The sequence below is a fragment of the Delphinus delphis genome, chromosome 1, assembly GCF_949987515.2.
Source record: "Delphinus delphis chromosome 1, mDelDel1.2, whole genome shotgun sequence".
In the NCBI taxonomy this organism is placed as follows: Eukaryota; Metazoa; Chordata; class Mammalia; order Artiodactyla; family Delphinidae; genus Delphinus; species Delphinus delphis.
The window spans coordinates 22,193,304-22,304,266 of record NC_082683.1 but is presented as its reverse complement, the minus strand read 5'-3'; the positions used below and the strand labels follow the sequence as shown (position 1 = coordinate 22,304,266).

The 110,963-nt window shown below is 42.9% G+C and overlaps 2 protein-coding genes and 1 pseudogene across 10 annotated transcripts; 1 reads left to right on the top strand and 2 right to left on the bottom strand.

Annotated features, from left to right (window-relative positions):
• Nucleotides 1-32,768: 32,768 nt before the first annotated feature.
• Nucleotides 32,769-67,796, bottom strand: YTHDF2 (YTH N6-methyladenosine RNA binding protein F2). 2 transcript variants are annotated; one of them, XM_060017440.1, is made up of 6 exons: nucleotides 67,272-67,796; nucleotides 66,752-66,776; nucleotides 66,102-66,181; nucleotides 61,570-63,156; nucleotides 40,985-41,118; nucleotides 32,769-36,850 (listed from the first exon to the last, which is right to left on the bottom strand). In XM_060017440.1, exons 1-6 carry the CDS (start codon nucleotides 67,296-67,298, stop codon nucleotides 36,778-36,780), a joined length of 1,926 nt encoding a protein of 641 aa, XP_059873423.1. In that variant the 5' UTR covers nucleotides 67,299-67,796; the 3' UTR covers nucleotides 32,769-36,777. The 2 variants fall into 2 exon arrangements, with proteins under 2 accessions (XP_059873423.1, XP_059873416.1); XM_060017433.1 differs by lacking the exon at nucleotides 40,985-41,118 and having other exon boundaries at nucleotides 32,771-36,850.
• On the top strand, nucleotides 54,758-56,978 carry LOC132429231 (large ribosomal subunit protein eL6 pseudogene; annotated as a pseudogene).
• Nucleotides 67,797-77,934: 10,138 nt separating the features above from the next.
• On the bottom strand, nucleotides 77,935-109,361 carry GMEB1 (glucocorticoid modulatory element binding protein 1). Of its 8 annotated transcripts, none has more exons than XM_060017370.1 (11): nucleotides 109,257-109,351; nucleotides 102,730-102,872; nucleotides 102,383-102,540; nucleotides 95,488-95,600; nucleotides 94,593-94,717; nucleotides 93,446-93,549; nucleotides 91,134-91,291; nucleotides 89,121-89,252; nucleotides 87,627-87,764; nucleotides 83,733-83,855; nucleotides 77,935-81,188 (listed from the first exon to the last, which is right to left on the bottom strand). In XM_060017370.1, exons 3-11 carry the CDS (start codon nucleotides 102,508-102,510, stop codon nucleotides 80,488-80,490), a joined length of 1,722 nt encoding a protein of 573 aa, XP_059873353.1. In that variant the 5' UTR covers nucleotides 102,511-102,540; nucleotides 102,730-102,872; nucleotides 109,257-109,351; the 3' UTR covers nucleotides 77,935-80,487. The 8 variants fall into 8 exon arrangements, with proteins under 8 accessions (XP_059873353.1, XP_059873390.1, XP_059873364.1 ...); XM_060017407.2 differs by having other exon boundaries at nucleotides 95,488-95,570; XM_060017381.1 differs by lacking the exon at nucleotides 109,257-109,351 and adding an exon at nucleotides 104,761-105,519.
• Between the last annotated feature and the right edge of the window lie 1,602 nt (nucleotides 109,362-110,963).

Genomic DNA, 110,963 nt, shown 5'->3' with positions numbered 1-110,963 from the left:
CCACAGAGACTCTTCTGGTGCCAGGGGAGAGACATTGAGACAGGAAGAAGGAGGGCTATTTTACTAGAGTCCTGGCCCCCTCCCAACCCCTCCAACAAGCCAAAGTTTTTCCAACTTCAGGACATTTGCGTATTCTATTTCTTCCACTTGGAAGGCTCGGCCATTTCCTCAGGCTAAGTACTATTCATCCTTCAAGTTTCAGCTTAAATATCACTTCCTCCATGAAAGCTTCACTGACTACCCCCCCACCCCCCGACACACATGCAGTTAGACCAGGTGTCCTTGTTATTCTCATAGCGTCCCGTACCTCTTCCTTACAGAATTTCCCACATATTTATCTGGGCAGTCATTGGATTTCTGTGCAGCATGTCTACAATAGGTCTTGTGCACTTCCGTACCTCCACCTTAGTGCTTGATGCGTGGTTGACTAGAAAGCTCAGTTCCAACTTTGGTGAGCTGCCATTCTGATGAGGGAGACACAGCATTTATAGCTTCATATAGGACCTAGGAATTCTTTTAAGCAACTAAAACCCTTTGCATCAACTCTGCAATCACATCTTATTTGGAACTGAAGTGCAGATCTTCCTCAATTACAATGAGGTTACGTTCCAATAAACCTAACGTCAGTTGAAAATATCATGGTAAGTCAAAAATGCATTTAATACACCCAACCTAACGAACATCATAGCTTAGCCTACCTTAAACATGCTCAGGACACTTCCATTAGCCCACAGTCAGGCAAAACCATCTAACATCAAGCCTGTTTTATAAGCAAGTGTTGACTGTCTCATATAATTTATTGGATACTGTACTGAAAACCAGCATGGTTGTGTGGGTGCAGGATGTTGTAACTGGTTATTTGCTGTTGGGATTGCCTGTCTGACTGGGAGCTGCGGCTCGCTGCCGCTGCCCAGCGTCACAGGAGAGAACCATACCACATATCACAAGCCTGGAAAGGATCAAAATTCAAAGTATGGTTTCTACTGAATGTGTATCAGCTTTGCACTATTGTAAAGTCGAAAGATCATAAATCGAACCACCGTAAATCGGGGACCATCTATACTAGTTCCCTGCTCCACCACCCCCCACCCTTGGCTTCTGGCTGTCACCAAGCAAGTCTGCCCTCACCCCTTTGGCGTTGCATTTGGGGCCCTCCCCAGTCTGGTCCTAACCAAGGTTTATTGCCGCCCTCTTCTGACTCCACCCCTAACCCCATCCTAGTCGCATACCCCAGCCATACTGGGCTGAAGAGAATTTTTTTTCATTGTATTCCACGATGTTTTTGAGTCCCTCCTGGGTAAGGAAATGCTATGGTGGAAAGCCATAGCTATGGTGGAGGCAAATGACAGAAAAAGAGTTTCCCTTAACTTCTCTGAGCCTTAGTTTTATCATCCATAAAGTAGAGAAGGGCAGGATTTGGGTGAGGATCTGGTGAAACGACAGATGCTCTTCCCACTGAGAAAGGGCTGCATGAGCACGAGTTACGAAACCAGGAGCATGAGTAAGACCATTGCTCTCTTAAAGGAGCTCGCAGTCAAGAAGCTGTGACAGATATGTAAATGACCAAGTAAAGAGCGACGTAATTGCTAAGAAAGCACACGTGCTGTCATGGGCTGTGCCTTTTCAGAGTTTGCTTGCCGAAAGGCAGCAGTCTGCAGCCTGGAAGAGGTTTCTCACCAGAACCCAACCCTGCTGGCACCCTGAGACGTCCAGCCTCCAGAACTGTGAGAAATAAATGTCTGTTGTTGATGAGCCACTCAGTTAGGGTACTTTGTTACAGCAGCCCCAAAGGACTAAGGAGCTGAATTCCTCCCCCCACCCAGGACATTGGAAGGACACGTGGGAACTTGAAAGGCATCTAAAGGGGTTTCCCCAATGGCCTCCCAAAATGAATACTTTGAAGAGATCAACCCTTACCCAAATGTGAGTGTTCTAGTCTATTTATCTGTTGTTTTTGTTTTTTTTTTTTTTTGCAGTACGCGGGCCTCTCACTGTTGTGGCCTCTCCCGTTGCGGAGCACAGGCTCCGGACGCGCAGGCTCCGGACGCGCAGGCTCAGCGACCATGGCTCACGGGCCCAGCCGCTCCGTGGCATGTGGGATCCTTCTGAACCGGGGCACGAACCCACGTCCCCTGCATCGGCAGGCGGACTCTCAACCACTGCGCCACCAGGGAAGCCCCTAGTCTATTTATCTTTAAAAGACAGTCTCATTTCTGTGGTCACAACACATAAATAATCCTGTTGGCTACCATTTAGAGAGAACTTGCTGTGTGCCACGCACGGGGCCAAGTGTTCTGTGGCTTATCTCATTTAATTCTCGGCAGCTCTACAGGTGTGAGGTCTTTCTACTGTTATTCCGTTTTGCAGAGGTTAGGTTACGTGCCTACGCCACAGCAGGGATGCCAAGCCAGGTCTGTGTGACCCGCCCAAAAGCCACTCCAGACAACCACACTACTACCTCTCAGAGCAGAGCCTAGAAAGTCATCACCCCAAAACACACCAGAACCCATGGCTGCTGTCTCTGTTCAGCAGTTTCCCCATTGTGGAGGGCGATGAGTCACGTGAACTCAGGAGATTCTTGAGTCCGTCCCTGCTCTTGGTGGAGCAGAGAAGATGCAGCCCTCCATGCCTGGGCTGCCAAACGCTTCCATTTTCCTCGACCCCATCCTTGACTTCAGATTAGAACAAAAACAAAAATGGATGGGGAATCCTGGGCCAACCCAGGGCATCAGAAGGCGTCAGTGGTAGAGAAACAGAAATTTTCTGAAGGAGTCGGAGCAGAAAGGAACTCCCCGGGGAAGCTATTAACAATTTAGTACGTGGGACTGTGGCTCCCACCTGCCAAAGAGACACCGCCTGATGGAAATAGTGTGGGTGCGTCTAAGTGAGTGTGTGAGCGAGCAGCTCCCCTGGGTTGCCTTTAGTCTGGCTCCATCTGCAAGCCCCAGGAGGAGGAAGGACCTTAGCAAAAACCATAAAATAATAACCACTTGCATTTGCAAAGTACTTTTGACTTTCCGGAGCACTTCGAAATTGATGACTTCATATTATCTTGACACCATCCGGATAATGGGAAGGTCAGGTTTCATTATCTTCATTTTATAGCTAGGATGACAGATAGCTAGAGAGCCTGGATGAGATGATTTCATAGCAAGCCAGCGAAGGAAATAGCGTTGGGACCTTCCGTCTAGTTGCCCAAATCAGAAGCCTGAGGGTCACTCTTGACCCCTCTCTCTTCCCTCCTCCAAACCCCCACCTCTAGGTAATCACCAAGTCCTGTGCATTCTTCCTAATAACCCGTGAATCCTGCCATTGTTCTTTGTTTTTACTACTGTCTGCCTAGTCTATGCATCATCATTTCTTGCTGAAATTATTGAAATAGACTCTGAAATTGAGCCCCTGCTTCCAGGCTCGCTGCCTGCAAGCAGAAACGTGGCTGCAGGATTCTCCACACGTGCGCCTCTCTCTGCCTTGCTAGCCTCTTGTACCACCTTCCCCTTCACACGCTATGTTCCAGCCAAAATAAACTCCTTATGGTTCTCCAGATAACCTGCTTCTCTCACATCTGAGTTCATCTAAGTAGTTAAGAGTGGGGCTTTGGCATCAGACTGGTTGGATTGAAAATCCCAGCTCAGCAACTCACTAGTTGCACGTCCTTGGGCAAGTTCCTTAACTTCTTCTGAAAGTTTCATGCAGTGGGAACAGCAAAAGCACCTGCTTCGTGGAACCTGGCATGTAGGCAGTGCTCAATATGTTAGCTATCACTGTGATGATGGCGTCTCTGCCTGGAATACTCTACCTCAGGCTCCCAAGCCCCTTTGTCACCGAACCTACTCCTACACCCCCGCCCCGTCTCAACTGAGATGTTGCTTTCTTCCCTCCTCCCTCAGATTAATTTCTATCACATATCGTCCGCTCTCTTGGGGCTCATCTTCCTCCCAGAAGCATAGTCAGGTCCTGAGTTCCTAGAAAACTATTCCACCCGGATGTTGCCGGGAGGCCTGAGTCTGTCAGGAAGAGGAGGGAATGGAGCTGGAGAGAGAGGGTGACCAAGGCAGGAGACAGTTTGATTCTCTGAGAAGGGAAGGACAGAGGAGGTCGTAGGTTCCTTGAGCGAAGATTTTAATGGTTAGTGAGAGCCTGGGAGTTTTCTTTTTCTTTTTCTTTTTGGCCGCGCTGCGGCTTCCTGGGGATCTTAGTTCCCCAGCCAGGGATTGAACTCAGGCCCCTGGCAGTGAAGTGCAGAGTCCTAACCACTGGACCACCAGGGAATTCCCATGGGCCTGGAAATTTTGCAATAAGTTCAGGGTCAAGAGAGAAGAGATAGAGTCTCTTGCTTCCGAAGGGACCCCTGGGGCTTGGACAGCACCTCAGAAGGAACCTGAATGGACCAAATGCCAAAGGCTTTGCCCCGTGTTTCCTAGATCAGGCAAACCTCAGGCAGAAGGACTAGATGACCCCCTGGCCTGCCCTCCAGTGACTGACACTGGATTTTCCCACAACCCTAGTGGATGGGGGCAGAGGTAGAGTTCATTTTTTTTAGTTGTTTTTTTTGCATCTGAGTGTCATGGAAGAAATGCATATGCCTGTTAGAGGAACCATCATGAGGCCCAGACCAGGCATCAACAAAAGACAGATGAAAATTACTCTCTTCAGAAGAAGAAAGGTGACCTGGAGAAATTGAAGCTGCAAACTCTCCCTCCTCCTCCTTGTGCCTGGGATTAACCCCCTGTCCAGACACTGTCAAGTCTGCCCACGAGCCACGTCCTCCCTTTATTTCCTGCAACTGTAACCTCATCAGGAGGTAGGGGTACTCCCTTGATCTGGGGTAAGGGAGCCCTTTCCCTGCCTCAGGGGATGAACTGGCCGAAATGAATCATGGTAATCTGTGGTAGATTGCAAAGCGGTCACAATGCTTCATTACTCTCTGCATCTGTGCAGCTCTCCCCCTCAAGCAATGGAATCTATTTCACCACCCGTGTACCCGGCCCAGCTTGTGACTTGCTTTGCCCATAAGAATACGATGGAAATGACAGTGTACCGGTCCAGAGTCCGGGCCACAGGAGGCCTTGCCCTCTTCCACCCAATCTCGTGGAACCCTATCACTGCCATGGAAACAAGCTTGGGCTAACCTGCTGGATGAGACGCCTAGTCACGCCATCGCCCCAGTTGGCAACCAGCCAACAGCAGACATGTGAGGAAGTCAGGCCGTCCTAGACCAGGCAACTCCCAGCCGACCCAACAGCTGACCACAGGCACAGGAGGAAGCCCAGCCAAGATCAGCCAGGCCTGGCTCAGATCAGCAGAACGATTCAGTGATCCACAGACTCATGGCAATAATGAATGCTTATTTCCGGTCCCGAGGTTTTGGTGTGATCTGTTAAGCAGGAGTCATCACGATACATAACTTCCTACATCAGTGATTGGTCCGGGGACAGATAGGTAACCAGTGAGATGTATAGAGAAGTCTGCTTGACATCATTTTTTCCAGAATAAAAATTAAAGCGCATCAGAAGAAAACTGTTTGCCCAAACCCCCTGGGATGCTGGTATGATGCCTGGAGCTATAGCAGCCATCCTGCAATTACAAATCAATAAGCATAAGAATGAAAAACCAGTAGGTGAGGTTGTCAGTAGAAAGGCAGAATAAGCCTGGGTATTTGGTGATGTTGTTGAACTCTAAGTGTCCCGGCTCTGGACTTCAAGACCTTTTGTTTAAGCCACTCCTAGTCATGGTTTTTTGGTTACTTGTAGCTTAAAGCATTCCTAAAGGAGGTACCAGTGTGTGGGTAACATCCAAGAAGAATGACACAAGAATAAGTAGACATGGTTTATTGGCGTGACTACAACTTTGGAGACTGGGAGGTGGAACTCTCTAAGAGTATAGGTTTGAAAACTGGGTTGGCCACATGCTAGTTATGTGATTCTGGATAAGTTTCTCGACTTCACAAAGCCTCACTTTCCTCATCTATTAAGAGGAAATGATAATAATACATATTTTATAGGATTATGAAGGAGATAAATGAGGTAATACAAACACAGAGCTTTTGCAGTGCCTGACACATTCAACAAGCTCTTTTTTAAAATTTATTTTATTTTATTTTATTTATTTATTTTTGGCTGCATTGGGTCTTAGTTGCTGTGCATGGGCTTTCTCTAGTTTCAGTGAGCGGGGTCTACTCTTCATTGCAGTGCACGGGTTTCTCACTGCAGTGGCTTCTCTTGTTGTGGAGCACGGGCTCTAGTACTGAAGCCTGGAGTGCAGGCTTCAGTAGTTGTGGCACGCAGGTTTCAGTAGTTGTGGCTCATGGACCCTAGAGCACAGGCTCAGTAGTTGTGGCATGTGGGCTTAGTTGCTCTGCGGCATGTGGGATCTTCCCAGACCAGGGTTTGAACCCGTGTGCCCTGCGATGGCAGGCGGATTCTTAACCACTGTGCCACCAGGGATGTCCTCAATAAGCTCTTGTCTTAGCTAGTACTATTCTTACAATAATTATGCCTAATATTAATAACAAGAACCCATGTTTGTATCAAACTTCCTTTCTCAATCTTGTGAGGCAAAGTGGTCCCAGATTTAGATGGATTCATCCCTGGCATTTAGCCAGTGTTGGGTAAGTGTGCTGGGGCCTGCCTGGAGTTCATTCCCAAGTGTCAAATTGCAGGATGTGTTTGTTTAGAGTGGGGGGTGATGAGGGGAGGGATTAGAAGGGACTTGAGGGACTTCCCTGGTGGTCCAGTGGTTAAGACTCCACGCTCCCAGTGCAAGGGGTACCACCCCTGGTCGGGGAGCTGAGATCCTGCGTGCCTCTCGGCCAAAACACCAAAACATAAACCGAAGCAATATTGTAACAAATTCAATAAAGACTTTAAAAATGGTCCACGTCAAAAAACAATCTTTAAAAGAAAAGGGGGGTGGGGCTTGAAAGATGAGTGAGCGGCAGCAGGGAAAGAAGAGTGTCTGGGAGGAGAGTACGGGACAGGCTCAGAGCTCCCCAGCTCAGTGCCAACTACCTCTGCATGAATAGAGGCCTCGGTGCTACAGGCAGAAGGCGAGGGGCCTCGGAGGCCCGGGGCCCCAGCAGCCCAGCAAGCATTGCACAGTGGGGAGAAGGGCCTTCCGCGGACTTACCCTCAAGGACAGTGCACACTACCTCCCCGCCTGCCTCCACAGGATGGTGGAAGTGAACGTGCTCCAGCTGTCTCCTGTTTTTTTCTATCAGGCTGTCATTTTCCTTCTACAAAAAGTAGTTCTTCCCTTTCCTGTCTCTACTTTTTCTTCTCCGCTCATTCCCTTCAGTTCCCCTTCCCACCACTCACCTCCTCCTGCCCCGAATTTGGATTCCCATTCCCTCCACTGGATCCCTAATGCCACCCACTCCCATCTCTCCTCCTTGTCTAAGCTCAGTAATTACTCTCCAGTAGCACTGACGTTGCACTTCTCTCATCTCCACACTCCACACTTGACGGTATTAGAAATTGCTTTCGGTTGACCTCATCAGATGGGTATTCCCCACTGGCAAGTCCCTGGCCTCCTTCTTCCCCTTTCCACCCATCCCTGTCCTCCCCACAAAGCCTGGGCAGGACTCTGAACCAAAGGAGGACACTGGGGGACTAGACTGAGTGCCGACAGTCTCAGCCCTTGTGGAGAGATCCTGCCTTCAGGGGCATCTCTCCCCCTCCTGCAAAGGGCCCTGGGGCTCAGGGTGCTGGCCTCCCAGGGCCATTTTGGTGGTGAGGCAGGGTGGTGTGGTGAACAAACACAACGTTAGGAGCCCTGGGACTAGCATTCTGTCACCAGATGTACAGAACTGTAGGACTGGGGGAAAAAAACTTAGGCATCGTCTCATCCAACCCTCCCTTCGTTTACAGAAAAAGATGCTGAGGTCCAGGGGCTTCCCTGGTGGCACAGTGGTTGAGAGTCTGCCTGCCGATGCAGGGGACACGGGTTCAAGCCCTGGTCTGGGAAGATCCCACATGCTGTGGAGCGACTGCGCCCGTGAGCCACAACTACTGAGCCTGCACGTCTGGAGCCTGTGCTCCGCAACAAGGCTGCGATAGTGAGAGGCCCGCGTACCGCGATGAAGAGTGGCCCCCATTCGCCGCAACTAGAGAAAGTCCTCGCACAGAAACGAAGACCCAACACAGAAATTAATTAATTAATTAATTTAAAAAAAAAAAAGATGCTGAGGTCCAGAGTGGTGAAGGGACTTACACGCAGCAAATTAGTAGCAAATTCAAGACCAGAACCTATGTCTCCTGAATCATGTAACAATGTGCTTTCTCCCACACCCGGCAGGGTGACCTTGGGCAACTGCATCTCTTCACATACCAGGCACTTTGGAAGCACTGTTACGTATATGACGTGGTTTAACCCTTCACCTAACTCTTTCAGGGAAGAAGTGTCATGATCCTCAGTTTACAGACGAGGCATCCAAGGCTCAGAGCAGTTCAGGAACTCGCCCGATGTCATGCAGGGGCTGGATTGCAACCCAGGTCTCTCTGACTCCAGAGACCCTCCTGGCCACGGCACAAAACCTCTTTGTGAAACACTAAGCACTCCGGGCCTCAGTTTCCTCACCTGTTAAATGGACGAGTTGAACTTCATGGCCCTAAGACCCACCTGCGAGGCATCAAAAAGAACTCCAAGGAGAGGCAGGCTGTTTGCTAGTTGCCCACATTCGTGGGAGAATTTGCTTCAAAACAGCTAGCCCCCGGGTTTACACTGAGAGGAGCCCAGGGATGGTACCATGGCAACCACAGCGGCTCCAGGGAGCCAAATTCGCCTGACTTGGCCAGACTGGCAAACCGAGTGACCTGAGGCCTGCCCTACTGGAGAGGGTCAAGGCAGAGGCACAGCTAGCCCAAAGGACTTGAATCAGACCACAGGTTGTCCAGGGGAGGGGTCAGCAGCCTGCACTCTGCCCCAGAGATCCTGCCAGCGCAGAGCGCGCATGGATTTGTAGCCTGAAAATAAGGTTCTATGGCCAGATCCGTGACGTATAAATTTGGGGATCTTGGGCAAATCACTTATTCTCTCTAAGCCGCAAGTATTTTCTTCCCACCTAGCACATAGAGTATGCACAAAATAAATAGCAGCTACTATTATTAATACTAATATTCAAATTTTGAAGAGTTGGATGCCCATCAGCTAATGAACTTGAATATGCTTTATAGAGAATTTCCTAGTGGTCCAGTGATAAGACTCTGTGCCCTCACTGCAGAGGGCCCAGGTTCACATAACTAAGATCCCGCATGACACACGGGTCGGCCAAAAAAAAAAAAGCTTTATATAGGGCAGCACTGCACAAGTGCAAGATATTATTATTACCCAATAAGAATATTCACACACCCCTGGCTGTGTAGGACCCTTTACTGCGTATAATAACTGAACCAAGCACTTTCCATATAAAAGCCACATTAGACACTATGTTTGGGGAGAAGTACAAAGACTTCTCAAAGTACCTGAATCTTTACAGGCTAGAAGGTGACATTATAAGGGAGGAGTAAGTGTTATGAGCAAGGGTCAGATGGAGGTGTTGGGAGTTGAGAGACAGAGACCATAGCTTGAGTTGGGAAAGGCTTTCCTGGGGATGTAGCCGAGTAGGGAGGCCACATCCTCACTGTACCCCGGACTGCAGACGCCTCTGTTAAGCATACACCTCCTGAGTTACAGTTGTTCACAGCCATTGTCTCTCTGGTTGCAAGTAACAGAAACCCACTGCAGCTAACTTAAGCCGACAAAGGAGATTTATTGTACGGGAACGGGGTGTCAGAGAATACAGAGTCAGGGATGTAGACTGGCTCTGGAAAGACCTGGGACCAAGAACAGAATCCCAGGAACTCAATCTCTGTTTCTCACCTCGCCCCATTCTTCTCTATCTCCAGACCAGCTGCTTCTGCGGCTCCAGCCAAAGTGATGGGTCTGACCACCCGCAGCTCCTAAATTCTCAGGTTTAACACTCAGCCTGAAACCCAGCAAATAGGGCAACCAACCATCCCGGGACTCTCTTAGTTTTTCCACGGCAACCTCTCAGTCCTGGGAAAATCGGGAGGGTTAGTCACCCTGACGATAGCTGCTCAAGACATACTGAGTTCATAAAGGTTCTAGTGCCAGCTACAAGCAAGGGTAGGGTCTCAACCCCTATTCAGTGGTCCTGAGGGAAGGAAACCTGATTGGTCCTGCTTAAGTCAGGTGACCTCCCCCCCCAACCAATCAGCCATAACCGCAGAGTACAAATATGGCTGCCAGGGGTGAGGTCATTGGTTGCTGGTCCGGATAGATCTCTCGGAGGGTGTCAGCTGTCATTTCTGTCTTCCCTCCAAATAAGGAATTCTTTAGGGAAAGGACCATGCCCTATTTATCTTTGTATTCCCAGAGCCTAGCACATGTCTGACAGAAACTACATAATAGGTACAAGATTTTTCTTTACACTTAACTGTTCCTTCTATCTAGAATGTTGTTCCCCCACTCCCCACGTGGCTGGGGTCTCACCTCAAACAGCAGCCCTGAGCTCCAATCTAAATTACATTCCTCCCCCATATCACTATCTTTCACGTCAGCCTCTTGCAAACAGTTATTACTTCCTGGTTTTCTTCCCAGCGCTTATCACCACCTGAAATTATCTTCTTCAATTTGCTGGCTGGAGTTGTGTCTGTTTTCCCAATACTAGCATGTGCACTCCAGAAGGGCAGACACCTTATCTCTCCGTTCATCACTGTGTCCCCGGTGCTAAGTCCCACTACATGCACTGTTGTAGGTGCTTAAGAAATTTTTGTTGAATAAATAGATGGATAAAATGTAGAGGAGGGGGAGGTACATTCCAGGTGTGATAACAGCACCAGGTGAAACACAACAGAGAGAATTAACTGCAGGGTCTGTACCCTGAACAGGAAGTAGCTTAGTCTAGCTGGAGAGTAGGGAGCACAAAGGGAAGCATGCAAGGATTTGATGAGCAGGTTAGTGGGTTAGGGTCAGATCTTCACAGCAGAGTGTTCAGCTCTTAGCTTATTCGTGCCTGCAGGAGAAGATTTTAGGTGAGGCTCTCCTTTTTGTAAAAGAATAAGTTCTTGGTTGCTTCAGGTCACATAGGTAGTGGCAATTTCTATCAAAAGAGACATTTTGTAATAATGTCAGACAGGAGCATTTTGTAATGATGCCAGACATGAGCAAAGACCTTTGTGGAATGTAAAATGCTTGCAGGAGAATGTCTTCTGTGCTCTGACAACAGCCCTAGGAACCACACAAGGCTGGCTCTGGTCACCATTCCAAGATGCCTTGTGGTAGGGTGGAAAGAACAGCTGCCTGCATTGAGTTCTGAAGACCTGGGCCTTCTTTTTGCCAGCTGTGTGACCCTGGCAAGACTCTCACCCTCCTGAAGTTCATTCGTTCATTCATTCATTCACTCTGCCCCTCATTCAACAAATAGTTATCATGTGTATGTCGCGATGGTTAATTTTATGTGTCAACTAGGCGGGGCACAGTTAAAAGATATTTGGTCAAACTTTATTCCAGATGTTTCTCTGAGGGTGTTTTTGGATGAGATTAACATGTAAGTTGGCAGACTTTGGGTAAAGTAGATTGCCCTCCATAATGTGAGTGGGTCTCATCCAATCAGCTGAAGGACTGAACTGAACAGAAGACTAACCTCCCCTAAGCAAAAAAGGAATTCTCTAACTTGACAGACTTCAGACTCGAACTGCTCTTCCCTGGGTCTCCAGCCTGCCAGCCCAACCCAAGGGTTTCGACTTGCCAGCCCTCATAATCACCTGAGCTAATTCCTTAAAATAACTATTTCTCTCTACATATACACATCCTGTTGAGTCCATCTCTCTGAAGAAACAGCCTATTCTGTGCTTAGTTCTGAAGACAGAGCAGTGAGCAAAATGCACAGCCTGTGACCGCACTGAGTTTACACTCTGAAGGGAAGATGAAACTCATGAGAAACAAAAGCGACTTCCCTGGTGGCACAGTGGTTAAGACTCCACACTCCCAATGCAGGGGGCCTGGGTTCAATCCCTGGTCAGGAAACTAGATCCTACATGCCTGCCACAACTAAGAGTTCACATGCCACAATTAAGGAGCCCACAGGCCGCAACTAAGGAGCCCCGCCTGCCGCAACTAGGACCCGGTGCAACCAACTATAAATAAATAAATATTTTTAAAAAGAAACACAATATTAAGCACATTAATTAGAGATGTTTACAAGTGTGTACAACCCCAGGGCATAGCTCTCCCTGCCCTGAAGTCCAGCCCAGGTGAAGAGCTGGGTAGAGCAGCTTTTAGGCAACAGGCAAGACTCATTTCAGTTTCCTCTTTTGTAAAATGGAGGAAAAACTATCAGTTTCGTTGTCATAGAGGATGTATAGAATGAGCTCATTTTTGTTTAAAAAAAAAAAGAGATGTGTCTAGCAGGATGGAAAGAATTGTCATCTTAACAGATGGCAGCAGGTTCCTTGGGGAAAGAATTGTCTCTCTTTAAGATCACACTTTGATAAACCACTTGAGGAGGAAAGTGTGCACCCAAGGGCATTAACTCTCAGACCAGCCTGTGAGAGAGATGCATTAAGAACAACATGAGGGAGGGACTTCCCTGGTGGCGCAGTGGTTAAGAATCCACCTGCCAGTGCAGGGGACACGGGTTCAAGCCCTGGTCCAGGAATATCCCACATGTCGCGGAGCAACTAAGCCCATGCGCCACAACTCCTGAGCCTGTGCTCTAGGGCCCGCATGCTGCAACTACTGAGCCTGCGCACCTGGAGCCCGTGCTCCGCAACAAGAGAAGCCACCACAATGAGAAGCCCGTGCACCGCAACGAAGAGTAGCCCCCACTCGCCACAACTAGAGAAAGCCCACGTGCAGCAACGAAGACCCAACGCAGCCAGAAATTAAATTAATAAATAAACAAATTTATTTAAAAAGAACAACATGAACTGTGGAAGGAACAGGAAAGGAAGGAGGGTGGGATGGGCGCCCTGAGAGAGGATCCAAGGACTTTTCTTAACAGCTTGTCAACATTCAATTTTATTTGTATTTTTTTAAATATTTATTTATTTATTTATTTGGCTGCGCCGGGTCTTAGCTACAGCATGCAGAATCTTCATTACCACGTGTGGGATCTTCATTGCGGCATGTGGGATCTATGCGGAATCTTTGGTTGCAGCATGCAGGATCTTAAGTTGCAACATGTGAACTCTTAGTTGCGGTATGCATGTGGGATCTAGTTCCCTGACCAGGGATTGAACCCAGGACCCCTGCATTGGGAGCACAGGGTCCTAGCCACTGGACACCAGGGAAGTTCCCAACATTCAATTTTAAATGGTTGTATTCCCCATGATTGTCCTTCCTACCTTAGTAATGTTTGCAATATGTATATACCTGGCTTCTTATGAAGGGAGTGTTTCTGGAAATGGAGGAAAGGAGCTAAATTCCAGGTCTCAGTCACCATCTGGTCCTGTTGCCCCAGGAGTTACACACGAGAACAGCCAAAAGGATACAGAGCAAAGACTAAGAATTCCGGTGGAGGGTTTCCCTGGTGGCGCAGTGGTTAAGGATCCACCTGCCAATGCAGGCGACACGGGTTCAAGCCCTGGTCCAGGAAGATCCCACATGCAGGGGAGCAACTAAACCCGCAAGCCACAGCTACTGAGCCGGTGCGCCTAGAGCCCGTGCTCCGCAACAAGAGAAGCCACCGCAATGAGAAGCCCACGCACCGCAACGAAGAATAGCCCCCGCTCGCCGCAACTAGAGAAAGCCCGGGCGCAGCAACGAAGACCCAACGCAGCCAAAAATAAATAAATACATTAAAAATAATAATAATAAAAGAATTTCGGTGGAGTTGGCAAGGTAGGAGCCAGATGTGACTGGGCTCATGTAGGCTCCCTGGGGTAACTCAGTTCTGAGGAGGGAATTGGAATTTCCAATGGGCATGGGAGGAAGGGTTCAAGCCCACCTTATCTTCATCTTAAGACCCCAGCTGACTTCTGGGTCACCTGGATATGAAAGCATAAGAAAACAAAGTGTGAAAATCTTGCCACCAAAATGCTAACGGGGCCTATATCTGGATGATGGAATGATGCCATGATCTTGTTTACTTTATAGATAAATGATGATAGATAGATAGATGATAGATAGATAGATAGATAATCTTTATGCAGCTGTCTAAATCTTTTATAATAAGCAGAAAAAATCCAACAAAGCTATTTTCCTTTTCTTAGAAATCAATACAACTCCAGCTGCCAGTCCTGCTGAAGTGGCCGAGACACCAGTAGGGGACATGGAGAGGGGCTGGGAGGATGTAGGCTGGGTGCCCTTCCTCCACTGCACTTGGAAACAAGACTCATCTTGCTCTTCAGTTGTCTGCGAAAATGAACACAGAGCTCCCAAGGAGCCTCGCAAGTTGCCCATCTCTCCCTTCTCTCTTTCCACAGTGAGAGTGAGAGGGACCCGACCGTGCTGCTCTCTCCAGAGGGCTGGCTCCTGGTCCTTTGCCTGCATCCCGGAAAAGGCCTCCTCTCTCTGCAGCCTCCAGTGCCCTCCTGAAGCCCCCAGCCCTTTACGCCCACCAGCCCTGCTGTCAGGGAGAGCTGCGGCCAGAGGAAGCCAGGCCTCTCCCACCTGTCTCCTGGAGACCCCACCCGGACCCCGCCCTGGTTCCTCTCTGCAGCCCAGACGCTTCCTCACCTGCTTCCACTAGCCCCCTCGTCAGATTATCGTCCAGGTAGAATCTGCAGAGGGGCTGGGGATTTGAAAGGGAAACACAGGTTAGAAGAACCTAAAGGCCAAGGTACATTTAGTGAATGGTCCAAGCGAGAGAAATTGTTATCAAGATGGTAACAGTTGTCACCTGAGAGTCCCATTTTCTGATATGCCTGGCTCCCCTTCACTTTTTTTTTTTTAATATATTTTATTTATTTATTTCTGGCTGCGTTGGGTCTTGGTTGCTGCGCGCGGGCTTTCTCTAGTTGCAGTGAGCAGGAGCTACTCTTCATTGCGGTGCGCAGGTTTCTCATTGTGGTGGCTTCTCTTGCTGCGGAGCGGGGGCTGTAGGCGCGTGGGCTCAGTAGTTGTGGCTCACGGGCTCTAGAGTGCAGGCTCAGTAGTTGTGGTGCACGGGCTTAGCTGCTCCGTGGCATGTGGGATCTTCCAGGATCAGGGCTCGAACCCGTGTCCCCTGCATTGGCAGGTGGACTCTTAACCACTGTGCCAGCAGGGAAGCCCTCCCCTTCCCTTTAATATCACATCCAAATTGTTCCGTCTCTCCTGAACAACTGCAAGAACTCCAGTCTTCTTGCCAATATTTCTGTAGAGGAAGTACTTAATAATAATAACAATACCAACAACAATAAAAATAATGTCCTGTGTTTGTTGGGTCCTTATTATGTCAAACCATATGAATTTACCTCTCAACCATATTTGAACACAAAACAGCAATTTCATATGGTTGAATTGAAGTCTACATGACACGCGTTATACATACGGCACAGCAGTCCCCACTTGTCCTTGGGAGGTACGTTCCAATACCCCCAGTGGATGCTTGAAACTGAGGATAGTACCAAACCAGATATATACTATGTTTTTTCCTATATATACATACTTATGATAAAGTTTAATTTATGAATTAGGCATAGTGGGACTTCCCTGGTGGTCCAGTGGTTAAGAGTCTGCCTTCCAGTGCAGGGGACGCAGATTCAATCCCAGGTCAGGGAACTTAGATCCCACATGCCGCAGGGCAACTGAACCTGCCTGACGCAACTACAGAGAAACCCTCGGGCCATAACTAGAGAAGCCCGCCCACCGCAATTAGAGAGAAGCCCGCAAAAAAGAGCCCTTGCAGCCAAAACAAACAAACAAAAAAGTAAACAAATTAGGCATAGTAAGAAATTAACAACAACAGGGACTTCCCTGGTGGTCCAGTGGTAAAGAATCTACCTTCCAATGCAAGGGACGCAGGTTCAATCCCTGGTCAGGGAACTAAGATCCCACACTCTGCAGGGCAACTAAGCCCACACGCCACAACTACTGAGCTCGCACACCTCAACTAGAGCCCGCGTGCCGCAAACTACAGAGCCCACACGCCCTGGTGCCTGCGCGCCACAACTAGAGAGAGAAAACCCGCACACCACAACTAGAGAGAAGCCCAAGCACTGCAACTAGAGGGAAGCAGCACGCCGCAAAGAGACTGCGTGCCATAGGAAAAAAAGATCCCGCATGCCTCAACAAAGATCCTGTGTGCCGCAACTAAGACCCGACGCAGCCAAAAAATATAAGGAAAATAAATTAAATAAATAAATATATTTTTTAAAAAATTAACAACATTAACGCATGTATGTGGAACCTAGAAAAATGATACAGATGAACCGGTTTGCAGGGCAGAAATTGAGACACAGATGTAGAGAACAAACGTATGGACACCAAGCGGGGAAAGCCGCGGGGCAGGGGGGGCGGGGGGAGGGGATGGTGGTGTGATGAATTGGGAGACTGGGATTGACAGGTATACACTGATGTGTATAAAATTGATGACTAAGAAGAACCTGCTGTATAAAATAACAAAATAAAATTCAAAAACACAAACCAACAAAAAAAAATTAACAATAGAACAATTATAATGACATTTTGCAATAAAAGTTAGGTGAATGTGGTCTATCTCTCTCAAAATATCTTATTGTACAAATTTAATGCTTTTTTTCATCTTAACTAAACACTTATCATGCATTGTGACCACAACTTTTGCGGTTTGAGGTGCAACAGCAAAGGTAGCACAAATTTGGGGACTTTCCTGGTGGTCCAGTGGTTAAGACTCCACGCTCCCAATGCAGGAGGGCCAGATATGATCCCTGGTCAGGGAACTAGAGCCCGCAAGCGTGCCGCAACTAAAAGAGCCCGCATGCCACATGCAGCAACGAAGATCCCACGTGCTGCAGCTAACACCCGACTCAGCCAAATAAATAAATAAATATTTTTAAAAAGGTAGCAGCACATGGGCTTCCCTGGTGGCACAGTGGTTGAGAGTCCTCCTTCTGATGCAGGGGACATGGGTTCGTGCCCCGGTCCGGGAGGATCCCACATGCCGCGGAGCGGCTGGGCCCGTGAGCCATGGCCGCTGAGCCTGCGCATCTGGAGCCTGTGCTCCGCAACGGGAGAGGCCACAACAGTGAGAGGCCCGCGTACCGCAAAAAAATAAAATAAATAAATAAATAAATAAGGTAGCACAAATTCCTTTTTCCTTCTTCACAATTTCATGGACAGAAGATTCATTCTTACTGTAGGTCTTAGCAAACTCAATATACGATTTTTTTTTCTTTCCTTAAGTTTAGAACTTTCAACTTTCACTTAAAAGAAGCACTTTATGGCTTCTCTTCAGCATATCTGAAGTGCCAGCGCCACAACTCTTGAGCTTTGGGGCCATTATTAGGTAAAATAAGGGTTACTTAACACAAGCACCAGGACACCTCGACAGTCAATCTGATAACCGAGGCAGCTACCGAGTGAGTAACGGGCAGGATGCGCTGGACAAAGGGATGATTCACCGGCAGGACGGAGCTGGACCGCACGAGATTTCATCATGCAACTCAGAACAGTGCACAATTTACGACTTATGAATTGTTTATTTCTGGAATTTTCCATTTAATATTTTCAGACCATGATTGACCATGGGTAACTGAAACCTCAGAAAATGAAACCACGGTTGAGGGGGGACTGCTGTATCTCATTTAATCCCCATGACAGTCCTGTGAGGTAGGGACTGTTTTTCTCATTTAACAAAGAGTAAAATGGAGGCTCAAGGAGGTGAGTTAAATTGCTCAAGGTCACACAGCTTGTAAGGTACACCCAGGAATCAAAACCCGGCTCTCTGAAACCAAACCATAGTCACATGTCTTGTTTCCGTGTAATCAGCACAGCAGCTCTGGTTGCTTCCTGATCATTCCAGGCTGCCTTGTAATCACTTTTTCAGGCTGCTGCCATCCTCCCAATCGCCTCCACCCAGAGAGAGCCTCTGTCCGTCCCTTCATCCCGCAAGGCAACACCAGCCCCAGGCTAGTTGTGGTGCTAACGAGGCTTGCTGACAGCTTGTGTAAGTCATGAGGAAATAGCGATTCAGTCAATGCAAACTGGAGACTGATGTCCTTCCAGCAAACTCAAATGAGGGGCATCTTCAGGCTTCTCAGCCATGCCCCTCTGGTCCCTCAGCCTCCCCTCCAGCCCCTGCCACGTTAGTGGGGCCTTCCCTGCTCAGATGAAGCCCTTCCGTCCCTGCCCTTTCTTTTCTGTGTCCAAACTGTGCCCCACACCCATTTCTTGGGTCCTCCAGAGAAAGAACCAGAACAGCATCTATAACCAAACAAAAGCAAACAACAGCAACAACAAAACAACCAGCCAGAAGACTCGCCCTTTATCTCCTGGTGCAAAGTATTTAGCCCTTTTGGTCTCAGCTTCTCTCTCCCCATTCATCCTGAGACTCGCTTGGCACCATGGGAGGCCAAGTAGGAATATTGTCCCAGAAAAGGTAGTCTTCAGCAGACCATGCTTTCTTTTCCAGTGATCTTTGAGAACAAAGGAAAAGATCTTCAGATGCAATGGTTTTGTGTAGCATCTTGTCTGTCATGTTTTGTAAATACTGGAGCTTTGACCAATTTGACTTAGAGATGGAATGTAACTTTGCTTACGAAAATTGCTGTTAAACTGTTTAAGGTACCCTAATTTTCTGTGAGCACACTAAAAGCGAAAAGTAAATGTGACTGAAACGTTAAATAACTGAATAAATATATAAGGTAGTCTTCCACCAAGAAGAAATGAAATCTGGCAGCTTTTTTTTTTTTCTCGTTGAATATACATAACATAAAATTTACCATTTCAGGCAGCTTTTTAAAAATAGCAATTTTCCCCATCCCTGCTATGTTATGAATAAAGTGGGCAAAGTCTGAGGAGAATGTGAGTGACAGAGGGTGGGAAGGGGGCATCGTTTTGCCAGGCAAGTGGCCCCAAGTGCCCAGCCACAAGTGGCAGGCACTTTTCCCTGGTGCCCCCTGAGTTACTGCTCTGCCTGCCTGGTGGCCTCTCTGCTGGGAGTAACAGGAGATGAGACTGTGAAGGTGGGTTGAGGCCCTGCTATTGAGGCCTGAAATGCTACTTAGTTAATGACGTGTTACATTTCTAATCCATGGGGAGCCACTGAAGGTTCTTGGGCATGATCAGAACCACGCTTTACTAAGATTCATTCAGGGCGAAGTTGAAGAATAGCAGAGGAAGATTCCCAGGGTAGGGGGACTTCCCTGGTGATCCAGTGGTTAAGACTGCACGTTCCCAATGCAGGGGGCCCAGGTTTGATCCCTGGTCAGGGAACTAGATCCTGCATGCTGCAACTAAAGGAGCATGCATGCCGCAATGAAGATCCTGTGTGCCACAACTAAGACCTGGCGCAGCCAAATAAATATTAGGGAAAAAAAAAAGATTCCCAGGGTGGGGAGATGAGTTAAGAGATGGCAAGGGGTAGCTGGGTCCAGGTTCTAATGATACAGGATGAGGAGGACCCTCCAAGGACTACACCCTCGGTGGAAGAGATGAGGAAAAATCTCTCCTCTGGCACAGAAAAACAAGGAAATGTGTTATGTCTCGGCCTGCGTTAGAGTAGGAAGGTGGGTATTTCCCTGAGAATTTATAATCCAAGCGCAGGTTTGTTTGTTTGGTTTTCGGTTTTTTTGGACGCACCACGTGACTTGTGGGATCTTAGTTCTCCAACGAGGGATTGAACCTGGGCCCTCGGCAGTGAAGGCACGGAGTCCTAATCACTAGACCTCCAGGGAATTCCCCAAACCCACGTTTATAGTTTGACTTTACACTACTCACATGATCCTGGAATCACAAGCTGAAGAATTAACATAAAATGTGTCCTGGGCCCCTAAGGGTACTCGGGAGGGACACTCCTTCATCCCAGGCCTGTACAGCCTGGGGGCAGTGCTAGGCTTCCCCTGGAGGGTGAAGGGGTCCCTAGAGGGACTTCCAAGGAGCAGAAGGATGGCTCAAGCCTTCCGTCAGGGCCTCCTGCTAATTTCATGGTCTCACGCTGGGCACTGTCTTTGGGGATCAGGCTGGAGGCTGCAGGGTCTGTGCTCAGCAATCTCCCCAGCTTGAGAGGCAGAGAAGGCCTCAACCCCAGGGCCCAGGAGCCCCTCATGAAGAGTCCTGGACTTGTTCTAGAGGAGATGCCAAGGACGAGGAACTAGGCCTCCGTAGGGTCTCACTGGAAGACACACGAAAGGAGTTTTAAATCACCCATGGAATATGCAATGCAAACTGAATACATGCCACCTCGAGGCTATGAGATAACCGAATGACAGGGCTCAGTCAGGGACGGCATCTCAGTAGAGACGTGTCTAGTCAGGGCCCTGAACAGGGCAGAGGAGATGGAGTTTCACTACTGGCTCTGCCTATTCCTGGCCATGTCTTGTCTAGTCCCTTCCCTTCCCCAAGCCTCTGCTTGTCCATCTAAGGTCTCTTCAGATGCTAAGATTCTCTGTCAAGCTGGGGGAACAGAAGGGAAGAGCAAAATCCAGAAGGACTCAGCTCTGAGGCAGGGGAAGTTAGGAGGAGTGGGACGCCCAGCGGAGCCAAGGGCAGTGGTGGGCTGGGGCAAGTGGTAGAGAGCTTGGACTTGGGGCCTGTGTTCTCATCCGCCTGAAACCCCACATCCTCACGCTCACTCAGTCCCCAACACTGGCCTGACCACACTCCTGAAACTGCCTTCTCTGTGGTTCCCAATGACCCAGGTACCAAAGCCCTCTCTCGGTCCTCATCCTCTGTCTCTTGGGAGGAGGTGACAGTGTTACTTACTATGTCAGCTGGCCTAGGTCCAGACTTCCTGCTTCACACAGTCCTCTTGTGGGTACTGGGTTATTCTTCCTAAAGTGGAAAGAGAACCCCTTGTTCCCTTGCTCAGAAACCTCCAAGCATCCTTACTGTCTGCTGGTTCAAGTACCAGCTCATCTCCCAGACATGCAAGGCTCTCCACGGCACACCTTCCACCTCCCTTCCCAGCTTTAACTCACTGCTCCCTTGCAACAAACTGTGTCCCCCAAGCACACCTTCACCGTTCTTTCCTACTACCCTGCATTTGCTCATCCAGTGGTTCCCTCCTGGAAACTCCCTTCTCTCCTGGTCAAATTACTTACCATGTCCACACTACCGCTTCCTTGAAAATCTGTCTCAGTCATTCCCAAATGTAACTGTGATAGTTAAACTGCTGAAACAAAGACACCCTCAAATACACAGGCTTGAATGAGCCTCCCTTGATTCCCGCCTGTTTTCTGACCCTAGTTCTCCAGTTCTCCTTTGATTCTGTGAGCTATTTGATAACCTTCCAATACGCTGGTCCTCTGCTTAAGCTGCCCAGAATTGGTTTCTGTTGCTTGCCATCGATAATCGTGACTGATACCCTCCCTCCCTCCTAGATTGCTGTCATCAAGTGAGACGCTGTGCACACAGGTGCTTTGTGAACAGGGAAGCCCAGCAGAGATGTGATTTACCATTCCCCTCTGTGTTCCCCTATCTGTTCCCTCCCGTCATCCAGCCACCGCTGATAGAAGAGAACCAGCAAAACAGCTCTCAATCACATTAGCCAAAGGGAATGAAGGGCCAGAAGAGCTAGCAATGAGGCCAAAAATAGATCAAACACTCATGTTACACTTGATAATTACCTCCCTGACTATGACTTTTGCAATATATAATCCCAAACTTTTTTCTTCAGAGTAAACAGGGAGTATATAATCTCCACAACCACTTACTGACGATTCCTGACTCCATTTAAGTGTTTTGTTTAGATGCTCTGTCACTGAGCCACCGAGAGAGAAAGTGGCCGTTTTCCCCCTTGCAGTTCCTTCTCCAGGCCATGCAGCCTGCCTTGTCCACTTAGCTGGAAGAAATCGCTCCCTTCTCTAAACTCCTCTGGTGCAATTTTTTAAAATATAATTTACATACAGTTTACTGTATGTGAGATTTCCACAAATCTTGGGACTTCCCTGGTGGTCCAGTGGTTAAGACTCCACGCTCTCAGTGCAGCAGGCCCGGGTTCGATCTCTGGTCAGGGAACTAGATCCCGCATGCCGCAACTGAAGATCCCGCACACGGCAACGAGGAGCCCACGTGCCTCAGCTAAGACCTGGGGCAGCCAAATAAATAAATAAAATAAATAATTTTTTTAAAAAAAAGAGATTTCCACAAATCTTAAGTGTACTGTTGGATGAATTTTTACATATTTTGCATACGCCCAGGCATCCACTACCCAGATCAAGACAGAACATTTCCAGAAACTCCCTCATGCCTTTCCCAGCCAGTACCCCAGTGGGAATCATGCTTCTGCTCTCCATCACCAGTTGTAGAACTTCACAAAAATAGAATCATGTGGTATGGACTCTTTTGCTCCTAGCTTCTTTCATTCAACAACTTTTTGAGTCTCGATTTTTTTTAATAACTTTTATCACTTTGCACATGAAAGCTTTCCTTTTTTTTTAAGATTTTTTTGACGTGGACCATTTTTAAAGTCTCTATTGAATTTGTTATGATAATGCTTCTGTTTTATGTTTTGGTTTTTTGGCCATGAGGCACGTGAGATCTTAGCTCCCCAACCAGGGATCGAAACCACACCCTCTGCATTGGAAGGCGAAGTCTTTTTTTTTTTTTTAGTATGTATGTATGTATTTATTTTATTTTTGGCTGCGTTGGGTCTTCGTTGCTGCATGCGGGCTTTCTCTAGTTGTGGAGAGCAGAGGCTACACTTCGTTGCAGTGCACAGGCTTCTCATTGCAGTGGCTTCTCTTGTCGGGGAGCACGGACTCCAGAGTGCAGGCTCAGTAGTTGTGGCACACGGGCTCTGCATGTGGGATCTTCCCGGACCAGGGATCGAACCCGTGTCCCCTGCATTGGCAGGTGGATTTTTAACCGCTGCACCACCAGGGAAGTCCCTGGAAGGCAAAGTCTTAACCACTGGACCACCAGGGAAGTCCCATGAAAGCTTTCTTATTTATGTTTTCTGTCTTATTCTAGACTTGGGGTGGGAGGTCCATTTCAAATGGTTCCCCACATAGGACGCTCCACAAATTAGATGCTCGATAAATAGTTCCCAAATGACCTCACCAATGAGGATCAGACCCACTTTCTCTGTCCCCTTGACCGTCTCCGTCATGATGCTGTGCACATCTATTGAGCACCTACAACGTACCAGGCTGACCCCTTATACACATGAGCTTCACATAAGCGCTTACAACAACTCTGGATGCGGGTACGACTTGTCCCCATTTTCCGCGTAAGCACACTGAGACTCAGTGATGTCACGTGACTTCCCCAAGTTCAGCTTACTAAGAAGTGACAAAGCCAGGACTCAGACCCTGGTCTATCTGACCCAGAACCCGGACTGCTAACCAATAACTTGCACTGCCTCACGGTTAGGAAAGAAGCTGACATTAATGGCATGGAGGTCCTCTGTGACAGCTCATGAACTCCTCTCATCAGCCCAGAAGTGCACATATGATTATGCCCATCTTTCCCGCAGGTGGGAAAGCTGAGGGGCAGAAACGTTGAATGACGTGTTCACACAACTAGCAAGTGGCCAAGACTGGAAGCTAGAATCCCAATGGAAAGCCCTTGTTCTTTGTCTGACACCCCTGACCACCTTTCTGTAGGACAAGTTGACTGCATGAAACGCTATAGCAGCAAATCTCTGTGCAGCCTGGGTATTTGCTTTCTTGAACCAGGGTGATGTCGGGGTCAATGGCCTCTTTTATTTATTATTTATTTATTTATTTATTTATTTATTTATTTTTGCGGTACGCGGGCCTCTCACTGTTGTGGCCTCTCCCGTTGCGGAGCACAGGCTCCGGACACGCAAGCTCAGCGGCCATGGCTCACAGGCCCAGCCGCTCCGCGGCATGTGGTATCTTCCCGGACCGGGGCACGAACCCGCGTCCCCTGCATTGGCAGGCGGACTCTCAACCACTGCGCCACCAGGGAAGCCCTCGATGGCCTCTTTTAAAAAATAACATTGGAGCCTGGTAGACTGGAATGTGCAAGGCTGTAACTAGGGTGGCCCGGTCTGTGAGCATTTAAGATGTCATCCTCAAATACTCTAAAAGAGCAGATCCAGGGCATTCCCTGGTGGTCCAGTGGCAAGGCTTCACACTCTCACTGCCAAGGGCTCAGGTGTGATCCCTGGTCGGGGAACTAAGATTCCACAAGCTGTGCAGCCAATAAATAAGTAAGTAAATAAATAATAAAAGAGCAGATCCAAATGAAATGGCCGTGGCCTTTTCTTCATATGTGTTGAGATCATGACGTGAGCCAGGCATAGTGCCAGGCACTGGTGAACACAACAGACCTGGTTTTTATTCTCATGGAGCCTCTGGTCTAGCAGGGGAAACAGGCATGCATAAAGAAGGCAAGGTCAGAACCCTGGGGTCTGTTAACAGGGGTCCTAACTGAGCCTGGAAGCCCCAGGAGAGCTTCAGAGAGGAAATGAGGTTTAATTTTGACCTGAATGATGAACCAGGGTTAGTAGTTGAGGGGAGCAGAGCATGTGAGTGTGAGGGGAGAGTTGTGGCAGAGGGAGCAGCCTGAAGCAGGAAGAGGAAGCTCAGGAGGGGTCTTGAGGGCAGAGACATTCACCTTGTTCACACCCAGTCTCCTAGTACCATTCCTAGCACCAGTGAGGCACTCTAGAAATACCTGGTTGCCTGAATGAATGATTGAATGAATGCTTAAATGAAATTCCTACTGGCTGAAGTAGAGTGGAGGAAAGTCCAGCATGAGATGGAGCCTGAGAGGTGGGCATCAGCCAGAGCATGCAGGGTCTTGAAGGTCATGGTTAAAGGGCAAGGACTTTATATGAAGGAAATGGAGGGAAAACAACAACGATAAGGACAGCAAAGAAATGCGAGGGTTTGAAGAACGTTGAGTCGTGGCATGATCTATTTGCATTTTTAAAATGTCACTTTGGCTACTGAGGAGAGAATGGCCTGCAGACGGAGCAGCTGGAGGTGACGGTAGTGATGTGAATGGAAGGCAGTGGAAAGATTCAGGAGAGAGTGAGGGGGCGGAATGATCAGGACTTGAGTCAAGGATGACTCACACACACACAGGCTTCTGGCTGACTAGACAGGCTGGGTGATGCGGCCCTTCACCATGATAGAGGAATAGGTGGGGAAGATGCGGAGTTTTTATACGTGCTGAGATTAAGATGCCCAAGAAACATCCAAACGAAAAAGGCAAGTAGGCTGTTGGATGTGTGGGCTAGAGCTCAGAGGAGAGCTACAACAACTCCGAGGACGGTTGACATCCAGATGGTAGTTGAAACCACGGGGAAGAATGAGATCACCCAGGGAGAGGATAAAGCAAGAGGAGGCTAGGGCCTAACTCAACCTTAAATGGCTACAGAGAGGAATGGAAGCAGCCAGCAGAAGAAACCAAGAAGAGGAGAGAGGCACGTGGTAAACTGGAGAGGATGGGGTCACACAAGTAGGAAGGAGACTGTTTCGAGAGAGGAGTCCTCTGCACTAAGAACGAGGATAGAAATTCAGTGGGTTTATCAATATGGATGCGATGGATGACATCAGCTGCTATAAAAATATAAGTGATGATTACTATTTTCTCATCCCTAAGGAAGGAGACTATGTTCCAGGGACAAGACTTGGGAATCCTCTAATAAGGAAAGCTCTGGACACCAGGGACCTCACAGGTTAATTGCAATCCTTTCACCTTTCGGGTCAGGCTTTTCTTGTCTTTAAGGGAAAGAAAAGCTGTCTGTGAAGAGCTTCAGACACAGGAGGAAAGAATCTTAGCAAACACAGTCTTAAAGCATCAGCAAGGACATGTGATTTAGCAAAGAAATCACCACAGTCCCATGATTCGTTCATTCAACAACATATTTATTGAGCCTCTACTACTTACCTGACACATAAATCTCAATCCATTGACTATTTCTTGAGCTGCTATGCATTTCATTAATTCCATAAGTCTTTTGTCCTTTCACCAAAAATGTAAACTCTCAGAGCAGAATGTTTTCTTTATCTCCCACCGAACTGGGATAACCCAGCCATTCTTGGCAATTCACCAGTCTCCCAATTTCCCATGAATCCATTCGCTCTACCTAGAATGTCCTCCAACTGCATAAATCCTCCTCATTTTCAAGGCCCAGTTCAGATGTCACTTCCTCTGTGAACTTTTCCTAAATGACTCAAACTTAATCCTCCCTTATCGGAGCTCCTAAGGGCCAGAATAGCACTTGTCTTCCTGTACAGTGTTGATTTCTGTGTGAGGCTTCTGTCTCCCTGGCCCAGCTATCTCTTCTTACAACCTTCAGTGCCTAGTAGAGCTGCTTAGTAAATTTGTCAAAAATCAGCTACCCCCTCCCCTGGTCAAAATAGGACTCTGCTCCCCAGAATGTGGGCTTGGGCAGAACTGACACCTCAGAAAATGCTCCTTTGGTGCCACCTCCTGGCTAGATGGGGTATGACAGAGCCTGATTTCGGTCTTTCAACTCAAATTCTGTCTTTCAGTTCATTCTTTTGTCACTTCTATGCCAGGCTCTAAGTATACTGGTGAGCAAGACAGACGCAGTTCCTGGCCTCAAAAAATTCACAATCTGGAGAAGAAGACAATCTTAGAACTAGAGTGTGGTAGGAGCTGTGATCCTGAACGTTTTGAGGCCTCAGGAAAGGGGGCTTCTTTGCCTGTCCCTCAGGCTGACATCCGCAGAGGCCATGATTGGGTCATGGTCTAAGCAGGACATTGTCCTCTTCTGGCACTTGGGCTCTTGCTTGGGAAGCACGTCTGTGGCAGGCAGGTCCTCCATATTTCACCCGCCACACACTCCCCCTCACTTTTTTTTTTTAAAGCTTATTGATAACAACAAAGAAAAACAGTGTACCACACTGCAAAACAATTCTCTTTTGGTGCCTCTAAATGGCCAGTCCTAGAATCTCTTTTTTTTTAATTTTATTTATTTTTAAAACATCTCTATTGGAGTATAATTGCTTTACAATGGTGTGTTAGTTTCTGCTTTATAACAAAGTGAATCAGCTATATATATACCTATATCCCCATATCATGTCTTATATTCTTGAAGCCCTAAGATTAGAATCACAGTGTGAGAGCAGGAAGAGGCCTTCATTCATTCATCCCATAATTACTTATTGAGCACTATTAGGTGCCAGGCATTGTGTTAAGTGCTGAGGACATAACAGGGAACAAGAAAGGACATGGTATACACTCTCATGATGTTTATGTTCTCTTTGAGGAGATAGGAAACAAAGCAAGTACACAACTTTTAATATTTACTTATTTATTTTTAATAGGTGGTACACTATATGATTCAAAATACAAAAAGGTGCACAGTGAAAAGCCCCCCACTCCTGCCCCTAGCCACCTAGTCCCCTCCATAGAGGCCAGCAATGTTATCGGTTTCTTCTGTACCCATCCAGAGATAACATACGAATATACAAGCAGATATATTCTCCCCGCCCACCCCCCAGCCTTATTATACAGATGGTGGTATTCTATACACTCTGCACTGCACCTTGGGATCTTTTTCACTTAACAATATATCTTAAGAAATCGTTCTATATCAATACATAGATTTCTATCTTTTTTACAGTTGTATGGTATTCCATTGTGTGAATATTGCATGGTTTAAAATAATGTTACACTGTGATAAATGTTATGATGAAAACAGAAAATAAGTAGGGAGCTTAATTTTAAAATAACAAGGGAGAACTGGCTTTAGATAAGGTGATCAGGAAAGGAAGCTCATACTCAGGAAATGACACTGAAGCTGAGTCCTAAAAATATGAGAGGAAATCCACCAGGAGAACACAGGAGGAAGAATGTGCAAGCAAAACAAAGGACTGCCAAGGCAGGAATGAGCTTGGCATACTTGAGGGGTTGGAAACCACTGTGGATGAAACCAGATGAGGTGGAGGGAGCACAGAGCCAGATGGCGAGGGGCCCTGTAGGCCAGGGTAAGGAGCACAGGGGTGATTCTAAGTGCAGCAGGAAGCTGCTGGAGGGCTCAAGAGAGAAATGGGCATGCCCTGATTCATACTTGTACATTCACTTAGGCAGCTATGTGGAAGGTGGATTAAAGGACAAGAGTGAAAGGAGGAGATGAGAAAGGAGGCTGATGCAGTAGCCCATGCAGGAAATAAAAACAGCATGGAGAGGAGGTAGTGGCAGTGGGGATGAGAAACACTGACAGTGTTGGGATGTATTTTGGAAGTAGGGTTGACAGGACTGGAGGGTCAACCTTATAGATCATTTAGTCCCAGTTCCCTCACTTCCTGGGCTGAGCAAGCCTAATGACTTGCCTGCCACAGGTCACAGAGCTCCTTAGTGACAGAGCCAGGCCTAGGATTGATGCAAGACTTCTGACTCCCAGGTCAGTGTTTTGTCACTCTAGGGAAGCAGGAGTTGGAACTGGAGAATAGAAACTATATCTTTAAAATTCTGTTAACCACGAATTGCCGATTCATTCAATTTTTTAAAAATTGTGTGACAGCTTTTTATTAGCTTTCTTGACTGCCCACTTCAGAGTAGAGAGAGACAGATGTGCGGTGAATGGAATCTCAGGTCCACCGCTGCCTACTCCCAGAGCAAGGGAGGCAGGCAGCACAGGAGATGGGAGAATGAATGGGAATAGGCTGCCCTGCAGACATATGAGGGAAGGGTATTCCAGGTGGAAGAGCCAGCTAGGGTGCAGACCCTCTGACAGGAACCTGGCTCATTTGAAGGGTAGCGGGGAGGACAAGGTGAGTGGAGCAGATAAGAACAGTGAGATGAAAGTGGAAATGGGAGGGTCAGATGGCATAATGATTGGTGAGGCGTCGAAGGCTCTGGCCTTTACTCTGAGTGAGACGGGAGCCAGGAGAAGGTCTGAGCTCAGAAATATGATCTGATGTACATTTTCACAGGATCCCTTTATTGCTGTGTGGAGGATTGACTGTAAGAAGCAAAAGTGCAAGTAGAGACCAGCTAAGAGATTGGTGCAGTCATATAGGTGAGAAAGGATGGTAACTTCACCATAGATACGGAGGGAAGTGGTCAACCAGTAAGATTTGCTGCCAAAAATGATGTGAGATAGGGAATCAAACATTACTCTCAGGATTTGGCCTGAGAAATGGGAGAGATGAATTTATTACAAGAGATGGGGCAGATGAGGAAGGAAGGAGTTTAGGTTTGTAAGTGTTGGGTTTGAGATGTTGGTGAGCCATTAGTGGAGAGGCTGAGCTGGCAACTGAATATACCAGAGTTCAGGAGACAGACCTGGACTGACTCTACATTTGGGAGTTGTTGACACATGGTTGGTGTTTAAAGCCGCAGGACTGGATGAAATTTAGAGTGTAGAGGGTCGAGGACTAAGCCCTGGATCACTCTGGCATCAAGAGGACAAAAAGCAGAGGAGGAACCAACCAAGGAGACTAAGCAGGAACAACCAGTAAAACAGGAGGAAAATCAGGAGGAATGCTGTGCTCGAATCCAAGTGAAGGAAGTATATCAAGGAGATCACATGCCATTTATAGGTTAAATAAAGGCTGAGAATTAACCATGTGAGGTCACCAGTGACCTTGACATGATCAGTTCCACCGGAAAGCAGAGGATGAAAGCCTGACTGGAGTGGTTTAGAGAGAATGAAGAAGAAATGGAGCCAGTGAGTAACAGCTTCCTCTTTGGGGTCTTGCTGCAAAGAGGAATAGAGAAACGGGTGGTAACTGAAGGAAGAAATGGGAGAAACAGCGGCACATTTTTACGCTGATGGGAATGATCCAATAGAGGTGAAATTGGGATGTGGAAGAGGGAGATTTCATGGAGCCATGTTCCTTAGTTGCTGAGAGACGAAGGTCTGGTGCACAAATGAAGGGCCTCTTTCTAGACAGAAACATGCATAGTCCCAAGGGCATTGGTTCGCAAACTAAGCTTCATCAGAATCACCTGGAGCACTTATAAAAGCACAGATTGCTGGGCCCCACCCTCAGAATTTGATTCAGTAGGTCTTAAGTGGGACCCAAGAATTTGCATTTCTGACAAGTTCTCCGGTGGTGCTGATACAGCTGGCCCAGAGACCAGGCTTTAAGAAACATCGATCTACAATTATGTGAGGTGAGGTAAGTACACGTAGTGGAAGGAGTAGGTTATGTCTCGTTCTGATTGCTTTATTTTTTCTCAGTCAAGTCATTGAGAGTAAAGGTGGAATACAAGGTGTTGGAGGTTTGAGGAAAGGAAGAAGGTATGAAATGGTTGTCTTGTAAGGAGGAAACTGAACAAATGGGGCAAATGTTGATGATCCCCCCTCCTGAGGTTGCTGATCATGAATTTAAGACACTGGTTGAATGTTTTCTCCAACCACTCTAAACTGCAGAGGTGCGGGTAGATGCAGTTATATGTAACCAGGATTGTGGTTTGTCAGTTAAAATAGATGAAGCAAGAGTAAGGGGCAAGGGGATGATGGTGAAGACGAGGTGAGAGGGGGATTATGATGGACCATGGATTTAATCTGGGAAAGAAGACAGGTGCGGTAAGGTGAGGTAAAATGAAAAGGTGATGATACACTTTTCTCAAAAGTGAGTGCTTCCCTCTCAAAGCCTTACCCAGCTTGTCTTCATCACTCACCTCTCTGAATTTGTTAGCATGACTCTTCCAGCCTCATTTATCTTGTGTTACTTTTCTCTATAGTACTCATCACACATGACAAATGTGTCTGTCTCTCCACCAGAATTGAAGTCCCATTGAAGGCAGGAGCTCTTAGCTTTCTGCTATCGCCGCGGTGCCTAGAATTCTGCCTGGCATTTAGCAGCACTCCCCTATCCACTCCTGGCCAGCTTACTCTTCCCGCACGCCCAGGACATGTCCTATACTTCTGCAGCAAAATGCCTTGATTTGGAATGACATGCCTCTAAAAACAGAGTGCCTAGAAACTCTTCACACTGAAGAGAAACAGAAACTCTTCACATTGAAAGGCTTTGGGGAAACAGAAGTCTGGAAAAGTTTGGGTCCCAGTGCTTAAGAAGAACAAGATGAAAAGGTCAGGGTTCTGCCAGGTAGCTGTTGATGACAGAGACCTAGGCCCTTGGGGCACTGCTCACTCCAGGATCCTAGAAGGCCAGCCATATTAAGTTGTTACAGAAGACCTGGGTCCTTCTCAAGCAGACCAAAATAGAAATTCATGGAATTGTGATGGGGGGAGGAGGGGACACTGTAGATGGTCTTGTATTATTCCATTTTTGTAAAATAACTTAAAATTATATGGGTTACTTTCAAGAATACACACATGCTATATACTATATACTGAATTTACATGTATCATAAAGCATTTTTAAAAGGTTTAGAAGGATAGATAACAAAGTGTTATACCAAGATATATATATTGTTTTATTCTATATGTAACCGTCTGGACTGGTGGTTTTAATTAGAAAAGCACTAGTAGTTAAAATGAATTTAAATCCCTGCAAAAATCATACATCAAGTGGCATCAGAGGTCATTTCCTCTTTCCAATGAGGAAGTATGTGCACAGAGTAATTCCCTGACTTGCCCAATCAGACATCTCAATGATGGAGCAGAGTACCTAGGAGAGCGGAAACTGCGAAGGAAGATAAAGAGGCAAGGAGCTCGTGGTTTCCACTGATTAAGAAAAAGCTAGGAAGGAAGATCCAATATTGAAATAGCAATCTGCTGGGTAGATGCCCCTCTTCTCTTCCTACCCTGTATTTCCCCAACTCTAAACCGTATTACAGTGTAATCCTTAAACTAAATTCTGAGGACAAGAATATTATTCATTTCCCTTTCCCCCAGTGCCCAATAGCACCAACAGGGGCTCACAAAATACAGAATGAATGAATAGATGGGAAAAGCAGATGAATACACTAACACGAAAAACTGGACAAAGCAGCAAAATTGGGAGTTTCTTCAGAGAGCTTCCCCTTAAAAGGCAACTCCAAAGTAACTTTCTTTTTTGAGCACGTGAACGTTGCCTATGGCCAGCAGGTGGGGCCACAGTAACAGTTTTACAAACTTTAGCCAGCCACGCGGTCGATCATTATTTTAAAAGGTAGGAGAGCAACAAGCCACGCATGGCACTAATGTCATCTTTGCCCTGCGAGCAGGATAGCGTGAAATTCCAGCTCCCCGTCCCATAGGAGACCTAAGCTCACCTATGAAGGTAAAGGGTTTGGCACTGGGAGAGGCTTTTGCGCAGGTGCAAAGGCAATGGCGACACCGTCTTAAACCCACATTTTTCGCGGTAAAATAGGGCAAGGGAAAAGCACACAAAATGAACGGGTATGCTGAGCGGCCCCCCAGGCTGCAGCGGGCTAGAGTTGACGGGGTCGCGGGAGTATGGAGAGAATCACGTTAGCAGGACAGAGGTTTGCCTCCCTGCGGGTCACGATGCAGTGGCCACCATGCATGGCCGCCGACGTGCTCGCGCCGTCCAGTCACCGAGCCCAGCTGCTGGACGGGGCAGGGCAGGCGGGGCCACCCTAAACTCTCCAGTAGGCGGGGCTACAGAGCCAGATCAGGAAACCTGTAAGCAGGTTTGTGGGACCTTCTCCAACCCACTTAGTCTCGCTATGGATGTCTTACCCCACAGCCATGTCAGCTTTCTACGTGCAAAAAACCCTACAGCTGAAATTATTAGTTTCAAAGAATGGCTTCTCAGGGGTAAGGAGTTCCACCAGCTGCCCAGAAACCACTAGCAGTGAGTGATACAGTCTTAAGTAGCAATACTACCCAAGGCAAAAAACAAAAATGATTGTAAACTGGCTTTATCATATCTGAATCCTAGGGACACTTTTACTCTCACTTTCATTTTCAGAGGGAAGGGCCCTACATTCATGACACAAGATTACTTCTCCAGAAAAATTGTTTTTCAAATAAAAGCGGCAATATTCAAGTGCTATCTGCTCCCTAATGAAAAACAGAAAACTTCAGTATATGACCATTTATTTTTTCACAGGTAGAAAAAGCTCTGAACCCCTAGAACAGTTTAGATGCGTTGGAAACGAGGCCAACATTTTGGGTCTCTATTTACAAGGCTAAAGATAGAAATTATGGAAGGGTGCAAACCAACCTACATTCATTGGACCTCACTCTAGGTGAAGTATTATGCCAGGTGAAAAGCCCTCTCCACAACTCCAGAAGACTGGTATAAAAGCTCTACAAAAGTGGAGGAAGAGATGAAGTGGTTAGGTGTTTTGATTAGGCTAAATAATTCTTCACCTACAGGAGTAATAAAAACTCCACTTTAATAATCTGTTGCTATTTAAAATGTTGCTTTAAAAAAGAAATCAACGATTGGTTTCTAAATATTCTCCAATAAAAGGAACCTTTGTTCCTTTTGAAAAATGGGGCTGGGGCACTGAAAATACAAGACTAGCCAAGAACATCTTACAGAAGGGCTCCAAAAAACATCAGGGGCATGTCAAAAAGACACAGGAGCCAACTTGAAGGAGGTCCCAATGGCCAAAGGTGGGACAATCTGAGCAAGAAATTAAATGATAGCATTGACCTATGGAATAAAATACAAAGTCCATACTGATATCACTGAATAAATAAAATGGGGAGAAGGGACAGCTCCTCCTTATAGCAGAATTCTAATTAGTATGAATGTAGAAGAAACAATAGACATAATGAATTAACATTAGGCAAACGCCACAGCAGTATTTGTTCCGGGGAATAACAATTCAAAGACGTCAAAATTAGTGAACCAAAGATTGATAGTTTAAAATTATATTCCTCCACAAGTTACTTAATTCATTACAAAGGGAAACAATAACTTTACAGTGGAGAAATACAGCAAATACTACCTTAATGTGATCAAAGTTAACATCACCAGTAATAATACATATGGACATCATGTACCCTGATATAATGCACTAAGAAGGCCATATATGATTTTTGCAGTATTCTTACAAAAAAATAATTTCAATATAATAGTGAGAAAGTATTAGACAAATTCAACTCGAGGGGCACTCCATAAACAACTGGTCAGTACTCTCCAAAAGTGTCAAAATCATAAAAGATGAAGACTGAAGAACTTGCAGTCTACAGACTAGAGACAACTAACCATACTGTGGGATCCTGGACTGGATGCTGAGCTAGAAAAGAGACATTCCTTGAACAACCGGCACAATCCAAATATGGTCTATAGATTAGTTAATAGTACTGTATCAATATTTACTGTTTTTGAAAATCATTCCATGGTATGTAAAATGTTAACATTTGAGGGAAGCTGAGTGAAGGGTGTATGAGAACTCTTCACACCATTTCTGCAAAATAAGTTTTTTTTTAAATGGAACATGTTGGGGGAAGGTAGCCAATCAAGTGTAACTAAGATTAAATCTAGTGAATATAAGACTTATACACTTTTTGATATTAAAGGTTTAAAAAATGCTTTGAATTTAACACTGATGGCACGTTGTGAGATTGTTCAGTTTCCCCTCATATTCAATAAAGGAGAACAGTAAACAAGCATGGCTATCCAAAGTCTTACATTCACAAATGACAGAACAAAGCATTAAGGGCAAATAGTCAAAAGTCAACACTTTCCACTGGCAAAGTTGTTGTTAGCAAATAAGAGAACTAGTTGAGCTGCATTTTGGGATCTTCACCAAACCAACTTCTGGACCAACTCTTTAAGAGTGAATATTATCTAATTTTTTTATACATTACAAGGCCAGTATGGTTTTTAAAAAAATACACAAATTCAACACCCTGCCTCCCTCAACACTCACTCAGGGACAGCTGGGTGAGCAGCCTTTTTAAGGGCTCCAAATTCCTTTCAGCTTGTCCTCAAAGCCACACCAGTAGTTTCTATGTGATGTAAAAATAAAGACTGGGAAGGACTGGCTTAAATACTGAGGCACTAGCATTTCAAACTGTAAAAAAGCATATTGAATAATCTCATATCCAACTTGAATACAAGGTAGGAAAATCTAGGTAAAACTGATTTTGAATTTGCTTTTCTCCGGATATTTTTTTCTCTTTCAAAGGTGAAATACTAAACCTCCATCAAGCCCATGGGAGTCCTGTAGAAGTCACAGAAGTTTCAGCTAAAATTGAAAGCAATAAATGCTACATTTCCAATTCAAAATTGGGCATCTTCAAACCGATGAAAGCACAAAGGACTCCCCAATCTGGGGGGAATATACTTCAAAAGGCTTAGCAAATAGGAATATCTAGGTATATTGTGCGGTGCTTCAGATAGGCAGAGAAAAGTTCTCAACTCAAAGTGTCAACAATAACGCTAATTACAAAATCAACATTTATTAATTTTATCGCACCCTTGATTTAGTAGCCTGGGCTGTGTAGAATAGGATGAATAAGTAATCTGTGGGCAAAACAGGGTCCAACAGTATTATAATCCATTTTCAGAACCCTTTCTTACTACAGAAGTTTTTACACATTTAACTAAATCTCCAAAATTGGGACATCTTAAGGGCTAAAAATCTTTAAGGCAGAGAAGCTCCAAACCTTAGGAAATAAACAAGGATGAATCAATTAACATTACGGTTATATGGTTCACAAAGATTCAAGCCCATTGGAATTTCTTATTCTTGGACCACATGGAATCCTGCCTAAATAAGTCATATTTCAGATTAAACACTTAAAACCTCGACACTGGGCTCTACCTACTCTGCACGTAAGATATGTGGCCAGGTTTCCTCAAGGTTATTAGCACAATGCCTGGCACCTAATAAGCACTCACGATCAAATATTTGTTGAACAATTTAGCATAGCAGTGGCTCTACCTTCTCAGGGAAATATCCAGAAATAAAGCATTATGAATATTGGCCCATCTTGCTTTGCAGAGGTCATGGTTATCCAACCCTGGGTACCAAAGCAAGCCTGAACTATTCCATCTCAGTGAACTTTCTAAAAATGGTTGCTGTCTCACCTCTTAAAACTCCTTATACTCCAAAGCTTTCATAAAATATAGCAGATTCAAATAATACTAATAAATGGTACTAGAAGTGATGCTCAACAGGATCTCACGTTTATTGAGAAGTGATTAATGGTAAAAAGAAAGGCAATGCCCTTTCCTCATTGGCTGAACAAGAAACTGAAGAAACATTCACTACACGTTTTACAATATTTTTCTCTTCCAAAATGCATTTCTGTAAACAAGTTTTTACCACTGTTCTTAGCTTTGAAATCAAATTAATCCTGACTTAATCAGTATAATGTACAAGAACAGAACATTTCTTAGGACTCCTAGTATTTTACTTTGAATAACAAAGGGTCAGAGAAAATGAACCACCCTTAAAGACACAACCTTGGGTAACACTGTTAAATTCTCCAAGACAAAAATTCTTCATAAAAATGTTCTTCCAGTTCAGAAGGGAAAAAACAAATTCCCACTTTCTGGGGTGGATGCCCAAAACCTTCAAAACTCAAGTGTTCTCCAAGTGCAAATGTCAAAATGGGGGGAGGAAAGGGTTTAAAAATTAGAGAAAACTGTATGCACTTACGGACTTTAAAATCCGAAAAACATAGTAAAAAGACAAAAAAACAAAGCATTATGCTCTGAAATCACAACCAAAGCCAAAATAAAAGGGACATTTTTCACCTAAACTACCTAGAGGGATTTTTTGTTTAGTTTTTTCTTTTTCTTTTTTTTTTCATTTTCCAGTTAAGTCCTATGTCTTTTGTGAAATTCCAATACTTAAACTGCAAGTCTGCAATCGTCTCTGAAGTCAATGAAATTAAGAAAAAAGTCCTAATTCTCTTGAAGGTCAATTTTTTTCCTCTTAGGATATGCAGACGCAACCGTTGCTGCAGTCTGTGCAGAACTGCCTCTTATTTCCCACGACCTTGACGTTCCTATAAGTTAAAAAAAAAATTGAAATGGTTAGTTAAAACTTATCTGAACATGTTTAAGAATTACAACTTCATAGAATAACTCAACAGAAATTTAATTATTTGTGCTAAATAGAATATTCCCCACAAATAAAAACTTTTACTTCTTATATTTTAAACCAAAGTACTTGCACTCAAGCACCCCAATTAATACAAAATTATTTTTCTTTGACTTTAAAATTCTTAACTGACTAAACACATTTGTTTTCCTATTATAGTTGGTTTACGCTAATATGTGTCAGTCTCCCCAAAATATGGGCCTAAGTAACTCAAACATATATCTATCAATGGCCTGCAGCAGCGAAGCAGCATAAGCCCTAACAGTTCTAGAGTCATCCCATATTAGTCCCAAGGCCTTAACCATATTCATAGGCCTTAATTTCCTTTTTTTAAAATAAAGTGAGGATATGTATCTGGGTGGTGGGAGAATTAATGAGTCGACATATAGAAAGCTCTTAGTCCATAGCAGGCAAGAAAATCATCCTTTTCCCCTAGGGAGAGTTTAAAATCCACTCAGAAGTGGATTTTGAAAACTGAATGCAATTCTTACATTTTCCCTGAAATAGATCTAAATGCTCCTTCCTTATTAAGAATCATTCTTTACGAGCCTTTCCTAAATGTACCCCAAACAGCATTCCATTTCACACACTACCTCACTTATTGGGATTTTTAAAAATATGACTCAATCCACATGCCTTTTAAAAGCAAAACCAAAAGCAAAAAAAGCAAAAGCATTAAGTGGTTAGGAGCAAGCACACAGACCTGAACTTAGACTCGATTCATCAAGCCACATGAATAGAGTCATTTGCTCCCATTCACCTTATGGTAACTATGGTTCTGAAGTTAAACATGATTCCTATTAAGAAAGAACAGCAAGTACTACTTATGGGCTTCCATGTTCCAGGCACTGTACATAATGATCTTAATAACCACCTTACAAGGACTATACTATTCCTGCTTCAGAGATAAGAAAACTAAAGCTCAAAAAAGTTAACTGACCAAGGTTACCTAAGAACCAAGATTCAAATCCATGGCTATATGGCTCTTTACCTACACCATGTCATTACAAATATTTACGTAAAAGTCAACAAAGTTAAGTGAGGCTCTGTGATGAACTGACTACCACCACTGAACTACTCCAAGGACATAAAAACAGTAAATTTCAGAAGGAACAGTTATCTTTTTGTGATGTCCCACTTCACATATCAGGAATTCAGAGATAAACTCACCAACATACAAGGATCTGGGATATTTTCAAAATAAGTCATTTTGAAACTTCAACCTTTATAAAATTAATTTAATAAAACAATTCACCCACACACTGTTTCTGGAAATCAAACTCAATTCAAGAATAAGAAAAAGAAATTCAATCCAACATAAAAGGGACCTCAAAAGTTTTGATGTTCCTGGGCTGCAGTACTGACCCTCCCCTTTCTATAACTCTCCCAAAGTTTTGATAATTAATATATTGTTTATAATAGGAAAATCACAACTAAAAAAAAACCCAAAACCCTCTGGCATTGACCAAAATGAAACTTACAAAAGCACCTAGATTCTCATATCAATCTTTTTTTAAAAAATTGTAGTTGATTTACAATGTTGTGTTAGTTTCAGGTATACAGCAAAGTGATTCAGTTATACATACATATACATATTCTTTTTCAGATTCCTTTCTGTTACAGGTTATTACAAGATACTGAATATACAGTTCCCCCTGTGCTGTGATAGGAGTAGGTTCTCCTATCAATCATAAACTCATCTACCTCGTTCAGTCTTTCTTAATTTGGATGGATACTATTTATCTAACCTCTCTTCTACTGCTAATCAAAATCTACCTTTAGTTTCAGGAAATATGGACTCTTTTCTTTGTGTTTCTTGATTAAATCTCATTCCCATGCTTTTAAAAGCCAAGAATGCCTGGCCTTCTGGCCCTGGGGTACACTTCAAAACCCCTTCCTTCTCTGAGACTTCCTCAACCACTGCAGTTTTCAAGGTGCTTCTAAATCTGCATCCACAATTGAAAATCAAATTGTATTGACTTATTTCATATAAAATTAGTCCCAACTCAACCAAAAGCTCCTAGAAAGCAAAGAACAGTTCTTTAGCTAAGCTCACTCACAAACTTATTTATGAGTTTAGCAGTGGATAACAGGCTACAGTTGACTTTTATGTAAAATTCTGGTTCTCATCACAAGAAAAAAAATGGTGATGGATGTTAACTAAACTTATTGTGGTAAGCATTTCACAATAAACACATGTATCAAATCATTATGTTGTAGTACACCTTTAACAATGTTGTATGTCAATTATATCTCAATAAAAATGGGAGAAATCCCTAGAGGCAACTTCTGTTACCAGTTTCTTGTGTCCTTCCTGAGTTATTTTAAGCATATAAAAACTTATTACATCTTTTGTTTTTTCTTTTCACAAGCAGCATACAAAACACACTTCATTTTGCTTTTTTTCCCGTCACTTAATATGTCTTACAGATTATTAAATTTTAGCACATATAGATCTGTTTTTTTTATGGGTCTGGGAGCACCCTCCTTGCTCTGAATTCAAGAATTGAAGATCTAGGGCTTCCCTGGTGGCGCAGTGGTTAATAATCCGCCTGTCAATGCAGGGGACACAGGTTCAAGCCCTGGTCTGGGAAGATCCCACATGCCGCGGAGCAACTAAGCCCGTGCACCACAACTACTGAAGCTCACGAGTCTAGATAGAGCCCGTGCTCCGCAACAAGAGAAGCCACCAAAATGAGAAGCTCACGCACCGCAATGAAGAGTAGCCCCCGCTTGCCAGACTAGAGAAAGCCCATGTGCAGCAACAAAGACGGACGGACGGACAGACGGACGGACGGAAGGAAGGAATTGCAGATCTAAAAGAGAAGCAGTTCTCAAAGACATTATGATGAATGAAAGAAGCCTCAGACAAAAGAATACACACTGTATGATTCCAATTATGTGAAGTTTTATAACGGAAAATGAATCTACGGTGGGGACAAAATTAGAACAGTAGTTGTCTGGGGTGGGGTGGGGGTGGAAATTTCTAGAATGGTAATGTTCTATATCTTCATTGGGGTTTGGGTTACACAGATGGGTACATTTGTCAGCACTCAGCAAATATACACTTAAAATTTGTGCATTTTATTTAACTCAAAAAATACGTAAAACAAATACTGAGCTCTAGTTAATGATACGCATGCTGAAACGTTTAGGGGTGAAGTATACTGATAATGACAATTTCTTTGAAATGCATCAAAAAACAAAACGGACTAGCAGAAAAACAAAAAAAACTGGAGAAAAAATTCTGCCTATTATTTTAATGTAATGTAACCCCAGGAATACAAATAAACTTACATGCTCCAAATTGTACCATTAAATTAGAAAACCTAGACTTTGCCAAATCCATTTTTCCCTAAGAAACACACTTATGGGAATTCCCTGGTGGTCCGGTGGTTAGGACTCCACGCTTCCACTGCAGGGGGGGGCACTGGTTCTATTCCTGATCAGGGGACCTTAGTTCCCCACACGCCAGGCAGCTCGTCAAAACAAACAAATAGTAATACACACTTGTAAGTTCATCACAATGCTTAGTAACAGCATTTAAAATATTTAGTCAAAAGAAATGCAAAATAGCACTGTGAAATCGCACTTATTAAGTCATCTCATTTTTAAACACAAAGTTTGTTCCTCTATAATGTGATACTAAATCCACCTGTGTTCAATTTTGCCTCAAACGTAACATAAAACTACTCCTGGGGCTTCCCTGGTGGTGCAGTGGTTAAGAATCCGCCTGCCAATGCAGGGGACACAGGTTCGAGCCCTGGTCTGGGAAGATCCCACGTGCCGCGGAGCAATTAAGCTGGTGCACCACGGCTACTGAGCCTGCACTCTAGAGCCCCCGAACCACAACTACCGAAGCCCATGCGCCTAGAGCCCGTGCTCCACAACGAGAAGCCACCGCAATGAGAAGCCCGCGCACCACAACGAAGAGCAGCCCCCGCTAGCCGCAACTAGAGAAAGCCCGCGCGCAGCAGCAAAGACCCAATGCAGCCAAAAATTAAATAAATTCATAAAAAAAGAAAAAACTAGGGCTTGCCTGGTGGCGCAGTGATTGAGAGTCTGCCTGCCGATGCAGGGGACATGGGTTCGTGCCCCGGTCCGGGAAGATCCCACATGCCGCAGAGCAGCTGGGCCCATGAGCCATGGCCACTGAGCCTGCGCGTCCGGAGCCTGTGCTCCGCAACGGGAGAAGTCACAACAGTGAGAGGCCCGTGTACCGCAAAAAAAAAAAAAAAAAAAAAAACTATTCCTGAATCTTAGCTACACAATTATACCAAGAGGGCAAGTACCACCTGTGCCCTAATGTAAACATGTGTGACAGAAGCTTAAATTATGGAAATTACATGCAAACAACAAATGGCATTAGCTGCCTTAATCTCCTGATCAACATCAAGAAAATATTACATTGATACAATTCAGCAAGCTGATTAAACTGCTCTTCTATTTCCAGATACAATTTTGATGTGTACACAAAAAAATAAGCTTATATATTTACAAATGATAAAGATAATATCCATCTTCTCAGAGATTATAAAGATACTTAAGCATTCACATCATACCATCTTGAAAAGTAAAATGAATTTGGCACCAATAATAAAACTGTAAACAATTCACAAGATTTTAAATACTAGCTATTTTAAACATTTTTATTAAAAAAGAAAAAAAAAAAGGGACTTCCCTGGTGATGCAGTGGATAGAAGACTCCACGCTCCCAAAGCAGGGGGCCCAGGTTCGATCCCTGGTCAAGAACTAAATCCCACATGCATGCCACAACTAAGGAACCCACAAGCCTCAACTAAGGAGCCAGCAAGCTGCAACTAAGGAACCCACGTGCCAAAACAAAGACCCGGCAAAACCAAATAAACAAATATTAAAAAAAATAAAAACCAAACAAAAAGAACACTTGGGAGAATTCCCCAGAGGTCCAGTGGTTAGGACTCTGAGCTTCCACTGCAGGGGGCACAAGTTCAACCCCTGGTCAGGGAACTAAGATCCCAAAAGCCACGCAGCACAGCCAAAAAAAAAAAAAAAAAAATTGGTTGAAAACGGGAATGAATCAGAGGATCCTGCTTGAAGGGCCTGCCATCACCCAATTTGAGCATTACACAACCTTAATGATAAGTAAACAACTATCACAGTAATATCTTTATTGGGCAAGAACTGGCAATGGATGCTAAATCTAAAGGGTGAAAATTTGATGAGAATAACTGATTCACTTTATTATAAAGCAGAAACTAACACACCACTGTAAAGCAATTATACTGCAATAAAGATGTTTAAAAAATGTGATGATGAAAAAGATATTTATATAGAGTCTCAAACTATTTTCCCACTTATTAAAAGGAAAATAGTACCTTTAAGTGGAGAACCAGGATACCTTAAATAAGTGATCAAAGTAAACATTACTAATAACGGCATAAACAGACCATCTTATACTTCCTACTGTGATGCACTGAGGACACAAAGTCACTTATGTAGTATTCCTGCCAGAAAAGCATAATCTGAATATACACAATGAGGAAAGGAAACCTCAGACAAGCAGCGACATCTACAAAAATAAATAGCATATACTCTTCAGAAATGTCATATCATAAACAAACAAAAGGGATGAATGGGTGGGATGTTGGTGTGTGAGTATGTGTGTATAACTGCAGATTAAGAGACTAAAAAGACATAAAACTGAAAGATCCTGGACTGGACCCTGGACACCCCCCGCCGCCACCAAAAAATTGCTACCAAGGACATTAAGACAACTGGTAAAAATATGAATAAGATCTGTAGATCAGATAATCGTATTGTGAAGGTTAAATTTCCCGATTTTGAAAACTGCATCGTGCTCATAAATGCATGTTCTTGTTCTTAGGAACTACAAACTACACAGCAAAATATTTAGGAGAAAAGGTCATGATGTCTTGGAACTTACTCTCAAATGGTTCAGAAAAAAATTTCACACGTATCTCCAAAGAGAAGATGCAGCAAATGTAGCAAAATATTACATTGGTAAATCTGGGTGAAGAGTATGTGGGAGTCCTTTGCACTATTCTTTAAATTTCTCCAAGTCTGAAATTATTTCAAAGTAAAATGTTAATAAATTGGGGGATAATTCATTTAATTCTTCTGCAAAAATTGGCTGCATTAAAAAGTTATATTTGGGACTTCCCTGGTGGTGCAATGGTTAAGAATCCACCTGCCAATGCAGGAGAGACACAGGTTCGATCCCTGGTTCAGGAAGATCCCACATGCCATGGAGCAACTAAGCCCATATGCCACAACTACTGAGCCTGCGCTCTAGAACTCACAAGCCAGAACTACTGAGCCCGCACACCACAACTACTGAAGCCCGAGCGCTCTAGGGCCCGTGTGCTGCAACTACTAAGCCCGCATGCTGCAACCACCGAAGCCCGCATGCCTAGAGCCCATGCTCCGCTAGAAGAGAAGCCACCGCAATGAGAAGCCCACACACCGCAACAAAGAGTAGCCCCTGCTTGCCGCAACTAGAGAAAGCCCGCTTGCAGCAACGAAGACCCTACACATCCAAAAATAAAAATAAAAAGTTGTGTTTAACAACTCATGAAACTTTGAAATGTGTTTATTTCCTCATACCTACACTAAAATCACCAAACATGAGGGTATTTTAGCAAAAGAAAAAAATCTGCCTATCAGCTTTTTACAAGTCTTCTAAAATGAGAAAAAAAATGACACAGAGAAGATTCTAACACAAGCACCGTTATTTTAACCACTTTGGGACATTAAAACCTTTTAGGTTTCCATAAAAGACTTCTCTTACAGCAGGTCTTTTCTTTCACTTTTGTGACTATTTCCTATTACCACTGGGAATTCCACTAAATTGCTTTGACAATTTATGGTCCAAAGACTTCACTTGTCAGATGTATTTATTAACATTTCTAATTAACCAGTCCTACCTTGGTAATATTTAATAAAGAAAAAGCTGGGGTTGGGAGGGTGGGGGACAGAAGAATGATGACAAGATACACAATAAAAGGAAAGAGCAGAACACATAAAAAAAAGCTGGGACCTCCAATGGGTCCAAGTCCCAGCTGGAACTGCCATAAACACAACATGCATTTGTGTCTTGTTGGACACTCCGGCTTTTATACATGAAGATGCTACTAACCCACCGTAGCAGGGGAAGTGGTGCAGCAAACTGGCTTTCCCCGTGGTGGTGGTGTCATGTTGCAGCCTACCTACTACCTTTTTTAACCTAGTGCCATGTTCAAGGAAGCTACAGTGAGATTTGTGGTAGGAACAGGCTGGACTGGCTAGTCTAGGTTAAGCTCCTGCATAAGATCCTCAAGCACAAACACACAATTAATCATAAAGTCCCAGTTAACCAAAAAACAGACCAAATGCTAAAAGGAAGGGAAGAAGCATTCCTAAAGCTTGAGGATACTGTGATGGTAATAAAGAAAAAAGGAAAACAGCAGAGCAAGATTTTACTGAATTCACACCTCATCACAAAATTCTCACTAGGACATTCATCCTAATCTTTAAATCAGTCCACAATCTCATTGTTCATTGTAGAGACTAAAAAAATTTTTTACAAAATAAAAATAAATTTAAAGATATTAACTAAGAATGTATAAACCAGGGCAAGAAGTTTCTAGGCCTCAATATCTGGTCTGTCACTTAAACAACTAGAGGTTAATACTCACACCATTCACCCATCACATCTTAGTCCCTCCTCACCTTATATCTATAACTATAAAATGCAAAAGTTCATCTCTAGAGGAAATATCCTAAAAGCCACAAGGTGGCAATGTTACTTAAAGTCTGCACATTTGAAATCTCTTCCTATGATATAAATCTGCTTAATTTTTCCTCTATTTAGCTTAATATCCTTTCTCATTTCTACTACCATCCCTCTCCCCACTTTGAAGTGGGCCATAAAACACAAGAGGCACACATATATTTATTTGTCGGATAGAATTTTATTAACTTTAAAATCTGATGTCTACCCCTCAGATAAAATTCACTTAATAGCCCTCAAGTAAGTTTTCTTATATCCGCATGGTCCCTGATAGAAAAGAACACAAATTTCAGGGTCCCTGGCTGAAAATAAGACAATGCTTACATAGTTTAACATGAAAAAATAGGATTATACTAATATGACTTTCAATGCTTTATATGGCTTATGAAATCAATCTTTTTTTGGGGGGCACTGTGCTGTGAGGCCTGTGACATCTTAGTTCCCTGACCAGGGATTGAACCCGGAGCCACGTCAGTCAAAGCGCGGAGTCCTAACCACTGAACTGCCAGTGAACTCCTTGATCAATCATAACAGTCTCTGATGCTATGAATATGAGTTATACACACACACACAAACACACATATATTCCCTCCCTTTTAAGATTTTCTAGGTGCAGAAATGGACACTTACTTGAAATAAATTTCTGGGAACTGGCATAGGAGCACTAGGATGAAGTAAATGCATTTAACTAATAACCTTTCCTACCATCAAATTCTTTTCCAAGATTGTTAGTTAGTAGCTGAACTCCTATATACATTTCACTAACAAGGTCAGAAGTAAAAGCCTGGATAATCTACTGTTTTCAGGCCCTGAATCATAAGTCTTAACTAGTAACAGAACAAACGGTAAGACAGATACATTAAAATTTTTTCAGTTATTCTTTGAATCACTCCTTGGCTCTCCAGTAAGAACTACATTTGAACAAAAACTAATTTCACAATAAAATCAATTTCTGAAAACACTTCCGAATACAATTAAACAAATAAGGTTTTTTAATAGCTTGTCAGTCAAATCCCCCCCCCACTCCCAGCATTTGACAGTAGGTTCAGAAAGAATGAAGCAATCACTGAATATGCTTTCCAGATATCTGATAAATGATATAACCTCCAGTTCCACCTTCAAAAATTTCCAGTCGAACCATCCTCAACACCTCCATTAATACCTCTCTAGTCCAAGCTACTGTACCCTCTCAATACGACTTTGCCACAGACTGCTTTTAACTGATCGCCCTTTCGTCTTGTGCCCTCCTCAGTCTATTCCAAGGGTGGGACCCCAAAATGGAAACTCAGTAGCATTAGGTATCATGCCAAAAGTTGCTGAAGAATGTGATGACTGATGTAAAATAAATGAAGGTGTATTTATGTGTATATATACATTTATATGCCTGAGATTATGGATCACAACAATCACTCATAAAAGACCTGTATGCAAGTACTTCACTTGTATATATACATTTAATCCTAATAACCCAGTAAGTTTTTTCCCCCGTTTTCATAAAATACTGAGGCTCAAAAGTTTACTTACTCAAATCACTGATAGTGGCAGATATGACACCATCTTCTGAGCTCCTAGCCTTTTCAATACTATGCTAACAAGGAAACAGAATCTAGGATTCATGCTTATTAATAATATCTACCTAATGTATATATACACCTAAACTTTTTAAAAGGCCCATCATACGTAATATACTTAATAGAATAACAGAATCCCTTCCCACATCCCAAAAAACTAATTACCTTTAAAAATCAGTTAACGGGCTTCCCTGGTGGCACAGTGGTTAAAAATCTGCCTGCCATGGGCTTCCCTGGTGGCACAGTGGTTGAGATTCCACCTACCGATGCAGGGAACACAGGTTCGAGCCCTGGTCCGGGAAGATCCCACATGCTGTGGAGCAACTAAGCCCACGTGCCACAACTACTGAGCCTGCACTCTAGAGCCCGCGAGCCACAACTACTGAGCCCACATGTCACAACTACTGAAGCCCACACGCCTAGAGCCCGTGCTCCGCAACAAAGGAAGCCACTGCAATGAGAGGCCCGTGCACCGCAATGAAGAGTAGCCCCCACTCGCCACAACTAGAGAAAACCCGCACACAGCAACAGAGACCCAACGCAGCCAAAAATAAATAAAATAAAATATATAAATTTAAAAAAAACAACTCGGTTAACATCTTCAGGCAACTTCAGGATGGTTAGTAGCCACTAAATCTTATTGCTTAAAATTATCTAACAACTCTAAACAATTAATGTGCTCACAAAAGGATACAATAAAATAATGTAAAACTTAAAACATTAAAGCCTCTTAGAAGTAGCCATAATGCCTCTGAGGAGTAGCTTATAACAAGTAACACGGAGGATATTCAGCCAAAGACATCTGCACCTTTTAATGAACAAACAATACAAGCAATTCACTAGAGGCTCATAATATTGATAGCTGATGAAAAACACTACTCAAAAGACCCTTTCAGCCTTAAGGCAGGCCACAGTATAAAAAGGTACAGCCAGACTTATCAGACACATTGTGAATTCTAACATTGCTTCTAAAGATGAAGTCTTTTCTGACCCAGAAATATGGCAGTTTCATATGGTTCTGATTAATATTTAATAAAAATGAACTCAACATCTCAAAAAAAAAGATGAAGTCTTGAGACTAGCAGGCAGAGACTGGAAGGAAGACTACAGAGCAAAGGAAGAAACTTACAGGAAAAATAAGCATGAGGAATTTGAGGTGGGGGACATACAAAACACTACCTAATGACATTTATAATTTAAATACAAGAGAATCACCTACAGGGCTGATAAAATGCAGATTCCAAAGCCTCAACTCCAAAGGTGCCCACTCAGTAGGTGAGGAAACACAAGAATCTGCATGTAAGTAACTCTCAGATGGTAACCTGTACAAACTGGGAAACTTCTCTTCAACTGCTTCTAATCCTTTTAAGAACTACCTAGGGAGCTTACTAAATAAAATTTCAGTTTAGTAAATCTAGGGGTAAACCTAGTTATCAGTATTTTTGTAAATACTTTCCAGGTGACTCAAAGTTTGCTTTAACTTGTTGTTACCATTTTTTTTGGAATTTATACTCTGAAGCTCTCACACCATGTCCACCCTGCTCCCCTCCCCGGGGACCCCTTTGCAGGTTTACAGACTGCAAGTACGGTAACATTTGTCATAAATGATTTTGAATTACCCAAGAACTTGTCTAGGGCTCTAGTTCTGCCACTAAAATGAGGTCTTGCAGTCTGTGTACAAAAAGAGTTAGGTAGCCTAAAACCTTCCCATTCGATTTTATAACCTTAACCTTCCAGAGTAATTATTCAGAACCATTTGTGTTCTCCCTTACTCTTGCTGCCTGTCATTAGCAGCAACTCTCTCACAAGGTTAGGTAGAGTAGATCCAATCTGCTCCCTTTTGATGCTTGTGATGAGGGAGTTTTAAACCTAAGTGCTTAAATGAAGGTTTAAGTTTCAACCAATTATGCTCTCCTCATATAGCCAACGAAGAGTTGACTGACTACAAGCATTAGTAGATAATAGAACACTGCAGTTAGTTATTTTAAATGATAAATGTGAAGATGCAGCAAGGCCTAAGAACAGAAAAGCTTTGGGGCAAAACGAATTCCAGCTCTTCTACAACCTAGCTAGTGATCTTAACAAAATTACTCCTTTCTGAATCTCAGTTCCCTAACTGTAAAATGAAGATAATCTTGGGGACTCCCTGGCGGTCCCGTCGTTAGGACTTGGAAGCTTCCACTGCAGGGGGCCCCGAGTTTGTCAGGGAACTAAGATCCCGCAAGCCAAGCAGCGGGGCCAAAAAAAAGAAGAAAAAAGAAAATAATCTTATTCTACAGGATTGTTACAAGGGATCAGAGATAAGATATGGAAAGTGCCTTATGTATAAATGCAAAAAATGGCTAAATATGGGTAAATACCTGAAGTATTAAGGGGGAAAAGCAGGATAAAATACTACACAGAATATGATTATAATTGTATAAACCACTAACTTGTGTCGGAAAATAAGCCAAAATGATGACTGGTTTTGTCAGGGTAGAGGAACTATGAGTTTTCTTTTACTGTCTACACATTTTATGATTTGGTTATTACAATGAAAACCAAATGCACACGGAAAATTTGCAAAATGCTAATATAAAATTTGCACATTGCAAATTTTTTTAACATGCAAACAGTTTAAAAGCTCTATATGCTATCTATACCCTGATTGCGCAAAAGGTCCACATGAAGTCAAAAGCTTACATGTAAGTCTACCTTTTCTAAATGGCTTCACATATTACACAAGTGATCTGTCCAAATTTTTAGCTTTGACACATGTAGCAGAGTATTAAATACCTCATAAGAACCACCAGGTATTACAACAGCAGTAAATGCAAATGAGTTGGAAAGAGCAACTGCCTGCCTCTTCCCGCTCCCCACATACCCAACAGCTTAAACTTGAAGCCATTTTCTTCCTTCATCTTTCTTTCCACAATCTTTTCCTATATACATCCTTCTAGACCCAACTCAAAGCCAGTCTTCCATAAAAATGACTCAACTCTGGTCTTACTATTCTTTTCTTCTGTACTTGGTCTCATCCTGTAAAATGAGCACTTTTTTTTTTTGTGGTACGCTGGCCTCTCACTGTTGCGGCCTCTCCCGTTGCAGAGCACAGGCTCTGGACGTGCAGGCTCAGCGGCCATGGCTCACGGGCCCAGCCGCTCCGCGGCATGTGGGATCTTCCCAGACCGGGGCACGAACCCGTGTCCCCTGCATCGGCAGGTGGACTCTCAACCACTGCGCCACCAGGGAAGCCCAAAATGAGCATTTTAATATCCACTATACTATACTGTTTCACTTATATTTCCTCCCTATGGCTAACTGGAGTTAAATCAGTTCAATTAGGAATTGCTTATTCAGCAAGGGATGAAAAGCATTAGGGCACACTATTGAGCTAGTTGTTAGTCTATACTGTCTAGTTGTTATAACTAGAAAAATTTGCTTTGGAGGTGGTGGCAGCAGGATGCAAATTTAAATTGAATTACCTGTTTCTGTGGAGAAAGGCAGAAAGGATGATCTGAGCCTACCACACTCTTCTTCCTCAATTGCAGACTTGCAGATTTCAATGGTGAAGAAAGAGATCTTTTGTTTTCCCTAATTCAGGGAACAGAGCTTTTCCTCCTCTACATGAAACTCCTATATAGTGCAGGTGTCAGTCCTTTATCATACAGTTCCTTAAACTAAGGCAGTCAAAGCCAATGCTGTAGCATCGCCAGCTGCTGTGAGATGTTTTTCTAATCCTTCCCTTCCTCCAAGACTAAATAACCAATACACCTAAATGAGATGCTGAAGCTGCAGATTCCTTGCATTTCTTCAATTTCAAAATAGATTCCCCCACCCCCAACTCCACCTCCATGCACCATTATTCCATTTTTTGAAAAATTCCTGTCATCCAGTGGATTCCAAATTATGCTTCATAGAGGAGATGCTTCGAAGATCACCCAGGGAAAAAAAGAGAGCTGAGCGTGTGAAATTAGCCATTCACGGGGCTCTGAGTAAGGTTTTGTTTGGAGGAGAAAAAACAATTCCACTTTTTAAAAGTTTGAAAACTGTCATAGGACTAATCTTTACTTCTGGCAGGTAAGCAGAACGGTTCACATCTGAGTAATTCTTGATTTAAACTATTCAGAGTAAATACTAAATGATTCTAGAATCGCTAACTACCCCTTGTCCCAAAATGTTTAAGTCTGGAAAAACAGCAGTCCCCTCTGGATCAATCTTTAGCCATAGCAAAAACAGAATACTGACATTTTTAATACCCAACTGCATTTCAGACATTGTTATATGGTCTAATTCAACAAAACAGCCCGTACTAACTAAACAGAAGCTGGTCTTACTTCATTAAATCCCTGAAAGACTTGGAACAGACAGCTTAGAAAACTTCACAGGTTGTGAAGGGCTGGAGCACTACAGAAACAACAAATGCACAGTCTGTTGAATGATGTATGGAGACCAAAACCTTCAAACCCCTAACAAAGCACTCTCATGTTACTTTTATTCAGATAGTTGTTGGCATTTGCAGTCATCTGCTACCTCTCTACAGTCTCTGAATAAGTTGATTATACCCCACTGCTTGAAATTCTACTCAAGATATAGCCCTTTCCTTGTTCTCTTTCTAAAGCTCCAAGTACTCCCTCTCAAACCCTTTCACTTGGTCCCTCTTTAATCCATCCCTTAAATTGTGTTATTGCAGGGGGTTCTTTCTTTGGCCCTCTTCTCTCAATGCATGTTGGCTCTGGAACCGCACTGAAGTAGAACATCAGCTCTGCTTTCTTAGTTTGGGCAACTGTGCAAAAAGAATATACTCTTTTCTGTGCTTCAGTGCCTTCATCTGTAAAACTGAAATAGCTGTACATACCTCACAATGATAGAATTAAATGAAAACGTACATAAAAAAGTGTATTCAGGGACTTCCCTGGTAGCGCAGTGGTTAAGAATCCACCTGCCAATGCAGGGAACATGAGTTCGATCCCTGTCCCGGGAAGATCCCACATGCCGCAGAGCAACTAAAGCCTGTGTGCCACAACTACTGAGCCCACGTGCCACAACTACTGAAGCCCGTGCGCCTAGAGCCCATGCTCCGCAACAAGAAAAGCCACCACAATGAGAAGCCCGCGCAGCACAACAAGGAGTAGCCCCCGCTCACCACAACTAGAGAAAGCCCACACGCAGCAATGCAGACCCAATGCAGCCAAAAACAAATATTTATTTTTTAAAAAATGTATTCAGGACAGGTGCATATTAGACACTACAGAATGAGCAATAATTTCAGCCATTATTTTTATTACCAATATTCTTGAAGAATCTTAAACTCATCCATGCCTTTACCTATACTGAGAGCTGGAAACTCCCAAATTTCTATCAACAGATCTTTCCTGAGCTCCAGATCCTACTATCACCTTTCTGTCCTACAAGCACCCCAAATACTATTTCCAAAAGCCAACACATCTCCAAACCCTAACCTGCTGCTCATCCCACATTCTCTGTTTTTTTTTAAGTAACTAATCAGCAAATATTTCTACCACATTTTTCAACGGTAACTTCCCCATTCCCACTATCTTGATACAGGCTCTGTCTTTCTCCCAACTATTGTAAAAGACTCTCATTTGGTATTTGAGTCACCTACACCTCTCTCTCCTCATTTAATAGATGACTTCAGGTAAGTTGCTAACCTGAGTTTCCATTTTCCTACCTATAAATATGGGATACTGCCTCCGGGAGTTGGTGTGGGGATTAAAGTAAAACTATGAAAGTACCTAACGAAGTCAGTGCTCAGTAAGTATTTCATCCTTCCCATCCTCTAAACTGTCACTCTACACTGACTATCCTCCCTTACAATCTAAAAACATAAGTACAGGATAAAAATCCAAAGCCCTTCTTATACCAGGCCCAACCAACCTCTCCAGCTTTATCACTTATTCTTTCCATATTAAACTTCTCATTTCACAAGACCCAGTTTTCTATCTGGCAAACTCCACATATCACACAGTGGTCCATGGGCTTTGGGACTAGAGAGAGACTGGCTTTGGGTGGAGTTCCAACGTATTTTCATTTATTGATACTAATGACTTAAAGACAAAAGTGAAATAACAAAGACATATGTCAGAACTTCACTGGCTTGTCAATTTGAGCAACTTCCTTGCTAAACTGGATAATAATTTTCAAATTCTGGAAGACTAATTCTTCAAATTTTGTTTCATTCAAAATATGTCAGGGATAGAGACATGACACACTTAAGTTTAATCTGCATTAAGGGAATTCCCTGAGTGGTTAGAACTCCGCTCTTCCACTGGAGGGGGCACGGGCTCAATCCCTGGTCGGGGAACTAAGATCCCACATGCCTTGTGGTAAATCTATATTAATATTTTCTCCATCCCTTTAAGTCTAGACAATCAAGAAAAATCAAGTCCTGATTTGTATATAGCATTTGCCAATTTCCGTGGTGTCAATAACATGGCTGACCTCAAACTACCAGTGGAATACAGGAATACAGTGGGGCTGAGAAGACATGTGCAAAAGCACAACATTATATACTGATACAAACATAATAACTTTAAGAGTGATGAATTTAAATATTACAGTTTAATTGTAATCATAATGGTATTCTAAGTTTATGTAGTTTAACTGTAACATATTACTAACTGTAGTATACAACGTAATTCAATGTAAATAGAAAGGCATTTAAAACACCTTTTAATACAATGTATTTAATTTTTTTTTTTGCGGTACGGGGGCCTCTCACTGTTGTGGCTTCTCCCGTTGCGGAGCACAGGCTCCAGACGCACAGGCTCAGCGGCCATGGCTCACGGGCCCAGCCGCTCCGCGGCATGTGGGATCTTCCCGGACCGGGGCACGAACCCGTGCCCCCTGCATCGGCAGGCGGACTCTCAACCACTGCGCCACCAGGGAAGCCCGTATTTAATTTTTAAGTTTATGCAATTTGACTGTGCTTAACAACTAGCTTGCTAAAATTCTTGAAAGCTAAACAACTGGCTCACAATTAGCTAGCTCTAGCACATTATTGGACTTGGACATTGAATTACCAACTCCACCACTTGTTAGCTATGAGACCTTGTATAAATAACCTCTTTGAGCCTGCTTCCTCATCTAAAATATGAGAATGATACATTACATGAGATAGCTAAACTTTTATGTATACCATGTGCCAAGCACTGTGCTATCATTTAAGTGCTGATTACCCAATTACTCATTCTATTTGATATAGATCAAATGTTCTTTCCCCCATGAAGACTTTCTTAATTTCCGCAAATTTATCACTTCTCCAGAAAGCCAAAATATTTCTTCATCCCCCTATTACAGCTCTTATCTCATATTTTATCCATTTTGTTGTCCACCTAGCAACACTATCTGGTCCTAAGCCAAAGATGGTGCCTTGTTTATCTGTTCTATCCTAGCAATTAACACAAACATCTGGGGGCTTCCCTGGTGGTCCGCCTGCCAATGCAGGAGACATGGGTTCAAGCCCTGGTCCGGGAAGATCCCACATGCCATGGAGCAACTAAGGCCCATGGGCCACAACTACTAAGCCTGTGCTCTAGAGCCTGCGAGCCACAACTACTGAGCCCGTAGGCCACAACTACTGAAGCCCACATGCCTAGAGCACGGGCTCCCAGCAAGAGAAGCCACCACAATGAGAAGCCTTCGCACCACAATGAAGAGTGGTAGCCCCCGCTCGCCACAACCAGAGAAAAGTCCACGTGCAGCAAAGAAGACCCAATGCAGCCAAAAATAAAATTAAATTTAAAAAAACCACAAAACATTTGTTGAAAGATGGATACAAACAAAGGACATGCTTCAAAGAGATCCAAATTCAGTATCACCTATTCTCTTTTGGTCCTCCTTTAACAAGGCTACAGAAAGGCATTTTATCCACAAAGCAAGGAAGGTGGTGAGTAATACAAATAGAATTCCCTCAATCCTACTGGCAGAAAAACAAGTAAATTTATCTGCAAGACAGAAGACAACATAGACGGCCTTAGAATTTTACAAAACGTTCAGGTTTGCCATCCTGATTAAAACAGGATGCCCACTCACTAGCTCTGAAGAAGCAATTTAAAACAGTGGTGGAGTGGAGTAATGTTAAATGGAAAGAACAATACTGCATGGTCATTTATTTCCTAAAGATTTAATAGTAAGAAAACAATATATTTGGCTAAAGTGATGTTTCTTTCTTCTGATTTTTGTATCACTAAAACTTGGATATTTTAAATTTTTTTCTGAAGTTGAAAATGGAGCCAAGATGATTACCTCAAACATTTATAAACAAGGGACTAAATGCCCAAATTAAAGGGTTAGGAGGAAAAAGATGGCTGTAAGGAAAAAAAAAAACTTCCTTATATAAGAGAAATATTACTTATGCCAACACTATAGGAAAACTAGATTTTTTTTTTTAAAGGAAACATTTCTCAAGTAATCACTTCTATGTTCCTTTGCTAAGTCTTTATTACATTTTAGGTAATAATTTTTTTCATTAATACACAGTAAATATATTAATAACTACCCAAATACCTAATCTATACTACGATTCACTGAGAATCCACAAATCCTATCTGTCATCTATCTCCTTCTGTTCTCAAGTCCTTTCTTATGTTTTATATGTAATTAGTATTTAGGTCAGAAATTATAGAACACAAACAAAAATAAGGTCTTACTAAAAAGACCTGTTTTGTACCATCAATTCCTCTCCATGAACCTCAAATGTTATCTTGGGCCACCTAATCCTCTTTTACTCCTCGGTTTCTCTGATCTAAACTACCCCATGTGTGAATCTTCTCTACAATTTACCTAATAAAAGTTCTTTTAGTCTCTTCTTGAAAGCCTCCTGTGACTAAGACTCCATTTTTAGAAAGTTCCCCCTTTACAAAAATCTCCCTCCCTATAACCTTTACCTATTGGTTCCAGTGCTGTCACTAGCATGAAAAATCATTTGATAACAGCTATCATATTCCCCCTTATAAATCATCTCTACTAAGCTAAACACTACGATGAGAAATAAGATAACATGTATAAAGCACAATGCAGGAAGAAGTGAGCTCTATATATATATACAGTAATGATACCTATTATTACGAAGTACTGGTTCACCTTTACAAGTTTCCCATTGCCTTTCACTGAAGCTTACATCAAAGACCTCCGCCATCCTAACTCAAATTAGATCTTACTCCTCATTCTCTTAAACTCTAGTACTTTATTTTAAGCCAACTTTGTATCTCTCTCAGTAGATTCCTTCTATATCCAACTAACTGCATAAACATTTCATTTAACTCCCTTTTCCTAATCTAATCTCCAAACTTCCCTTCCTGGAAACCCATTCCACAAACTCCCATTAGACTTGTTCTTGAACTGTACAGGAATTCCTATTCCAACTTATTATTTCTACAGTGTTATTATCTATACAGATTTGGGCTGTTCTGAACCATGTTCACTCTTCTCAAAACACCTCTGGCTATCTTCTATACATCTTCCAAGGCTCAGCTCAGAGATCACTTCTTGCAGGATTCTTCTATGATCAATCAACCCACACCCCAAGCTGGGTTAGGCAATCTTCAAGCTTCCAAACTGGCACCTTGTGCATACCTTGAGAAAACACTTTTCATTTTGTATTGTTACTTGTCACTAATATAAGGCTCCCTGACAATACATTTGTGGTTTCTCTGTAGTGTCTAGCACACAGTAAAGTTGTTCCAAGAAAAGATAAATAGCTTCATCTCAATTCTTAAACACCGTAATAAATTTTCAGTATGTCCAAACACACTCCAAGTCACCATTTTTAGGTCTTCTGCCTGAAAATCAGAATAATCCTAAAGGTAAAGAAATGCTGAGTTCTTTTTCCCATCTTGCAAGATGGCGGGTGAAAAGGCTGAGAAGCCAGATACTAAGGAGGAAAAACCTGAAGCCAAGAAGGCTGATGCTGGTGGCAAGGTTAAAAAGGTGAAGCAGGTTAAGAAGGGGAAGCCCCAATGCAGCCAAAACCCTGTCCTGGTCAAAGGAATTGGCAGATATTCCCGATCGGCTATGTATTCCAGAAAGGCCTTGTACTAGAGGAAGTATTCAGCAGCTAAATCCAAGGTTGAAAAGAAAAAGAAGGTGAAGATTCTTGCTATTGTCACAAAACCAGCTGGTGGTGACAAGAATAGTGGTACCTGGGTGGTTATACTTCACAAAATGCCTAGGTATTATCCTACTGAAGATGTGCCTCGAAAGCTGTTGAGTCACGGCAAAAAACCCTTCAGTAAGCATGTGAGAAAACTGCACGCTAGCATCACTCCTGGGACCATTCTGATTATCCTCATTGGGCGCCACAGAGCCAAGAGGGTCATTTTCCTGAAGCAGCTGAGCAGTGGCTTGCTACTTGTGACTGGGCCTCTGTCCCTCAATCAAGTTCCTCTGCGGAGAACACACCAGAAATTTGTCATTGCCACTTCCACCAAAACTGATATCAGTGGTGTGAAAATCCCAGAACATCTCACTGATGCTTACTTCAAGAAGAAACTGCGTAAGCCCAGGCACCAGGAAGGTGAGATCTTCGACACAGAGAGAAATACGAGATTACAGAGCAGCGGAAGGTTGATCAGAAAGCTGTGGACTGACAAATTCTGCGAAGAATCAAAGCTGTTCCTCAAAACAAAAACAAACAAACAAACAAAAAGCTGTTCCTCAACTCTAGGGTTACCTCCCCTCTGTGTTCGCTCTTACAAACAGAATTTATCCTCACAAAGTAGTGTTCTAAACTTCTTACAAAGAACCTAATTAAATAATTCAGTCCAAAAAAAAAATCCTGCTATTCTCACTTAATAGCAATGAAATTTTTAAAAATATACACCTTAAGCTGTTGTCACTATAGTAATATTTACTCTAGATCTGTCTCTCCTCAATCTCCCCTTAGCTTTCCAGTTATTCAGAAAAATCTTTACCCAAGTGCCTGATTGAGTCTAATGTTGGGCTAGACATTAAGAGAATTACACAGCCCTTAGTCTCCCCTACTAGACTATCTTATTTTTACCTAGAGTTAAAAAGCTAGAAAGATAAGACAAAACTAAACCAACTAGGGACTTCCCTGGTGGCACAGTGGATAGGACTCCGCACTCCTAATGCAGGGGGCCCGGGTTCAGGGAACTAGACCCACATGCATGCTGCAACTAAGAGTTCGCATGCCACAAATGAGGAGCCCACGTGTGGCAAACTAAGGAGCCCTGGAGCCACAACTAAGGAGCCTGCCTGCTGCAACTAAGACCGGGAACAACCAAATAAATAAATATTGTGTGTGTGGGGGGGGGAACTAAACCAACATTTTATGAGGTTTCTTTAAAAAAAAAAAAAATCACTATTGCAGGGAGTACCTCTCCCTTTATGCCCCACTATTCCAAAGTTGAGACAGAGAAAAAGATTAACTGACTGCCATCATCTTCTGAATAGCTGACAGTAATAACAACAAAAAAAAAATTTTAAGAAAAAAGCTCATATGGCAATATATAGCACAGGCAAGACCTTCAAAAAGCATATATCCTGGGCTTCCCTGGTGGCGCAGTGGTTGAGAGTCCGCCTGCCAATGCAGGGGACACGGGTTCGTGCCCCGGTCCGGGAAGATCCCACATGCTGCACAGCGGCTGGGCCTGTGAGAAATGGCCGCTGAGCCTGCACGTCCGGAGCCTGTGCTCTGCAACTGGAGAGGCTACAACAGTGAGAGGCCCGAGTACCGCAAAAAAAAAAAAAAAAAAAGCATATATCCTTTGACACAGCACTTAAGGATAGGTATGAATCAATATTTATACCTTAGGATATTTACAACTGTTATTTTAGCTGGAAAAAAAATTATAAAGAAGCTATTCAGTAACAGGGACTGGTAAATTACAATAAATTTTTGATAGAATACTATGAAGCCATCAAAAGTGATGTCACAGCTATATACACTAATATGCATAAGATAGATAACTAATAAGAACCTGCTGTATAAAAGAATAAATTAAATAAAATTTTTTTTAAAAAGTGATGTCACAGGGCTTCCCTGGTGGCTCAGCGGTTAAGAATCCACCTGCCAATGCAGGGGACACAGGTTTGAGCCCTGGTCTGGGAAGATCCCACATGCCGCGGAGCAACTAAGTCCGTGCACCACAACTACTGAGGCTGCGCTCTAGAGCCCGTGAGCCACAACTACTGAAGCCCACACACCTAGAGCCCATGCTCCTCAACAAGAGAAGCCACTGCAACGAGAAGCCTGCACACGGCAAGGAAGAGTAGCCCCCGCTCGCCACAACCAGAGAAAAGCCCGCGCGCAGCAACACAGACCCAATGCAAACAAAAATAAAATAAATTTTTAAAAAGTGATGTCACAGAATAACAATTAGAGGAAAGTTCTAAATAAATGCAGAAAGCAGTTTACAAAATAGTATCTAAAGTATACAACGAAGTAAATGAAGTCACTAAAATTTGCTGGAAGTGTCAAGCCAGACAGATCCAAAATATCCAAGCCAGACAGATCTTGAAGGTTCTATGGTATTGAATTAGATCATGTGACAGAACAAGGCAAAAATGGCTGTAGTTCTGCTTCAGTGTGTTCTGCCAAGAAACATGCCCAATCACGGAACTTTAGAACAGCTGTGACATCATTTTCAGGATGAAGTTTTAAGTATTTCCCTACTGACTGAGTTTCCATTTGGCTGGAAGATTTTTTTCAATCTTGTAAATAATACCAAGGCACATATACAAACACCCCACTTAAGAGAGTCAATGCTTCAATGAGCTATCAGTCCCATTATCATGAAACTTGTTTTGTCTTGGAAGCCTAATTAAAAACTGGAAGAACAGTTTACAGTCAGTTATGTAAGGATGTTAAAGGGTAACAGTGGGCAACACAGGAGTAAGGCAATACTGACTGAAAGGGTAGCTGGGTTTGGAAGCAATCATAGGGACCTTCCTGAAACCCCAGCAAGCTCTTCTTAAAGAAAGTAAACTAAAAAGTAATCTGACACAAGTATAATTGAAGCTTTTAAGTTTTTACCTTTGGTGGTTTGTTCACCAGCCTCAGAACAATTAGGATACTCATTCATCAAAAGTCTTTACAGAACGGTTTTAAGAGCCATTAGTTAGCTTAACAAAGACCCTAAACCTTGATTATTATTACACTCACTGAAAACACAAGGCTAGTCAATGAATCTTACACCTACTTATGAAGTTTTATCATTCACTGAACCACTCAAGTGAATACAGATATATACTTGATTAAAAGTGCACACAAATTAACAATCCTCAGACCTGCTACTTCACTTTTAAACACAAGCTTTCCCACTAGTTCTAACAAATACAAATTTATCTTAGCCGCTATGCTGCACATTCCAAAAAATACTCCTATCTTTGCCTTCCTGCTTTTAAATCACAAGATGTAGGACAGAACTTTGCAGATGAAAGTAAGCAGATTCTTAGTATGCAACAAATACTATGCATATTTCAAGTAGTTAAACCAAGCACCTGGATGCCCCCACACACGTTCATAATCTGCTATGCCACTACATGATGCCTAAAAGGCCACAGCCTCCTTCCTTGTTCCTCTAGAAACAGAAGCCTGTTAAGACATCTTTAGAGCCTTTCAGATGTTTGGCAAAAATAATCAAGTATCTTTTTTCTATAGATTCTGGAGGATTTTAAGTTAAACTGTTAAACTCTGGGAAAGGAAAGAGTTTAAAGAACTAAAAAGTACCAAGTTTTTTCTGACAGCCAACTTTCCAGTAACCTGGCTCTATCTCCCCAATACTTTCAGCATCACTGACAAGCATACCTCTATTTCTTATCTGTCTGTACACACTGGAAGAAAAAGAGTCAACCATCCTGGGCTTCCCTGGTGGCTCAGGGGTTAAGAATCCACCTGCCAATGGAAGGGACATGGGTTCGAGCCCTTGTCCGGGAAGATTCCACATGCTGCGGAGCAACTAAGCCCGTGCGCCACAACTACTGAGCCTGTGCCCTAGAGCCCGCACGCCTAGAGCCCATGCTCCACAACAAGAGAAGCCACTGCAATGAGAAGGCCGCTCACCGCAACTAGAGGAAGCCCGCAAGCAGCAACGAAGACACAATGCAGCCAAAAATAAAAGTCAATCATCCAGCTTTAGTTAGACAGCTATGGACCTCTGATTCTGTGTTATGGAGGTCAAGAATCTACCAGAGCAAACTTACTTCTCTGAGCAGTCTTCCTCCCACTGCTCAAAGGAATAAGTCTTTATAAAGGCATAACAAGTGCCTCAGGTCCTAGATCAATTACGTAAGATCCCTATGAATTTATGACAAATTCAAGGAAAATGTATTTACATTAAGTCTGTTACGTTTTGTTTATTTTACATCTGAAGCTAACCACTCAGGATTCTATCATTAATATATACATATGTTTTAAAAACATTTTCTCCTTGCCATTATCTTTTCACCTCCTTCCTATACTTCAGCATGTCTAACTTCTGGATAATATGATCTGCCCCAACCACTATTTTATCATTTTCTTATGGTCCTAGAGTTTACACTCAATACATGGGATCAAGCATTACCAACCCTTTCAAATAAATTCAACTCTTTACTTTGGAACTATTCCCTATCACTCTGTCCAAGATTCCCACTTGTTACAGAGGAAAAGAGAAAGTGAATCTTTAGGAATACAACCAAATGTTAAGAACAAGAAGCCAGCTCTTTTGGATGATCTGCTTTCCAAGTTTTATATAATTACCTTTTCTAATGGGAAAAAGATTTTGGAAAAAAAAAGTGATTAACCAGAACACTACAAAAGACAGAAGGAAGAAAGGTCTGAAAAACATCCTCTTAACACTACCAGTTGTCAGCAGGCAGGCAGAAATGTCAGGGCTTCGTGACACACCAACTCTTGAAAATAACTACAGTACCCCAGCAAGGCCAAAAGTTAATTCCGACAGAATTATCTTTTTCTCTGCCACATTACAGCCTCAATCTTCTCCTACTTTCATTTCTACGTTTCTATCACTTCAATTATTCCCTTTGTGTTTTTTTCAGACTCATTCTTCACCTCTTTCTGCATCATGTAAAGCCAGTTTCTCTAAGTTTGTTTCTGCTTTAACTTAAGCCCACATTTCTGTCCTCCACTAATGTTCCCATATTCTTTCACACTAAGGTTCAAATAATGAGACCAATTATCCTCCATTAAGGCTTGAACTGTTAAGTGATACTTGTGTTATTTACAAAGCTTTTATTAATGGCTCAGTGTAATACTTCTCCTGTTCTCTCTAGTTCCTTCTCCTTCCTTTAAAGTCTTAAGAAGGGTAAGCTGGTTACCTTTTTAACACTTTCTTCTTCCTCTTGGCGTTTCTCATAGTGTGAGAAGTCATCAAAAATGGAAGTGGTGTGCTTGTAGCTGGCTATGATTTTCAACACCTGCTTAGCCTTTTCCAGAGGCACTTCCTGAGTGTCCCTGGAGTTGGTCACTGGTTTATTCTCGTTGTTCTCTAGGCGAATGTGTCGCAACTGGCTATTGGGAACGTCCTTCACAAAAATCCACCTGACATCAAAACGACCCTTCCATTTGTCCTGGGACCACACACCTGCACATGTGTTGTAGTCCACAGCAGATTTCATTTCTGCAACGCCACAGAAGTGTCCACTGCCGTTGACACTGAAAAGTAAGTAAACGGGGCCCTTCCCGTTCATGGAGCGATAAGCAGCATCCAGTCTCTTGTTACCATGCTCTGTGCTGCACCAGATATTATACTTAATGGAACGGTGGATATCGTCCTCAGAGTAGCTCTTAATGATGAAAACCCGGCCATGTTTCAGATTCCAGTCAAAATCCTTGGGGTTATAGTTATTAATGGACCGCAGCTTCTCCAACACTGGGTGAGGTTCTGAAGGAGTAGATCCAGATCCAGCCTGAGACTGTCCTACTCCATTACCATCCACCCCATTATGACCGAACCCACTGCCACGGTTCCGAGGTGCTACCCAGCGGGTTGGCTGAGCTGCCTGTTGCTGCACTGAGAGCTGGGCAGGCTGTGGTGGTGGTGGGGGCAATGGCTGTGTCTGTTGCCCTACTGATGCCTGAGCCGCTGGTGGGCTACTGTTAGCCTGCTGACCTACAGGCTGGGGAGACCCCTGTGTTGGCTGCTGACCTATGTTCTGAACCAAAGCCTGTGAGGGAGTTTTTGCCACAGGACCCTTGTTATCCCAAGTTCCAATATCCATGTTATGTTTTATTGGAGGTGGTGGAAGACTTGACCCTGCAATGCCATTCTTGGTCTTCAACTTGGGCTGCTGTTTTGCAGGCTTGCTAGCAATATCAGCCCAAGACGCTGGTTTTGGAGGAGCAATGGTAGCTGGAGGCAAACTATTGGAAGCCACGATGTTACTAGTAATGGACCCGCTACCAACAGCAGAGCCTACAACTTTTGGAACATTGCTTGCAACTTCTGTGCTACCCAACTTCAGGGCTGCCATCCCCTGGTCTATAGTATTCATGCCAGGAGCCTTATTGAGGGTCTCACTGGCAAAAGCTGACTGTCCATCGATCATGGCTCCACCTAAGGAGCTAGGTGCATAAGCATAATTGCTACTATATCCAGAGCTCTGAGTAGACTGTCCCTGAGAACTGTTATTTCCCCAAGCTGAGAAGTCAATCCCACTGGGAAAGAAATTAAAACCATGCTGACCAAGAAATGGAGTGCTACCCAGGGCTCCTGGTTGTCCGAACATTGCATCTGGTAGGAAGTGAGGCTCTCCGTTGCTCAGCTGTCCATAAGAAGTTAGATAGGGCATGGCTGTGTCACCCCCAGTAGACCAAGCAGCTTCACCCAAAGAATAGGAGAAGCCAATGGAGGGACTGTAGTAACTGGGTAAGTAGGAATCTGACATGGCAGTATATGCATTATTCTGTGGAAGAAGAAAAAAGGGTTAATTAAAACTAAACACAAAAATATATAAAACGACCAGAACATTTCCTCTCCCAATTATTCACACAATTCAAATATTTCAGTCATTACCATAAAAAAGGAGAGTGACCTTTTCAGATGGTCTCTTCCCATAAACTTGCTATTTTTATAGACTTAGATAATATTTTGGTTTAATAATTGAACTGCTTAAACATTTAAAATTAAACTGACATACAGTGAATACCAGCCTTACCTTTTAGTGCTACAATTCAGAAAAGGGAAAACCCGTCATCTCACTAAGTTTAAGTCTTCCTCTATAGATGTACTGAGATGATGCCTTCATTAAAACCACTATCTCTGGACTGAAGGAGTGGGAATATTGGCAGAAAGAAAAAGTATTCACAAGAGTTTCCTATTAAAACTTACTATATAATAGATAAAACAAAAATAACTGGAAATTTCAAGTTCTACCCCAAAAATCTGTGCAGCCATTCCTCAACCATAAACCAAAAATCAAGGTTCAGTACACCTACTCTATAGTAAAGCCTCCTGGCAAACCATCTGGGAACATCAAGAGATGCCACTATTTAATTATAACCTGGAAAGAAAATGCACAGTGGCTTCCAGTGGATTCAAAACCAAAAAAAATGTTGCTACCTGTTTTGCTTCACCTATAAAAGTTAAGGCCGTAAGCTAAAATGCACACCTAACTTTTTCATTAAAAACAGGAATATAATTCTAAAGACAGTACAGTCCACATCTTTATAAAAGGAATCATCCTTCAGAACGACAACCAGAAATAAAGTTATACTCAACTAGTCTTCACATTAGAAGATAGATTACATTGCAGAAACATTCTTACTTTCATTTATGCTGACAGTTCTTTTTCATAAATCCTAGTAACTCACAAAGTACTCCCTTAAATAAGAAGCCAGAGATATATAGAATTGGTTTCTATAGATATAGACTCAGCTCAACTCAAAAATAGACTACTTTAACTTCAAAACAGCTCTGGTATCTAAGAATCCACTAACTAGTCAATAGGGAGTTTTGTTCGTAGGAGACTTGGATGACCATAACTATGTCAGGCCTTAAGTTTGTATTACCAAAGCCAACAGTACTTCTTCCTAGCCACTAAAACACATCTCCTGAAAATTAAATATTTCAACTAATATAGTTTGATAAAATGGTGGTGCTTCTCTCTGCCAATTCTAAATTTTCTTTTAAAAACCTAACTCTTTCACATGTACTCTCAAGTTTAAGAGAAGTCTATTTCTTGAAGACAGTGTTATAATTTTAACAGCCCCAAATCCATTATGAATAAGAAATTCAGACCACCCTTAATAGATTAAGCCTGAAGAATTATTCCAATATAAGGTGATGAAAAACTGGTTAAACTAATAAGAATCTGCTGAATAAAAAAGTAAATAAAATTCAAAAATTAAAATAAAAAACTGGTTAAAAAGTAGATGAAACAGCCTTGACAGACTACAGAGAGTCTCAGATTATGTCTATTCAACCAAAATTTATATTTCCCCCCAAATTTTTCAAAAATATTTAAGCTTTAACTTACTTAAATAAAAAACAAACTCCCCCACAAATTTTTCAAAAATATTCAAGCTTTAGCTTACTTAACAAATAAAAAACAAACACATTTAATATCACAGGTTATGCCACTATAGAGCTAAATGCCTACACCTGAACTGGCAGGTTCCCACATGCCCCTGAGCTCAAAAATCTGAATTACACAATGTTTCACAAGAACTACCTAGAATTATGTTTCCAAATGCTCCCACTCTCCTTGTTATAATGATTATGTAAGCAAACTACCTCAAGAGCAAGAACCCATTAATAGTTCATTCCTCCACTTCCTTCCCTACTTTTCCTGATTAACTGGTTGTCTTCTGCAAAAACTTTTTTCCAATCACTTGCTTAAGCGGTTTCTACACTTTCAATTCAGAAAATTCTACACAAGGGATCAAAAAGTTTTATGTAAGCATTAGGCCCAAACATGCGCACGCACTGTCAAGTTATTCAAGACTGTTATGAATATCATACACCATCTGTTCAGAATTTATATAAATGTTCCACAAACTTTTTCATCTTTTAGGATATTCTGGATGAGTTGTCAATTTTCCTTTTGGTTTATTAGTCTGGTGAGTTATACTTATTAGTTACAACTTTGTGACTGTCTTTGGGATGCAAGAGAGTAACACAAAAGAACTGCTGAATCAAAGAAGTCTCTGTGCACAGTTCATGGTCATATATGGACCTACATGCAACTAATCTTCACATTAGAAGACAGATTACATTGCAAAAACTGGAATTCCATCATTCTTGATCTCTGTTCTCAACAGTGTTTTATTTTCCTTCAACTCCATTTTGTAAATACAGCTCCCCTAAGAAGCCAGATATATACAAAATTGCTCTTTACAGATGAAGATGGAGCTCAACTTTAAAGAGTACCCAGCTCCAAAATAGTTCTGATAACCTAAGAACCCACTAACTAGTGACTAGACAAAACGAAGATACTCAGTTCTGCAGCACTGAATAAAGTTCAGGTGATTTTATGTTAGTTTTTCCCATCACGTATGAATCCAATTTTCCTAAAAGAAAAATGTTTGGGAGGTGAAAACATTTAACACCAGAAAGTATTCTTAAGTTTTACATTGTTACATTCTTGCTAAGGAGGAAGAACTACTCAAGCAAGTGTTGCTATTAGTACACTGTAAAATGTTATCAGTACTAGCCTCAGAGAATGGTATGTTTGCTCACAACAGAGATAAGATCCTTAAGGGCCTATGACATTTGTAGCAACTGGTTTTATAACATATTGACTGATATTAAGAAAGTCATCCCCTGAAAATGAAACTTATTGATAGAGCAGAGAAAGAATAATGGTATACTGCATCCTATGATCAAGCACGAAAATGGTTAACTACTCACGGGCCTTGCCTGTGGACTCAAGTAAGGTTCAAAATCATCATCATTTAATCCATCCTTTTGATGTACAGATCCATTTTGTACTAAAGGAGAAAAAATTCAAATTAGGAGTGTCTCAATCGTACAATCCACCTCCCAAACTAATCAAATACCTCCTAACCAGAGAAAAATCATACTACACAGAGCAAATAAGTTTGGGTTTCGAAAGGATAAAGATGAGAATGAATGCTGAGCAACATTCGTCAGTAAAAATGTCTCCCTCCACCCAGAGCAAGTTGATCTAAAAAGGTCATTTTATTGGCTCCTCTAGATTTCTATTCCCTCCCGCTTCCCCTCCCCCATCACATGTGAGCACTTCCAGAGTGTGATCCACGAGGATGAAAAACAAAGGCCTTCTAAGACCTACAGGAAACTAAGGACCTGGGACATTTCAAAACCGAATCCACCCCCACCCCTAATGAATTACTCCTTGTTCACTACAAAGCTGTTCGCCAGCTACAGGAACACACCGAAAGGGTCAAATACTTAACTGTGAGGCACCTGCAAACTAAGCGGCTTCCGAAAGGTCCTCTCCCCGGGGCGCTTCCCGGAGACCCCGCCCCCCCCACACGGGGTCCCCCGCCCGCCAGGGGCACCGGCGGAGCTGGGCTCACCTTTGTTTCCTTGACCTTTTGGTCTCTGCGGGGGAAGGAAACGTCGCCGAGCAGCACATCGTCCGAAGAAAAAACGGAAAAGGAGAGACAAATTAAAGCCGGGACCGATACGGGAATAAAGGCGCAGGCCTAAGGAGAGGCGTCAGGAATGGGGTGAGGGGGAGGCTGAAGATGGGAGGCGGGGGAAGCGCGACGCTGGCGGGGCCAAGGGGGAGGAGGGGGGCCGCGCCACAAACAACGCGAGGGGACCAGGGCTTCAAAGAAGGGGAAGGAAACAAGAGAAAAACGAGGCCCGCTGAGAGGACGGGACGCGGCGCGGCCGGCGGTCTCCGAGGCCCAGTGAGGAGCGGGGAGAGCGGGCCGAGGGCGAGGCGCTGGGCGCGGCCGGCCTGAGAGCCTCAAAATGAGGCCCGCTAAAGGCGCCGCCTCAGCTCGGCCCGACCGGGGGCGGCGGGCCCGGGCCTAGTCGGGCTCCCTCTCGCCTCACACAATGGCCGAGGCATGCGGGCCGGGCCTGTACCTGCTCCAAGAGGCTGCTGGCCGACATGGCTCTCGGATCCTCACGGGTGGCGACGGCGGCGGACTCTCCTCAGGGTGGCGGCGGCAGCGGATGAGCCCCGGCGACGGGAGCAGGCGGCGCAGCGGCGGCTTTTGTCCCTGACACTCGGGGGCCTCGGCGGACGCAGCGGAGACACAGCGCGCGGCTCAAGCTCCGGCTCCGACTCGGCGACGCTCTAGCCCGACAGCTCAACGCCCGTCTCTATGCCTTTACGCGCGCGCCCGCGCCTCGCAGCCGAAATAAGGGCGCTGAGCAGCGGAGGCGGACGGCGCGCACGGCGCGACGCTGACTCTCACTTTCGCTCACCCACGCTGAAGGGGCCCGGCGCGAAGCACTCCGGGAAGGCAGAGGTGGGGCCGCAGCGCCCTCTGGTGGGCTGGAGGAGCGGAAGCGGCGCGCGCGGCCTCCCCGCCCCCACCGCCTTGGGATTGGGGCCTAGGAGGGTGGGGGCGGCCAGGGTCGCACCACGAGGTTTTGACTAACAGCTGGAGGGAAGGGAGTAGCTCTAGCTTGTGGGAACCCACAAAAGCTGGGTTTTCAGTGAAGAAGCGAACCCCGAAGGCTGAGAGGCCTTAAAATAAACCTGCTTCCCACTTGCAGATGGCACCCCACCCCCATATGGGGGGGAACACGAACAGGAGTCACAGAGCCCTCAGGGAAAGTTCAAGGGGGCCCTGCCCTGAGAAAGACACCCCCTCACCTGGTTCCTCCTCTGTTAGCAGGCTACAGAAAGAGGGCCCAGAGAACAAAAATATCCAGAAAACATCCGGTCCCCTGAGAAAGAGATTCACCCTTCGGCGTTGCCGGGAGGAGAATCCACAATTCTTTTTTAGGGATGTCGCTGGCCCCCCCATGATAATCTGTTAAACTGTGGACTTTATTTCCAAGAAAAACACACTTCACACATCCACACAAAATTTTACATGTTCCTTCAAAGAGTCCTTACTGGGGAAGAAAGGAAATAAATGCTATTTGAATACCTGCTGTAGAGGAGGCTTTGTTGTTAGGTGCTTTCAAACATATTAAAGGCTTTCAGCATCTTCAATGTAGCTGTCAGCCAATCCGTTTTATAACTGAGGAAACAGAGAGGTTAAGTCATGTGCCCAAGGTCACAAAGCTATTAAGTAGTGAGGTTTGCCTGACACTGAGAGGAACATAATAGTGTCCCTCCACCCCCAAGAGAAATCCTGTATTCAGGAACCAGAATCCTGAGGCGATCTAAAAGATGGATGGGCAGAAGCATTTTTAATCAGAGGCAAACCTGACTCCTGCAGGGATATTTGATCCCAGGACAGTCCATCTCCTAATAGCTTTTGTTATTGCAAATAGTAGTAAACAGATAAATAATGCACTCAAGTGTCAACTTGATACCATCCCCTCCCTGGATACAGGAGGCTTGGGTGGACTCAGTAGTAAAATAAATAACACAGCATCTTGGATTTTGCATCATAATTTTGCTTAAAGTGCTCAACGCATTTTTTCTGCCCATAATCACATTTATGGTTGGAATGAATAAGGTCAGGCACCAAATGTGATAGACTTCTGGCAGAGTCCAGATTCAGAGCGTAGATCCCACCAAGGGAAGAGAAGAAACATAGTAATCCTTTTTTTTTTTTTTAATATAAGTTAACCAGTTAACCCCATGGCCCAGATTTATGTGTAAACTGTAAGCAGTTGCCTACACTTACCCTTGAAGGCGGCAGTGGTATGGTGAAAAAAGGATTAGACCAGGAGTCATAATCGGGGAGGGGGAGTGACTAAACACTGGCCTCTCCAACAGATTGGCGACATTAGGTAAATTACTAAACCATTCAGAGATTCCCTCATTTGATAAAGGGGATAATAAAATCTACCTAACAGGTTTGCTACAAAGATAAAGTTCAAAAAAATTTTAAAAAAACATTAAAGTAAATCTGGTACATTGTAAACTTCTTTCCTATAATCCCATTAAGGGATGATAGTGAAAATTCCCTCCTTCCAATATTTTTATAGTGCCTGAAATTTTGATTAGTTCATTTGAGATTACTTTCTGTCCTATAGGATTTCCCAGTTAAAACACAGACATCCTTGGGGGAAGGGTAGTCTCTAAACCTGGATTAGTTCACCAGATTGGCTTTAATAGGCCCCTGAACAGAACACACAAGACTGATACATTTAATCACTGGGAAGAGGGAGAGGAAGTCTGGAGTGTGGGATATCATCTTAGGGGGCAGACCGCTCATGGTTTGAGAAAAGAATACCATATCAGAAATGAGTTTGGGTTCTAGTTCACCTCTGCCACTAGGTGCATAAAGCACTCAATCCCTCTTCTAACAAGCATTTATTGAAGGCCAGGCAATATGCTAGAGAGAAAGTCTTAAGAGTTCACTTCTGGGCTTCCCTGCTGGTAAAGTGGTTAAGAATCTGCCTGCCAATGCAGGGGACACAGGTTTAAGCCCTGGTCCAGGAAGATCCCACATGCCATGGAGCAACTAAGCCCGTGTGCCACAACTACTGAGCCCACGTGCCACAACTACTAAAGCCTGTGCACCTAGAGCCCGTGCTCCACAACAAGAGAATCCACTGCAATAAGTCCACACACCGCAATGAAGAGTAGCCCCCGCTTGCCGCAACTAGAGAAAGCTGGCACACAGCAATGAAGATCCAACACAGCCAAAAATTAATTTATCTATTAAAAAAAATAGTTATTCACTCACAGTTATTACAGTGCAATGAGAAAGCACAGACGGACCTCACTTAGTCAGAGGACCAAGAAGTTTTCCCTGAAGTCCTGAGCTTCAGCTAGAACCTGAAAGATGACCAGAAATTGACCAGACAAGGAGGGAAGGGATGTGAGAGACAATATGTGCAAAGGCCCCAGGCGGGGAAGGATCTTGGTACTGGTGAATAACTGAAAAAATGGCCAACGTGACTGGTGCATAATGAGAGAGAGGGTGGCACCAGATGAGACTCAAGAATTGGGCAGAAAAGAGAAAAATAGGGCCTTTAGTTGTTAGCTACAAACGATGATCAGTTAGTAAAGGGTTAATAGAAGCACAGCATTCTCAGATTTATGTTTTAGGTTCACTCTGATTGCAGTGTGGGAAGTAGATTCAGGGAGAAAAGAGTAGACTAGGAGTTAGAAGAATATTGCAGCAAGTCCAGGCAAAAGATAATGGTCTATTATAGTGATGATGAAGACAGAGTGAAGTGGACAAAATGGACATTTTAGGAGGCAAAATGAGAGGTCTTAGTGATTGACTGGATTGTGGGGAGGGCATTAAAGGAGGAGATATCAACATAATATCTAGTAGTTTGATTTGAGCGATTCAGTGGGTAAGGTGCCATTTTCTAATGTGGAGAATCCTAGAGGAGATTTTGTGATCATCAATTTATCTTTGGACATGTTGGGTTTCAGAAGAACATAAAACATCAGATAGGAATGTTCTGTAGACAATTAAAAGGTTTGGGCTTAGAGAGTAACATCAAGCTGGAAATACAAACCTTAGAGTCTCTGGTATGGGGATGTTAGTTGAAGCCAAAGGAGTCCCTGGGATTTCCTCAGAAGAGAAGGAGGGTGGGACTTCCCTGGCGGTCCCGTGGTTAAGACTCCACGCTTCCATTCCACTGTGATCCCTGGTTAGTGATGCAGCCAAGCAAAACAAAACAAAACAAAAAGAAGAGAAGGAGGAGAGGAACAGGCCCAGCACCAAACCAGAGATGGAAGGGGAGACACGGAGAGTAAATCCCTTCCTAATCACAGTCTATTTCCAAGACTGTAAAATAGGGAAGTTGGACCAAAATAACTTCTGAGGTTCCTTCTAGTTCAACCATTTTAGAATTCTGGAAGGTAGAAACCAAGCGGATCCTTCTGGATATATGAAGGGGGCAGTGGGGATAAAGTGAAAAGAAGCAGGAAAGGAGGACAGATTTTACGTACTCTTCAGAATTTTGCTATGGCCTGGGCTGGGCCCTAGAGCTCTGGTTCTCAAACTTTTCCAGCCTTCAGCAACAGCAGACCTCGCTGCCCAAGTCACTCCCTTAGTAAGGCAGGAATAGAAGGGACCTCCTTTGAGAAATGTTTATATACTTTACACAACTGACAGTGTAAAAACCTATTTTTAAAGATTTCTGCTGGTTCTCTGTAGTCCACACAGTTTTCAAAGCTTGTCACTCCCTAGCCCTGTATATTTCTCACCATGCACTCCATGCTCCAGCCACATTGCATTTTTCTCAAATACACATTTTGTTCTGGAACCCATGACTTTGCACATGCAGTTCTTTCTGCCTCAAATGTCCTTGCCATCCCCCCTCCCCAATTCCTATCTGTCCTTCGAGACCCTGATCAATGAAACCATATTTTTTTCCCTCAAGCAGAAAGAAAGTGGTCTATTCTTTGTTCACCCATAATATCGGTCACATTTCCTTATGGTAACTTAGTGTATTAAAACTATCTGTTTGGGGCTTCCCTGGTGGCGCAGTGGTTGAGAGTCCGCCTGCCGATGCAGGGGACACGGGTTCGTGCCCCAGTCGGGGAAGATCCCACATGCCACGGAACGGCTGGGCCTGTGAGCCATGGCCGCTGAGCCTGCGCATCCGGAGCCTGTGCTCCACAACGGGAGAGGCCACAACAGTGAGAGGCCCGCGCAAAAAAAAAAAAAAAAAAAAACCACAACTATCTGTTTGGGCTTCCCAGGTGGCCCAGTGGTTAAGAATCCACCTGCCAATGCAGGGGACACGGGTTCGAGCCTGGTCCAGGAAGATCCCACATGCCACGGAGCAACTAAACTAGACCCATGCACCACAACTACTGAAAGCCGCGTTCCTAGAGACTGTGCTCCGCAACAAAAGAAGCCACCAGAGAAGCCTGCGCACCACAACAAAGAGTAGCCCCTGCTTGCTGCAACTAGAGAAAGCCCTCATGCAGCAACGAAGACCCAACACAGCCAAAAGTAAATTTATAAAAAAAAAAGTTTACATCAATATTTTCCCTTTAGAAGTCTTGGACTCAGTTGAAAATCTAATGAGAATAATGAAACTTCTCAGAAAAAGGAACATACACCCAAATTTTTGCCTACAATCTCATTAAGCACTCCCTTCCCCAAGCCCATCCATCCCACGGACTCCAGATTAAGAGAACCAACTCTCAATTTATATATTGCCTCTTTAATAAATCTATGACTGCTTAGACGACAAAGAACTTTTTTATTATTAATCTTTATACTCCAACTCAAAGTAAATGTTTGTTGAATTAATTTATCTCATTCATTTTCAAAATTCTCCCTAGTAATGTCAATCCGCATTTTATTAATGAAAACCTGGTGGGGTTAAAAAGTCAAATGTGCAGATTTAACTAGCTTAATTGAATGTTAAAGGAAAGGCACTGTGGAGAGCCCAAGATAAACTGATGGTTGGCTTTTAACTTGCAGGTGTGTTTTATGACTTGCTAGATGGAGTTTTGAAAAGAGCAACGTGAGAACAAAGCTAAAGGAAGAAAAGACCTACAGCTGGACCAGGTGGCCGAAGGACACTAGGAATCCGCAGCTGTGTATATACAAGGGACCCTGTTGGAGATGTCCTCAAGGGCAGAAAAGAACAAGAACCAAGAAAGAGCCAGCAGGAAAGGAGCCTTGAAGTTTCAACTTAGAGTCTAGAGGTGAAAGCTGAAATTTTCACCAGTCCCCCAAGAAATAAGAAAGGTAATGATAATGTAATGAGCTTTTCATAAAACTAAATTTTCTCAATGCAGAAGACTGTTCTTTATTCTGAGATTATTTCCCTCCTAACTTTTTTGATGTGAAAATGCCCTTTCTTCCCAAATGATGCCAGTAAAAATTAGCCATTTTTTAAAATATCCTTATTTGGTAAAATGTAATGCAGAGAACCCCATGTTGGTTCCTAAGACCTTTTTTTTTTTAATCTCTTTTATTGATCCATGGGATCTAAAAGTCTGAGCAGCACTGTGCTAGGAAACAGCTTACAGTCTCAATCTAAGACAATAGGCCAGAGAGAAAAATGGAGTGTAAACAAGATTTCCGGAGATAGTGCCAAGGGGAAATGAAGCCAGGGAGCCCCAGAAAGCGCTGGTTCAATTTTAAGTCTGTGCCAAGAAAAAATAGTTAAACCAGTGAATGTGCATCTAAACTATTTGTGACAATGTTTTATAGATAAATCCTTCCCTTTCGGTCCTTGGGTGGCAGCTACAGAATGTGAGAGGCAAGAATATGAGAAGCCCTGTCCAGTTTGCTCAGAAAGGCTTACCAGAATGTCTCAGTCATGGAAATGTTAACTTAGCATTTCTGAGGCATAGTGGTTCCATTTTTGTTCCTAGAGCAGGGGAATATCTTTTTGCTCAGTGGGCAAAGGTTTTACAATATTATCAATGTTCTATGGAATAGGTTCCCTGTGTAACAAAGCACATGGGGTTGGGCTCTACACAGTAGGAGCTTAGCGAACAAATGAAGGAGTTCTAACCAGGGACCCTGACATCAATGTCATCTCAAACAAGACAAGACCACTTTTAACAAAGTGATAAATCAGTACTTCCTGTGACTGATGGACAGGACAGATGATCTGGGTTCTAAAATCCTTTCTCAGGTAACTGGAAGTTCCCTCCCTCCACCACTCCCTCTGCAGTACTGTGGAGAGATGGTGAACTGGACTGTAAACAAAACAACCTAAGTAGCGACTAAACATGTTATCAGCAAATCATCATCCTAATAAAATGGTTTGTTGAAAGTTTCCTTTTAGGTATTAAGCTTCTCTAGTACATTTAAAGACTCTGTTTAATAAATTTGATCCGTATACAACGTTTCAAATGTAGCTATTGTTTAGAGTAGAATATAAGTGTTAGTTTCCTATTGTAAAATGAAGTAAATAATGCTCTTCACCACATAGGATTGTCCTGAGGATCAAATGGATTAACATATGTAAAGTGCTTAGAAAAATGCTTGGTACATAGTTACCCTTCAATAAGTATTGGTTATTATTGTTCTTCTTATTATTCATGCATCAAATATCTATCCAGTTTCCGCTACATGCCAGGCACTGTTCCAGGGACTGTAGAAACAGCAGTGACTAAGAGACGAGAATGGTCCCTGCTCTCATGGAGCTTCGATTCTACTTGGGGGAGAAAAAAATACATGTATGTCAGGTGATAAGTAAAAGAAAGAAAAATAAAGCAGGGTAAAGGAAAATAGGAAGCATAGTGCAGGAGGAAGTTGCCACTTTTCATAGGGTGGGTGGTCAGGGAGGTCCTCTCTGATAAGGTAACATGTGGATAGAGACCTGAAGGAAATGAGGTAATAAGCTTTGCAGTTATCTGGGGGGAAGAGTGTGCTTGAGATTATTGAATGAAAAAAATAAGCTACCAAAAATAAGTAGATCTGGGTTTGTAATAGGGAGTGACAGTACGTGAAGAAGCCACGGCCCACCTAAGACAGGCCTCAGTTCCAGTCAGGTGTTGCTGTGAGGAAATGTGGACCCAGTGTTGTCAGATCTTCTGGGCTTTGTGGGGTTTTTTGTTGTTGTTGTTGTTGTTTTAAGAAAAACTTTATCTTGAATTTTTCATGTGAACTGTCGTAGGCATAATGCATATATATGTTCGTCAAAAGACACGTACAAGAATGTTCAGAGGTGGGCATTCCCTGGCGGTCCAGTGGTTAGGGTTTGTTGTTTTCACTGCTAAGGGCCCAGGTTCAACCCCTGGTCGGGGAACTAAGATCCTGCAAGCTGCACGGTGTGGCCCAAAAAAAAAAAAAAAAAAAAAAAAAAAAATGTTCAGAGGCATTATTTATAATAGCCCCAAACTGTAAGCTACCCAAGTGCCCATTATTAGAATGGATCAGCTGTGGCATAGTAAATAATAACAGTCTCTACACAGCAATGGGATGCAATCAACTACACTTCACACAACATTATGGGTGAATCTTACAACATAATGTTGAGAGGAAAAAAGCCAGTCCCTAAAGAGTTCAAAATAGGTAAAACTAAGATATGATGTTAGAGAGCTAGATAGAGGTTACCCTGTCTGGGTGAGGTGCTGGTGACTTTTTTTTTTTTCCCTTGATCTGAAAGCTGATTTCATGGGTATGTTCAGTTTATCAAATTTTACAGTGATTTGTGCACTTTCCTGTATGCATTTATACTTCAATAAAAAGTTAAAATAAAACTAAAATGTGGGCCAAAGTAAATCTTAAGGCTGAATCAGAGCTGTGGGCTTCCAATTTGCTCTACAATACGTAGATTTCTTTAGAGAAAACAGCAGAGAAGTTTTTTTTTTAAAAAACTTATACTTTGAGGGGACTTCCCTGGTGGTCCAGTGGTTAAGACTACGTGCTCCCAATGCAGGGGGCCCGGGTTCGACCCCTGGTCGGGGAACTAAGATCCCACGTACCACAACTAGAGAAGCCCATGTGCCGCATCAAAGACCCAGCACAGCCTAAATTAATTAATTAATTTAAAAAAAACTTATACTTTGAAATGCAGGTAACATCCCCCACACCCCCTCTTACAGAAGCTCCTACAAAGCCCAATGAGGAACCCATCTTTCCTTCTGGGTCATTACCCAGCCTCACATTTTCCTTTATATGTGATCCAATACTAATGTCCGCTCTTGTTCTCAAACTAGAGAAATCAACCCATATATACCATATTATAAGCCCAATACTAGTAAAGGTGCAGAATTGGAAACTATAGATACAGGAGGAGAACCCAGAGGCAATTTCAAAGTAGGATGTGGCCTACTTTAGGTTGAGAGAGCACCAGGAGTCTTCAGGTTGGGAGGCTCATAAGACATAACAGAAGAGGTAGTAGGAATCATACTGGGCTGAAATAATTTATCCAGGAAACAGGCATGTCTTAGCCTGGGCCATGGACCATAGGTAGAGAATCAATCAGGTGTAAAAGATAGGTTTTACAATCTGTGTGTTCTGGGGAACTTACAAGCACATCTCAAAGGTGCTTCAATTCAGGTGATGGATGAAGAAGGCTGTTCTAGGCAGTGAAGACTGCAGTCTATGGATGTATGCTGAGGTTTGGGTCTTGGGGGTTTCTTGGGAAGAAGTGATTGTCTCAAGAGTTGAGTTACTGACATAGCAGAAAGGGAGTTACTAACATGGCAGAATTTGGGAACTAAGTCACATTTGGTTCCCCAAAGCAAGGGCTAGAGAGGCAGGAGTACGATAAGGATGTTCAAGGAAAGTAGAACCTTCTAGGGGAAGTGAAATTGCATAGCTTAGGACTAAGAAAGGTGTTCCAGGATTGGGAAGGAAACCTAGAAATGACTGAATAAAGGCTAAGAAGAGAAATTCCAGGGGCAGAGAGTTCCAATCTAGCAGAACTGATCCCTTGTTTAGGGCAACCACCTTGGTTGTCATTGTAGTACATTACAGACTACACAAGAATATCCCAGGGAGGAGGCATCCAAGGTGTGAGGGATCTGTGATCAATTGTACTAGGTTAAGTTGACTGAAAATGCAGGGGCTAGCCTAGAATCTGAATTTTTGTCTCAGAGAGGACTATTTCCTCAGGAGTATTACCCAAAGTGAATTACAAACTCGTGCGTATTTTGAGAATTCAACCTTTTCTTTGTCCTTGCTACCGCCTTGATAGTGGTGGACCAATTATAACTCAATGAACTAGTAGTTCCATATTTCATGCTTGATTTTACTATCTTTATCATCAAGTGTTACCAGTACTTCCCACCATACAGACTTACCTTTAATGCTTTCATGAAATGGATTAAAATGCCACCACTAAAGGGTGTCTCAGACCACCTAAACTGAATATTAATTTCCAAGGTATTTGGATTAACTCTGGTCCTCCTTCCCAAATATGGACAGAAGCATGAAAGAAACTTCATATGAAGTAGCTTTAAATCTTAAATATTCAAATCTATTGTCCCTTTTTTACTTCAGAATGCCAGGGAGTTTTTGTTTTGTTTTAATTTGGGGAGGGGGGCAGGGATGGAACCTGGAAATTGAAAAGGGGAAGAGAACAGGAAAGCGGGGGTCAGACAGGGACATGGCCAAGGCAAGAGTTGACTCTGAGGCCTTTGTGGAAACCAGATGACAGGAAGGTTTGGGGCATTTACCTGCCCTGGATTCATCTGATGGAAGCTCAGAGAAACTGACACATGACTGGGCTTTCACCAGTGCGTTGCTCTCAGAAGAGACTGCCTGAGCTGCTGACTCTGCCTAGCTCTGGAGACAGAAGCAACAAGAGACTTAGGATTTTTTTCCCCTCTTGTATAAATAAGTGCAACTACTTGAAAATGGAATGCAAAACAAGTAGCCAAAAATGGTCTCTCCTAAATCAGGTTAGGTATACATCTTCTCCAGGAAGTACTCCAATATTTGCTGACCCCTGCCTCCAAGCTGGGTTAGATGCTTGACCCCTTGTTCTCTCTTCTCCCAGCCAATAGCTCTACCACTGCACTTACCCCAATATGATGATTTCAGTATCTCACTAGAGAAAGGCTTAACCATTTTGTAACTTTGGTAGCCTTCTGAAACCTACGGACCAACTCTCGGAACAATGTTCATCAACGCATGAAATAAAGTACATAGCATTACAAAGGAAACCAATTATTATATTGAAATATAGTTCTTAACTCCAGACAACCTCTGGAGAATGAATCCCTTGAGTGCATGGACTGAGCCTTCATCTCTGTACTGCCAGTGCCTAGCACAAAGCCTGGCACATAGATGGTACTTACAAATGTTTATTTAATGAATGAACAGAAAGATTAGATGGCTACTGCCAACTCAGCCTGAGGAATGATTCATTGTAACTGCTTGTGTATATACCAGTGTCTTGCATGTGCCTCACCCTGTCTGAGATGTAGACCAGGGTTGTGAGGAAACCCACACTCAAGAATGGGTGCATAGCATCTAGCAATAATGACAGGCTACTGGAAGACCAGGAAAACAACAAAGCTCATGTATTTCCACCAGCTGGAATATTCAGGTAGTGAAAGTAAACAGGCTCTGTCTTTAGGAGGTGATCTCTTGACTTTGGAAGCATGACGCTCACACTACTTTAAAACACTACCAAACAGCTCTGATGGAGGAAAGAAAGGAACCTGAGCTAGTGGGTAGGTGTTCTCCAGGGCTCCTCCTCTGTCCTGATTTGAGCCTCTTGTCTCTGGGAAAGATAAAAGTGTCCCTAAAAACCGCAATAGAGATGACTTGTGCCTTTCTAGGTTCAAGTAGTAGTTTTAGGCTTAGGCAGAAATTTTGTTTTTGTTTATGTACCAACAGACAACCTAAAGAAGCAAGAAATAAAAGCCACTTCCTTCACTAAAGATATATAAAGGGCCAAAGGTTTGTTCTAAACTGATTGCTATGTCTATTAGATATTTTGAAAAGAAAAATAAAACCCCAATTTTAAAGCTGAAAACCACAACAGTATGGGGTTCAGAAATCTCACCCATAAGGCTTTTAAGATTGACCCTTTCAAGTTAGAGGGCTTCTCCAGCTATACACAGCTATCTGAGGGATGGCAGGATGCAGTTTTCACTTGCTTAACAACAGGGTTTCCAACATCTGTTGGAAGAAACATAGCTTCAGGTGGGTGCCTTCAAAAAAAAAAAGGAAACTACAGGTTAAAGTTTTGTATTTAATTAAAAAAAAAAAACTCTCCCACTCCTAAAGTGTATGCTTTCTTTTTTGACCTATTTTTCTTTTAAATTGTCTGCAGTTTCCCTATATTTTTCCTAGTGCAGTAAACAATGCAATCAAAGAAACAAAAAACAGACTCCACTCTTGCCCCAGACACTGAAGATGGTCAAAGAGAAGGAATCACAGCATGGAAAATGGGCCCATCTCTAAATATACAAAAACATTAAAAAAAAAGAAGAAAACAAAATAACCCCCCAAAAGATATTATTATTACATTCCTGGTACATTTCCTATAATATAATGTTGCAGACAATGCTTCTTTCCCAGGGAGTCCAGCTCACTCAGGAGGAGGCATCTAGTCGGTGCCTCGGGATAGGGTGGGGTGTTGCCAAACCTAAGGTTTTTTTATGAGCTCAATATCTCACAGAAACATCTGTGGTATAAATGGTATATATGAATCTAAAAGGGGATGAAGGCAGGCAGGCACCTGTCACTGTTCTCTGAATCAGCCAAAAATCTGAAGAGCGTGGGATCCAGGAGACAGATGCCATTAACCACTGAGGAACAGAGGGTAGAACAGAGGAAGCACCAAATGAATGGCTGCTTTTGGTTCCAAAGCCAAAAAAGGGCCCCACAAAAAAAGGGCAGCTGGTCTGGAAGAGGAACTCTCCTGCTCCTGGAGTCATGCAATAAAAATGATGGCCTTGGAGCCCCACCCCGAGAACAGCCACAGTCCAAGAACCAGAGCAATTTACACCACATCACACAGTTTGCAAATGAATGGACTAGGAGGGTAAGTGTTTTGACAAAGTGGGGGGCAAGGTGAACCTGAACCCCAAAGCACAGCTGTGACATCTCTGGATTTCTATTTCTGCCAAGCCACAGGCCTCTGACGCCACTTGCTCGGTGGAAATGTACCCTTCTTCTTAACACTGGCCTTGCCTCAAAATGGCAGCCATGGTAGTAACCCTCAGAGATATTAAGAGGCATCAGTTGCACTTCTGGAAGTAAGATAATTTCCTTGCCCCATCCTGGCCAAAGCACTTCCCTTTTTAAGCCGCTGCTGGTATGCCACCTTCCCCTCCAAGCAGAGTGCAACTTACTTTTGTTTCAGACTTTTGCATTGGCCTCTGAGGGCCCCTTCCAGGATACAGAGTAAAGTATCCTTCTGCATCCACGTGTGAGTGGATTGCCTTCCAGGGTCAGATTTGTGTTCCCCGGTTTGGTCAATGCACCTTTATGAGAATAAAACCACATGCATACACAGACAGACTAGCCTGGAAAGGGCTTTCTGGATAGGGTTTCTGGTTATCTTGATGCCTCCCCCAAAAGAAATCACTTTCTTGGTGTAAGAGGATTAGGACATTGAGTGACCTACTCTCAACTTTCGGAAGGGCAGCTTGTTTTGTCCATTTTTCAATGAGGGGGTGGAAGGGACCCAACCTGTTCAGTTACAACAACAAGGTTTTGTTTTTAAAAAAAAGGATCCTATGTGGAAATGAGTGGGACAATGATAAAAATAAACAAATAATTAAAATTCCAAACCAAAACATATCTCCTGGCCCCGAGACCCCCAGTTAATCCTCTAAGACCACAATCTCCACATTGTGAACTTGATGCTGGTGTTCTTCCATCTCAGCCACGACTTTCTCCTCAGTCCTCAGTTCTGTCTCCAAAATGACTGCTTTGCCCTCAGTATCCTCAGCCTCTGGGTCTGGGGCTGGGTCAATCTCAATGATGGTCTGCCCATCCTCTGAGGTGCTTTCAACAGCCTGGATGGCTGAGGTCAGGCCAGACTCCATGGCCACCAACTCCACAGGGCTCACCATGGTGGTCATGTTGCCAAGGGTACTCCCATCCTGCATGGCGGTGGAGCTTAGCAGCGCCAGGCTAGATGAAGGGTGGATGGTCACTGTGTCTGGTGAGCTGCTCTTGGCAGATGAGACCACTGTGGCATAACGGAAGAGCTGAGGGCCAGAAGGAAGTGCGTGGACAGTCACAGGACTGGAGCCCTGGCTGAGGGTGGCCACTGGAATATTGCCCATGGAAAATGACTGACCCACGGGGGTGATGGTGATGGGTGAGATGACTGTGAACTGAGGCTGCTGGACAGGAGGAGAAGGGCTCAGGACGGTGGTAGAGGCTGGCCGCTGGAGCCGGGGTCTTTTGGGAGGCTTAGGAGTGCTCACAGGCATCAATACCACATTTTGAACCGTCTGGGATTTCAGCCTGTGATCCTGAGCTTGCTTCTTCTGCTCTTCCAACTGGCGTTCCAAGTCTATGGAAAAAAGACAGACTTTGTGTGGAGAGAAGTATAATCTTGGGAACAGTAAACTGGGAGTGAGGAGACCTGGGGTCTTGCCCTGGTTTTGCTACTATGTAGCCTCAGGCAAGTCATTTCATTGTTTTCAAGAAGAAACTAGACTGGATGGTCTTTAAAATCCCTCCAGTTACTACATGTCATTGTGTGATTATAGACAGGTCAATAATTCAGAATCTTTTCGTGCTGTGATCCTACTATAGCTCAACTCTAGAAGCTCCTGTGGCATTTTGTTACCTGTCACCAAAATGCAAACCAAAGAAGTCTCCAGTTGGTCTACCAGCTTATATATGCCCTGCCTGGCTCTACAGATGAAAATAATATCTGCATAATCCCTTTGCAACTGCCATGGACCCACAAAGGAGCTACAATGGCCACTCTGAAAAGCAGTGATTCCCAAACTGTCCTTCAAGGCAGGATCACTTGCTGGTGACCCAGATGGCTTTAGTCTACCATTAGCCCCCAGAGAAGTCTACAGAAAGTTATAGAGGAAGTCCCTAAGAATTACAGAACTGAAGGAGGTCTTAAGAGTTCTAACACATTCATTTTGACATAGATCCAGAGAGATAAAGCGACTTCCTTACGGTTACAGAGCATGTTACAGAGAGTCAACTTGGTGGCTTTTCCACCCCAATACATCTATCACTATCCCTCTCCCAAGGGTCCAATCCAACCTTGATGACCACTGGTGAGTCTGGTTCTACACCAGAACTTCTCTATTGCTTAGCACCTGATAAGCATCCAATAAATAACCAGTCACACCTGTAGAGCACCTTGCTCACTGTGGAACACCCAGAGCAAGCCAACTCCTTGTTTGGAATAAAAGGAGTAGGGAGTGATAAAGAACACATTCAAAAACTTTAAAACATTGCCGTTTACGGTTATAAGATAATGCATTTTTTCCAACTTTAGTAGTAATCAAAGAAATGTGAACCTAAACAAGATACCAAATCTATAATTTTTAAAAAGTTAAATCAGGGTGTATTGTAAAAAACAATGCCCATTGTTGGTGAGCTCAAACTTGTGATGTAAATTGGTATAATCTTCTTGAAAATTTGACAGTAGGTCACAAGACTCCATAAACAAATTATCAATACCATTTAACCTCAAGCTTAAATGGTATTCATATTGTGAAGTAGTTTAAGAGAACATAAGAAGAAAAGTTATATTCATACAAGTTCACTGCAACAAAATAAGCTACTGAAGAAAATTTAAATTCATCCTTAAAAGAACGTCTAGGTAAAATACTGTGTAGCAACTTGGAAAAATATTAGTATGTCACAGTGAAAAAAGCAGAAAACACAACTTTATGTACACTGTGGTTATAACTAAAATGATATGGACAAGGGACCAGAAGCCTACATTTCTAACAAAAACCATTTTTCAGATGGTGTAAAGTTTCAAGGTGGAAGACAGCATTGGACTATAAATAAGAAGACAGAGTTCTACTCTGGGCTTCACTGTCAAGGAGTGATGTGGTCCCAGGCAAATCATTTATCCTCTCTGTGCCTCTACTGGGTTATCTGTAAAATAAGAAAACAGCCTATAATATTCTTAGAAAGATCAAATGAAAAAGGGCATCTCTGAGAATACCTGGTAAACCGAATTTAAAATATAAACTGGGCATAAAAATAAGTTTAAAACAACCTAAATTGTTCTTCTCTTACCAAATGATCTTTCTTGCCTCTCGTCTTCATGACCGACTATTATAATATATTCTATGTCATTTAAGACTGATAATCCATACCTCCAACTTGTTTTGCATCTTTCACTGCCTTACCTCCTCCAAAAGCTTCTCCTGATTCTTTTCTGGGTAAAAATGATAACTCCCTTTGTTCCACCACTATACCTGCTATATGCCTCTGTTACAAAACTGACTACTTTTTGCACTTATTTCTAAGTCTGCTTTCCCTTCAGTTCCTTGAAAGCCCTCAAGAGACTGAGGCTACCTTATTCAACATTTTATTTCTAAAACCTAGCTTGGAGACCAGCACAAAGTACTTATTAAAAAGAGTTAAATTATCCATGTGCTCATAATTTCTGATTACCAGAAATAATGAAAGTGCTAAATGTATATCAAAAGACTCAGTATTAATAATGTAAAAAAGACAAAGGCCAATTTTTTTCTTCTGCCACTTATATTACTGGACTAATGGAGCGATCTAGCAGACATCTTAATCCTCCAAAGATATAGAAGGAGGATCATGTTGCTGGCTTTCTTTTCTTTTCCTTTGTGCTTCCTCTGCTTCCCACCACTCCACCTCACCTAGGACTATGTACAAAGAAAAAGCCAAATCTGATACTATGTGAGGTGAAAGAAAGAAAGAGAGAGAGAGAGAAAGAGAGACAGAGAGAGAAGGAAGAAAGGACAGGGGAAGGGAGGAAGGAAGGAAAGAAAGAAGAAGCAAGCCAATCCAGTCCCAACAGAAGTCAACAAAGGAATGGCAAGACTCAAGGATATTAGTATAATATCACCTAAGAAAAGAGAGAAGTTACACATACCTGTCAGAGTATAGAGAAACTGCTCTTCTCCCTGCTCTACTTGGTTCCTTCTGTTGTCTAAAACCTTCTTGACTGTGTCCATTAGGCCAAATGTATGTGCTACATTGTTGAGAACAGCAGCATCTATTTAAAACAAAAGACATGTCTGTCCAGTTAAAACAGAAATGTTCCACCAACTCCCTATTGTGCTGCTTATAAATATAAAACAATCCCGGGCTTCCCTGGTGGCGCAGTGGTTGTGAGTCCGCCTGCCGATGCAGGGGACACGGGTTCGTGCCCCGGTCCGGGAAGATCCCACATGCTGCGGAGCGGCTGGGCCCGTAAGCCATGGCCGCTGAGCCTGTGCGTCCGGAGCCTGTGCTCCACAACGGGAGAGGCCACAACAGTGAAAGGCCCATGTACAGCAAAAAAAAAAAAAAAAAAAAAAAAAAAAAAATAGGGAAAAAAAAAAAACCAATCCAGAAATTAGAATACTAATAGCATTTTCAAAATATTTTAACAAAGATTTATCACATGTGTAACTAATTATTATTTAATTGTTATATCTTTATACATGTTTCCATATAAATAAATACAAAAATAAGGAAAAAAAATCTTGCATCTGGTTATAGGTTCTGACTTGTCTTAGAAAATATGGTCATTCTACTAGACAGAGCTAAGTTTGAACCTTGGTTTTGATGTTGCCTATCTGTGTGACCTTGGGTAAGTCATTTCCGTCCTTAGTTTTCTCATCTGAAACAAATGCGACTAATAATACTTACTCTGCAAGATAGATATGAAGATTAGAAACATCATATTTTAAGTGCCAAACATGGGAAATGACATGCAATATTATTAATAGTATTATCTCTGTTCCCCTTTATTATTATTATTTTTTTTGTGGGGGGGCTGCACCACGCGGCATGTAAGATCTTAGTTCTCTGACCAGGGATTGAACCCGTGCCCCCTGCAGTGGAAGCACGGAGCCCTAACCACTGGACCTCCAGGGGAAGTCCCTCTGTTCCCCTTTAAACAAAACTTCTTGAAAGAGCTGTCAGTAACTGGTCATTACTTCCTTAACTCAGACCACTTTTCCACCTACAACTCTCTTCTACAGTTGTCTCATCCAGTTCCATGGTTTTGAATATCATGGACATGCTAAGAATTTCCACATGTAGATCTCCAGCCCAGACCTCTTTCCTGCATTACAGATTAATACTTCTGTTGAGCCAAATGACTTCTCCATTTGAAGCCCTCATAAGCATCTCAACTAAACAAGTCAAAAACCAATTCTGATTTCTTCTCCCAGTGGTCTTCATCTCAGGAAATTTTACCACTGCTCACAGCTCAGACCAAAAATATATGAGTCATCCTGGATTTCTTTCTTTTTCACCCTACATCCAATCCATCAGCAAGACTTGTCAGTTCCACATTCAAAATATAAGCCCAATATGATCCCTTCTTCCCAGGTCTACCACTACCCACTCTAATCCACGCTACCATCATCTCTTGCCTGGACTAATTCCTTCAAGAGTTTCCCAACTGGTCTTCTTGTTTCTACTCTTGCCCCATATAATCTATTCTCCCCACAGCAACCACAGTGATCTTTTAAAAATATAAATAAATCTGAGGGACTTCCCTGGTGGTGCAGTGGTTAAGAATCCGTCTGCCAATGCAGGGGACAGGTTCGATTCCTGGTCTGGGAAGATCCCACATGCTGCGGAGCAACTAAGCCCGTGTGCCTAGAGCCTGTGCTCCGCAACAAGAGAAGCCACCACAATGAGAAGCCCACACACTGCAACGAAGAGTAGCCCCTGCTTGCCGCAAACTAGAGAAACCCCACGTGCAGCAACGAAGACCCAACACAGCCAAAAATAAATAAATAAATAAAATAAAAATTTTTTAAATTAGTTAAGACTGTCATGGGGTCATTAGAAATTGTCAAACGTGATAACTCAATTACAAACAAGTGAAGAAATAATCTTGAAAATATTAATGAGTTTGCTTCCATTAAAGATATAAAAATTAGGGCTTCCCTGGTGGCGCAGTGGTTGAGAGTCCGCCTGCTGATGCAGGGGACACGGGTTCGTGCCCCAGTCCCGAAAAGCCCACATGCCGCGGAGCGGCTGGGCCCATGAGCCATGGCCGCTGAGCCTGCACGTCCGGAGCCTGTGCTCCGCAACGGGAGAGGCCACAACAGTGAGAGGCCCACGTACCAAAAAAAAAAAAAAAAAAAAAGATATAAAAATTTAAAAACTATATTAAAAATATATAAATATATCTGATCACTTTACTCCCCTGCTCAAAATCACTATGATGGCTTACCATCACCTTAAAATAAAACCCAAAGTTCTGACCAAAGCTTATTTAAACTGTCCCCTCTGCTCCTGTGCAACCTCATCACCTACCACTCTCTCCATTACTTAGTCCACTGGAGCCACGTCAGTGCTTCTCTAATTCTTTGAACCCACCAGGTTCATTGTAACTTCAAGATCTTTGTTCCCTCTGCCTGGAATGCAGACAATCGTTCTGGAGGCTTTAAGCTAACAGAATATGAGAACTGTCTAAAACCAGGTGGATTTCTCCAATTTTCAGACTCTATACATCTACTTTGTATCTATATCGAGAGAGAGAGAGAGAGAGAGATTGCTTTCTGGCACCATTTACAAGGCAAAAATTACCTGTGGAAAAAGCAATGCCAGACCTGAGTTCAAAACCTAGTTATGCTAAAAATAGAGCTACCATATATGATCCAGTAATCCCACTCCTGGGCATATATCCAGAAAAGATGAAAACTCTAACTTGAAAAGATACACGCACTCCAGTGTTCATAGCAGCAATTTACAATTTACAGTAACCAAGACATGGAAGCAACCTAAGTGTCCATCAATCAGATGAATGGACAGAGAAGATGTGGTATACATATCCAAAGGAATATTACTTAGCTATAAAAACAGAATGAAATATTGCCATTTGCAGCAAGGTGGATGGACCTAGAGAATAACATACTAAGTAAGAGAAAGACAAATTACACTTACATGTGGAAGCAAAAAATAATACAAATGAATTTATTTACAAAACAGAAACAGACTCACAGACATAGAAAAAAAACTTATGGTTACCAAAGGGGAAGTGAGGAAGGGATAAATTAGGAGTATGGGATTAACAGATACACACTACTATGTATAAAATACATAAGCAACAAGGATCTACTGTATAGCACAGGGAACTATATTCAATATCTTCTAATAACCTATAATGGAAAATAATTTGAAAAAATACACATAGGAGCTTCCCTGGTGGCACAGTAGTTAAGAATCCGCCTGAAATTGCAGGGGACACGGGTTCAAGCCCTGGTCCGGGAAGATCCCACATGCCGTGGAGCACCTAAGCCCGTGTGCCATGACTACTGAGCCTGCGCTCTAGAGCCCATGAGCCAAAACTACTGAAGCCCACGTGCCACAACTACTGAAGCCCACACGCCTAGAGCCTATGCTCCGCAACAAGAGAAGCCACCACAATGAGAAGTCCGCGCACCACAACAAAGAGTAGCCCCACTCGCCGCAACTAGAGAATGCCCGCGTGCAGCAACGAAGACCCAACACAGCCAAAAATAAAATAAATTAAATAAAAATAAATTTAAAAACACACACACACACACATATATATAACTGAATCACTTCGCTGTACACCTGAAACTAACACAATATTGTAAATCAACTATACCTCAATAAAAAAAAAAATTTTTACAATTCAAAATAAAAAGCCCTAGTTACGAACTTTGGATAGTAACTTTTTATGAGCCTTAGTTTCCTATTCTGTAAAATGAGGATAATAATACCTATACCTCAGTGTTTCATGAGGCTAACATGATCTGCCTACAATGACCGCTATTGTTGGGATTAGTGTGTTTACCTGTGACCTGGAAGGGAGCCTGGATAAGCCGCTGCTGAACTCCCCTGAGTAGCTCCTCTATTTCCTTCTGTATATTGCAGACAACCTCTTCCATCAGTCCTACATCAGCTATTCCTTTCCAGAACATCAAAGTGTCCTCTGGCAAAAGAGGGATAAGACAGAGGGTAAACAAGGGACACTACATATACTTAAGCATATCTCTTCAATGTTAAATTCAAAATTATTTTGATTCAAAATGATTTTTTTTTTTCCGTGCTGCGCAGCTTGTAGGATCTCAGTTCCCTGACCAGAGATTGAAAACGGGCCACAACAGTGAAAGCCCAGAATCCTAACCACTAGGCAACCAAGGAACCCCCCTCAAAATGATTTCTTATTGGGCTATTTCTGGGAAAAGAAAAAAAGCCTTTGGAACACTAGCTGCCTCCCTGAGTTGGTATCTAATTATTTGAACTCTGCAGCAAAATAGGGACTTGTGATAATTGCCTCAATTTGTCATGCCTCTGGCTACAGGGAACAGGTATCTTCCACCAATAAAAATATTAAATTAAATATTTAATAAATACTAAAGCATTTATTTAAATAATTTAATTTAAAATTAAATAATACATAATATTTTAAATGTTAAGTAATAAAGAAATTAAATTAAGTTAAAGATATACTCCCTCTAATCCTATACTTAAAAAACCAAAATAAAGGGACTTCCCTGGTGGTCCAGTGGGTAAGACTCCATGCTCCCAATGCAGGGGGGTTTGGGTTTAATCCTGGTCGGGGAACTAGATCCCGCATGCATGCCGCAACTAAGAGTTCACATGCTGCAACTAAGAAGTCCACATGCTGCAACGAAGATCCCACGTGCCGCAACTAAGACCCGGCGCAGCCAAAATAAATAAATATTTAAAAAAAAAAAACCAAAAAACAATAAAACAGTTGAATAGGTGGGGTTATAAGCTCCCTGGGGGCAGAAGCTATGTCTTTTCATCTATCTAGATCTAGCAACAGTACCAGCTAAAAACAGGCAGCAATAAATATTTGTTAAATAAATTAATGAATGAAGGATGATGTGAAGCTTCTCCTGTCCCCTCTAAGTGAATCATCATTAATCACCATCCTCTACACCACCTGCTACCTAATTTTTTCTTCTAACATCTTGCAGCTTGGTTTCTCTAACAAATGGGCCAAAGTTGGAGTCAGTGTGACAGGATAAAAAGCATGGACTTCAGAGTTAAACAGATGAATTCAGTTAAACAGCTGAATTATTAGTTGTGTGACTGGTCTTAGGCAGGGTGCTGACCCTTTCTGAGTCTCAACTGCTTCATAAAATCTGACTTTACAGGGCTATTGCTTGGATTAAAATAAGGTGTTTGCAGCTGTAATTAGTATTAATATGCACAAGAAAAACCAGCACAAGTAATGAAGAGGCCTTCTGTGTCCATAATCGTAATGGTGATAAGAGTCACAAAACCTTACAAGAAATCTGAGCCCCATAGAAAGTACCTGAAATTTCCTCTGAGTCTTTCTTCATGCCCTCCTCTGTGGCCATGCTGACAGCAGCAGTGAGAGCCGAGTTCCATTCCAGCCCTGCCTCTTCCATGCTCTCTTCTGAGATGGCAATCTGTGTGATGCTACCTAAAAGCAGTCCATTAGAGGGAAGGCCCGTGAATTTTATGAAAAAGTCACAACTATCCTCTATCTCAGACAGCCAAAGAGATCCTGTTATTTAACTTTCTAACCTTTTGCCTGCATGTCCCTATATTTAAAAACTAGAATCCTAGGTAATCCAGGATGAATATTGGATTTCCTAAATAAAACCTGCCTTGCAAAAGAAAATGCTTTCTTCTTACTCTGAATAGAAAGTGAAAGATAGGGGCCTCCCTGGTGGCGCAGTGGTTGAGAGTCCGCCTGCTGATGCAGGGGACGCGGGTTCGTGCCCCGGTCCGGGAAGATCCCACATGCCGCGGAGCGGCTGGGCCCATGAGCCATGGCCGCTGAGCCTGCGCGTCCGGAGCCTGTGCTCCGCAACGGGAGAGGCCACAACAGTGAGAGGCCTGCATACCGCAAAAATAAATAAATAAATAAAAATAAATAAAGAAAGAAAGAAAGAAAGTGAAAGATAACTTACAAAATCACAAAAGAGCAATCTGCTTTCTGAGCAGTTATGTTTTCGAAAGAGACAGAAGGTGGGCACAATTGCCAGGCTGCAGGCCCCAGACTTGGTGAGGATGAGGAGGACTTGAAATAATTTAAAAGAAAATTATAGTCAAGAGCCCTACTACAAGCATGTTTGATACTAACCATCTAGAATTCATGAAGTTGCTGTAATTTATTTATCAGGCTATGTAAAAGAAAGCAAGAGAAATGAGACCAAAATAAATCAGATAAGAGATCCATGAATAGCAGATTCACAGAGGAAAAAACTACTGCTATCAATTTTATATTAAGGTTTTAAACAAAGAGAATTGAGAAAAATCAAACTGATCCAGACAGAAATATAGACAAGTGTGGACTCTCCGCATTGAAGGATATCAATAATCAAGCAAACAAGTAATATCAATATGGATGATCAAGTAAAGAAGTTTCGGCAAAATGAAAAGGAAGTAGATAGTTTCACAGCATTTTTCACTTTTCAAGTGAAAGTGTCACACCACCAAATATTCAAACTGCTAGATATTGTACACTTTCCTGAAAGGAACTTAGGTTCCAAGAAATTTGGCTTCTACTCACCCAGTGGTTACTCACAGAACATTAGGACTGACCAAAAGAAACCTTGATAAGTCATTTTTAAAGCACAATACTTCCCTTACATCCTTTAGCGTTCTTGTGTCCCTGTCAGGCGTATTTATAAGCCTCCTGGAAGTAGTTTAGACATATTCTATCTAGGAATTTTAGCTGTGCTAAGTCTCCAGCTGAACTAAATCCTTAATAATAACCTCATACGGCTATATCTTTCCTAGAGAGCCCTTGTCCCAAGCACAACAATACTGAAGTTAAGTGTGTGCCCATCCTATCTCATTTGTGAAGAAGCCTCAGCTTGCTTATCTGAATTCCTTACAGACAGAGCTCTTTGATCCTTACAGCAGTCTCCAGAGTCCAGCCCAGCCAATGACACACTGTCTTTGATACATCTCAGTTCAACAGCTGAAAACCCGTTCTCCGTTCTAATCCACCCGCTTGCCTTGCCACTAGAAGAGCAAAGGATTTTTAAAACAATCTGATTTCAAAGATATGTCAAGTGGCACCAAAGTGAGACTGTTAAATAAGCATTATTTGGATCACCTTTCTAACGTTTACCATGCACTGTAATAAAGAAACAAGGAAGGAGGTCTGGCCAATAGGAATCATTTGGGAGAAAACAAAGAGAGTTCTTTCTAAAGCATGGACTCCCACCCAAGATTACCATACCTTACATTAACGCTCTCGAGAATTGAAAAAAGAAACACAAAGAAGAAATGAGGGGAAAAGTGCTACTGAAAAACACAGTGGGTTTTCAGGTGGTTTCCTACCCCCTACCATCGGCCGAAGTGGGTGTCTGCACCACACTTGTCTGCTGTCCTGGCACTGGAGCTCTTGCACTGCTGATCAGAAGATCAAATTTGGTGCTTCTGCAGGTATTGGAGCAAACCTTGTCATGTTGGTAAAAATCAATCTGTCCAGAGTCCATCATTTTCCTGTGCAAAGAGAGACAAGAAGTACCAATTCAGCCTGCACTTCATCTTGAAGGGACAAATAGAGACAAAGTTGCTGAGTCCCTTCTATATGTTAATGAAACCTAATAGTATTAAAAGTCATTAGGTTGCAGAAATTCTAATTGGGGCTATAAAATGTTCATTGGTCCTGCCCACATTTACAAGTACTCCTCTTCCCTCCTTCCTCTACTCATTATGAGTACTCTCTTGTATTTCCCGTTATCACTAAGTTTTAGACATATACTCCTGACAATAGCTAAATTTCCCCATAGAATCTCACTGAAACAAAGCCCAAAAGAGGAAAAGACTAACTCATATCCCAGCACAAATGAGAAATGCCACAGGGGGATTAGAATTTTGTGATTAGATTCTGATGTATTAGTACTTGTAGACCAGCAAGATCTGTTGCCACTTCTGGAGACATAAAACTTCAGCACATTTCTTTCCTTCAAAAAAAAAAAAAGAGATAACTCTCCTATAAATACAGAGCAAAGTTGATTATACTAAACCCCCACTATAAAATGTCCTTATAACTAGATTCACAAGACGCTATTATAGGCCATGAGCAAAGCCATGAGGTATTTTAATTACAGTAAACTCTATGTTATAATGTTACTTGGCTTTCACTAAAGATTTTTTAGACACTCTGAGTCTTTTACATTTGGGGAAAGTTGGCATACACTTGTTTTTCTGGGCAAGTAAAACAAGCCAAGAACAAAAAAAAAAAAAGAAAGTTAAAGGTATTCACCCCCAATTTCATTCAACTACTGATTAATGCACACAAATCATCTGGAATGAATTTTTTTTAATTATGCCTCTGACTATAAAAATCATACGTAAAGAAAAAAACATTTTCTGTGGAAAATACAGAAAACTATAAAGAAAACAACTGCTCTTTAAAAAAATATCCAACACAGAGATCATATCAACATTTCAGCATATTTTTTCTACTAAATTTACTTACATATGTGTGTTTTTTAAAACAACTATATTAATTGATATTACATTTTGTTTTCTTCCTTACATTACATCATAAGCATTTTCCATGTAAAAACTCTTTAGAAATATTTTAATGACCTCATAATGCCCCATAGTATAAACTCATATACATTTAGATGAGCCATAATTTACTTTAGATATACCCTGATTGTATATTAAAGCAGACTGTAATTTTCACCATCATAAATTATGTTGCAATGAACACTTTTATACTTGAATCTCTACAAGCACTATAGATTTCTCTTAAGACAGATTCCTTAAAAAAATTAAAGACAAAAGGTAAGAGGTTTTTAAGGCTCATGATACATGTTCTGTGGGGAAATTTTAATTCTTAACCACATTTTTAAATTTTCTATCAATAGTTGAGTGCTCAAGAAACACCAACTAATGTTAATTTCACCGAGGAGTGGGGTGGATTACAATGATAAACTTGCTGCATAAAGAGATGGGAGTGGGGATACTATACATTCTAAAGTTTATTTCTGGGACTTCCCTGGTGGTGCAGTGGGTAAGACTCCACGCTGCCAATGCAGGGGGCCCGGGTTCGATCCCTGGTTGGGGAACTAGATCCCATATGCATGCCGCAACTAAGAGTCTGCACGCCGCAACTAAGACCAGGCGCAGCCTAAGTAAATAAATAAATATTTTTTAAAAACAAATAAAGTTTATTTCAATGGTACAGTGACGGCAAGGATTGCATTCGCTGTGCATAATTGTTACTTACAAACAGCACCCTTCTACTCTACCAGATTATCCCAGGATTTGTCCATCAGCCCACATCTCCGTTGTTGTCAAGCTTTCTTAGCACCAGGCTTAGCTCTGCCTATGCTGAGTGATCTCAAGCTGGACTGTCATCTACTCCTGAGCTTCTCTGCCCAGAGAAGATCCTGCCCAACATTCTGACATCAGAAGAATTTGTCCTAGATGCTGGGAAGAGTCAATTTGATTCAATTTTTCTTCTCTCACAGGGATTTTAAGAACAAGTTGATGAAGGTCAAATAATACATGGATTGTTTAAGCCGATAATCCTTCAGAGAGAATAAAAATTCAAATTAAGAAGACTGGATTCTCTGGATTCCACCATGATTAAGTGCCCCACAGTCAGCTGAAAGGTATGAACTTGCTATCAGAGCTCACCTGAGCATGATTCCACCCAGACGAATAGCTCTCTTCCAGTCCTTCAGGGTGGACTTGCCAGCCAGATGAACAAAATGCTTGGGGCTGATCAACTGATCATTAAACTAATGTAAAAAGTAAAGTCCAAAATAATCCAATGTTAATTTAGGCAGGCCAAGAGGGAAAGAAAGACATAACTCTACTTGTTATGAACAAAAAATACCCAAATGACAGACATCTTTAGTCATAGCCTTGTATTCTCCATCCTCCCACCCTATTGTGCTAGAGAAGATGATCCTTCTCTGGACACAGTGCCCTGTCCTGGTACGAAGCTACAGAAGACACAAGGAGGGTCAGAGATTAATATACTGATTAGGATCTAAAATCCATTTATGCCCTGAATCAAGCAGACAGGTCCAATGTTGCAAAGGCTATTTAAACTGAAGTAATCTATCCAGCCCTAATGACAAAATTCAGGATCTGGTAGAAAGAATAAGGATGGTAGAAACCAACAGCACTGCAAAGCCTCAAAGCTCTGTAATTCTTAATGATTCTAGGATGATGCCACTGATGGTGACTACTATCTACATAGGTCAGCTGTGGCTACCAGTGGAGACAGAATAAGCAATTATTTCCATATTGTGCTCTCATGAAGATTACTTATTTTTATCAGTAATAATTTTTAATAAACTCTACCAAATTACACACCAGTGTAAGGCATTTTACATATATGATCTCACTTCCTCTTCTAGCAACCTTACTGTGTGTGTATATAATTATTTGTATTTTAACATATGAGGCTCTGAAATATTAAATAACTTGATCAAGGTCACCTAGCTAGTCAGTGATAGAGATGGGACTCCATTCATTCAACAAATATTTACTGATAAATATGCCAAGCCCTATTCTATGTGTTGGGGATACAATGGTGAACAAGATAGACAAATTCTCAGCTCTCAAAGGACTTATATTCTGGTGGGACTTGAATCCAGGTCAAATTCACTCTAAAGTCCCTATTTTTTTTTTTTTTTTTTTTACTGTGACACAAAGGGACACCACAAAATTAAAAACATTGACATGGTGGAAGAGAGAGAAGAGGCACTAAAACCATACCCTTTGAAAACAAGGAGACCCAAAATAGGCCCCAGCAAGGAGAAAAGACAATTACCTTGACACACTTTACATTTATTCCTGGGCATACAAACTTCTTCCAAAGGAGAATGGCTTTGCTCTCCCCACAAGTTATGGGGTAAGCAATTTCCATATCCTCATTTGCTTCTATAGTGCTTGCATCTTGAAAATGGAAAAAATATCATTTATTTATCAAACACTCTTCCCCAAAGCTTAATTCAGAATCTCTAGTCTCCTGGTTCCTCTGAGGGGCTAATAGTTCACACTGGTTGGTACTGTTTAGGAATCTTCTGGAAGAAGTTTGGCATAACAGCTCTCTTACCAAGCTCCCACTATGTGCCAGACGCTGTGCTGTGTGCTTTTATAGACTTAATCTTTTTTAGTTCTTAAAACAATCCTGTGAGGCAGTGATTGTTTCCTATTGTCCCTGTGTAGGACTCAGAAAGGTGAAGGGACTTTCCCAAGGACACACAGCTAAGCAGTGAGAACGTGGGATTTAAACTCAGGTTTGTCTAACTTCAGTTTCTTTCCACTCACTGCCTTACAATCAACACCTCATCAGCAACTTCCCTAATGACAGAGTTCAACCTTGAGGCTCCAATTTCTTTGAGGGATTTCTATTGATGAAAAATCTTTTCAGCAACCCTAGCAAATTCACGTTAAACATCAACGGACAGCCCTAGCATCTTAGGCAGCGGTGTCTCTAGATGTGCCATCATCAGATTGATGGCTACAGCACTGGGTAGGGGGGGAAAATAAGGCACAAGAGGCAAGAAATCTCAACCAAGGAAGCTAAGGTCAAAAGTACTACAACAGGGTTTCCCTGGTGGTCCAGTGGTTAAGACTCCCCGCTTCCACTGCAGGGGGCACGGGTTCTGCATACCTCGAGGTACGGCCAAAAAAAAAAGTACTAGAACAACAAAAAGACTTACCAATCCCTTCTTCAATTTTGTGTATCGTGTGAGTTTCTACCGCCACAACTGCCGTGTTGTTCTCGGATCCGGCTTCATAAATCCTGTTGTAAAAGTGTCCATCGATAAACAAACTACATAAATCATGAAAAAATTAATATTCACAGCATGGGGTTAAAAAATTTGTTTTAATCTATCTCAAAAGGAATAAAATAATATACTTTACAACTCGATGTTAGTGCTTTGACTAGTGCCCCAATGTATTTAAATTCTAAGCTGCCCGGGACTGCTTAGCAGCTACTACCATGGAAATGAATCAACAACTTTCCTCACCCCAAAGGAAAGTTCCTCTTGCTACTGTATTTACACCGCCACTTGCTACTCTTCTACACCAGACTTTTCCCTTCCTAACTTTAAAAGCTCATGACATAAAGTGCTGCTTCAAGTATAAGATTAAGTCACATTGTAGATTTATCCAAATAAGACTAAAAAGTAATACTGTTAGTTCAAACCAGGAAGAACCTGCTGACCACAGAATTGATGTCCCTTGTCGGAATCTAGGAGCTTTAGTCATTTTTACACTTTAGCATTTTTTAAGTCACCATAATCAAACTACAGACATGAGCAGAACCTCGTTAAAAAAAAAAAAAGTAAGAGAGCCATTATGCCCAAAGTAACTAGCAGTAACTAGAGGTACCACTTAAGGAAAATCTCTCTCCAAAACGTTTCAACCTTCTAAGAAATGGGCTCAGAATACCTAACATGATACATTGACATCCTTTATTCAATTTCCATAATAAACCTAACATGTTAATTATTGCACTTGCTACCCTAAAGCACTGCCTGAATAATCTCCTTTGCATCAGTGATTAGCCACCTGCATGGTGACACCTCTAGCACAGACCTCCCTTCTGAATTCCACACCAGGACACAATTAACTGCTAAATAAATAAATACATTTGGATATCCCATAGGACTTTATTGAATTCATTATGTCTAAAATAACCAAGTTCTCTTTCCTCTCCCACCTCCCAAACTACTCTTCTTCCTATATTCCCCGTCCTTGTAATGGCACCACACAGCACACAGCAGCCTAAAACAGAAGCCTGGGAATTACACTGAATTTCTCCCTTTTCCTCCTCCTCAACTCCCACATAGTCACCAAGTCCTGCCAGATGCATCTCCTTAACACCAGCCATCCTCCCTGTCTATTTCCACTACTACCGCCTTAATTCAGGCTGCATCATCTCTAGTCTGAACTGGTCTCCTTGCATCTACCTGATCTTCTATATTCCTTCCACAGTGATCATGTAACACCCTCCTCCAAACCCTTCAAGAATCCTCTCCATGCTGCTAAAATAAAGACCCAAATCCTTAATATCATATTTAAGTCCCTCCAAGATCTGGCCCCTGGTTTCATCTCTCACCAAATCCCACCAGACAATCCAAGCCCCAATCATACCAAACTATTTGTAGTTCCCAAAATTGCCACCTTCTTTTACACCGTCTATTTTTGCTCTTCTCCCTCTTCCCAGAACATCCTTCCCCATCTTTTGTTTTTTAATGAGTAGCCTGTATGATGCTTTTCCTTCCATCTCAATCCTCCAGTATAATCACCCACTTCCTCCTTTGTGATGCAACTGTACTTTAGTCACAACAACTATAACACTTCATACTATATACTTGTTTACCTGTCTCTCTCTCTCCTTGGGCATAGTCTAAAAAAGTCCCTGAGAGGGAGTTCCCTGGTGGCCTAGTCGTTAGGAGTCCAGGCTTTCACTACCATGGCCCGGGTTCAAGCTGAGATCCCGCAAGCCACGTGCAAAAAAAAAAAAAAAAAAAAAATGTCCCTGAGAGCAGAGATTACATTTTATTCATTTTGTATACCTGGTATGTCGTGTGCTAACTGGAACATGGCACAGCACATAATAAATGACCGGTAAATGAATGAGGAATGTGATACACATGAGAAACTGCTGCTTCTGGAATTCCGTGGTAGTCCAGTGGTTAGGACACGGCGCTCTCACTGCCAGGGGCCCAGGTTCGATCCCTGGTCAGGGAACTAAGATCTGGCAAGCTGCAGCGTGGCCAAAAAAAAAAAAAAAACCACTGCTTCAAGTAAATTTGATAAGCTCATTCTAACTTGACCAGTATGTGCAAAATTCTTTAAAAGAATAAATTCTTGTCTATACATAATTTCAACAACCGGAAAATTGCACTTGGGGTGGGAAGTCAGGGAATAGTCTATATTTTTACGGTCAAACAAGATTTTATCAGGGAAAATCTTTCTAAAGTAACTCAGGATAGTGATGGATTTAGCCTAATTCTCTATACCTACTATGATTATGGTAAAAAATCATAAAATATGTTTAAAATGTTAAGGCGTTATGAGATACCGACATACCTTATGAATCATCGAAGTGAGGTAAAATTATGTTTACTAGAGTTTTCAAGTTAAGTCTACATCATTGTATTCTAATTCACTGAAAACTGAAAATCCACAGAGTTAAGTTCTTTTTATCTTGAATGATAAGGAAAGATATTCTGATTAATTGAATGGAATGTGGGATTATTACATAAACTAATGGGTACCCTACAGATCTGAAAGAGTTTATACAGCTTCCTAAGGCCTTAAACTTACTACTAGGGGGCTTCCCTGGTGGCGCAGTGGTTGAGAGTCCGCCTGCCGACGCAGGGGACACGGGTTCATGCCCCGGTCCGGGAAGATCCCACATGCCGCGGAGCGGCTAGGCCCGTGGGCCATGGCCGCTGAGCCTGCGCGTCCGGAGCGGGAGAGGCCACAACAGTGAGAGGCCCACGTAGCGCGGGGGGAAAAAAAAAAAAAAAACTTACTACTAGGGAGGGATATGAGCATGATAAGGAAAGTAAGGTCACTACTCCTCAAATTGAACTATTCCACTCAGCACACTGAGTAAATTTATGTAATACTAAAATCACCAGTCCCTGATCTCATTGTTAAAAACTCTGTTATGAATCCAAAATGAATTAGAAAGCCAAGAATGGTGATGGAATCTTAGTACCTTCATTCTTCCTGAGGACTTTTTAAGTATGTTTTAAAGGTTTTATTTGAAAAAGTTAATAACCATCTTTTTTTGTTTTTAAAGAGAAAGCATAGGCTGAACAAGCCTTCTTTGTTGAAAAACCCCCAGAATTAAAAGTCTTCTTAGTATCTTAGTACCTGAGTACCTCAGTATCTATGTTTTTTTTAAAAAGTTGAATGTGGACATATTTCAAAACCAATCTAGGGACTTCCCTGGTGGCACAGTGGTTAAGAATCCGCCTGCCAATACAGGGGACACGGGTTCCATCCCTGGTCCGGGAAGATTCTACATGCCGCGAAGCAACTAAGCCCATGCAACTACTGAGCCTGCATGCCGCAACTACTGAGCCTGCATGCCGCAACTACTGAAGCCCACGCACCTAGAGCCCATGCTCCACAACAAAAGAAGCCACTGCAATGAGAAGCCTACGCACCAAAACAAAGAGTAGGCCCCGCTCGCCGCAACTAGAGAAAGCCCGCGTGCAGTATTGAAGACCCAACACAGCCAAAAATAAATAAATTTATAAAAAGAAAAAAACCAATCTAGTATTATTATGAAAGTATCACCTTACACGTCAGGTTCTATGTATTCATATTAAAAGACTGTTACCAGACACTCTACTTTTGCTTCACAATGTATTCCTGAAAATGTGTATATGATGAAAATTTGAGACAGTATTAAATGTCATATATGTAAAAGCTAAAAAGATGGACAAGAGGAATTATATATTGAAATCTAAAAATACTTATATAAAATCTCTAATTATTTCTTGCCTTTTAAATATAATCTTTACCGATTTATTCCCAGCAATTCATATATACTCTTTGATTGTTTCTCTCCTTCATACTTGAACTGTAGCCAAGCAGGTTAAGTGTGATGAGGCTGAAGACTGACACCTGATGATTTCCATCTTTGTCTCAAGTGTATTAAAATCATGAGACCAGTATTTCTTATCACTAGAATCACTGCTTTTGTACCCTGCTCATTTTTATAAAATGAGGCTAAAATGCAATAAAATATTCAAATAATAAAATAATACAACTAGAAAAATCAACTGACAGGCATCTCAAAATGCAATACCTCAAAAAAAAAGAATGCAATACCTCAAAATGTTTATTCAGTAGCTCATGCACTAAAATTCAGTGTAAACAGTGGAGTGGGGAGTCAATATATGTTGTACAAAGATCCTCTACCTAAGCAAGCAATGAGAGGTTTCCAGAAAAGGCAATATCATTTGGAAAATAAAAAAGACAAACAGAAAAATAAGTGGAACCAAATCTTCAAAAGAATTAAGTCTCTAAGTAGCAGAGAAGTTTCTTCTGTCTCTACTGGGGATAGGACAAATGACAACTGGAGTACTTTAGGAAAGACAGAAGAAATGATGACTCCATAAGAAAATAAGTTCTAAAAAAAAAAAAAATGAAAAAGAAAAAGAAAATAAAGCTGCAGAGAACTAAAGAACCTGCCCTTTAATTCTTCCTGATGTTACCCTACTTCAAAAGGTAACAACTACAAGTATGTGTATGTGTATCAAACAAAATTCCCAAACAAATGAGTTTGAATAAGCATGCATAATCTGTTGGTGCCAATAAAAATTTAAACCACTCTATAGGCTATATGTTAGGCATTATTTATATCAACTTTCCCTTATAGACCTTAGAATATTTCCTTTATGCTCAACAATATTCAGAAATGTCAGCAAACTATGTTTATATTTTAAAAACTAAAAAGTCCTTATCTTTTACAGATACATACTAATGTCTGGGATTTGCTTCAAAAAAATTCAGGAGTGGGTGGATGTAGAGATGAAATAAGACTGGCCATGTGAAAAAAAAAAGAAAGGACTGGCCATGCGTTGATAACTGTTGAAGCTGGGTGATGGATGCTTACACGGGGGTTCATTATATTTTATTTTGGGGTATATTTGAAATTTCCTATACTAAAAAGCTTTTTAAATTATCAAGATAGGTTAACTGTTTTTCTCCAGAAATTTTTAAGGCAAGGTGCATTACTTAGTAGACTGGAACTGGATTACAGCCATCCCTTGGTGTCAGTGGGGGATTGCTTCTAGGACCTCCCTGCAAATACCAAAATCCACAGATGTTCAAGTCCCTTATAAAATGGCATAGTACTGAATATTTGTATATAACGTACACACATCCTCCCATATACTTTATTTTTTTAATTTTTTATTAAAATTTTTTATTTTATTTTTGGCTGTGTTAGGTCTTCATTGCTGTGCATGGGCTTTCTCTAGTTGTGGCGAGCAGGGGCTACTCTTCATTGAGGTGCACAGGCTTCTCATTGCAGTTGCTTCTCCTGTTGCGGAGCACAGGCTCTAGGCACGTGGTTTCAGTATTTGCAACACACAGGCTAGGTAGCTGTGCCACGCGGGCCCTAGAGCAAGCGGGCTTCAGTAGTTGTGGCCCATGGGCTTAGTAGTTGTGGCTCGTGAGCTCTAGAGCACAGGCTAAGTAGTTGCAGCACGTGGGCTCTAGGGCACACGGGCTTCAGTAGTTGTGGTGCACGGGCTCAGTAGTTGTGGCTCGCAGCCTCTAGAGTGCAGGCTCAGTAGTTGTGGCGTACAGGCTTAGTTGCTCCACAGCATGTGGGATCTTCCCAGACCAGGGAGCGAAGCTGTGTCCCCTGCATTGGCAGGTAGATTCTTAACCACTGAGTCACCAGGGAAGTCCCTCCCATATACTTTAAATCATCTCTAGATTACTTATAAAATCTAATACAATGTAAATGTTACGTAAATAGTTGCTTTCATGTGGCAAATTCAATTTTGCTTTTTCAAACTTTCTGGATTTTTTTTTTTTAATATTTTTTATCCAAGGTTGGTTGAATCTGTGGATGCGGAACCTACAGATACAGAGGGCCAACTGTATATGTTTGCCCAAGAACACTTCTGATCCTTGAAGAATCTTTTATACATTCCCCAAAATAAAATAACTACCCCCCTGGGACTTCCCTGGCAGTCCAGTGGTTAAGACTCCATGCTTCTAATGCAGGGGGCACGGGTTCCACCCCTAGTCAGGGAACTAAGATCCCACATGCCACGCGGCAAAGCCAAAAAAAACCAAAAACCAAAAAAAACTATATTTGACAAAAAAAAAAACTTTAAAAATAAAAAAAAATTATTTTAAATAACTACCCCCCGCTTCCCTCTGCAGATCTAGTTCCCATTTAACTTTCAAGACCACCAAAAAATCTTATATCTTCTTTCAAATTCACAGTGATCCTCTGAATTCAAAAGCACATCCTAACCATGCCACTCTGCACTTCTTAGGTTTTGCCATGTAAGTGATCTCTTTATTTATAAACATGTATTTTTGCCTTGCACAACTAGACTACAAGCTCCATGATGGTTGGAACCATGTGCTATATTTCTTTCAACACCTTTGAAATACGTTGTATAATCGTAGGTGGTTGATAAATATTTTTTTGATAGACTAAGCTTAGTAATTTGCCCATCCACGAGGGTCCAGAGAACTTCTGGTAGGAATAATTTTACAGTTGCCTAGTCTCCTCTGACTCTAAATACACTGTCTTTTGGTAAACATGTACCAAGGCCTTGTGCTAAACAGTGTGGATAAGTAAGATGAGGGAACCATGTAACTTACCCCCAAGGAACTCACAGTAGAGAAGACGGAGCGAGACAAGGAAACAGCAAACTGTTGTAGTAAGTACTGAATGACAAATATAGCACACAATACATTATAGAGATGAAAACTTAGCTCTGAGAGTTTGATGTTGAATGTTCCATTATGTTAAATCACCTTAAAGTTATAATTTCCTCACTCTTTGAACCTCCCAAATTTTTCAAAATATTCAAATCTCTAGTCACTTACCCTTGTTGCACAGGCTGTAACTGCAAGATCACTTGGGTTTTGGTATCTTCAGCATTCTCCCCTTCATTTCCTTCAGTGGGTACCACAACCACATCCCCCACTGGGACACTCACTTCCGCATTAGCCATCTTTCACATGAAGTCAGATAGCTGGAGCTGCTGTCAGAAACAAGAAGCACCAGTAACTTTGTCTGGTTTGAAAAGATGGCAACCATAGGAAAGGAACACCAAGATAATAACTATTAATTCCCAGGGCATCCTGCAGATCATGGTCCTCTGAAAAAGATGGGAACTGTGAGAAGGGGCTGACATAGGCTCTGATCTTTCCAGAAATGCCTTAGTACTCACTTGTTATTGTAGTTTTTCTTAGTATGTGTGATTCACCCCGTGGTGTGCTGGAGCCAGCTCTACCAGCTCCTGAGAACCAACTGTGCACATCTCTTCCCAACTCCAAGTTTAGTGACATCAAGTTGGTAGCTTGAAATCAGTTGCTGGGAGAATATACACCACAGAAATTGACAAACATTACAAATCAGGGTATTTTTTCTTCTAGAGAGCTGGTTTACAGCACACCACTAGTTCCATCCCAAACTAAGCTCCTAGGAAGTAAGAATCATCTGTTTTCTTTGCAACCAGCCTTTATACCTCATCAAGTGCTCTGTCCTTTGTGAGTAGATACTAATAAGCAGATACTAATAAGTATCTGCTAACTAAACTAAGTTGTATGGGAAAAAGAAAGATGGTTCGCATCGTGTGGTTTTTTAATAGATGCTGAATCCAACTGTATGACCTCCAGGAACGTCTTAATACCTCTTTGCCTCATATTGAATGGAGATAGGGCCTTGCCTGACATCTCCCCTGCGGAGCTGTTAGGGAAACCACTGTCCAGTACCACAAACTCCTTGACTCTAAAGTAACTCAAAGCATTATCTCAAGCTTAATGAAAACTCAGAGGGCCCCAAGTTATTCTGCAGCTGTTAGTCTTCACAGCTGAAAAGAGTCACTTAAGAGAATATGGATAAGAACACTCCATTTACTTAGATATGTGAGTACTTGAAGATGATTAGGACTGTGCTGAACTGTGCTTAGACAGACAATGGATGCAAGTGTGAATATGTAACTAGTACTCAGATGACCGAATCCACATTTCAGCTCTGCCACAGCAATTGTTTGCCTATAATACACACATTTAACATGGCACTCAAAATCTCCCTCATTTGGCCCCCAAATTTTCCCAGTTTCATCTGCAACTACAGTATCCCAAGAATCTTAAGATCCAGCCACACCAACCTCCCACAGATTTCTGAACATGTAATATGTACTTTCAGGTTTCTCTACCTTTGTTATTCCATAAGCCCAAAACTCCTTTCTCCCGCATCTCCTTCTCCCTTCAAGGTCCAGCTCAAAGCTCACTCCTCCACAAAGCCACTGCCAAACCACTTTCTTTTCTGAGGTCCCCCAATACTTGCTTGCAGCTCTCCTCTAGTGTTTATCACACTGTGCCTTGCACTGCAGTTAACTGAATAGACATCTACCTCCATGACTACACTATACTCTCTGTGAGGACAGGTGCTGCTTATCTAAAAATCTTGCCTCTTTCATGCAGTGGCACAGCCAAAAATTTTTTTTAATTAAAAATAAAAATCTTGTCTCCCACAGCCTTGCTCATCATAGGCAGTGACATACATTGGTTCAATCAATTTTTGTTTGTGTTTGACCTAGTTAAAATTCCTCATATATGACTTAGACTTCTGTCCTTTATGATTCTCACATTCAAACTTTTTTCCTGGATTCAACACCTCCTATATCTAAAAGCCTCTTAAAATATCTTGTAGGCACCTTAAACTGAAAGCCTGTTCCCTCTCAAACCTGCTCCTATGTTTCCTGCCTCAATAAATGGTGCTACCCTCCACCCATTTTCTCAAGCCAGAAACTAAGGAGCTATTTTTGACTCCTCTTTCTTCTCTTTCTAAATCCAACCAACCACCAAATCCTATCCATTCTATCACCTATATATCTCTTTTAACCAACCCCCACTCTCCATCTGTGCTGCCATCATCATATTCTGAGCCACCACACTGTTACCTGGATTTTTCCAGCTGCTTCTCGTCAGTACCCTAATCTCTGGTCTTGATCTCCAATTCATTATCTACAGAGCAAAGTCATCTTACTAAAGGCCATTTTCCCCCACTTAAAAATCCTTCAGTGCATTCCCTTTGCTGCTATTAAGGTGCAAAGACCCTAATATGGCTTTCAAAACCCACCAAATCTGTCCCCTGCCCACCCTGCTAGCCTCATTTCTCACAGTTCTTCCTCTCACATTGTGGGCTCCTGCCATTGCATTTTTTCCAATTTCTCAACTACGCCATATTTCCTCACCTGAGCCTTCACACTTGTTTGCTCTACCGGGAATTCTCTTCTCTTTCCTCTTTGGCAAGTCACTGCTAAACTTTTATGACTTATTTAAAACATCGCTTCCTCAGAGAGGCCATCTGTGACATCCCTGACTAGATCTGAGAGGGCCTTCTTGCTTCCTCAGCGCCTGCAGCATCCCCGTCACAACCATCAACCCCCTTTGTCAGCCTCTCCCCCTCAGACTACATCCTGGCAGAGAAAGGATAGCTTTTCTTTTTCAACAGGCTCCCCTGTGCTAGCTCAGTGCCCAGGACTCTCGAGTGTAATAAATAGTTTTCAAATATCAGACTTCTATTTACAAAACTGCCCACCTAAAACTTCCTAAGAAAATCTGGCACATAGCATGTATGTAATAAATTTTTGTGCAATGAGTAACTCACTTTACCCTAAAAGACTTCTAGAATTTTCTCATCTTTAACTGAGGGGATATAAATTTGCTTAGACAGCTCAGGCTAAGCTGCCTTGCTTACTGCCCATCATTATGGCCAATATGTACTGAGTCCCTACTCCACATCGGACACAGACTTAGGCTCCCTGGATATGAAAAGGGATGTTATCTGCTCTTAAGGAGCTACAGAAGGGAAAGAGATGTGTGACACTGTCACATAGTGCAGAAAAAAAGTAATTGCAAGATACTACAATATACAATCTAAACTTATGTTGGGCTTCCCTGGTGATGCAGTGGTTGAGAGTCCTCCTGCCGATGCAGGGGACACGGGTTCGTGCCCCGGTCCGGGAAGATCCCACATGCCGCAGAGCAGCTGGGCCCGTGAGCCATGGCCGCTGAGCCTGCGCGTCCGGAGCCTGTGCTCCGCAACGGGAGAGGCCACAACAGTGAGAGGCCCGCGTACCGCAAAAATAAATAAATAAATAAATAAATAAACTTATGTAAATTGAAGGTTTAAAACTGGCGGGGGTGGGGATTAGAGAATCAGTGGACTGGTGTGGCTGGCTGCCAGCAATAGAACCTAAATGATTAGGACCCTTGAGTTTAGAAAAAGCCAAAACGGATATGATGAAGTATAAAATGCCATCAAATCCTAGAATAATTGAACCAATAGATATCGTCAAAGTTTGAACCATAAAAATGTAGGGTGAAAAAAGAAATGTAGGGTGAATTAAAATAATCACAGCTAACAACTGTCGGACACTTGTTTGTTGTCAAGCACTATTCTGTTACATATTTAATGAATTTAAAAGATGTAATACTTTAGCATGTAACAATCGTAGGGAATTTATTTCAAAAAAAATGGTTTAAATGTTAAAAAATTAATAGCATAGGTAAATTAATGGGTTAGAGAAGCAGAATTAGGATGCTTCTAGTTCAACCTTCTACCCTAAGGTTGAGTCCTCTCTACAATACTCTGAATAAGTGGTAGACTAACTTCTTGATTAATACTTTCCTCAATAAGAACTCATATACTCCTTACCCCCCACACACCTCAGAACTCAAGAGGAAGGTTCTGGCTGCTTCTCTAACCTTCTGAGAATTTATCAGCGAAGATAATTATAATCATCCACGATATATCTCTCAGTATCAGTCAGAGACACAGGTCTGGTCCAACATGGCAATTCTTACATTCTTTAGAGAAGCAAGTTTGGGTTGAATATCTCTTATTATCCTAAATACCATATTCCTAGCAAGTAACCCGAATCAGCTCTACAGACTACACTGGCTAATTGCAAGGTCATCTCTTCGAGCTGAGTGTAAACTGAAAAGTAGCTCCTGTTTATAGCAACCAAAACTCCTAAGGCAAGATGAGTGAGTTGCTCCTTTGGGTATTTCATGGAAGGGGACTTAGAGTATTCATTGTGGAATCACACAACACTCTGTAATTCTAGGAGCACACATGAAGGAAATATGTCAAACTTAAGTGCAAAGGAAGAATTATTTGTAGCTATTTTCAAAGACAAATAAGACACCTTGAAAGTAAGCACGACTACTCACATAAACTATCAAAAAACTAAACATATGATAATCTGACTTACTCTGGATTAAATTCACTTTGTGTCCTGAAAATCGTTTAAAACATGGCAAGATGTAAGCATAAGTGTCACATGATCATAGGAACATCAGAGTTGGTAGGTGAAATGGACTAACAGAAATACTAGATATCCTGAAATTTTCTAACTCCAAAATGTATTTATTCCATACTTCACTGTAATTTTTGTAGACTGTGTGGTCTATTCTTAAGAAATTTCCAAGTTAAAACTTTATTATTACATGAGGCCAAAACTCCTGGATTTTTTTTTCCCTTTATTCCTCCTCATGTATTTAGTAGGTGATCCAGGGTGCTACCAGATGTAATGAAGCCAGTAAGATCACTACATAGGACCACTGTGAGGAAAAGTGCCAGGGCAAATGAAGTTTGGGATAAGTCACATATTGGTGACCACTACGTAGGTGTTTAGGGAAGCAATAGCATAAAAGGGTTTTTTGTGGGTGTGTGAATGTTTTGTTTTTTCATGTCTATCTTCCCTTTCATGATTTTTCTCTTCAAGTGTGTCAAATCTATTGTTTATTCTGCAGTACGCGGGCCTCTCACTGCTGTGGCCTCTCCTGTTGCGGAGCACAGGCTCCGGACACGCAGGCCCAGCGGCCGTGGCTCACGGGCCTAGCCGCTCCACGGCATGTGGGATCTTCCCGGACTGGGGCACAAACCCATGTCCCCTGCATCGGCAGGCGGACTCTCAACCACTGCGCCACAAGGGAAGCCCTATTCTTTTTTTAAATTAAGTTTTAAATTTCAATCTTTTCAGTTTTCATTACTAGGAATTTTATTGTATTCTTTTCCAAATCTGCTTGACAGTAAAAGGGTTTTTTGAAGGGTCACCGTACTATAGTTGAGGAGACTTCTGCTTAGGACAAGACCAAAATACAGCCCAAACTATCCCAATGAAGTTGAGTACAAGTTGGCTATTCAATATGTTTGTTGAAGTAAATATGAATAAGTGGTTGACTAACAACTAATGACAAAAGTCATCAAGTCAGTAGACTAATTTAAATACACATAATTGATAAAAGGCTGACAAATTAGGGGAGTCAGTCCATTTAATGAAGAAGTCTCCCCAAGAGAGAAAAGAATCCTCTGTGAGACTCGAAATATCTGATCCTCCCTTTTCCTAATCCTCCAGGTTAAGGAGGAAAATGCCACTTCCAGGTTCTCCTAAACAGACACCAGTTAAGGCCCCTGCTGTGTCTGTTAGGAAGGGTTTTTGAATTTCTCACATCTTGAGAAGAGAATGCAGGCCTCCTCCAGCTTCTTAGACGGCCAAGCCTTCCCTTGATCCCTAAGTCAAGACTTGTGCCTTAGTCTGGGTGGATCACACTCCAGGACCTTCAAGCAAGAGTCTACCCTCACGCCTCCTGCCCCTCAATTAGAAGACAGCAGGCCAATTCCCCTGTCATTTTAGAAAGCAAGGGTACTTTAGCCTTCTTCCCACCAATTATCTTCTCTCCCGTCCTCAAAAACACGGGTCTCCCCACCCGCGACAGACCAGATCACCCTGCTCTCCACCTATAATATCAGGAGGTACTCCCAGCTGTTATTCTCTCACAGATCTGGACCCTTCTCATTCCTTCCTCTGGAGGCTCTGAGGTGTCTTCTTACCGCCCCCTCATCTAGGGGACGGTAAGGGCCTGCTCACTTCCCCTTAGAGCTCTTCTTCCTTGTCCCCTGCTCCCACTACCGGACCTGTCACCACGCCTTCGGGGAAGCACCTGCTTCTTTCCCCCTGGACTGAATGGCCGAGGCCTCTAACGCGCCCCCGGGTGAAACGTGGACCCTCCTTTCTTCAGCAACCCACTCTCTGCTCTTGCTCCCCACCCCAAGGCACCCAGGGATACTCTCGGGCGGGCAGCGGGCTTCCTTCACCCTTCGCCCCACTTTCACCACTATTCCCTAGCCTGAGCGCGACCCAGGCCTCTCCCCAGCTCGACCCAGGCCTCTCCCCAGCTCCTCATCGAAGGGCCTGGTGCTCCCTGGATCCCGCCTCTGGGGATACCCCTGGATCCCCGGACCCCTCCCCAGGGTCCTGGGCGTTCGGGCCTCCCAGCCCGGAGTCGCTCCGGCCCCTCCAGGTCCCTCGGCCGAGGACTTCCGGGCCCCTCGGTCCGGGGCTCCGGGGCCCCCCAACGCCAGGCTCGCCGGCCCCCGGCCGCTCTCGGCCGGGGTCCGGACCCGGGCGCCGCGGCCGGCCGCGCTGGGGGCGGCCCGGCTGCTCGGGCGGACCCAGCGGCAGCGTCCCCCCACCCCCCCGCGGCGCCGCGACGTCCGCTCGCTCCCCGGCGGCGGCGGCGGCACGCACAGGGCGTGGGGAGGCGCCCGCGGAGGCAGGAGCCCCCCGCCCCCTGCGCGCCCGCCCGCCCTCGCCGGCCGCCGCGCGGCCCCCGCGCCCGCCCCCCCGCCCCCACCCCACCCCGCGCCCGCGCCCGCGCGCCCACCCCTCCCCCTCCTCACCGTCTCCGTCGGGCGGGCGGGCGGCGAGCGGCCAGGGCGGGCGGGCGACGGAGCATGCGCAGACGCCGCCACGGCCGCTACCGCCACCGCCGCCGCCAGGCCCAGCTTCAACACTTCCGGCCGCCGCCGCCGGCGAGTTGGCTCCTTAAAGGGGACGCGTCCCTATTGCCGGCCCCGCGGAGGATGAACTTCAGCCGGAGGGTTTGGGGCCTTTATCAGAGCAAGAATCTCCTGCCCTGGAAAATTAGTGTTGGGAGGGACTCCAGGGATCCTGATAACTTTTCTAACCCCACTTTACGGGTGAGGAAAACGAGGCCTAAATTAAAGTCTCACCTCATTCGCAATCGGGGGCAAAGGCATGTCTCTCAAAGGCAGGACTCCCCTTGGAGGACTCTGCCCCTCTTACTTCCTCAAATCCGGTTATGAAGCTTACGTTCATCAGACTTTCAGAAGTGATGATACAACTATCATTTTGGAATCAAAGATCTGGTTCAGGATAGAGTCAGTAAGCAAACTCTGCGTTCTCACCCATGCATGTTTGTCAAGCCTTTTCTGGTTGTGAGGTTTGTTCTGGGTTCAAGTCATAAATTCTTTGGGGGTTACTGGACAGCTCTAAGCCCCTATTTTGCCTAGGAATTAGGTTGTTGTTAAGTGTTAAGAGAAATGATCCTTGAAAATGCTTAGGAAAGTTCCTGGGGCCAGTAATAGTAATTAGCAAGTGTTAAGACCTTTCTATGGCCAGGCCTTAGGGAAGATACCTTTGTCTCATATAATCTTCTTGGCTTCTCTACTAAGTAGCTTCTTTTCACTCCCGTTTTACAGATAAAATACAGGAGGCCAAGAGAAGTTAACTAATCCCTCAAGGTCACAAAACTTATAAATGGTATAGCCGGGATGTAAACTCAGGCCCTTCTTTCTGCAGAGTACATGGTCATAACCACTCATATGGTTGCTACCGTTATTAAGAACGAATGAGGTAGTGGCATGCAGGCACTGTTTTGGAAGGGGAGAGAGAATTGCTTCCCCATCTTGCCCCTTCCTATGAGTCACATCTCTGATCTCTGTCCCCTCTGTCATGACGAGGTGACAGGAAGTTTTACAGGTTCTTGATTCAAGAACAGGTAGTCAACCCAGGAGTCGAACAATAGAATAGGATTTGGGGGTCAGACAACCTGGATTCTAGGCTTGGTTATCGCAGCCCAGGGATCTTGGCCAAGTCACAAGTCCCTTAAGCCTTGATTTCCTCATCTGTAAAATAGAGATGATTTTCCCACTGTGCCCACCTCTGAGGGCTGTTTCCAGGATCAAATAAGGAGACTTACACATTAGTAGGTGATTTTGAATATAATAGGGGCTGGTCATGAGTGGACTCCTGACCTTTGTGAACTATTTCATAGCAAGATCGTCTATATCTTTTGATTATGCATCATGCACTCATTGAACATTGACCAAAACCCTGTCCCTGCCTTCCAGAAGTTCTCGGTCTACTTCTTCAGAGACAGAATTGTAAACATACAAGACAGTACAGTGTGATAGGTGTTATCATAGAGATATAAACAAAGCACAGAAAAATTGCAAAAGACTCTCCCTGGAGGACTCCTGAAAGGCTTCACAGAGGAGGAGGCATTTATGCCTGGTCTCAAACAATGAGTAGGAGTTCATCAAAGGGAAAAGTGGGGAAGAGCATTCCAAAAACAACATGTACAA

Coding starts and splice junctions, on each gene's coding strand:
- YTHDF2 (XM_060017440.1), bottom strand. CDS start 67,298: ATGTCGGCCAGCAGCCTCTTGGAGCAG. Junction 63,157..66,101: donor TGAGTCCACAGGCAAGGCCC/GTGAGTAGTTAA, acceptor CTTCTTCCACAG/AATAATGCATATACTGCCAT. Junction 41,119..61,569: donor AAGAAGAAAGTGTTAAAAAG/GTAACCAGCTTA, acceptor TGCGGAGCACAG/GCTCCGGACGCGCAGGCTCA.
- GMEB1 (XM_060017391.1), bottom strand. CDS start 102,510: ATGGCTAATGCGGAAGTGAGTGTCCCAGTGGGGGATGTGGTTGTGGTA. Junction 87,765..89,120: donor AGACTCAGAGGAAATTTCAG/GTACTTTCTATG, acceptor CTCTTTTGCCAG/AGGACACTTTGATGTTCTGG. Junction 81,189..83,732: donor GTTTCTCTATACTCTGACAG/GTATGTGTAACT, acceptor TTTTTTCCATAG/ACTTGGAACGCCAGTTGGAA.